Source organism: Pseudophryne corroboree, chromosome 5 (assembly GCF_028390025.1).
Source record: "Pseudophryne corroboree isolate aPseCor3 chromosome 5, aPseCor3.hap2, whole genome shotgun sequence".
Taxonomy (NCBI): Eukaryota; Metazoa; Chordata; class Amphibia; order Anura; family Myobatrachidae; genus Pseudophryne; species Pseudophryne corroboree.
In genome coordinates, this window is record NC_086448.1 from 540,129,230 (window position 1) to 540,273,408 (window position 144,179).

The 144,179-nt window shown below is 45.3% G+C and overlaps 1 long non-coding RNA gene and 3 pseudogenes across 4 annotated transcripts; 2 read left to right on the top strand and 2 right to left on the bottom strand.

Annotated features, from left to right (window-relative positions):
* Nucleotides 1-7,301: 7,301 nt before the first annotated feature.
* LOC134929197 (uncharacterized) lies at nt 7,302-89,548 on the bottom strand. Of its 4 annotated transcripts, none has more exons than XR_010178370.1 (6): nt 89,383-89,548; nt 84,382-84,504; nt 72,685-72,756; nt 48,902-48,943; nt 48,177-48,243; nt 7,302-7,824 (listed from the first exon to the last, which is right to left on the bottom strand). It is a non-coding gene; the product is annotated as an uncharacterized LOC134929197 (long non-coding RNA). The 4 variants fall into 4 exon arrangements; XR_010178368.1 differs by having other exon boundaries at nt 48,880-48,943; XR_010178371.1 differs by lacking the exon at nt 89,383-89,548 and adding an exon at nt 86,628-86,794 and having other exon boundaries at nt 48,880-48,943.
* Nucleotides 84,997-85,116, bottom strand: LOC134929718 (5S ribosomal RNA; annotated as a pseudogene).
* On the top strand, nt 85,774-85,893 carry LOC134930376 (5S ribosomal RNA; annotated as a pseudogene).
* Nucleotides 86,201-86,320, top strand: LOC134929719 (5S ribosomal RNA; annotated as a pseudogene).
* Nucleotides 89,549-144,179: the final 54,631 nt, after the last annotated feature.

Below are 144,179 nucleotides of genomic sequence, written 5' to 3' on the forward strand. Positions count from 1 at the left end.
CTTCCCCTCTTCTGATACGTGGCCAGAGGGAGTTTGTTGTTGAAAGGATTCTTGACTCCAAGGTGGTTCGGGGTCGGCTGTCATTTTTGGTGCACTGGAAGGGGTATGGCCCGGAGGAGCGGTCGTGGGTGCGCAGTTGTGATCTTCATGCCCCCAGACTGATACGCTCTTTCTTCTCGCAGTTCCCCGATAAACCCGGTGGTAGGGGTTCTTTGACCACTCGTCAGAGGGGGGGTACTGTTAGGGTCTCCTGCCCTGTGCTGCCACGTCGTCATGGCAACCGGGAGACAAGTGCTAGCGGAGTGACCTGAGCGCAGCTGATACTCCGGTTCGGGTCTTTTGCTGTGCAGTGGTTATAGGCTCTGTGCATGGCAGGGGATCCGGTGCTGGTTTTTGTGCTCACAGTCTGTGAGGTCTGAGTGGGGCGTGGACAGCACCTGCTTTATAAGGCCTTTTCTCAGGGTAAGCAGATGCTGCTGAATCTTTGTTGGTTAGTCAGTTTCTGAAAGTTAGCCAGTACTGTGTAGCTTTGTATTTGTTTGTTGCTTACTGCAAATAGGCCTGGGGATTTGGTATTACACTCTGCCAATCCAGACCTAGCAGTAAGACTGGAGTCAGTCGTTTAGCTTGCTGGGGTTCTGTTACTACTCTGTGAACTTAGCAAGTTTGCGGCTGTATTCTAAGACTTGCCTGTCTAATCCTGTCTCACTTTGCTAGGTGTCAGGGGTCAGTTTAGTGGCAGTAAGCTGAACCTGTGCACTGCAAGTGAGAATTAGGATTGTGGAGACTCTCCTTGTGTCTATCATTCCATCTCTGACCAAGGAGTTTACTGCCACACCCGTTGGTAACCCTTTAGGGTTTTGCTGTTGCCCTTAGCAACAGCATTTCGGGTTCTCTACGTATTAAAACACAACATCTTGCTTTTCTCATCTGAGCAGTTCTAATACAAGGGAGATACCCAGTTCCTTAGCCTCTGGGCTTCTCTGTTCACTTTGTGTGTATTTTGTTACCCTATCACCTTCTGTGTACGTTATGTCATATTCCCCAGTCTGTCTGTAAGTCCATTTGTTTTGCATAACAGTTCAAACACCAGTACATTCCTGCAGGCACTAGAGTGCATAACAGTCCTGACACCAGTACTTTCCTGCAGGCACTGGTGTGCATAACAATTATGTACCTGGCTAGTGGAGCCCGGTGCTGGTTTCAAAAATACGGGGGACCCCTACGCTTTTTGTCCCCCGTATTTTTGGAACCAGGACCAGGCGCAGAGCCCGGTGCTGGTTGATTAAATATGGGGGAACCCCTGTCATTTTTTTCCCCATATTTTTTCAACCAGGACCGGCTTTAAAGAGCCCGAGGCTGGTTTTGCTTAGGAGGGGGGACCCCACGCATTTTTTTCCAGCAAATTTAACACTTTCCCACTCCTTCCCACTGATAAACATGCACGGATCTCATGGATCCGTGCATGCCTATCAGAACACGGTAAAAAAAAGCAGGTCTGTTTTATTTTAGCATTTTTTTACGATTTGTGTTGTTTCACGGCAGTGTTTGGCTATTGCCGGCAGTGTTTGTGAATTACACTTTTTAGTAAACTACCGAGTTCTACCAAATAACAGGTGTATTTGACCGATGGTGTATTCATTCGTATTTTTTTTCTTTGAGTTCCAAAAAAATACGGATGCCCTCATCACTGCCGTGATTTGAGTTTAGAAAATTCCCGAGATGACACTTTGAAGAAAAAACACCATCTCGGTCAAAATCGGGAGCTTAGTAAATTTCCCCATGTATCTCTTATTATCATACATGGTATGAATTTCCTTTCCCAAATTAATGCAGTCATTACAATCCGTTCCACTAAAACTCATTGATTCCCTCTTCAGGAATGTAATTTGGAAGGGAAAAAGACCATGGACTAGTCTGGTGGAACTATAACAGCCTAAATCCAATCGGGGGATTTACCTTCCAAAGAATTATATGGGGCAGGAAGGCTAGTACTGGCTCACAGTGCTGTGTCATGAAGCAGTTTCCGCGTTAATGTTTTTTAAGGTCAAATTATTGTTATATTTTTTGGATGGAGTGGTTGTAAATTACTCTATAATCTAGATAAACATACAAATTTTTTTTTAGCATGGAAGTGTTACATCATTATTCAGCCACTGTAGGGAATACAATTAGCAGCAATGTGCAGCTGCACACATCACCACAAATCACAATAACAGAAGATTTCAGTTTCCAGTGTATTTCTATGGGGTTTCAGAATAAATATTGGTGATCGCAAATGTTGGAGAAACCATCATAAAATTGACACTTCACTGCCTTTGCTGCTAAGTAAATGCAGCTCATTGAATGCCACCATAAGAGTTAAATTCAGAGTTGTCTACAACTCATATCTGGTCTTAAAGCTGTAGGCCTCATTTGGCTTTGAAAGCCTCCCATGTGTTCCTTATTTATATTCAGTCTTTGTGGATCCACTCATTGTTTCTCCTACAATGGAAATATTACAATAACTTATTTATTTATTTATTTATTTATTTATTAACAGTTTCTTATACAGTGCAGCAAATTCCGTTGCGCTTTACAATTGGACTAAATGATAAAACAAAACTGGGTAATAACAATCAGTCATAGAGGCCCTGCTTGCTAGCTTACAATCTATAAGGAAATAGGCATTGATACACAAGGATAGATGCTATCTATTGCATAGTTGTCCACCGGATTGCAAAGGTTTTTGGTGCCTGCATGATATCACATCACAGCAATGATTAACCGGGGTCAGAAGGAAGGGAAAGTGGAGAAAGGGAAAATATGTGGAGGATACTGTATGTGTGGACTGTACCTGTGGGGATATAATTGTATAGGAAAGCTTATGAAGGTTGTTTGATAAGCTAGCCTGAAGAGGTGAGTTTTCAGGGAATGCTTGAAGGTTTTTAGACTAGGAGAGAGTCTTTTTGTGTGTGTTAGGGCATTCCACAAACTGGATGAAGCCCAGAGAAAGTCAGCACAAAGAAAGTCCTTCCCGAAGAAAGCCCTGCAATCGTGCATGGGGGCAAGTAATGAGTGTGGATGAGAGATGTAGATCTTGTGAAGAGCAGAGAGGTCAGGTTGGGAGATATTTTGAAATAAACAAAGAGATATGCATTGGTGTAGTTTGCTTGGGATCAGTTCTAAATGCCGCCGGCCGGAATCCCGGCGGTCGAAATACCGATGCCGGAATCCCGACCACACAATCCCGACAGGGGTGGCGAGCGGAACGCAGCCCCTTGCGGGCTCGCTTCGCTCGCCACGCTGCCGGCACGGTGCCTCGCTACGCTCGGCAAATTATTATATTCTCCCTCTATGGGTGTCGTGGACACCCACAGAGAGAGAATATGTCGGGATTGTGACGGTCGGGATTCCGGCGTCGGTATTTCGACCGCCGGGATTCCGGCTGGCGGCATCTTGACCGCATCCCGTTTGGTTAATGGCCTTGTATGTGAGTAAAAGTATTTTATATTGAATATAGTAGAATACAGAACCAAAGGAGGGACTGACAGAGTGGATCTGCAGCTGATGAACGTCTAGCGAAGAAGAGTAGCCTTGCACCTGAATTCAAAATGCATTGGAGCGGTGAGGTTCTCTTTTTGGCAAGACCAGTAGGAAGACTATTGTAATAATCAGTGCTGGAGATAATGAGAGCATGGATTAGAGATTTTTCAGTGTCTTGTGTAAGGTATGGTCATATTTTGGAAATGTTTTTTAGATGCATGTAACATGACTTTGAGACAGATTGAATGTGGGGAGCAAAGGACAGTTCTGAGTCAAGTATGACACCTATGCAGCGAGCTTGTGGGGTAGGATTGATTGTTGAGTTCTCAACAGTGATAGAGATTTCAGGTTGGTAAATACTATTGGACGGTGGAAATGTAATTAACTCTGTTTTGGAAATATTAAGTTTGAGGTGGCGAGCTGACATCCAAGATGAGATGACAGAAAAGCATTCAGTGACACCGACCTATACAGATGTGACAAATCTGGGGAGGATAGATAAATTTGAATATCATCTGTGTACAGATGATACTGAAATCCAAAAGAGCTGATTTCACAGTGACTAGATCATTTACTACTTTAGTCAGTGCTGTCTCTGTGGAGTGTTGGGAACAAAAGCCTGTCTGAAGTGGGTCTAATAAGTTGTTTGAATTAAGAAAGTGTGTGAGGAGAGTATAGGCAAGTCTCTCAAGCAGCTTGGAGAGGCATGGGAGTTTGAGAGAGTGTTAGGATCAGAATTTTGTTTTACCAGAATAGGAGTAATCACTGCATGCTTGAATAGTGAAGGAAAGATACCAGTAGAGAAACAGGGAGACTACAGATGTAAAGGGGGGCATACACACGGCAGATCCGTGCTTAAAATCTAAGCAATCTTGCTAGATTGCTTAGATTTTAAGCACGGATCTGCCGTGTGTATGCCCCCCAGCGATAGCGATGCGCGGCCCCGCGCATCGCTATCGCCGGTGCTAGATTGAGCCTGCATGCAGGCTCAATCTAGCGGGTCGCTCACTTCACCGTTGTGTGAAGTGAGCGGCTCCCCGTCGGCTTTCCCCCTCGCTCAGCACATCGCGCTGTGCTGAGCGGGGAGAGAGATGTGTGCTGAGCGGTCTGTGTTAAGATCGCTCAGCACACATCTCTCCCGTGAGTACCCCCCTTAAGTTAAGGTTGGGATGAACGAATACTTACTTGTGAGGGTAAAGGCTCAAGAGGAGAGGTAGTAGAGTAGCAGGATGAGAAGAGTGTTGACACTTCATCTTCATTTGTGGGATCAAATGAAGAAAGAGTGCCAGAGGGTTCAGATAGAGAATTGAGCAGGTCACTAGCTGAGGAAGAGCATACCATCTCATCTCGGATCTTGTTAATCTTGTCCTTGAAGTAGGAAGCAATATCTTGTGCCTTTAGAGTGGCTGGTAGGTTGGGTGAGGGAGTGTTCTGAAGTGATTTAAATGTATTAAAAAGTTGTTTGGCGTTAGAGGCTTGAGCAGATATGAGGGTTTGGAAATATGTTTGTTTGGTAGTGTCCAGGGCATTACAATAGAGCGGTAGACAGTCATATATGTGAGGAAGTCACTTGAAATACGAGCTTTACGCCACTGACGCTCAACTTTCCATGAGAGTTTTTGTAGGTGTCTTGTTAATTTAGAGTGCTATGGTTGACATCTAGGCCTACGTGGGGTGTGATGGGCTATTTCTAGAGTCTGGTTCAGGTGTGATACAGCAGTCTCAGGAGTACTGTAAATGCAGAAATAGGTGAGAGCAATAAATGTAAGTGTAACATGTTGTTATCGTAGTTAAAAATGTTTTATTTCTTTTGATAACTCCTCAAAGGCAAAATGACCATCAACATATTGTCATTGTTCAAAACTGCACATTCATGTCTCTACAGTACTTTATAATGTAACACAATGTACAATATACATGTAGATAATATAACACAATGTTACATTATCTATATGTATATCTGTAGAAACAAATGTGTAAAGTAAGGTAAAAGTGAATGGCACTGCAGATCTGCACATCGGAATGTTACAAATTAACCGTTTATTATTCATCTAAGCACCCCATATCTGGCAGCTTCTGGTTTTTATTCAGTGGGATCTGCCAGAAGAGAGAAAAACAGATTACAAAAACACTATCTGCTCTTTTCTAGAGTGCTGAGTTATTCATGAATCAGTAACAACCCTGGTTTGATCATGAACAAATAATCAAAGGCATGTGGTTTGTTATTTTCCAGCTTCATTAACCTCAGCACCTTGTCCTTTGTTCCACATCAAACTTCTAACTTTCACTTTTCAAACTCAGATTCTCTCCTATTGGCTAAAGAGCATTTCAAGTAACCCTGCATGTCTGCTTTTTTAGGTGGCAGGGAGTGAGAAGCAGTTTCTTATTCTTTTCATGAGAGCATTTTTCTTTAATTTCTAGCATCCAAAGGTTACTCGGAACCCAGTATTAAAAGAACAACAGTAACTGCAGAAAACATCATTTATCTAACACAGCCTATGAATTGACAGTTACAAGTTGATCGTTTACTTTGGGCAACTTTTACATTTTATCTCTCCCCGAGGCTTGATACATACCCACCAGGAACAGGAATTAGGCTGGGACCTGGGTACACACTAGATGATGTGTACCCAGCACAACATCGCTGGCAACGGGACCCGCCAGGTCTGACGTGGGACGACACGTGACATGCTGCATTCTGCTGCATGAAATCCTTAGCAACATATACCATCAGGATCGACGGGCGAGGTTGCTAATGACCAGTGTCGGACTGGAGCATGAAGGGCCCACCGGGGGAGATGCAGTGGTAGGGGTCCATGTTTAGGGGTGTGGCCACTCTCCACGGGGGTTGTGACCAGCCACCACAGAGGTTTGGCTAACCATTAGAGAGTGCATGGTCTGGGTCACTTCATTTATTTATATGGTAAATACTGCTGGTGCATGCATGACAATGTACCAGATTAATAACAGCAATGCACTATAGAAAATACACCATAGTCCTGTACAGTATAAGGTAACATATGTATAATGTATAATTCAAGTGCATAGTCTGGAATCTGATCCCTGAAGGGGGGGGGGGCAGAGGGGCCCACCGGGGCTTTTCCTGTGCCCCTGTGGGCCAGTACATCACTGCTAATGACCCACAGGAGCGCTCATATCATGGGTACACAATAGACGATGTACCCAACATATATTATTCCAATCCGCTATATCGGACTGTTGTGTTTCTTTTATGGAATTTCACCCAGCATTCTTGTTTTGAAAGTGGCTATCATCGGTTCTATCTTTCAATGTTATTAATACTAGATATGCCTGAAAATTACCAATCAGTTTGTAATTAGATCAAACTTCAGTGGTTACCAAGCCCCAAGCATGTTTGTGGTATAATGGTATGCAGCCATGAATCAAACTCGTGGTTTAAGTATTTCTAGTCATTTTGCTTATAGGAGTTGTTGTATCTGGTTCTTGCTGGACCTGGACTGGCCCAGCCCGAGCTCAAATATATGTGTCAGGAATCAGAAGTTATCGATCGATCGTGGGAGACTAATCACACATGCAATGGAGTGATTTCAGATGATTCTCTTTAGTGCATCAGTTTCAGTTACAATTATATAGGCCTTGAGTTACATTGAATTACATTGGTTCCATTACATCCCCCAACAAGCCGTCCCATTAGATATTCTGCCTACCACTAAGATACGAAACTGCATCTGCTAGCTGTCCCTTGTTTTGGTTCAGACTGGTACAAAAATGTCAACATATCATCCTTGAAACTGTTTCAAGGGAAAGAAGTTTATTTTCTCTGAATTTCACATTCCTTGTCTTGTCCTTACCAGTCATGTAGTTAAAGCAGATGGGTTCATTAATAACATACAGTCTACGAAAATGGCTGCTAGTGTTACAAAATGGCAACTATAAATGAAGAACATAAAGTTGACTTTCTCAACTCCCTTCTTTTAATTAATTAACCTATCTATTCCCCCTTCTGCCTTTCTAGGGCCGGGTCCTCATGTTGTCCAGTGTACAGCTGCAGATACGTATGACTCCTGCTACAGAAATCACATGTAAGATCCCCCCTGTGGATGAGTGACCTAGTCTGCCTGTGAAAAGATATTTTCATAACTAAGGGAGTCAACAATTGTTCTGCATTGTCCATATGTTCTTCCATCTCCTTGTGCAAAGTTTCTTCCACAAATACTGCATGTCTCATAGAAATCATCCACTGGTTGGTAATAGATGAGCTCTTCTCCAATATGATCGCATGTGCCAGCAAACATAAGCTTCTTAGGTTCAGTTTCCCTAGAGAAACAACAATCAAGTGTAAGTAATCTCTTAACCAGTAAAATAGCAATTTTTACAACAATAAAAATGATTACAAGCAATGCTAATCCTTTCGCAATCAATGACAATATATCGGACATCCATCCGCCAAAGCCTTGAAACCAGTTAGCCGGATTCAACCAAGAAAACCATCCCTCATTTGACCCCTCCCAGGGATCAATATCATGCTCCTTCCTAAATTCTTCCTTTAAGTCTTCAGCTGCTATTTGATTTGAAAACATAGCTACCTGCTGAGGCTTTAGCCATTTGGTCAAGATCCATCCATGTGGCACTGTAAAAGTAATGTGTGTGAATCGTCTAACAAAACCCATTGGGGTGGTTTTTATGTCTGGGATTTCCTTTAATAGGGACATTTGGTCAGAAGGTGACCACGGCTTATAGCATCTGACCTGTGGGTCCGGTAGGGCTTGCTGTCCCGCACTGGCTGCCACCCCTGAGGTCACCTGGGTAAACACAGGATATGTCGCTATGTTTGGGGCTGGGACATATGCCTCTGAGAACAGCCCTTCATATGATGGCGGTGGGGATGTTGGGGCTATTGGGTTTGGCATTGTCCTTTCGGACCTGGAAGTTTTACACTTCAAATAAATTTTGGTGCTCCAGTATTGTATTTTACGGCACTCACAGCACCAAGAATGCTTTTTGTGGCTTACAAATGTACTTGTGAGACCTGAGGCTTTCAACCTGGTTGTTACTGAGGTGAGTGGCAAGCTAGGTGAAAAACCAGTGCTTTTACAGACACGACAGGTCTCATTCCAGTGTGTGCCACATTTTATACATGACAGGTCCTCTGCTGCATTACAAAAACCACAGTCACGTTTGGGACATTTACATCTATGGTCATTGGATTTTACTGGGAGAGTGGGATAATCAGGATAATCTAACAAAGATATCCCTCTCAATGCCTCCTCCAATTCTGCCTCCTCCTTTTCATAAAGTATAGACTCTGTGACTCTTATCCAATTCAGCAGTTTATCCTCAAGGTTATGTGTTTTAATATAATTGCTGTATCCCTTCTGCATTTGCTGCAATTTTAAGGGATTTAACATGCCTTCTTTGCTAATTCCGGACATTTTAAACAGGCCCTCCATTCCCTCTATTCCCCCTGTTCCTAAAATCATACGCATTATCTCCAGGGGGAAATTGTTGTCAAGTCTATATTTGCTGTAAGAATTTCCCATACTGACACTTCCTTGGACATAATGTCCTTCTTTGTATTTTTAAAAAGGGTATCAGGTGTCTGTGTTTACTACTTATATAATAGCAAATTCAGTGCCATTTAATACGTCTCTCTTGACAAAATCTGGGACTAAAGAGTGATGAGCCCTTCTTAAGGTTGGGCAGATATGTAGGGACAGTTTGCCATGTATGTTTTTAGGCAGAGTGTCTGTTATCTGAGAGCAAGTTTCTCCAATTCTGCTCTGTAGGTAGTCTTTGTTAATGTGACAGCCTACAGTGAGTAAATAATCACTTTTGCCTTTCTTTAACCAATTTAGATCTTGTCTCTGATATACCCCCAGCATTCAGTCTTTTCTGCAATTATGCCACATAAGGTGGGACTATGCACTTGTTCCAGGCCACTATGTTGTAATATAATGACACATGTACATGTAGAACAATTTAAATCTCTGCAGTTTCTATGGGGTGGAACCATACAATAAAAAACAACATAAAACAAACAATTTTAGGTGTACTCGAGTCCTGAGACATATAGATACCTGTAGTACCTGACACTTCAGACAGACAGTAACTGAACCAAATAACAAGAGGTCAACCTGAGTAGAAAACTACTTACTAGAGATGAGCGCCGGAAATTTTTCGGGTTTTGTGTTTTGGTTTTGGGTTCGGTTCCGCGGCCGTGTTTTGGGTTCGACCGCGTTTTGGCAAAACCTCACCGAATTTTTTTTGTCGGATTCGGGTGTGTTTTGGATTCGGGTGTTTTTTTCAAAAAACCCTAAAAAACAGCTTAAATCATAGAATTTGGGGGTCATTTTGATCCCAAAGTATTATTAACCTCAAAAACCATAATTTACACTCATTTTCAGTCTATTCTGAATACCTCACACCTCACAATATTATTTTTAGTCCTAAAATTTGCACCGAGGTCGCTGTGTGAGTAAGATAAGCGACCCTAGTGGCCGACACAAACACCGGGCCCATCTAGGAGTGGCACTGCAGTGTCACGCAGGGTGTCCCTTCCAAAAAACCCTCCCCAAACAGCACATGACGCAAAGAAAAAAAGAGGCGCAATGAGGTAGCTGACTGTGTGAGTAAGATAAGCGACCCTAGTGGCCGACACAAACACCGGGCCCATCTAGGAGTGGCACTGCAGTGTCACGCAGGATGGCCCTTCCAAAAAACCCTCCCCAAACAGCACATGACGCAAAGAAAAAAAGAGGCGCAATGAGGTAGCTGACTGTGTGAGTAAGATAAGCGACCCTAGTGGCCGACACAAACACCGGGCCCATCTAGGAGTGGCACTGCAGTGTCACGCAGGATGTCCCTTCCAAAAAACCCTCCCCAAACAGCACATGACGCAAAGAAAAAAAGAGGCGCAATGAGGTAGCTGACTGTGTGAGTAAGATAAGCGACCCTAGTGGCCGACACAAACACCGGGCCCATCTAGGAGTGTCACTGCAGTGTCACGCAGGATGTCCCTTCCAAAAAAACCTCCCCAAACAGCACATGCCGCAAAGAAAAAAAGAGGCGCAATGAGGTAGCTGACTGTGTGAGTAAGATAAGCGACCCTAGTGGCCGACACAAACACCGGGCCCATCTAGGAGTGGCACTGCAGTGTCACGCAGGATGGCCCTTCCAAAAAACCCTCCCCAAACAGCACATGACGCAAAGAAAAATAAAAGAAAAAAGAGGTGCAAGATGGAATTGTCCTTGGGCCCTCCCACCCACCCTTATGTTGTATAAACAGGACATGCACACTTTAACCAACCCATCATTTCAGTGACAGGGTCTGCCACACGACTGTGACTGATATGACGGGTTGGTTTGGACCCCCCCAAAAAAAGAAGCAATTAATCTCTCCTTGCACAAACTGGCTCTACAGAGGCAAGATGTCCACCTCATCATCATCCTCCGATATATCACCGTGTACATCCCCCTCCTCACAGATTATCAATTCGTCCCCACTGGAATCCACCATCTCAGCTCCCTGTGTACTTTGTGGAGGCAATTGCTGCTGGTCAATGTCTCCGCGGAGGAATTGATTATAATTCATTTTAATGAACATCATCTTCCCCACATTTTCTGGATGTAACCTCGTACGCCGATTGCTGACAAGGTGAGCGGCGGCACTAAACACTCTTTCGGAGTACACACTTGTGGGAGGGCAACTTAGGTAGAATAAAGCCAGTTTGTGCAAGGGCCTCCAAATTGCCTCTTTTTCCTGCCAGTATAAGTACGGACTGTGTGACGTGCCTACTTGGATGCGGTCACTCATATAATCCTCCACCATTCTTTCAATGTTGAGAGAATCATATGCAGTGACAGTAGACGACATGTCCGTAATTGTTGTCAGGTCCTTCAGACCGGACCAGATGTCAGCATCAGCAGTCGCTCCAGACTGCCCTGCATCACCGCCAGCGGGTGGGCTCGGAATTCTGAGCCTTTTCCTCGCACCCCCAGTTGCGGGAGAATGTGAAGGAGGAGATGTTGACAGGTCGCGTTCCGCTTGACTTGACAATTTTCTCACCAGCAGGTCTTTCAACCCCAGCAGACTTGTGTCTGCTGGAAAGAGAGATCCAAGGTAGGTTTTAAATCTAGGATCGAGCACGGTGGCCAAAATGTAGTGCTCTGATTTCAACAGATTGACCACCCGTGAATCCTTGTTAAGCGAATTAAGGGCTCCATCCACAAGTCCCACATGCCTAGCGGAATCGCTCCGTGTTAGCTCCTCCTTCAATGTCTCCAGCTTCTTCTGCAAAAGCCTGATGAGGGGAATGACCTGACTCAGGCTGGCAGTGTCTGAACTGACTTCACGTGTGGCAAGTTCAAAGGGCATCAGAACCTTGCACAACGTTGAAATCATTCTCCACTGCACTTGAGACAGGTGCATTCCACCTCCTATATCGTGCTCAATTGTATAGGCTTGAATGGCCTTTTGCTGCTCCTCCAACCTCTGAAGCATATAGAGGGTTGAATTCCACCTCGTTACCACTTCTTGCTTCAGATGATGGCAGGACAGGTTCAGTAGTTTTTGGTGGTGCTCCAGTCTTCTGTACGTGGTGCCTGTACGCCGAAAGTGTCCCGCAATTCTTCTGGCCACCGACAGCATCTCTTGCATGCCCCTGTCGTTTTAAAAAAAATTCTGCACCACCAAATTCAAGGTATGTGCAAAACATGGGACGTGCTGGAATTTGCCCATATTTAATGCACACACAATATTGCTGGCGTTGTCCGATGCCACAAATCCACAGGAGAGTCCAATTGGGGTAAGCCATTCCGCGATGATCTTCCTCAGTTGCCGTAAGAGGTTTTCATTTGTGTGCGTATTCTGGAAAGCGGTGATACAAAGCGTAGCCTGCCTAGGAAAGAGTTGGCGTTTGCGAGATGCTGCTACTGGTGCCGCCGCTGCTGTTCTTGCGGCGGGAGTCCATACATCTACCCAGTGGGCTGTCACAGTCATATAGTCCTGACCCTGTCCTGCTCCACTTGTCCACATGTCCGTGGTTAAGTGGACATTGGGTACAACTGCATTTTTTAGGACACTGGTGAGTCTTTTTCTGATGTCCGTGTACATTCTCGGTATCGCCTGCCTAGAGAAGTGGAACCTAGATGGTATTTGGTAACGGGGGCACACTGCTTCAATAAATTGTCTAGTTCCCTGTGAACTAACGGCGGATACCGGACGCACGTCTAACACCAACATAGTTGTCAAGGCCTCAGTTATCCGCTTTGCAGCAGGATGACTGCTGTGATATTTCATCTTCCTCGCAAAGGACTGTTGGACAGTCAATTGCTTACTGGAAGTAGTACAAGTGGGCTTACGACTTCCCCTCTGGGATGACCATCGACTCCCAGCAGCAACAACAGCAGCGCCAGCAGCAGTAAGCGTTACACGCAAGGATGCATCGGAGGAATCCCAGGCAGGAGAGGACTCGTCAGAATTGCCAGTGACATGGCCTGCAGGACTATTGGCATTCCTGGGGAAGGAGGAAATTGACACTGAGGGAGTTGGTGGGTGGTTTGCGTGAGCTTGGTTACAAGAGGAAGGGATTTACTGGTCAGTGGACTGCTTCCGCTGTCGGCCAAAGTTTTTGAACTTGTCACTGACTTATTATGAATGCGCTGCAGGTGACGTATAAGGGAGGATGTTCCGAGGTGGTTAACGTCCTTACCCCTACTTATTACAGCTTGACAAAGGGAACACACGGCTTGACAAATGTTGTCCGCATTTCTGGTGAAATACTTCCACACCGAAGAGCTGATTTTTTTGGTATTTTCACCAGGCATGTCAACGGCCATATTCCTCCCACGGACAACAGGTGTCTCCCCGGGTGCCTGACTTAAACAAACCACCTCACCATCAGAATCCTCCTGGTCAATTTCCTCCCCAGCGCCAGCAACACCCATATCCTCCTCATCCTGGTGTACTTCAACACTGACATCTTCAATCTGACTATCAGGAACTGGACTGCGGGTGCTCCTTCCAGCACTTGCAGGGGGCGTGCAAATGGTGGAAGGCGCATGCTCTTCACGTCCAGTGTTGGGAAGGTCAGGCATCGCAACCGACACAATTGGACTCTCCTTGTGGATTTGGGATTTCGAAGAACGCACAGTTCTTTGCGGTGCTACTGCTTTTGCCAGCTTGAGTCTTTTCATTTTTCTAGCGAGAGGCTGAGAGCCTCCATCCTCATGTGAAGCTGAACCACTAGCCATGAATATGTGCCAGGGCCTCAGCCGTTCCTTGCCACTCCGTGTGGTAAATGGCATATTGGCAAGTTTACGCTTCTCCTCCGACAATTTTATTTTAGGTTTTGGAGTCCTTTTTTTACTGATATTTGGTGTTTTGGATTTGACATGCTCTGTACTATGCCATTGGGCATCGGCCTTGGCAGACGACGTTGCTGGCATTTCATCGTCTTGGCCATGACTAGTGGCAGCAGCTTCAGCACGAGGTGGAAGTGGATCTTGATCTTTCCCTAATTTTGGAACCTCAACATTTTTGTTCTCCATATTTTAATAGGCACAACAAAAAGGCACCTCAGGTAAACAATGGAGATGGATGGATACTAGTATACAATTATGGATGGACTGCCGAGTGCCGACACAGAGGTAGCTACAGCCGTGGACTACCGTACTGTGTCTGCTGCTAATATAGACTGGTTGATAAAGAGATGTAGTATGTATGTATAAAGAAGAAAGAAAAAAAAACCACGGGTAGGTGGTATACAATTATGGACGGACTGCCGAGTGCCGACACAGAGGTAGCTACAGCCGTGGACTACCGTACTGTGTCTGCTGCTAATATAGACTGGTTGATAAAGAGATGTAGTATGTATGTATAAAGAAGAAAGAAAAAAAAACCACGGGTAGGTGGTATACAATTATGGATGGACTGCCGAGTGCCGACACAGAGGTAGCTACAGCCGTGGACTACCGTACTGTGTCTGCTGCTAATATAGACTGGTTGATAAAGAGATGTAGTATGTATGTATAAAGAAGAAAGAAAAAAAACCACGGGTAGGTGGTATACAATTATGGATGGACTGCCGAGTGCCGACACAGAGGTAGCTACAGCCGTGGACTACCGTACTGTACTGTGTCTGCTGCTAATATAGACTGGATGATAATGAGATGTAGTATGTATAAAGAAGAAAGAAAAAAAACCACGGGTAGGTGGTATACAATTATGGATGGACTGCCGAGTGCCGACACAGAGGTAGCTACAGCCGTGGACTACCGTACTGTGTCTGCTGCTAATATAGACTGGTTGATAATGAGATGTAGTATGTATAAAGAAGAAAGAAAAAAAAACCACGGGTAGGTGGTATACAATTATGGACGGGCTGCCGAGTGCCGACACAGAGGTAGCTACAGCCGTGGACTACCGTACTGTACTGTGTCTGCTGCTAATATAGACTGGATGATAATGAGACGTAGTATGTATAAAGAAGAAAGAAAAAAAAAACCACGGGTAGGTGGTATACAATTATGGATGGACTGCCGAGTGCCGACACAGAGGTAGCTACAGCCGTGAACTACCGTACTGTGTCTGCTGCGACTGGATGATAAATAATGATATAAAAAATATATATATATATATCACTACTGCAGCCGGACAGGTATATATTATATAATGACGGACCTGCTGGACACTGTCTGTCAGCAGAATGAGTTTTTTATTTTATAGAATAAAAAAACACCACACAAGTCACACGACGTGTGTTTAACTTTTACAGGCAGACATTCACAATACAATATAGTATACTATATACTGGTGGTCAGGTCACTGGTCAGTCACACTGGCAGTGGCACTCCTGCAGAAAAAAAGTGTGCACTGTTTAATTTTAATATGTACTCCTGGCTCCTGCTATAACCTAACTGCTCCCCAGTCTCCCCCACAATTAAGCTGTGTGAGCACAGTCAGATATTATACATAGATGATGCAGCAGCACACTGGGCTGAGCACAGATATGGTATGTGACTGAGTCACTGTGTATCGTTTTTTCAGGCAGAGAACGGATTATATTAAATAATATAAAACTGCACTGGTGGTCACTGGTCAGTCACTAGTATAACTAACTAATACTATCAGCAAAATTCTGCACTCTCTGTCTGAGTACTCCTCCTAAGCTCCAGTAAATGAAGTGTCACTGTCTCACTCTCACTCTCCTATCTATTTCTTCTCTAAACGGAGAGGACGCCAGCCACGTCCTCTCACTATCAATCTCAATGCACGTGTAAAATGGCGGCGACGCGCGGCTCCTTATATAGAATCCGAGTCTCGCGATAGAATCCGAGCCTCGCGAGAATCCGACAGCGTCATGATGACGTTCGGGCGCGCTCGGGTTAACCGAGCAAGGCGGGAAGATCCGAGTCGCTGGGATCCGTGTAAAAAAAGCTGAAGTTCGGGCGGGTTCGGATTCCGAGGAACCGAACCCGCTCATCACTACTACTTACCTGGGTATGGTAGACGTCTGGTCTTCTGGGTCAGTACAGGGTTATCTGTCCTCAGCTCAGCCTCTTGGACAGGCTTGGACTGGCCCACAGGAGTACAGGGGAAACCACCGGTGGGCCCCACTTCCTGGGGGCCCACCTCCTGCTCTAAGGATCAGGTTCCAGACTGTGCACTTGAATTATACATTATACATATGTTACCTTATACTGGACTATGGTGTATTTTCTACAGTGCATTGCTGTTATTAATCTGTTATTGATCTGGTACATTATCATGCATGCAGCAGCTGAATTACTGTATATATTTATGAAGGGGCCCAGATGTTGCACTCTCTAATGTTTAGTCAAACCAATAAGGTGTCAGGCCACACACCCTCTGCAGACTGGCCACACCCCTAAACATGGGCCCTTACCACTCCATTTCCCCGGTGGGCCCTACATGCCCCAGTCCAACACTGCTCTAGGATATCCCGGAGATCGGGAATCTCCGAGTTATATAGTTACATAGTCAGTGAGGTTGAAAAGAGGCAAAATGCCCCTCGGGTTTAACCTGTATTCTGCGTTAATCTGTTCATATTATAATGTGCCTGCTGAATTAATGGTTTAGTTCCGATTGATAGCAATGATTCCTAGATAATTTTAATGTCAATATGCTAAATGCTAAAGCCCTGGATACGTTTTCCAGTTAGAACTTGGTCCAATCCATTTTTAAATGCATTTACAGAGTCTGCCATTATTACCATCTCCGGCAGTGAGTTCCAAATGTTTATTGCTCTTACCGTGAAAAACCCTTTCCTACATTGTGTACGGAATTTTCTCTCTTCTAGCCTCAGTGAGTGCCCACGCGTCCTATACAGATTTCTTTTAATAAACAAATCCGCTGCTAGCTCCTTGTAATGACCCTTTAAATATTTGAAGATATTAATAATGTCTCCTCTTAGTCTCCTCTTTTCTAGTGTGTACATATTTAGCCTAGTAAGCCTCTCCTCGTATTCCAGCGACTCTAACCCTTTAATCAATTTAGTAGCTCGCCTTTGAACTCTTTCTAGTTCCCCGATATCTTTTTTATAATATGGTGCCCAGAACAGAACACAATATTCCAGGTGCGGACGTACCAATGATTTGTACAACTGCAGGATTACATCCTCGTCCTTTGTCTCTATGCCCCTTTACTTGCCTTCTTTGCTGCAGTTTGACATTGTGTACTGTTATTAAACCTATTATCTGTGAGCACCCCCAAATATTTTTCAACCATAGTTACCCCTATATTTTCTCCATCTAGAGTGTAGGATGAGGGTGTGTTTTTTGTCCCAAAATGCATAACTTTGCATTTTTCTATATTGAACCTCATTTTCCATTTAGACGCCCAGATTTCCAGTTTAACTAAGTCATTCTGTAGAGACTCTATATCGGTTTCTGAATTAATTACCTTACACAGTTTAGTATCGTCTGCAAAGATTGACACTGTGCTTTCCAGGCCTATTCCTAGATCATTGATAAATATAGTAAACAGCAGTTGGCCAAGAACTGACCCTTGTGGTATTCCACTGACTACTGGTGCCCAGCTGGAGAACATCCCATTGACCACTACTCGTTGTACCCTGTTATCCAGCCAATTACTTATCCATGTACAAATAGTATTTCCTAGGCCAAGTTCCTTTAATTTGTGGACCAGTCTCCTATGAGGCACTGTATCGAAGGCTTTCGCGAAATCTAAGTAAACCACGTCCACTGCTTTTCCCTGGTCAAGATTCTCGCTCACTTCCTCATAGAAGCTAATTAAGTTGGTTTGACATGATCTGTTCCTTACAAACCCATGCTGACTTTTGCTAATAAACTTAGTTGCCTGTAGATGATCCTTCATGCTATCCCTCAAAATGCGTTCTAATATTTTACCCACTATAGAGGTTAAACTAACTGGTCTATAGTTTCCAGGATTATTTTTAGTTCCCTTTTTAAATAAAGGCACTACCTCAGCTATGCGCCAATCCTTTGGTACCATGCCTGATCTAATTGAACTATTGAAAATCAAATATAGGGGTTTTGCTAGCTGTGTCCTAAACTCCATAATAACCCTCGGATGAAAACCGTCTGGGCCTGGTGATTTACTAAACTTTATTTTTTTATTTTGATTAGTCTCTCCAGGACTAGCCAAGAGTCATTACCTTCACTGTCGTTAAGCACTACTGTCACCTGCGCATCCTCCCTGGTGAATACTAAGGAAAAAAATGTGTTCAATATTTCTGCTTTTAATTTGTCATCATTTGTCAAAGCTCCCAATTCATCTTTAAATGGGCCCACGTTCTCCTTCTTCAACCTTTTACTGTTTATATATTTATAAAACTTTTTAGGATTGGTTTTACTCTCTATAGCGATTTGCTTTTCATTTGCAATTTTAGCTGCTCTTATTACTTTTTTGCTTCTTTTATTGCATTCCTTGTAAAACCGGAATGACTCCTCCCCTCCATTAGATTTAAATGTTTTGAAAGCACACCTCTTATTAGCCATTGCTTCTTTGACCTCCTTATTAAGCCACATTGGTTTGTGTTTAGTACTCCTGCATTTACTGCTCATTGGAATGGATTTGTGAATATTGCTTTCAAGCAACCCTTTTAAAGCATCCCACATTTCTAAAGTGTCCTTGCCATGAAACATCTCTTCCCAGTCAATGCCGTTTAGTGCCCGACTCAGCATATTGAAGTTAGCTTTTCTAAAGTTGAATGTTTTGGTTACTCCCTTATAGCTATGTTTCTTGAAGCTGATGTCGAAAGTGATCATATAGTGATCGCTGTTTCCCAAGGTGTCCCCAACTTTAGTGTTTGATATAATGTCCACATTATTGGTAATAACTAGGTCCAGAATAGTTTTACCTCTAGTTGGGTCCTTGACTAATTGAGTCAAGAATTGATACTTCAATGTATGTAAAAACCTGCTGCTCCTAGTTTTTAAACATGAATTGTTCCTCCAATTTATATCAGGATAGTTAAAGTCTCCTAACACTAGGATGTCCCCATTCCTGCTGCTTTTTCAATTTGCTGTAAGAGTTGTTCCTCCTCATGTACGCTAATATCCGGTTGCTTGTAGCATGTGCCAATGACTAGTTTCTTTGCTTCAGTGCCCTCACTTGTGATCTCAACCCATAGCGACTCCACGTTATCTCCAATCCCCTTGTAAATAGAATCTATTAAGCATGGTTTAAGAGCTGGTTTAACAAAGAGACATACCCCTCCTCCCCTTTTTGTAGCCCTATCCCTCCTAAAAAGAGAATAACCCTCCAAAAACGCCACCCAGTCGTGAGAGTCGTCCCACCATGTTTCCGTAATACCTATAATATTGTATTGAAACTTTGATACAAGACATTCCAATTCTCCTATTTTACCTGATAGGCTTCTTGCATTCGCAAGCTTAAATTTTAGCTTAGTATTTCCCTTGATGGTTTGTTTTAATGGTATCTTATCTATATTTAACAAGTCTCTTTCTAGAATTACTCTTACCGATTGTTATTCTCCTCCCTCCATTTCCACCCCATCATACTTAATACCACCTTCCTCACTACTATCACTATTTGACATAATAAGTCTTTCTATATCCCACCCCCTGATGTTAGTATCTTCCCTTATGCTATGGACTTCCTTTTCTATATACCATATTGTTGTGCAATACTCTTCCGTAGGTAATACATTTGGAATATATTGGGCAATACCTGTGTCAGTAATTCCCGTGTCAATACCCATGCAGATACCCTTGACCTTGCCTGCTGATCTTTCGCTCCCCCCTTCTCCTCCCCCAAATTGTTCACTACCCCGATCTTTACTGTTCTCTCTGTTTGTCCTGTAGATTCTAGTTAAACCCTCCCCCCAGGGCTCCTAGTTTAAAAGTGCCTCCAAGCTTCTAACCATCCTACCCCCCAGCACCACAGCTCCCTCCTCGTTCAGGTGCAATCCATCACGACAAAAAAGATGGCACCTGACTGAGAAGTCCGCCCAGTGTTCCAAGAACACAAACCCCTCCTTTCTACACCAGTCTCTAAGCCACACATTTACCTCCCTGTTGTCGCATCTGGTTCTTGCTGGACCAGGACTGGCCCAGCCTGAGCTCAAATATATGTGTCAGGAATCAGAAGTCATCGATCAATTGTGGGAGAATAATCACACATGCAATGGAGTGGTTTCAGATTATTCTCTTTAGTGCATCAGTTTCAGCTACAGTAATATAGGCTTTGAGTTACATCGACTTACATTGGTTCCATTACATCCCACAACAAGCCCTCCCATTGGATATTCTGTCTCGCACTAAGATAAGAAACTGCATCTGCTAGCTGTCCCTTGTTTTGGTACAGACTGGTACAAGAATGTCAACATATCATCCTTGAAACCGTTTCAAGGGAAAGAAGTTTTTTTCTCTGAATTGCACATTCCTTGTCTTGTCCTTGCCAGTCATGTAGTTAAAGCAGATGGGTTCATTAATAACATACAGTATAAGTATCAGAAAATGGCTGCTAGTGTTACAAAATGGCGACTATAAATGAAGAACATAAAGTTGACTTTCACAGAACATAATTTATTACTATAAGAAAATAGTCCAAAATAAAAAAGCAGAAATAGGCACTGCTCAGTGATTGTGGAGATTATTTAGTATCACGACCCCGGTCACTTGGATGTGTCTTAGAAATACTTAAAAAAACCAAACATTAATGGTCCATATTTCTGAAAATTAGAAAAATTACCTGCTTCAGGAATGCTGAACCAGAGTAATATGAGTTAAGTTACTACTTTGCTGATGCTCCTTTCACACAGAGGTCTCTACTTGGTATTTTGTAGTGATGTGCACCGGACATTTTTCGGGTTTTGTGTTTTGGTTTTGGATTCGGTTCCGCGGCCGTGTTTTTTATTCGGACGCGTTTTGGCAAAACCTCCCTGAAAATTTTTTGTCGGATTCGGATGTGTTTTGGATTCGGGTGTTTTTTACAATATACCCTCAAAAACAGCTTAAATCATAGAATTTGGGGGTCATTTTGATCCCATAGTATTATTAACCTCAATAACCATAATTTCCACTCATTTCCAGTCTATTCTGAACACCTCACAATATTATTTTTATTCCTAAAATTTGCACCGAGGTCGTTGGATGACTAAGCTAAGCAACCCAAGTGGCCGACACAAACACCTGCCCCATCTAGGAGTGGCACTGCAGTGTCAGACAGGATGGTCGATTTAAAAAGTAGTCCCCAAACAGCACATGATGCAAAGAAAAAAAGAGGTGCACTGTGGTCGCTGGATGGCTAAGCTAAGCGACACAAGTGGCAGACACAAACACCTGGCCCATCTAGGAGTGGCACTGCAGTGTCAGGCAGGATGGCACTTCAAAAAAATAGTCCCCAAACAGCACATGATGCAAAGAAAAATGAAAGAAAAAAGAGGTGCAAGATGGAATTGTCTTTGGGCCCTCCCACCCACCCTTATGTTGTATAAACAGGACATGCACACTTTAACAAACCCATCATTTCAGCGACAGGGTCTGCCACACAACTGTGACTGAAATGACTGGTTGGTTTGGGCCCCCACCAAAAAAGAAGCAATCAATCTCTCCTTGCACAAACTGGCTCTACAGAGGCAAGATGTCCACCTCCTCCTCATCGTCCGATTCCTCACCCCTTTCACTGTGTACATCCCCCTCCTCACAGATTATTAATTCGTCCTCACTGGAATCCACCATCTCAGGTCCCTGTGTACTTTCTGGAGGCAATTGCTGGTAAATGTCTCCACGGAGGAATTGATTATAGTTCATTTTGATGAACATCATCTTCTCCACATTTTCTGGAAGTAACCTTGTACGCCGATTGCTGACAAGATGAGCGGCTGCACTAATCACTCTTTCGGAGTACACACTGGATGGGGGGCAACTTAGGTAAAATAAAGCCAGTTTCTGCAAGGGCCTCCAAATTGCCTCTTTTTCCTGCCAGTATACGTACGGACTGTCTGACGTGCCTACTTGGATGCGGTCACTCATATAATCCTCCACCATTCTTTCAATGGTGACAGAATCATATGCAGTGACAGTAGACGACATGTCAGTAATCGTTGGCAGGTCCTTCAGGCCGGACCAGATGTCAGCACTCGCTCCTGACTGCCGTGCATCACTGCCAGCGGGTGGGCTCGTAATTCTTATCCTTTTCCTTGCAGCCCCAGTTGCGGGAGAATGTGAAGGAGGAGCTGTTGACGGGTCACGTTTCGCCTGAGTTAACATTTTTCTCACCAGCAGGTCTTTGAACCTCTGCAGACTTGTGTCTGCCGGAAAGAGAGATACAACGTAGGTTTTAAATCTAGGATCGAGCACGTGGCCAAAATGTAGTGCTCTGATTTCAACAGATTGACCACCCTTGAATCCTGGTTAAGCGAATTAAGGACTCCATCCACAAGTCCCACATGCCTAGCGGAATCGCTCTGTTTTAGCTCCTCCTTCAATGTCTCCAGCTTCTTCTGCAAAAGCCTGATGAGGGGAATGACCTGACTCAGGCTGGCAGTGTCTGAACTGACTTCACGTGTGGCAAGTTCAAAGGGTTGCAGAACCTTGCACAACGTTGAAATCATTCTCCACTGCGCTTGAGTCAGGTGCATTCCCCCTCCTTTACCTATATCGTAGGCAGATGTATAGGCTTGAATGGCCTTTTGCTGCTCCTCCATCCTCTGAAGCATATAGAGAGTTGAATTCCACCTCGTTACCACCTCTAGCTTCAGATGATGACAGGGCAGGTTCAGGACTGTTTGCTGGTGCTCCAGTCTTCGGCAGGCGGTGGCTGAATGCCGAAAGTGGCCCGCAATTCTTCGGCTACCGACAGCATCTCTTGCACGCCCCTGTCGTTTTTTAAATAATTCTGCACCACCAAATTCAATGTATGTGCAAAACATGGGACGTGCTGGAATTTGCCCAGATGTAATGCACGCACAATATTGCTGGCGTTGTCCGATGTCACAAATCCCCAGGAGAGTACATTTGGGGTAAGTCATTCTGCGATGATGTTCCTCAGTTTCCGTAAGAGGTTGTCAGCTGTGTGCCTCTTCTGGAAAGTGGTGATACAAAGCGTAGCCTGCCTAGGAACGAGTTGGCGTTTGCGAGATGCTGCTACTGGTGCCTCCGCTGCTGTTCTTGCTGCGGGAGGCAAAACATCTACCCAGTGGGCTGTCACAGTCATATAGTCCTGAGTCTGCCCTGCTCCACTTGTCCACATGTCCGTGGTTAAGTGGACATTGGGTACAACTGCATTTTTTAGGACACTGGTGACTCTTTTTCTGAGGTCTGTGTACATTTTCGGTATCGCCTGCCTAGAGAAATGGAACCTAGATGGTATTTGGTACCGGGGACACAGTACCTCAATCAAGTCTGTAGTTGCCTGTGAATTAACGGTGGATAACGGAAACACGTTTCTCACCGCCCAGGCTGTCAAGGCCTGAGTTATCCGATTTGCAGCAGGATGACTGCTGTGATATTTCATCTTCCTCGCAAAGGACTGTTGGACAGTCAATTGCTTACTGGAAGTAGTACAAGTGGTCTTCCGACTTCCCCTCTGGGATGACGATCGACTCCCAGCAGCAACAACAGCAGCGCCAGCAGCAGTAGGCGTTACACTCAAGGATGCATCGGAGGAATCCCAGGCAGTAGAGGACTCGTCAGACTTGCCAGTGACATGGCCTGCAGGACTATTGGCTTTCCTGTGTAAGGAGGAAATTGACACTGAGGGAGTTGGTGGTGTGGTTTGCAGGACCTTGGTTACAAGAGGAAGGGATTTAGTGGTCAGTGGACTGCTTCTGCTGTCATCCAAAGTTTTTGAACTTGTCACTGACTTATGATGAATGCGCTGCAGGTGACGTATAAGAGAGGATGTTCCGAGGTGGTTAACGTCCTTACCCCTACTTATTACAGCTTGACAAAGGCAACACACGGCTTGACACCTGTTGTCCGCATTTGTGTTAAAATAATTCCACACCGAAGAGGTGATTTTTTTTTGTAATTTGACCAGGCATGTCAATGGCCATATTCGTCCCACGGTCAACAGGTGTCTCCCCGGGTGCCTGACTTAAACAAACCACCTCACCATCAGAATCCTCCTTGTCAATTTCCTCCTCAGCGCCAGCAACACCCATATCCTCATCCTGGTGTACTTCAACAGTGACATCTTCAATTTGACTATCAGGAACTGGACTGCGGGTGCTCCTTCCAGCACTTGCAGGGGGCGTGCAAATGGTGGAAGGCGCCACCTCTTCCCGTCCAGTGTTGGGAAGGTCAGGCATCGCAACCGACACAATTGGACTCTCCTTGGGGATTTGTGATTTAGAAGAACGCACAGTTCTTTGCTGTGCTTTTGTCAGCTTAAGTCTTTTCATTTTTCTAGCGAGAGGATGAGTGCTTCCATCCTCATGTGAAGCTGAACCACTAGCCATGAACATAGGCCAGGGCCTCAGCCGTTCCTTGCCACTCCGTGTCGTAAATGGCATATTGGCAAGTTTACGCTTCTCCTCAGACGCTTTTAATTTTGATTTTTGGGTCATTTTACTGAACTTTTGTTTTTTGGACTTTACATGCTCTCTACTATGACATTGGGCATCGGCCTTGGCAGACGACGTTGATGGCATTTCATCGTCTCGGCCATGACTAGTGGCAGCAGCTTCAGCATGAGGTGGAAGTGGATCTTGATCTTTCCCTATTTTACCCTCCACATTTTTGTTCTCCATTTTTTAATGTGTGGAATTATATGCCAGTATCAATAGCAATGGCCTACTACTATATATACTGCGCACAACTGAAATGCACCACAGGTATGGATGGATAGTATACTTGACGACACAGAGGTAGGTAGAGCAGTGGCCTACTGTACCGTACTGCTATATATTATATACTGGTGGTCAGCAATCTGTGCAAAACTGAAATGCACCACAGGTATGGATGGATAGTATACTTGACGACACAGAGGTAGGTAGAGCAGTGGCCTACTGTACCGTACTGCTATATATTATATACTGGTGGTCAGCAAACTGTGCAAAACTGAAATGCACCACAGGTATGGATGGATAGTATACTTGACGTCACAGAGGTAGGTAGAGCAGTGGCCTACTGTACCGTACTGCTATATATTATATACTGGTGGTCAGCAAACTGTGCAAAACTGAAATGCACCACAGGTATGGATGGATAGTATACTTGACGACACAGAGGTAGGTAGAGCAGTGGCCTACTGTACCGTACTGCTATATATTATATACTGGTGGTCAGCAAACTGTGCAAAACTGAAATGCACCACAGGTATGGATGGATAGTATACTTGACGACACAGAGGTAGGTAGAGCAGTGGCCTACTGTACAGTACTGCTATATATTATATACTGGGGGTCAGCAAACTGTGCAAAACTGAAATGCACCACAGGTATGGATGGATAGTATACTTGACGACACAGAGGTAGGTAGAGCAGTGGCCTACTGTACCGTACTGCTATATATTATATACTGGGGTCAGCAAACTGTGCAAAACTGAAATGCACCACAGGTATGGATGCATAGTATACTTGACGACACATAGGTAGGTAGAGCAGTGGCCTACTGTACCGTACTGCTATATATTATATACTGGGGGTCACCAAACTGTGCAAAACTGAAATGCACCACAGGTATGGATGGATAGTATACTTGACGACACAGAGGTAGGTAGAGCAGTGGCCTACTGTACCGTACTGCTATATATTATATACTGGTGGTCAGCAAACTGTGCAAAACTGAAATGCACCACAGGTATGGATGGATAGTACACTTGACGACACAGAGGTAGGTAGAGCAGTGGCCTACTGTACCAAACTGCTATATATTATATACTGGTGGTCAGCAAACTGTGCAAAACTGAAATGCACCACAGGTATGGATGTATAGTATACTTGACGACACAGAGGTAGGTAGAGCAGTGGCCTTCTGTACCGTACTCCTATATATTATATACTGGTGGTCAGCAAAATTATGCACTGTACGCCTACTATATACTACAATGCAGCCCAGATATGGAGCGTTTTTCAGGCAGAGAACGTATAATACTGGTGGTCACTGGTCAGCAAAACTCTGCACTGTACTCCTCCTATATAATACTGCTGGTCCCCAGTCCCCACAATAAAGCAGTGTGAGCACAGATATATGCAGCACACTGAGCACAGATATGGAGCGTTTTTCAGGCAGAGAACGTATAATACTGGTGGTCACTGGTCAGCAAAACTCTGCACTGTACTCCTCCTATATAATACTGCTGGTCCCCAGTCCCCACAATAAAGCAGTGTGAGCACAGATATATGCAGCACACTGAGCACAGATATGGAGCGTTTTGCAGGCAGAGAACGTATAATACTGGTGGTCACTGGTCAGAAAAACTCTGCACTGTACTCCTCCTATATAATACTGCTGGTCCCCAGTCCCCACAATAAAGCAGTGTGAGCACAGATATATGCAGCACACTGAGCACAGATATGGAGCGTTTTTCAGGCAGAGAACGTATAATACTGGTGGTCACTGGTCAGCAAAACTCTGCACTGTACTCCTCCTATATAATACTGCTGGTCCCCAGTCCCCACAATAAAGCAGTGTGAGCACAGATATATGCAGCACACTGAGCACAGATATGGAGCGTTTTTCAGGCAGACAACGTATACTGGTGGTCACTGGTCAGCAAAACTCTGCACTGTACTCCTCCTATATAATACTGCTGGTCCCCAGTCCCCACAATAAAGCAGTGTGAGCACAGATATATGCAGTACACTGAGCACAGATATGGAGCGTTTTTCAGGCAGACAACGTATAATAATGGTGGTCACTGGTCAGCAAAACTCTGCACTGTACTCCTCCTATAATACTGCTGGTCCCCAGAATAAAGATATTTGCACTGCAGCCCCCTGAAACAAAGTGAGAGGACACCAGCCACGTCCTCTCACTATCATTTCCAATGCACGAGTGAAAAATGGCGGTGACGCGCGGCTCCTTATATAGAATCCGAATCTCGCGAGAATCCGACAGCGGGATGATGACGTTCGGGGGCGCTCGGGTTAACCGAGCCATACGGGAGAATCCGAGTATGCCTCGGACCCGTGTAAAAAGGGTGAAGTTCGGGGGGGTTCGGATTCCGAGGAACCGAACCCGCTCATCACTAGTATTTTGCCGGGTCAATCAGGGTCGTTTTCTGTGTGAAAGGGTCAACCCGGGTTGAAATTCCCAGGAATACGACCCAAGAAATTTACTATGGTCAGGGACCGTGGAATTTTGACCTGGGTTGACCCTTTCACACAGTAGAAATACCCGCGTTGATCTGCAAATTACCAGGTAGAACTGTTTCACCCGGTAATTTGCTTCTCTGTGTGAAAGGGGGGTCAGGCTGTGTCCGGCAAAGCGACCCAGCACTGAAATGCCAGGTAAAAATTGGGAATTTCAGACGTTTTGGTCTGAATAGGGTATAAGTCAAATCTTGCAGATATCCACCATCTGAGCTGGCTTGGAAGCTAGTACATGTTCAGTGGAACTGAAATGTATAAATCATACTGTACATTTATTTTAGGTTTTTTTCTTAATTATATACAACCAATTGTTTTATAATATTGTTAGTTATATTGTGCAGTCAGGGTTGGACTGGCCCACAGGTGTACAGGGGAAACTCCTGGGGTCCCCATCTACTCCTCCTCTAGGGATCAGGTTTCGGACTGTGAACTTGAATACATTATACATATATTACCTTATACTGCACAGGCCTATGGTATATTTTCTACAGTGCATTGTTGCTATTAATCTAATACGTTATCATGAATGCACTAGAAGTATTTACTGTTTATATTTGTCAAAAAGTGCCCAGTCTATGCATTCTCAAACGGTTAGGCAAACCAATGTGGTGGCTGGCCACATCCACTCTGGAGACAGGCCACACCCCTAAACATGGGCTCCTACCACTGAATTACCCTAGTGGGTCATTCATGCCCCATTCCGACACTGTATGCAGTGCTAGCTGAATACATCCCAACATGACCCTTTCCAGGTGTCGGCTATCATAACTGAAGAGAAAAATCCAGGAGCAGAGAATTTTGTCCCTTCTTGAAAGGGTCATGTTGGGAGGTATGTAGCTGGTCAACATAGACCTGTTTTGTCCTTTTAAAAATCATATTAGTTAACATCCACGAAAGAGAGAGCTAGACATTTTGTTTTGTTTTCATTCTGTTGGCAAAGCAGAAGCAGAAGTAGAACACCTTGAGTCAGAGCCGGCCTTAGGCATAGGCAAACTAATCAATTTCCTAGGGCATCTGGTATGCCTAGGGGCACAATCAGCTTCTGCTGATAAAAATGATATGCAGCATGCCTATATTCTGTGTGAAGCATTTCGTATGCAGATACGGCCACAGTCGCATACAGTATATAGGCATGCTGCATATATTTTAATCAGCAGAAGCTGCTTGTGCATCCTAGCCACATAGCAATGCAAATAAGATGCATTTTCATAAAAAATAGGCACCCGACGTTTGCAGAGCTGCCAGTTGACTCACGCCAGGAACTATATGTGTCATTATTTGTATAAGGGCATTAATAATGTGTAACATATGTGTAAGGGGCACTATGTGTGTCATTATGTGTATAAGGGCATTAACAATGTGCGGCATATGTGTAAGGGAAATTATGTGTATAAGGGCCTTAATAAGGGTTGGCATAATGTGTATAAGGACATTAATAATGTGTGTCATATGTGTAAGGGGCATTACTGTGTGGTATTATGTGTATAAATGCATTACCAATGTGTGGCATTATGTGTATAAGGTGCTCTACTGTGTGGGTTAACGTATAGAAAGGGCACTATTGTGTGGTGTAATGTGAATAAAGAGCAATATGGTGTGGTGTAATGTGAATAAGGAGCAATATGGTGTGGTGTAATGAGAATAAAGAGCAATATGGTGTGGTGTAATGTGAATAAGGAGCAATTCAGTATGATTTTATGTGGATGAGGGGCACTACTGTGAGAAGTAATGTATACAGGTTGAGTATCCCTTATCCAAAATCCTTGGGACCAGAGGTATTTTGGATATCGGATTTTTCCGTATTTTGGAATAATTGCATACCATAATGATATCATGGTGATGGGACCTAATTATAAGCACAGAATGCATTTATGTTACGTATACACCTTATACACACAGCCTGAAGGTTATTTAAGACAAAATTTTGTATAACTTTGTGCATTAAACAAAGTGTGTGTACATTCACACAAATCATTTATGATTCATATACACCTTATACACACAGCCTAAAGGTCATTTAATACAATATTTTTAATAACTTTGTGTATTAAACAAAGTTTGTTTACATTGAGCCATCAAAAAACAAAGGTTTCATTATTTCACTCTCACTCAAAAAAGTCCGTATTTCGGAATATTCCGTATTTCGGAATATTTGGATATGGGATACTCAACCTGTATAAGGTAAATTGGTACTACTGTGTGATTTAATGTGAATAAGGGACACTATCGCATTATAAATTGTGAATAAAGTTGCACTACTGTGAGACATAATTTGAATTGGGGTTACTATTGTGTGGCCATGCCCCTTGCCAGCAAAAACACATACCTTTTTGGGCTGTGCGCTGAATGTGCACACTGTTCTTATTTAAATTACAGGGGGTTTGAAAACAAAAAAAGGACTGCTATGGGTGGGGGGTGATGGTGCTGGGAAATGGGTGCAGGGTCAGAGGCGGAACTAGCGGTGGTGCTAGGGGGCACCAGCCAAGATCTTGCCTAGGGCATCATATTGGTTAGGGCCGGCTCTGCCTTGAGTTTCAGTCCTAATCAGGCACAGAGGTCAGATTTCAGCAGCTTCATTCCTGGGCCCGTGCAAAGGTTTCCCAGTGCACAGCTTCAGCCTAGCACTCCTTCCCCTCACCTGAAATCTCATTGGCACACATTCATGTGTGTGATTCTTGTAGATTACGCACCACTCTATTAACTTCAAATTTGTTATTCCATACCTCCCAACATGACCCTCTCCAGGAGGAACAGAATGCTCTGCTTCTGGACTTTCTTCTTAATGTATGATTGTCATCATCACCTGTGCTGAAACACCTTTCTTATCCATTAACAGTTCAAAACAGGTGCCGGCAATCTTAAAGTAAGAGAAAAGTCCAGGAACAGAGCATTTTGTCCCTTCTGGAGAGGGTCATGTTGGGAGGTACGTTATTATACCCTTTTTAACTATTTCATTGTCACAATATACAGGGATTGTACTTTGTTTAACAAAAATAAATACATAAAATACGATATACATCAGTAGTATAATCTGAGGCACCTATGATTTACACAGGTTCTGCGGCTTCAAATCAGGTGAAATGTAGTCTTGAACCTGTTTAATTCATAATTCATATCTGTTCTGGATTAGAGATTTTAAGGCAAGACTAATCAGTGCCAGCAGTAATGGAGAGATGTCCCCAGTGGTAGGGATTTGAGATGCGTTAGTTACAGCCTGGTGCTACAGAAGCAATAGACATGCATGTCTTGATTTGACTAACAAGCATATGTATCACAATCCGCATCTCAGATGCAGATGTGATGAAAAATGCAGAGTGTCACTGCACATGCGCCGCCAGCTACTTCTTCACTGCTCTACTGCGGCTTTTGGCCACCCTGTTCCCACTGTGCTGTCCCCACCCCCTGCTGCCCAGATCCCTGCCTCCTTTGTTAGAATAAATATTTAATAAAATTGAACTTGCCTGCACAAGATGGGTGATCGGAGGGCTCCTCCTCTGTGACCCAGTCACCTGATCTGTGCCACCAGCTGACATGCCTGCCAGGACTTCACTGCAGCTCAGCTGACCGCACAGGTCACTGGGTCACAGAGAAAGGCCGCACTGACCAACCAATCCTGATGCAAGTATGTTTAATGTTATTTATTTTCTATTACAACTACAGTATTTCTTATGAAATACTACTAGCTTTGTGCTCTCTATCAGCATGCAGGAAGGGCAGAGGAGTAGAGGAAACAGGTGGAAGCCTGTAGATGGCATTATTATGGCAAGACCCCCAAAATTACTAAATTTGAAACAGATTTCCCGTTATAAGTATGGGAAATGCAATCTGCTTACTAAAACAATGCGAATTAAAGGGCTTGCAGGTGTTTTTTTTTTAAATGAAAACGTCTCCAAAAGCCCTTTTAAACATTTACGTGATATAAAATAATGTAAAAGGGTGTGAAAACACCTGTTTTCACATTATTTTAGGGAAAAAAAAGATTAATATGCCCCATGAGGGGGTATTTATCAAAGCTCAGAGAGAGATAAAATTCTGAGCGATAAAATACTATTCATTCAGCTTCTGCCTTACACGTTACAGGCTGTGTTTGAAAAATATCAATTCAGAGCTAATTGGTTGGTACTTTATCTCTCACGATTTTATCTCTCTTCAAGCATTGATAAATATCCCCAAACTGAGAAAAGAGAGCGTGACCATTTCTCTACCCAAGCGAGAAGGATGTTTAGAGGTATGGATATAAAAATGTATTTTTGCAGGATTACTTCTAAAATATAGGATTTAATTCAAATGTAGGTCTCTATCAAATTTAAAATGTACCACTTGTACACATCAAATGGGATGCAGTTATGTTCCCTAAATACCGACGCCACTAGGGATACCGGCATCACAATACCGACAGTCTGAATCCCAAATGCGCCCCCAGCGGGATGCACTGGCATCCTGCCTCACGGGGTGGGGCTGGGGGGTTAGGTTTAGGCAGGAGAAGGGGGGGTTAGGGTTATGGTGCAGGGCCGGGAAGGTATGCATCCAACAAGCTGGGTGCTCCTGCTTCAAAGCAAACTATTGCTCGCTGGATCTGTAACACGATTCAGCAGGCTCATTCTGCGGCTGGATTGCCGCTTCCAAAATCAGTAAAAGCCCACTCCACAAGGAAGGTGGGCTCTTCTTGGGCGGCTGCCCGAGGGGTCTCGTCATTACAGCTTTGCCGAGCGGCTACTTGGTCAGGTTCAAACACTTTTGTAAAGTTCTACAAGTTTGATACCCTGGCTGAGGAGTACCTTGTGTTTGCTCATTCGGTGCTGCAGAGTCGTCCGCACTCTCGCTTTGGTATAATCCCCATGGTCCTTACGGAGTCCCCAGCATCCACTAGGACGTTAGAGAAAATAAGATTTTACTTACCGGTAAATCTATTTCTCGTAGTCCGTAGTGGATGCTGGGCGCCCGTCCCAAGTGCGGACTTCTTCTGCAATACTTGTATATAGTTATTGCTTAAATAAGGGTTATGTTTGGTTGCATCAGGGTTATCTGATGCTCTGTTGTTGTTCATACTGTTAACTGGGTAAGTTTATCACGAGTTATACGGTGTGATTGGTGTGGCTGGTATGAGTCTTACCCTGGATTCCAAAATCCTTTCCTTGTACTGTCAGCTCTTCCGGGCACAGTTTCCTTAACTGAGGTCTGGAGGAGGGACATAGAGGGAGGAGCCAGTGCACACCAGTATCCTAATTCTTTCTTAAAGTGCCCTGTCTCCTGCGGAGCCCGTCTATTCCCCATGGTCCTTACGGAGTCCCCAGCATCCACTAGGACGTTAGAGAAATGTAGTTGAGGGAGGGCCCCCAAACTTAATCTGTGCCCGGACGAGCTGGGTGCACCTTAGTGAGCTCTCCTGAGCTTGCTATAAGAAAGTATTTTGTTAGGTTTTTTTATTTTCAGAGAGATCTGCTGGGTGTAATCTTTTGTCCACACAATTTTGTTGCTCATTGGTTTGGTGTTTGAACTCATCAAGACATCCTCTGGAGATGTGGCTAGTGCTCTATTCTTGGAAGATTTTAATGCTTTCCACTGATATCCACTTTTCAGGAACTTTGATAACATCTTGTCCATTTGTATATTTGTATCCAACGGGTCACTACAGATGCGTCTTAGTCGTAAAAACTGAGAGTATGGTAGTCCTCATTTAGATGTTGTGGGATGATGGCTATCAGCTTGTAGGACCGTGTTACGATCTGTTTCCTTGTAATACATACAGTAGATGTGATGAAATCATTTTCATCATTTAGGCTTACTGTCACATCCAAGTAATGCACTGGTTGTGTGCTAGAATCATACGTGAATTTGATGTTAGGGTCCATAGAATTGATTTTATTTATCATTTCTCTAACGTCCTAGTGGATGCTGGGGACTCCTTAAGGACCATGGGGAATAGACGGGCTCTGCAGGAGACAGGGCACTTTAAGAAAGAATTTGGATACTGGTGTGCTCTGGCTCCTCCCTCTATGTTCCTCCTCCAGACCTCAGTTTGAATCTGTGCCCGGACGAGCTGGGTGCTACTTAGTGAGCTCTCCTGAGCTTGCTAGGAAAGAAAGTATTTTGTTAGGATTTTTTATTTTCAGAGAGATCTGCTGGCAACAGACTCTCTGCTACGTGGGACTGAGGGGAGAGAAGCAGCCCTACTCACTAGAAGATAGGTCCTGCTTCTTAGGCTACTGGACACCATTAGCTCCAGAGGGATCGTACACGGGAACGCACCCTTGGTCGTCCGATCCCGGAGCCGCGCCGCCGTCCCCCTCGCAGAGCCAGAAGACAGAAGCCGGTGTCAGAAGCAAGAAGACTTCGAAATCGGCGGCAGAAGACTCCAGTCTTCAATTCATATGAGGTAGCGCACAGCACTGCAGCTGTGTGCCATTGCTCCCACACTAAACCCACACACTCCGGTCACTGTAGGGTGCAGGGCGCAGAGGGGGGGGGGGCGCCCTGGGCAGCAATTAGGTACCTCTTGACAAAAGCAGCATATATACAGTTGGGCACTGTATATATGCATGAGCCCCGCCATTATTTTTACACAAAACGTGGGACAGAAGCCCGCCGCTGAGGGGGCGGGGCTTCTTCCTCAGCACTCACCAGCGCCATTTTCTCTCCACAGCTCCACTGAGAGGAAGCTCCTCAGTCTCTCCCCTGCAGAATCACAGTAGAAAGAGGGTAAAAAGAGAGGGGTGCACATAAATTTGGCGCAAAAACAGTATATACAGCAGCTACTGGGTTAACACTAAGTTACTGTGTGACTCCTGGGTAATATAGCGCTGGGGTGTGTGCTGGCATACTCTCTCTCTGTCTCTCCAAAAGGCCTTGTGGGGGAACTGTCTTCAAATAGAGCATCCCCTGTGTGTGTGGTGTGTCAGTACGCTTGTGTCGGCATGTTTGACGAGGAAGGCTATGTGGAAACAGAGCAGGTACAAATGAATGTGGGGTCGCCGCCGATGGCACCGACACCTGATTGGATGGATATGTGGAAGGTTTTAAATGATAATGTTAATTCCTTGCATAAAAGGTTGGATAAAGCTGAAGCCTTGGGACAGTCAGGGTCTCAACCCATGCCTGATCCTACAGTGCAGAGGCCGTCGGGGTCTCAGAAGCGCCCACTATCCCAAGTTGTTGACACAGATATCGACACGGATTCCGACTCCAGTGTCGATGGCGATGATGCAAAGTTGCAGCCTAAAATGGCTAAAACCATCCGCTACATGATTATAGCAATGAAAGATGTGTTACACATCACAGAGGAAACCCCAGTCCCTGACAAGAGGGTTTATATGTATGGGGAAAAAAGGCAAGAGGTAACCTTTCCCCCTTCACATGAGTTAAATGAGTTATGTGAAAAGGCTTGGGAATCTCCAGATAGAAAACTGCAGATTTCCAAAAGGATGCTTATGGCGTATCCTTTCCCGCCAACGGACAGGTTACGCTGGGAATCCTCCCCTAGGGTAGACAAAGCTTTAACACGCTTATCCAAGAGGGTAGCCCTGCCGTCACAGGATACGGCCACCCTAAAAGATGCTGCGGATAGAAAGCAGGAGGGTATCCTGAAGTCCATTTATACACATTCAGGTACCCTACTAAGGCCGGCGATTGCGTCGGCCTGGATGTGTAGTGCTGTAGCAGCATGGACAGATACCTTATCTGAGGAACTTGATACCTTGGACAAGGATACTATAGTACTGACCCTGGGGCATATAAAAAACGCTGTCCTATATATGAGAGATGCCCAAAGAGACATTAGCCTACTGGGCTCTAGAATAAATGCAATGTCGATTTCCGCCAGAAGGGTCCTGTGGACTCGGCAATGGACAGGCGATGCCGACTCAAAAAGGCACATGGAGGTTTTACCTTACAGGGGTGAGGAGTTGTTTGAGGACGGTCTCTCGGACCTGGTCTCCACAGCTACGGCTGGAAAGTCAAATTTTTTGCCATATATTCCCTCACAACCTAAGAAAGCACCGTATTATCAAATGCAGTCCTTTCCATCACATAGAGGCAAGAAAGTCCGAGGTGCGTCCTTTCTTGCCAGAGGCAGGGGTAGAGGAAAGAAGCTGCACAATACAGCTAGTTCCCAGGAACAGAAGTCCTCCCCGGCTTCCACTAAATCCGCCGCATGACGCTGGGGCTCCACAGGCGGAGCCAGGCCGGTGGTGGCGCGTCTCCGAAATTTCAGCCACAAGTGGGTTCACTCACAGGTGGATCCCTGGGCTATAGAGATTGTGTCTCAGGGTTACAAGCTGGAATTCGAAGTGATGCCCCCTCACCGTTACCTCAAATCGGCCCTGCCAGCTTCCCCCATAGAGAGGGAAATAGTGTTAGCAGCAATTCACAAATTGTATCTCCAGCAGGTGGTGGTAAAGGTTCCCCTCCTTCAACAGGGAAGGGGTTACTATTCAACAATGTTTGTGGTACCGAAACCGGAGGGTTCGGTCAGACCCATATTGAATTTAAAATCCCTGAACATATACCTGAAAAAGTTCAAGTTCAAGATGGAATCGCTCAGAGCGGTCATCGCAAGTCTGGAGGAAGGGGATTTTATGGTGTCTCTGGACATAAAGAATGCTTACCTTCATGTCCCCATTTATCAACCTCATCAAGCGTACCTCAGATTTGTGGTACAGGATTGTCATTACCAATTCCGGACGTTGCCGTTTGGTCTGTCCAAGGCACCGAGAATATTTACCAAGGTAATGGCAGAAATGATGGTGCTCCTGCGAAAGCAGGGAGTCACAATTATCCCATACTTGTACGATCTCCTCATAAAGGCGAGGTCCAGAGAGCAGTTGCTGATCAGCGTAGCACGCTCTCGGGAAGTGTTACAACAGCATGGCTGGATTCTGAATATTCCAAAGTCGCAGCTGATTCCTACGACAGACCAGAAGAAGGTTTTTCTCCCGACGGAGAAGGCTCAGGAACTCATGACACTGGTCAGAGACCTCTTAAAACCAAAACAGGTGTCGGTGCATCACTGCACGCGAGTCCTGGGAAAGATGGTGGCGTCATACAAGGCCATTCCCTTCGGCAGGTTCCATGCGAGGACCTTTCAATGGGATCTGTTGGACAAGTGGTCCGGATCGCATCTACAGATGCATCGGCTGATCACCCTATCCCCCAGGGCCAGGGTGTCTCTTCTGTGGTGGCTGCAGAGTGCTCACCTTCTCGAGGGCCGCAGATTCGGCATTCAGGACTGGGTCCTGGTGACCACGGATGCAAGCCTCCGAGGGTGGGGGGCAGTCACACAGGGAAGAAATTTCCAGGGTCTGTGGTCAAGTCAGGAGACTTGCCTTCACATCAATATCCTGGAACTAAGGGCCATATACAACGCCCTAAGTCAAGCGGAGACCCTGCTTCGCAAACAATCGGTGCTGATTCAATCAGACAACATCACTGCAGTGGCTCATGTAAACCGCCGAGGCGGCACAAGGAGTAGGGTGGCGATGGTGGAAGCCACCAGAATTCTTCGATGGGCGGAGTATCACGTACGAGCACTGTCAGCAGTGTTCATTCCGGGAGTGGACAACTGGGAAGCAGACTTCCTCAGCAGACACGACCTCCACCCGGGAGAGTGGGGACTTCATCAAGAAGTCTTCACGCAGATTGCAAGGCGATGGGAACTGCCACAGGTGGACATGATGGCATCCCGTCTCAACAAAAAGCTGCAGAGGTATTGTGCCAGGTCAAGAGACCCTCAGGCGATAGTTGTAGACGCACTAGTGACACCGTGGGTGTTCCAGTCGGTTTATGTGTTTCCTCCTCTTCCTCTCATACCCAAGGTGCTGAGAATCATAAGAAAAAGAGGAGTGAGAACAATACTCATTGTTCCGGATTGGCCAAGAAGGACTTAGTATCCAGAGCTACAAGAAATGCTCACAGAGGACCCATGGCCTCTACCTCTAAGACAGGATCTGTTACAACAGGGGCCCTGTCTGTTCCAAGACTTACCGCGGCTGTGTTTGACGGCATGGCGGTTGAACGCCGGATCCTAGCAGAAAAAGGCATTCCGGATGAGGTTATTCCTACGCTGATAAAGGCTAGGAAGGACGTGACGGCTAAACATTATCACCGTATATGGCGAAAATATGTTGCTTGGTGTGAGGCCAGGAATGCCCCTACGAAGGAATTCCAGCTGGGCCGTTTCCTTCACTTCCTACAGTCGGGAGTGACTTTGGGCCTAAAATTGGGGTCCATTAAGGTCCAGATTTCGGCCCTATCCATTTTCTTTCAAAAAGAACTGGCTTCTCTTCCTGAAGTTCAGACGTTTGTAAAGGGAGTGCTGCATATTCAGCCCCCGTTTGTGCCCCCAGTGGCACCTTGGGATCTTAACGTGGTGTTGAGTTTCCTGAAATCTCACTGGTTTGAGCCACTTAAAACCGTGGAGTTAAAATATCTCACGTGGAAGGTGGTCATGCTATTAGCCTTAGGCGTGTGTCAGAATTGGCGGCTTTGTCACATAAAAGCCCCTATCTGGTTTTCCATATGGACAGGGCAGAATTGCGGACTCGTCCACAATTTCTGCCAAAAGTGGTGTCATCTTTTCATATGAACCAACCTATTGTGGTGCCTGTGGCTACTCGTGACTGGGAGGATTCCGAGTTACTGGATGTAGTCAGGGCTTTGAAGATTTATGTAGCCAGAACGGCTAGAGTCAGGAAAACTGAGTCGCTGTTTATCCTGTATGCATCCAACAAGCTGGGTGCTCCTGCTTCAAAGCAAACTATTGCTCGCTGGATCTGTAACACGATTCAGCAGGCTCATTCTGCGGCTGGATTGCCGCTTCCAAAATCAGTAAAAGCCCACTCCACAAGGAAGGTGGGCTCTTCTTGGGCGGCTGCCCGAGGGGTCTCGTCATTACAGCTTTGCCGAGCGGCTATTTGGTCAGGTTCAAACACTTTTGTAAAGTTCTACAAGTTTGATACTCTGGCTGAGGAGGACCTTGTGTTTGCTCATTCGGTGCTGCAGAGTCGTCCGCACTCTCCCGCCCGTTTGGGAGCTTTGGTATAATCCCCATGGTCCTTACGGAGTCCCCAGCATCCACTAGGACGTTAGAGAAAATAAGATTTTACTTACCGGTAAATCTATTTCTCGTAGTCCGTAGTGGATGCTGGGCGCCCGTCCCAAGTGCGGACTTCTTCTGCAATACTTGTATATAGTTATTGCTTAAGGGTTATGTTTGGTTGCATCAGGGTTATCTGATGCTCTGTTGTTGTTCATACTGTTAACTGGGTAAGTTTATCACGAGTTATACGGTGTGATTGGTGTGGCTGGTATGAGTCTTACCCTGGATTCCAAAATCCTTTCCTTGTACTGTCAGCTCTTCCGGGCACAGTTTCCTTAACTGAGGTCTGGAGGAGGGACATAGAGGGAGGAGCCAGTGCACACCAGTATCCTAATTCTTTCTTAAAGTGCCCTGTCTCCTGCGGAGCCCGTCTATTCCCCATGGTCCTTACGGAGTCCCCAGCATCCACTACGGACTACGAGAAATAGATTTACCGGTAAGAAAAATCTTATTTTCACATTCACACTACCCCCATAGCTGCACACACATACCGCCCCCATAGTTGCACAAACAGACACACACACTACCCCCATAGCCGCACACACACACACTGCTCCATAGTCACACATACACCCTGCCTAATAGACACACATACACGCTCCCAATAGCTGGACACACACACTCTGCCCCATAGCCGCATACACACTCACACTGACCCATAGCCGTACACACCAACATAGCCACATAGCTGCACACACACACACACACACACACACACACACACACACACACACTGTCCTTATAGCCATATACACACCACACACAGTATGACAAATATATATAGAAAATGTTTTTGGACACCAATTGTCTTTATATTGCATTCAGTTGCATTATTCTTTATTTTAAATCACACATTTTTTAACCATCATGCTCTTCAAAATTCTGTCATTGTCACCTATTACATTGTAGGCAGGCACCTTAGTGTACCTTTAGTCACATTATCTGTATTTAAAACAGACATTTTAAAATTCTGTCATAACCAGGATTCGAGCCCTAAACCTATTACACTGGAGGTAAACTATATAAAGCTACTTATAATTGTCAGTTCAGAACCATTGCAACTAGGCAGATCTATGTAGTGTGGAGCCACACATCCAATCCCATACAGCCACACACTACATAGATCTGCTCAGTCACAATGCTGATTTTTTTTCTCTGGCAATTACAAGTAGCTTCATACACTGTAGATAGAATTATCATGTTTCCGATGCAGGAGAAAATAGCTCCATCAGTAAGGTGTCTGCCTTCTGTGTAACAGGTGATGGGTTTGAACCCTGGGTATGATAGAATTTTAAAATGTGTGTCCTAAATACAGAGAATGTGACTGAAGGTGCAGGGACTGGAGGCGGAGTCAGTCATAAAGGCAGGAGGAAGCTAAATTAAAATTGTTAAAACAGTTGATAGGTGCTGATGGACTCTCTGGGACCTGAAGGGCCCTAAGCAGAGGCTCGTGTTGCATAGTGATAAAACTGCTAGTGGTCTGGATCACGTTCTGCTTCATATTCAACTACCGGTGTAACAGTGAGTATGGCTGTACTACCACTTGCTCAATAAACCACACTGCCTAGTTAAGCTACACTGAACTTGTCCTTGGGTCAAATTACATTACACTGGTGTGCACATTAATTCTGTCAAACCAAGACCTGTACACTCATTTCCAAGGTGCACAAGACTGATAAGTATCTAAATACATGTACAGAGGATCTAAAAGCACACATTTCATAACAGGGCACCCAGAATGCTTATTTACAGAAGGCATCCTAACCTGGGAAAAAGACACACATGGTGCATAGAGCGTATACAAAAGTGTCTCAGGCACTCAGCAGCGCTGGTGCGCTATCTTGGCTACATGTATAGACAGACAGCTTCAGCAGCACATTGTTTTTTAAGCTAAAGAGTGTCATGGCAAACACATTTTAAGGCACAGAAATAAAATAATGGGTGTAAGAAGCATACATGCAGTGATTACACCTTTATTGTGGTTCATTAAATTAAATGGTGCAGAAAATTATACTGCATGGAAATTTGCTATGGAAGTGCAATTGAGGCTGGAAAGATTGTGACTTCTTAGTTGTGGCGCTAGAGGCAAACACTGCAAAGTTGTCAACAGACACAGTAAGAGCAAAGCTATTACAGTTTAAGGAACATGTACCCTGTGAATCTGAGACAACTGCATTACAAGCAAGGACTGAAAAGTTTATAACTGTCATAAGATATGTCACAAAGCAGTTAACTGCAGAAAAAAGTGAATCCTGTGTAGACCCAGAAATGTGATGACAGATCTGTTGGTCCTGGGTGTCACAGATAATCACAGAAAGGATTGTTGGTATATCGATTCAGGTGCAACCAGACATTTCAGCTGCAATGAGAAGTGGTTCACAAAGCTGAGTGAGTGTGATCCTATCACAATCAAGGGAATTGTCAATCAAATACTGACAGACACAAAAGTTGGGACAATTAAAGCTGGCTTGAGAATTGGATCAAGAACAGAAGTCAAAGAAATCCAAATGTATTTGTGAACTTTAGCCAAAGGAAAGCTCATTGCGTGGAACAGAAGTGGGACAATTACTGGCTCAAGACACCAGCAATTGTATGTCCTTGATACACAGTAATGTTACGCAATGATGACATCTTAGTCATTGGAACCCTTGCATAGAAGATTTGCTCACTTTGGATGTGACAATGTTCAGAAGCTACAGAACGTGCTAGTCACAAAAATGTCAGTGACTAACACAGAGAATACCACATGTGACAGTTGAACCTTCGGGACACAGAGTCATCAGTCATTTCCAAAATCCACAAGTACTGTAGAGCTACAGCACAACTTGAGATAGTGTGTGGTCCGATGGAAGTAAAGTCTGTTATTGGATACATATATTATGTGACATTAATAGATGATTTCATGAGAATGACACAAATAAAAATTTGCAGACTACAAGAGACTTGTAGAAAATCAAACAGGCCACAGACTCAAAGTACCGAAATCTGATAATGGTGGAGAATGTCTCAACTAAGAGCTGGAATAATTCTTGCGAAAATATGCAATAGAGCATTAATTGACCATTGCCTATACTCCTGGGAAAAATAAGATTTTAAACCTACCGGTAAATCTTTTTCTTCTAGTCCGTAGAGGATGCTGGGGACTCCGTAAGGACCATGGGGTATAGACGGGCTCCGCAGGAGACATGGGCACTCTAAAGACTTTAGGATAGAATGGGTGTGCATTGGCTCCTCCCTCTATGCCCCTCCTCCAGACCTCAGTTAGAGAAACTGTGCCCAGAGGAGATGGACAGTACGAGGAAAGGATTTTTGTTAATCTAAGGGCGAGATTCATACCAGCCCACACCATCCACACCGTATAACCTGGTATATACGCAACCAGTTAACAGTATGAACAAAACAGTATCAGCCAACGACTGATCTTAACTGTAACATAACCCTTATGTAAGCAACAACTATATACTAGTCATGCAGAAATATGTCCGCACTGGGACGGGCGCCCAGCATCCTCTACGGACTAGGAGAAAAAGATTTACCGGTAGGTTTAAAATCTTATTTTCTCTTAAGTCCTAGAGGATGCTGGGGACTCCGTAAGGACCATGGGGATTATACCAAAGCTCCAAACCGGGCGGGAGAGTGCGGATGACTCTGCAGCACCGATTGAGCAAACATGAGGTCCTCATCAGTCAGGGTATCAAACTTGTAGAATTTAGCAAAAGTGTTTGAACCCGACCAAGTAGTCTCTCTGCAAAGCTGTAAAGCCGAGACGCCTCGGGCAGCCGCCCAAGAAGAGCCCACCTTCCTAGTGGAATGGGCCTTTACCAAATTTGGTACCGGCAATCCAGCCGTAGAATGAGCCTGCTGAATCGTGTTACAGATCCAGCGAGCAATAGTCTGCTTAGAAGCAGGAGCGACAACCTTGTTGGCTGCATACAGGACAAACAGAGCTTCTGTTTTCCTAATTCGAGCCGTCCTGGCTACGTAAATTTTTAATGGCCTGACTACATCAAGGGATTTGGAATCCTCCAAGTCTCCCGTAGCCACAGGTACCACAATAGGTTGGTTCATATGAAACGATGACACCACCTAAGGCAAAAATTGAGGACGAGTCCTCAATTCTGCTCTATCCACATGGAAAATGAGATAGGGGCTCTTATGAGACAAGGCCGCCAATTTGGACACCCGCCTTGCAGATGCCAAGGCCAACAACATGACCACCTTCCATGAGAAATTTTAACTCAACAGTTTGAAGAGGCTCAAACCAGTGAGATTTTAGGAACATTAACACCACGATAAGGTCCCATGGTGCCACTGGGGGCACAAAAGGAGGCTGGATGTGCAGCACTCCCTTTACAAAAGTCTGGACTTCTGGGATAAAAGCCGATTTTTTCTGGAAGAATATAGAAAGGGCCGAAATCTGTACCTTAATGGAGCCTAACTTCAGGCCCATATCCACTCCAGTCTGTAGAAAGTGGGGAAATCGGCCCAAGTGGAAATCTTCTGTAGGAGCATTCTTGGCTTCACACCAAGAAACATACTTCCTTCAGATACGGTGATAATGTTTTGCCGTCACCTCCTTCCTAGCCTTTATAGGTATGAGTAGGGATGACTTCTTCCGGAATACCCTTCCCAGCTAGGATTTGGTGTTCAACCGCCATGCCGTCAAGCGTAACCGCGGTAAGTCTTGGAACACGCAGGGCCCCTGCTGTAACAGGTCCTCCCTGAGAGGAAGAGGCCACGGATCTTCTGTGAGCATTTCCTGAAGATCTGAGTACCAGGCCCTTCGAGGCCAATCTGGAACAATGAGTATTGTCTGCACTCTTTTTCGTCTTATGATTCTCAATATTTTTGAGATGAGAGGAAGAGGAGGGAACACATAGACCGACTGAAACACCCATGGTGTCACCAGGGCGTCCACCGCTACTGCCTGCAGGTCCCTTGGCCTGGCACAATACCTCCGAAGCTTCTTGTTGAGGCGAGACGCCATCATGTCTATTTGAGGAAGTCCCCAAAGACTTTAAATATAGGTTTAGGGAATTTAAATTCAGAATTGGTCTGACAGAGCCATCCGGCTCTGGGACCACAAATAGGGCTGAATAAAACCCTTTTCCCTATTGCACTAGGGGAACCATGATAAACACCTGCTGTTGACCCAGCTTTAGTATGGCAGCCAAAACTACTTTCCGCTCCGGGGAAGTAGCTGGCAAGGCCTATTTGAAAATCGATGTGGAAGCACCTCTTTGATGGATGTGGTAGAGGCCGGGGAGGACACTTTTTCTGCGAACTGGCCGTAGCCGGTGATCTTCCTCTACCTCTACCTTTGGCGAGGAAATAAAGCCACGCCCCTTTCTGAACTTACGTGACCGCAAGGACTGCATCTGTTATTAGGGTGTTTCCTTTTGCTGTGGGGGAGCATAAGGCAAAAAAAGACGACTTACCCGCGGTAGCTGTGAAAACCAGGTCCGCGAGACCCTCCCCAAATAAAACTTTACCCTTGCTAGGTAAAGCTTGCATATGACTCTCTGAGTCAGCATCACCTGTCCATTGACGGGTCCGCAGGGACTTACTAGCAGAACCTGCCATGGCCTTAGCCTTTGAACCCAAACACCCAATATTTCTCGCAGCCTCTCTCATATATAGTGCTGTGTCCTTGATGTGACCTAAGGCCAACACCATACTATCTTTATCTAGGGTGTCAATGTTAGGCGACAAGTTACCAGCCCAAGCTGTAATTGCGTTACCTACTCATGCCGACGCTACTGCAGGTCTAAATAGGGCTCCAGCAGTCGCATAAAATGTATTTTAAGGTAGATTCCTGCTTACTATCCGCAGGATCCTATAGGGCCACCGTATCAGGAGACGGTAATGCTACCTTCTTGGACCAGGGCGTATAGGCCTTGTCCAGCGTGGGCGAGGATTCCCACGGTAACCTGTCCTTTGAGGAGAAAGGATACGCCATAATAAAACCCTTGGGAACCTGCAGTCTAATGTCAGGAGTCTCCCAAGCTGTTTTAAATAACACGGTCAGCTCATGAGATGAGTTAGGTTCTTTTTCTTCAAATATGCAGACCCTCGTGTCAGGGACAGAGGAGTCCTCTGTGATAAGCAAAACAAAGTTTTTTGCAATAAGCCTATATTGAATATTGTCGTGACCCATGGGTGCAACCTTGCATCATCCTAGTCGACACTGGAGTCGAAATCCGTGTCGGTATCAGTGTCTGCTAACTGGGTAAAGGGACATTTATGGGACCCTGAAGGGTCCTGGGACACAGTAAAAACCATGGGTGAAATCCCTGCTTGTCTTTGGACTCTGCTTTGTCCAATCTGTAATAAAGCCACATTATCATTCAAAACATTCTACATGTCCACCCAATCAGGTGTCGGCTGTGCCGACGGAGACACCACCACCATCTGCTCCGCTACCTCCCAAGACGAGCCTTCCGCTTCAGACATGTCGACACGCACGTACTGACACTCCCACACACACTGGGATAAATAAATATGGGGACTGACCCACAATAAGGCCCTTTGGAGAGACAGAGGGGCAGATGTATTAACCTGGAGAAGGCATAAGGAAGTGATAAACCAGTGATATGTGCAAGGTGATAAAGGCAGCAGCCAATCAGATCCTAACTGTTAATTTACATATTGGAGCTGATTGGCTGGTGCCTTTATCACCTTGCACTCATCACTGGTTTATCACTACCTTATGCCTTCTCCAGGTTAATACATCTGTGTGTATGTGTGTGTTGGGAGCAATGGCGCGCAGCGGTACCGCTGCGCGTTACCTCAGTGAAGATCTGAAGTCTTCTGCCGCCTTTGAAGTCTTCTTTCTTCTCATACTCACCCGGCTTCTATCTTCCGGCTCTGTGAGGGGGACGGCGGCGCGGCTCCGGGACGAACGACGAGGATGAGACCTGTGTTCCGACCCTCTGGAGCTAATGGTGTCCAGTAGCCTAAGAAGCAGAGCCTGTCATTTAAGTAGGTCTGCTTCTCTCCCCTCAGACCCACGATGCAGGGAGCCTGTTGCCAGCAATGCTCCCTGAAAATAAAAAACCTAACAAAATTATTTTTCAGAGAAACTCAGGAGAGCTCCCCTGCAATGCACCCAGTCTCCTCTGGGCACAGGATCTAACTGAGGTCTGGAGGAGGGGCATAGAGGGAGGAGCCAGTGCACACCCATTCTATCCTAAAGTCTTTAGAGTGCCCATGTCTCCTGCGGAGCCCGTCTATACCCCATGGTCCTTACGGAGTCCCCAGCATCCTCTATGACGTAAGAGAAAATGGTATTAGTGAATGAGTAATATGTACACTAGCGGAGAAAGCAAGATGTATGTTTTGGTGGAAGCTTTGTCCACAGCAGTTATTGAAGCCTGGTCAAAGAGACAACCAAGAATGACACATTTGGAAGTACTGCTTATGTCCATATACCAAAAGAGGAGAAGATGCAAGTTGGATTCAAAATCAATAAAGTACATCATGTGTAGCTATTGCCATGAAAGTAAAGGCTACAGATTGTGGAATCCAATTACTAAAAATCTACTGAAGTATGCAACATTGTATTTAAAGAGACAGCAGAAGTTATAGAAAAGCTGGACTTTCACATGCGGAAGGACACATGGATCATGGCTCAAAGACCAAGTCATTGAAAGACTTAAAAGGAAATGGGTGTTTTGTAGATTGCTGATTGCAAAAGCCTATACCCAGAAGTCAGGGATTGACTATGGTGAAACATACGACCCAAACAATCATACTTCAAGAACATAATCTCCTCCCAGTCCTCAAATCCTCAATGCCTCTTTGCCACTGTCAACTCGCTCCTCTGTGCATCCCCACCTCAACTCCCCTCTTTACTCTCTGCTCTTGACTTTGCCACCTATTTCACATCCAAATTGACTCCATACCACAGGACATCACATTCCACCCCGAGCAACCCCCCTCCTCCATTCTCTGACCCCCCTCTGCTTCCTACTGACTCTGTCATCTTTCTTCCCTGTATCTGGCGAGGAAGTCAATGCCTTCATCCATTCCTCACCCTCCTCCACCTCCCCACTTGACCCTATTCCTTCCAACCTCCTCTGCTACCTCTCTACTTCTACATGTTCCCATCTTGCCCCTCTCCTCAATCTCTCCCTCTCATCAGGCACTGTCCCCTCTGCCTTCAAGCATGCTCTTGTCTTCCCTATACTTAAAAAAACCTAACCTTGATCCAACCACTCTCTCCAACTACCGATCCATCTCTTTCCTTCCTGTTGACTCCAAGCTCCTTCAGCATATAGTCTACAATCACCTCACTGTCTTTCTTTCCTCCAACTCACTGCTTGAACCATTCCAGTCTGGTTTCTGTACTCTCAACTCCACTGTAACTACCCTCACGAAAGTCTGCAATGACCTCCTTGTTGCTAAATCCAAGAGCCTCTACTCTCTGCTTCTCCATGATGTCTTTGCTGCATTTGACATTGTGGAACACCCTCTCCTCCTGCAAATCCTTTACTCCCTTGGTCTGCATGATACTGCCCTCTCCTGGCTGTCCTACCTTTCTGACTAATCCTTCTCTGTCTTCTCCCATGACTCCATCCCCCCACCACCATTTCCTCTACCAGTAGGTGTCCCCAAGGTTCTGTTCTTAGGCCTCTCCCTTTCTCTCTCTACACATCTTCTTTAGTTGAGCTCATTAGCTCTTTTGACTTATAATATAATCTCTACGCTGATGATACTCAAATCTGCCTCTCCTCCCTTATATATCCAACTGTCTCTCTGCTATCTCTTCCTGGATGTCTCAGCAATTTCTTAAACTTAACATGTCTAAGACTGAGCTGATCATCTTCCTTCCCTCCCACATAACCTCACCTCCCACAATTTTATTATCTATTGATGGCACTACTTTCTCCTCTAGCCCCCAAGTGCACCGTCTTGGAGTAATCCTTGACTCCTCCCTCACCTTCAAACCACACATTCAGTACCTCTCACAAACCTGCCGTTTCCATCTCAAAAACATTTCTAGGATCATTCTCCCCCCTAACTAGTCAGCCCAGGCTGTGGATTGCTGAGGAAGTTGAATGTCAGTGAGTATATTAAAGTTATACCATCTACAGTGTGTGTTCTGTCTTTATTTTAATATTTCTTTTACTGGGGAACTATAGTTACCAGCATGACTTTAATTCCCCACATTCTGCTACTTGTGGTTCTCCAGGTACCGGCATGTGGGGGAGACTTACAGGGACCTATTTTCCTCCTGTAAAAGACAACCTTATTCTAACTTTTACTGAACTGATATCAACATGGCAACCACTGCCCAGAGGTGCCAGGAATAGGCAGAGTCCAGGTCTTGGATGCCCTGGAGACAACTTTATTGGGGGTTCCCCACTTCCCCAAGAGTCCCTGGTCTGGGCTGACTAGTTAGGTGGGAGAATGCTTTGGTCGGGGTGACCCCCCTGCTAGTGGAGCAGGACACATTTGTATTTGTGCTTTTTGTACCACAGTGAATGAAGACTCTTTAACTATTGCCTTGGATTTGTGGAATGTGCCTGTTACAGTTTGGAAAGGGAGGGAAAACTCAATCACACGTTACAGTTAAATAAAGCTGTAGAGGTAAGCAAGTGTAAGTGTGGCATACTGTCTTTATACATTGTATAGTGAAATGTAACATTTCTGGATTATATTGTCCTTTAATGCGAAGAAGTACCGTATATGAAAGTACCAAGTGTTTGTGAAAAATGTAGCAATAAATGATAGAAAGCAGAAAACATCAGTGCTTCACTGATAGTGAAACAGGACATAATTATACTCACAAAGATACAGAAAGAAGCTGAAAGCAACATGTCTCAGATCTCCACAGTCGTAGACAAGCCAGGTGTTCTGCCATCAGGAAAGAGACATAATCATTACTCATCATGAAGATAATTGTCCCCAGGATACTAATGTTTAAACCTGGAAACTTTAGTTATAAATTTAGGCCAAGGACTTTGAAGAGAAATAACGTCATTTGCATGTCGGTTCCTATCACCTTAGGTGTTAGACTGTCATCTCTCTTATTCTTTAGTCAGTTCTGCTGTCTCATTTATTTCACTATGTAGGAAGCTAAAGCTTTATTTTTAAGACATGATGCTAACCTATGATCAATATGGAAAATAACAAGAGAGATAATATCGCTCATATCTTAAAATAGAACTCATATCAGAGGATATACAAATCACAGACAGATATAGCTTAACAATTACATATCAAGATACTGCATCTGACACCCTCTCCTCTGCTATTTTAACTTTTTAGATTGAATATATTTTTATTTTTTGTGTTACACAGCGAGCGAAGCCCTGGAAAAAACAACTGCATGAAGCTCCCCCGTGGCTTCAGTTAGGGTAGGGAGAAGGTTAGTACAATGTATCTACTACATGACAATGCAGCTTTAAACAATCTGCAAACATTAACTAAAATGCAATTTACTAATGGTAACAGCGCTCTGCTTATCTACATTTGCAGAGTTATATTTACTTTTATGGGATTGTAGACTCACAAGTGCACATTCCTTTCCTCGGCTGCAGTATTTTGATGGATGCTAGTAAAAATAAGAGCGTAAGGCACATTTAAATAATCCAGAACAGTAAAAACAGCATCCCACAGTACTTATTCTTACAGATGTGGTGTAGCCTATAGCTAGGGTTACCACCTCATCCCTTTAATTCTGGACACTTATTAATTACACAGGTTCTGTGGCTGATAAAAATCAGGTGAAATGGAGTCATGAAGTCAGCCAGCCACAGAACCTGTGTAATTAATGTGTCCAGAATTAAAGGGATGAGGTGGTAACTCTACCTATAGCAACAAAGAACGCCTATGCTAACTAAGACCCATGTATCTGGTTTCCACATTAATTAACAGCCTGATCTTGACATGGCAATCTATACATGTGCAAGGTATACAATAAATGCTTTGTGGCATCATAAAAGTATTGGGAGGTCTGATGCGCCATTGGTCAGAGTCATGGTGGCCTGCATACTAGCACTGGGTTTTCTGCAGTGTTTATAGGGGGTCATTCCGAGTTGATCGCTAGCTGCATTCAGTCGCTGTGCAGTGATGAGGCAAAAAAAGGCACTTCTGCGTATGCGGTGCAATGCGCACGCATGTCGTACTTTTACAACGGCCGATGTAGTTTCACACAGGGTCTTGCGAAGTTTTTCAGTCGCACTGCTGACCGCAGAGTGATTGACATGAAGTGGGCATGTCTGGGTGTCAACTGACCGTTTTCAGGGAGTGTTCAAAATAACGCAGGCGTGCCAGGAAAAATGCAGGCGTGGCTGGGCGAACGCAGGGCGTGTTCGTGACGTCAAAACAGGAACTGAACAGTCTGAAGTGATTGCAAGCGCTGAGTAGGTATGGAGCTACTCTAAAACTGCACAAAAAAACTTTGCAGCTGCTCTGCGATCCTTTCGTTCGCACTTCTGCTAAGCTAAAATACACTCCCAGTGGGAGGCGGCATAGCGTTTGCATGGCTGCTAAAAACAGCTAGCGAGCGATCAACTCGGAATGACCACCATAATGTGCACCAACTACAGTCAGGCTTCTAACATCAGCTGATAAACAGTGCTACTTACGTCTGAGTTCAAGCTGCACCTATTGCTGTCACATAAAGATCAGTTTTAGAGTATCTAATTAAAATTCCTAGCTAGCTATCTAGTATTCTGCAAGTTCAGATTGTTTTAATTCTTTTTTAAAGTAAAGTTATAATTTACATATCCATTTAACTAATTATTGACAATGAAGTCATGATGTTGATACACTATGTGATTAGTATCCGACAAAAGAGACTTATAATGATGTACACATTGCTATAAATGTAAAAAAAAAAAAGAAACATGTGAAGTAAAATCAATGGGGTATATTTACTAAGCTCCCGATTTTGACCGAGATGGCGTTTTTTCTTCAAAGTGTCATCTCGGTAATTTACTAAGCACTAATCACGGCAGTGATGAGGGCATTCGTAATTTTTTGCAAGTTCAGGTAAAAAATTACGAATGAATACACCATCGGTCAAAACGCGGCTGTTTAAGTATGAATCTCGGTCATTTACTAAGAAGTGCAAAGCAAAAAAAGAACAAACACTGCCGTGAAAAATTACAACTCGTAAAAAAGTGCTAAAAAAAAACAGACCTGCTTTTTTTATTCGTGATTGGATAGGCATGCACGGATCCATGAGATCCGTGCATGTATATCAGTGGGAAGGGGTGGGAAAGTGCTTATTTTTTCAAAAAAAATTGCGTGGGGTCCCCCCTCCTAAGCATAACCAGCCTCGGGCTCTTTGAGCCGATCCTGGTTGCAGAAATATGGGGAAAAAAATGACAGGGGTTCCCCCATATTTAAGCAACCAGCATCGGGCTCTGCGCCTGGTCCTGGTCCCAAAAATACGGGGGACAAAAAGAGTAGGGGTCCCCCGTATTTTTAAAACCAGCACCGGGCTCCACTAGCTGGACAGATAATGCCACAGCCGGGGGTCACTTTGATATAGTGCCCTGCGGCCGTGGCATCAAAAATCCAACTAGTCACCCCTGGCCGGGGTACCCTGGGGGAGTGGGGACCCCTTCAATCAAGGGGTCCCCCCCCCCAGCCACCCAAGGGCCAGGGGTGAAGCCCGAGGCTGTCCCCCCCCATCCAATGGGCTGCGGATGGGGAGGCTGATAGCCTTTGTTGTAAAAGAAAAGATATTGTTTTTAGTAGCAGTACTACAAGGCCCAGCAAGCCTCCCCCGCATGCTGGTACTTGGAGAACCACAAGTACCAGCATGCGACGGAAAAACGGGCCCGCTGGTACCTGTAGTACTACTACTAAAAAAATACCCAAAAAAACACAAGACACACACACCGTGAAAGTATAATTTTATTACATACATACACACATACATACATACTTACCTTATGTTCCCACGCAGGTCGGTCCTCTTCTCCAGTAGAATCCAAGGGGTACCTGTTGAAGAAATTATACTCACGAGATCCAGGGGTCCAGGCTCCTCGGGAAATCCAGGGGTAATCCACGTACTTGACAAAAAAAACAAAACGGTGTCCCGACCACGAACTGAAAGGGGACCCATGTTTGCACATGGGTCACCTTTCCACGAATGCCAGAAAGCCACTCTGACTTCTGTCTAAGTGGGTTTCTTCAGCCAATCAGGGAGCGCCACGTTGTAGCACTCTCCTGATCAGCTGTGTGGTCCTGTCCTCACTGACAGGCAGCACACGGCAGTGTTACAATGTAGCGCCTATGCGCTACATTGTAACCAATGATGGGAACTTTCTGCCCTGCGGTTGACCTAAAGTGACGTCACCGCTGAGCAGAAAGTTCCCATCATTGGTTACAATGTAGCGCATAGGCGCTACATTGTAACACTGCCGTGTGCCGCCTGTCAGTGAGGACAGGAGCACACAGCTGATCAGGAGAGTGCTACAACGTGGCACTCCCTGATTGGCTGAAGAAACCCACTTAGACATCAGTCAGAGTGGGTTTCTGGCATTCGTGGAAAGGAGTCCCATGTGAAAACATGGGGCCCCTTTCAGTTCGTGGCTCGGCTTTCCGTTTTCTTATTTTATGCAAGTACGTGGATTACCCCTGGATTTCCCGAGGAGCCTGGACCCCTGGATCTCGTGAGTATAATTTCTTCAACAGGTACCCCTTGGATTCTACTGGAGAAGAGGACCGACCTGCGTGGGAACTTAAGGTAAGTATGTATGTATGTATGTGTGTATGTATGTAATAAAATTATACTTTCACGGTGTGTGTGTCTTGTGTTTTTTTGGGTATTTTTTTAGTGGTAGTACTACAGGTACCAGCGGGCCCGTTTTTCCGCCGCATGCTGGTACTTGTGGTTCTCCAAGTACCAGCATGCGGGGGAGGATTGCTGGGACTTGTAGTACTGCTACTAAAAACAATATCTTTTCAATTACAACAAAGGCTATCAGCCCCCCCATCCGCAGCCCATTGGATGGGGGGGGGCAGCCTCGGGCTTCACCCCTGGCCCTTGGGTGGCTGGGGGGGGGGACCCCTTGATTGAAGGGGTCCCCACTCCCCCAGGGTACCCCGGCCAGGGGTGACTAGTTGGATTTTTGATGCCACGGCCGCAGGGCACTATATAAAAGTGACCCCCGGCTGTGGCATTATCTGTCCAGCTAGTGGAGCCCGGTGCTGGTTTTAAAAATACGGGGGACCCCTACTCTTTTTGTCCCCCGTATTTTTGGGACCAGGACCAGGCGCAGAGCCCGATGCTGGTTGCTTAAATATGGGGGAACCCCTGTCAATTTTTTCCCCATATTTCTGCAACCAGGATCGGCTCAAAGAGCCCGAGGCTGGTTATGCTTAGGAGGGGGGACCCCACGCATTTTTTTTTGGGATTTTACATTGTTTAATTAAAAAAAAAAAAAATAAGAACCCCAGCACGGATCACACAGATCCGGCCGAGATTGATTGTAAAAAAAAACGGCAGTGTTTTGCTAATCACTGCCGTAAAAATAGGTAAAAAAAAACGAATGACATCGACATCGGAAGAAAAGAAAAACCCGAATACGACAGCTTAGTAAATCCATCGTAATCAATTCAAAAAGTTGCAGTTTTACACTGTCGATGTCATTCGTGATTGAACTTTGACCTTTTTTCGGAAATTACGAATCTTAGTAAATTTACCCCAATGAGAGATGCAGTTTTCATTTGGAAATCAAATAACTTCTTACAGGTCGTTCCCCTATAATAGCATATACACTTTTCTTTATGGCTTAGGTGTTTTACCATTTTGATGCATTCAAAGGTAATGAAAACAGTTTGTGAAAGTCAAAAAGCTAACAAACCATGGCCCTCATTCCGAGTTGATCGGTCGCAAGGCGAATTTAGCAGAGTTACACACGCTAAGCCGCCGCCTACTGGGAGTGAATCTTAGCTTCTTAAAATTGCGACCGATGTATTCGCAATATTGCGATTACTAACTACTTAGCAGTTTCAGAGTAGCTCCAGACTTACTCTGCCTGTGCGATCATTTCAGTGCTTGTCGTTCCTGGTTGACGTCACAAACACACCCAGCGTTCGCCCAGGCACTCCCACCGTTTCTCCGGCCACTCCTGCGTTTTTTCCGGAAACGGTAGCGTTTTCAGCCACACGCCCCTGAAACGCCGTGTTTCCGCCCAGTAACACCCATTTCCTGTCAATCACATTACGATCGCCGGAGCGAAGAAAAAGCCGTGAGTAAAAATACTTTCTTCATAGTAAAGTTACTTGGCGCAGTCGCAGTGCGAACTTTGCGCATGCGTACTAAGCGGATTTTCACTGCGATGCGATGAAAAAGAACGAGCGAACAACTCGGAATGAGGGCCCATATTTTTAACTTGTAAAACTAAACAACTGCTCTATTTATAGACATACAGAGTAACACTTGGAAAGTAGCAAGGAAGTCAAACTAGGATTTTTGTTGTTTGACATGAGTAATTGGGCCCTTAGTCACTGACCTACATGGTGTTTTTTTACATCTTGTTGTTTTGCTGTTAACTGAAGCATCTCAACTAAACTAATGAGTGACCTGCCATGACATAGCATTGTATTGAGTCTTTACCTGTTATCTATAAATTGTATTCAAGACTTGCGCTGGTGTGTGCTAAAGCAGCTTAAGTTAGGTTGTAAATAGAACTATTATGAAAAACAATGGGGGGTATCCAATTACCCACGGTCAATGACCATGGGTAATTGTATCACCAAGGGCTATCCAATTAGCCTGGATGCGGCGCGCTCCTCCCCCTGATGCTGGCACTTATTGGGGATTATGCTTCGGGTACCTCAGGCACCCGAAGCATAATCCGCAATAAATATCCTGCCGGAGCTGCAATAGCGAGTGGGATCGGGGACTTATCCCTGTTTCCATATGTTATCACACGAACACAGGTCCAATTTTGGGCGATAAAGACAGCCTCTAATTGGATACCTCGATAATGACCATTGGACATTAAACAAGATAACCGGATGTTTTTATCAGCCCAAACGGCATTGGGGCTAATTGGATACCCCCAGTTGTGTGTTAACTGTAGCAATAACATGTTAGCTTGTGTGAACAAGCAATAAAACAAGCAATAAAACAATAAAAATAAGATTTTACTCACCGGTAAATCTATTTCTCGTAGTCCGTAGTGGATGCTGGGAACTCCGTAAGGACCATGGGGAATAGCGGCTCCGCAGGAGACTGGGCACAATTAAAGAAAGCTTTAGGTCACCTGGTGTGCACTGGCTCCTCCCACTATGACCCTCCTCCAAGCCTCAGTTAGGACACTGTGCCCGGATGAGCTGACATAATAAGGAAGGATTTTGAATCCCGGGTAAGACTCTTACCAGCCACACCAATCACACTGTATAACTCGTGATACAATACCCAGTTTAACAGTATGAAAACAACTGAGCCTCTCAACAGATGGCTCAACAATAACCCTTTAGTTAACAGTAACTATGTACAAGTATTGCAGACAATCCGCACTTGGGACGGGCGCCCAGCATCCACTACGGACTACGAGAAATAGATTTACCGGTGAGTAAAATCTTATTTTCTCTGACGTCCTAGTGGATGCTGGGAACTCCGTAAGGACCATGGGGATTATACCAAAGCTCCCAAACGGGCGGGAGAGTGCGGATGACTCTGCAGCACCGAATGAGAGAACTCCAGGTCCTCCTCAGCCAGGGTATCAAATCTGTAGAATTTTGCAAACGTGTTTGCCCCTGACCAAGTAGCAGCTCGGCAAAGTTGTAAAGCCGAGACCCCTCGGGCAGCCGCCCAAGATGAGCCCACCTTCCATGTGGAATGGGCTTTTACTGATTTAGGATGCGGCAGTCCAGCCGCAGAATGCGCCTGCTGAATTGTGCTACAAATCCAGCGAGCAATAGTCTGCTTAGAAGCAGGAGCACCCAGCTTGTTGGGTGCATACAGGATAAATAGCGAGTCAGTTTTCCTGACTCCAGCCGTCCTGGAAACATAAATTTTCAAGGCCCTGACTACGTCCAGCAACTTGGAATCCTCCAAGTCCCTAGTAGCCGCAGGCACCACAATAGGTTGGTTCAAGTGAAAAGCTGATACCACCTTAGGGAGAAACTGAGGACGAGTCCTCAATTCTGCCCTATCCATATGGAAAATCAGATAAGGGCTTTTACATGACAAAGCCGCCAATTCTGACACACGCCTGGCCGAAGCCAAGGCCAATAACATGACCACTTTCCACGTGAGATATTTTAGATCCACGGTTTTAAGTGGCTCAAACCAATGTGATTTTAAGAAACTCAACACCACGTTGAGATCCCAAGGTGCCACTGGAGGCACAAACGGGGGCTGAACATGCAGCACTCCCTTCACAAACGTCTGAACTTCAGGCAATGAAGCCAGTTCTTTCTGGAAGAAAATCGACAGAGCCGAGATCTGTACCTTAATGGAGCCTAATTTCAGGCCCATAGTCACTCCTGTTTGTAGGAATGCAGAAATCGACCTAGTTGAAATTCCTCTGTTGGGGCCTTTTCGGCCTCACACCAAGCAACATATTTCCGCCATATGCGGTGATAATGCTTTGCAGTTACATCTTTCCTGGCTTTAATCAGCGTAGGAATGACTTCCTCCGGAATGCCCTTTTCCTTCAGGATCCGGCGTTCAACCGCCATGCCGTCAAACGCAGCCGCGGTAAGTCTTGGAACAGACAGGGCCCCTGCTGCAGCAGGTCCTGTCTGAGCGGCAGAGGCCATGGGTCCTCTGAGATCCTCTCTTGAAGTTCCGGGTACCACGCTCGCCTTGGCCAATCCGGAACCACGAGTATTGTTCTTACTCCTCGTTTTCTTATTATTCTCAGTACCCTTGGTATGAGAGGCAGAGGAGGGAACACATAAACTGACTGGTACACCCACGGTGTCACCAGAGCGTCCACAGCTATCGCCTGAGGGTCCCTTGACCTGGCGCAATATCTCTCTAGTTTTTTGTTTAGGCGGGACGCCATCATGTCCACTTGTGGACGTTCCCATCGATTTACAATCAGCGTGAAGACTTCTGGATGAAGTCCCCACTCTCCCGGGTGGAGGTCGTGCCTGCTGAGAAAGTCTACTTCCCAGTTGTCCACTCCCGGAATGAACACTGCTGACAGTGCTAGTACGTGATTTTCCGCCCATCGGAGAATCCTTGTGGCTTCTGCCATTGCTATCCTGCTTCTTGTGCCACCCTGTCGATTTACATGGGCGACTGCCGTGATGTTGTCTGACTGGATCAGTACCGGCTGGTTTTGAAGCAGAGGCCTTGCCTGACTTAGGGCGTTGTAAATGGCCCTTAGTTCCAGAATATTTATGTGTAGGGAAGTCTCCTGACTCGACCATAGTCCTTGGAAGTTTCTTCCCTGTGTGACTGCCCCCCAGCCCCGAAGGCTGGCATCTGTGGTCACCAGGACCCAGTCCTGTATGCCGAATCTGCGGCCCTCTAGAAGATGGGCACTCTGCAGCCACCACAGCAGAGACACCCTGGTTCTTGGAGACAGGGTTATCAGGCGATGCATCTGAAGATGCGATCCGGACCACTGGTCCAACAGGTCCCACTGAAAGATTCTGGCATGGAACCTGCCGAAAGGAATTGCTTTGTAAGAAGCCACCATCTTTCCCAGGACCCGCGTACAGTGATGCACCGATACCTGTTTCGGTTTCAGGAGGTCTCTGACTAGAGATGACAGCTCCTTGGCTTTCTCCTCCGGGAGAAACACTTTTTTCTGGACTGTGTCCAGGATCATACCCAGGAACAGTAGACATGTCGTCGGAACCAGCTGTGATTTTGGAATATTCAGAATCCAACCGTGCTGGTGTAGCACCTCCTGAGATAGTGCTACTCCCACCAACAACTGCTCCTTGGACCTCGCCTTTATTAGGAGATCGTCCAAGTACGGGATAATTAAAACTCCCTTTCTTCGAAGGAGTATCATCATTTCCGCCATTACTTTGGTAAACACCCTCGGTGCCGTGGAGAGTCCAAACGGCAGCATCTGGAATTGGTAATGGCAATCCTGTACCACAAATCTGAGGTACTCCTGGTGAGGATAGTAAATGGGGACATGCAGGTAAGCATCCTTGATGTCCAGGGATACCATGTAATCCCCCTCGTCCAGGCTTGCAATAACCGCCCTGAGCGATTCCATCTTGAACTTGAATTTTTTTATGTATGTGTTCAAGGATTTCAAATTTAAAATGGGTCTCACGAACCGTCCGGTTTCGGTACCACAAACAGTGTGGAATAGTAACCCCGTCCTTGTTGAAGTAGGGGCACTTTGACTATCACCTGCTGGGAATACAGCTTGTGAATTGCCTCTAGCACAGTCTCCCTGCCTGAGGGAGTTGTCGGCAAGGCAGATTTGAGGAAACGGCGGGGGGGAGACGCCTCGAATTCCAGCTTGTACCCCTGAAATACTACTTGAAGAATCTAGGGATCCACCTGTGAGCGAGCCCACTGATCGCTGAAATTTTTGAGGCGGCCCCCCACCATACCTGGCTACGCCTGTGGAGCCCCCCCGTCATGCGGTGGACTCAGAGGAAGCGGGGGAAGAATTTTGATTCTGGGAACTGGCTGACTGGTGCAGCTTTTTCCCTCTTCCCTCGTTTTACACGCTTGCATATCTGAAGCCGAAAGGACTGTACCTGATAATACAGTGCTTTCTTAGGCTGTGAGGAAACCTGAGGTAAAAAAAATTTCTTCCCAGCTGTTGCTGTGGATACGAGGTCCCAGAGACCATCCCCAAACAATTCCTCACCCTTATAAGGCTCTATGTGCCTTTTAAAGTCAGCATCACCTGTCCAGTGTCGGGTCTCTAATACCCTCCTGACAGAATGGACATTGCATTAATTCTGGATGCCAGCCGGCAAAATATCCCTCTGTGCATCCCTCATATATAAGACGACGTCTTATGTTCGCAAAATAGTATCCCTGTTTGACAGGGTTACAGACCACGCTGCAGCAGCACTATCTGCAGGTCTCAATCTAGTACCTGAGTGTGTAAATACAGACTTCAGGATAGCCTCCTGCTTTTTATCAGCAGGTACCTTCAAAGTGGCCGTATCCTAAGACGGCAGTGCCACCTTTTTTGACAAACGTGTGAGCGCCTTATCCACCCTAGGGGATATCTCCCAGCGTAACTTATCCTCTGGCGGGAAAGGGTACGCCATCAGTAACTTTATAGAAATTATCAGTTTCTTATCGGGGGAACCCACGCTTTTTCACACTTCATTCACTCATTTGATGGGGGAACAAAACACTGCCTGCTTTTTCTCCCCAAACATAAAACCCTTTTTTAGTGGTACTTGGGTTAATGTCAGAAATGTGTAACACATTTTTTATTGCCGGGATCATGTAACGGATGTTCCTAGTGGATTGTGTATATGTCTCAACCTCGTCGACACTGGAGTCAGACTCCGTGTCGACATCTGTGTCTGCCATCTGAGGGAGCGGGCGTTTTTGAGCCCCTGATGGCCTTTGAGACGCCTGGGCAGGCGCGGGCTGAGAAGCCGGCTGTCCCATAGATGTTACGTCATCCCACCTTTTATGTAAGGAGTTGACACTGTCGGTTTATACCTTCCACCTATCCATCCACTCTGGTGTCGGCCCCACAGGGGGCGACATCCCATTTATCGGCATCTGCTCTGCCATCACATAAGCCTCCTCATCAAACGTGTCGACACAGCCGTACCGACACACCGCACACACACAGGGAATGCTCTGACTGAGGACAGGACCCCACACAGCCCTTTGGGGAGACAGAGAGAGAGTATGCCAGCACACACCAGAGCGCTATATAATTTAGGGATTAACACTATATTGAGTGAATTTTTCCCAATAGCTGCTTGTATATACAATATTGCGCCTAAATTTAGTGCCCCCCCTCTCTTTTTAACCCTTTGAGCCTGAAAACTACAGGGGAGAGCCTGGGGAGCTGTCTTCCAGTTGCACTGTGAAGAGAAAATGGCGCCAGTGTGCTGAGAGAGATAGCTCCGCCCCTTTTTCGCTGACTTTTCTCCCGCATTTTTATGGATTCTGGCAGGGGTATTTATCACATATATAGCCTCTGGGGCTATATATTGTGATATATATGCCAGCCAAGGTGTTTTTATTGCTGCTCAGGGCGCCCCCCCCCAGCGCCCTGCACCCTCAGTGACCGGAGTGTGAAGTGTGCATGAGGAGCAATGGCGCACAGCTGCAGTGCTGTGCGCTACCTTGGTGAAGACTGATGTCTTCTGCCGCCGATTTTCCGGACCTCTTCTTGCTTCTGGCTCTGTAAGGGGGACGGCGGCGCGGCTCCGGGAACGAACACCAAGGCCAGTTCCATGCGGTCGATCCCTCTGGAGTTAATGGTGTCCAGTAGCCTAAGAAGCCCAAGCTAGCTGCAAGCAGGTAGGTTCGCTTCTTCTCCCCTTAGTCCCTCGCTGCAGTGAGCCTGTTGCCAGCAGGTCTCACTGTAAAATAAAAAACCTAATTATATACTTTCTTTCTAGAAGCTCAGGAGAGCCCCTAGTGTGCATCCAACCTCGGCCGGGCACAAAATCTAACTGAGGCTTGGAGGAGGGTCATAGTGGGAGGAGCCAGTGCACACCAGGTGACCTAAAGCTTTCTTTAATTGTGCCCAGTCTCCTGCGGAGCCGCTATTCCCCATGGTCCTTACGGAGTTCCCAGCATCCACTAGGACGTCAGAGAAATAGTATTAAAAATGAATAAAAGCAATAATATTAATTGCTGATAAGCGACAATGTTATAGCTCTACTCCAATATTTCCATGCCTCTAAGAAGCTGGGTGAGTGTGGGAATAGGTTGTTTATGGCTGGGAAGCCTCCTGTCAAAGTCAGAAAAATATCTCTATGCACACTGCCATATTTGCACCTCACACAGGTCTGCGCTGCGCATGCGTACGCTCTCCCGTGCGTGCGCATACTCACAGTCGCGGGCACCCGCAGGCGCACGGTATGCGTATTTACGGTAGAGTTTATGTGATCGTAGCGTGCGACTCAATCGTTACATATTTTCACTATATAACGTATTTTGTAGACCATGGTCCCTTTGATAGATTCTGAAAGTTTAGTTAATATAGAATGTTCCTGGACAGAGGGATCCCTCTTTGTATTGTACGAAGGGTCTAACAGGAGTCATACAGTGGTGTTTAGTATCCATCGGAAGAACATTTAAAGAGCAATATTCCGGTGTTGGTCTGGAGCGGATTAATCGCTCGTGCGAATAGTTATGGACATAAGAAGTTTATGTCCATTTACTATTATTTACTCTTACTTAGCCATGCGGCGGGAAACCCAGTATCCCACCCACCTGAACAGTTGGAAGTAGCCACAGCCCACCTGTATGAATCAACCTATGACCTTTTGTTATAGTGCGAAGCCGAATTCCTGTGTCCAATGAACAATGAGATTGGAGGGACCATTGAATTGTATTGTGTGTGGGGCATAAATAGACAAGCCGATCACATCCAGCTCACTCTTCAACGGTTATCATTGCTGAAAATCGGGAGCTGGATGTCCAGAGGCGCATGCGATCGTTTCCCCTTGTGCGTAAGTGTTTCTCCGCAACCATATTGTTCTTACTGTTATTGTGGGCCATTTCTCTCTCTCTCTCTTCTCCTCTTTCTCTCTTATTTTCCCTTAAAACATAATTGTATTGTATTGTATTTCCTGTGTAGTTTTCTGGTTAGGTAGTCTATGTTATATTGTAGTGTATGACTTGTATTGTGTTAATTCTTTTGCAAGTATATCATTCATAATATATATATATTAGGCGTTGGACCCTAAGCCCAGGTATCTGTGTATTTCTTATAGTGTTTAGTATTCTCAGAGCGTCGGTGACGCTCGAACAGCATTTGAGTTAATAAGGTTACACTAGGTTGCATCTACACCCTATTTCTACATTAAGGTTTTACTGCATAATATACTGTTTATGGTTTAGATATAAAGGTTTAACATTGTGAGCGTCAGCGCCGCTGGTGATCTCCTCGTGGTCCCGAGCGTCCGCTACGCTATAGCGAATCATTACGTTAGACGGCAGCCAATAGCGTGCCTGCCTGTGATCTCTTGGCCGTGAGCGAACGTGACGCTTGAGCGTCTCGACTACGGCTAAGCGATTGCTACGCAACGAGCGTACCCTTACGGTACTTCATACATAAATAGCGTACAGTGTTCTTAGACCTCACAAAGGGTTTTATATAAGAAAAATATTTAGCTTTATCAATTGGCGGCTCGCCCGTCCTTCACATATCTGCACTAGGTAATTTCAGCAGACATTATCCAGCAGCAAAGGGCGGGAGGTCATATTCCTCGTAGTGCTGTTTGGATAAGCGTCTGCTTCGCTTAGTAAAGGGTGCTGAAGGAATCCGGGACCGGAGGTAAGAACAAAACGATAGTGTCTTTTTAAAACTGTTTTATTTCTGTCTTGCGTACACACGCACGCATATCTGCATTTCTTTTCATTCGTGTATTTTCATATATCACTCTCCTGTTTGCCATTGTATAATTGATAAACGTACTAAGAGAGATTTGCCGCTATTTCATAGTTAAAGAGTAAAGGTAATACAGTTAAGGTATAGAAATACACACAGCTCTACCTAAAGGTAAAAGGAGAGATTGGTGTGGTGTGCGGTAGATGATCGAGGATCATCTACATTGATAAAACGTGTTAGTTGTGTTACGGTGGACAAAGACTGGTGTACACGTGTCTCTAACAAAGGGAGAGACTCGCGTGTGCAAAGGCCGACGCACGCAGCGTAAATTTTGCAACGGAGCGTCTGAGTACGCCCACGTAACTCAAGTCACACGATAGTGTTGATTTTTTTAATAACGCAACAGGCGATAAATAGCGCAACAAGCGATAAATAGCGCAAACAGGCGATAAGTAGCGCAAATCTATTTTAAATTCGAAATTTAAATTAACAGATCCTTCTCCTAATTTGTAATACATCTGGTCTAAAGAAAAATTTCTGCGCAGAAATAGAAATAGAAGCAAAAGTGTACGTGTGGTGAGTGAGTGTTTTGTATATATAAGTTTATACAATTTTACAGGTTGAACCACAAGAAGTCGAGTTCTCGCAGAGGTACATACGTGTAAGTGACATACATGGTGGCTAGGGAGGCATCCTTGGTTAAACATAAAATTTGAGCATTAGAGTGTAGCAGACCAGGAGGTCATACTGTAACAGACCAGGAGGTCAGACCAGGAGGTCGCATAACAGACCAGGAGGTCTAGGTACAGCAGACAAGGAAGTCCGCTATAGAGTCTCTTGCTGAAGGAATTCGCAGCCGCAATTTTCGATTCCGCTGGTCGCTCCGTACATAAGATTAGTTGCTTATGTGCTGAACGATTGTACCGCACGTAATTGTGTGCATTAGTAAACCTGACCGGTACTATTTGTGTACGAAGGTCATAAACGCTATTTGTACATTCTAACGTGATTTGTGTAATTTTTTATTTTTTCAAAAAGGGAAGTTCGCTGGTCACTCAGGAACTATCTGACAACCACACCTTTACTGGAAAGGGTTAATGCTCTTCGGATCACACCCACATGTTCCAGTAAACAAAGGTTAATAGGGGCCCTGGGTCGAGTACGCCAGCACTATATCAGTGTGATCAGGTCGTATTGGTCGGCGTGGGCGAGTGAGTGAGGTGCTCGGTAAACTTCACCGCCAACCTATCGTGAATATCTTGGTTTTTTGTAAGGTTCCGTAACACCTGCAAATTATGGGGGCCAGTTGTTCAGGAAGGGGGCGATCAACCTCGGTTCGGGTTGATTCTATAAACCGACCAGTCGGGTCGGCAAGGTACGTAATGTGTGAAAAGTACGGAAGTCACACAGAAGCTTTATGTGATGAATGGGAGAGAATGACAGTACATGACGGGGAGAAATTCCCAAGAGTAGGTAGCTTCAGCACAGAAGTGTTAACGAATTTAAGGAGAAGGATATGTCTCATTAAATCAGCAAAGAGACGAATCAAGCATTATGATTATTTGCAGTTGTGGCAACAGGAGGGTGACATACAGAGAGGATTGGCTCAGGCGGCGGGATCTGGCTCTATCAAGAAACTGATAGCCACGGCCCCACCGCCACCATACATATCAGGAGAGAAATTGGTTGCGGAGAATGACGCACTAAGGTGTAACAAACAAACACTTAGCAACTGTGTAAATGTTAAAGATAATGTTAACCAATTAACCAATGCAAGTATTAACCCGTGCAAGTTGTACCCTGTTTTGAACTTTCCCCAGGAGTGTGATCAAGAGGACGAATCGGCAACAATATCAGCGCTCTCTCTAGCAGCCACCATATCAGAAACAACAGTAGGCACGGCCCAACCCATAAGATTAGTAACAAAGCCCCCTAGCGGAGGGACAGGTGAGGTCGTATCAATGGGTAAGTACGGCACCATACACTATGCTGAAACTATTTCACCACAAACTGCAGAATCTACACAGAATGATGTTGTTAGAATTAATCCTGTTAAGGTAATAGTAGTGCCAAATGGGAAAACGGACACTTCAGGAGTCACTCCTGTTAGGAACATCGCCATGTACAGCCCGTTTACCCGAATGGAATTAAGGACCATAGTGTCTGAATTCCCTGACCCTAGAAAAGATTTAGTTGCTAGCCAAAAATACATCAGAGACCTAGGAAACACTTTAGAGCCCAATAACAAAGATTGGCAAGTACTGCTAAGAGCTTGTTTACCCTCCAATGTCGACGCAACTCAATTTTTAGTTGACTGTGGATTAGATCAGGATGTACCTCTTACAGATGTGTACAACAAAGATAATGTAAAAAGAATAAGTTTACAGTTAAAGGAATATTTCCCAGCGGTAGTTAAATGGAACAAGACATTCTCCATTAAACAAAAGGAGTCAGAAACAGCTGCAGAGTATTTTCACAGAGCATTATCAGAGATGGCAAAATGCACAGGCATAGAGGACATTAAAACAAACATAAACCATCGAGAAGTAGCAGTATCGGTACTGATGGATGGTTTAAAAGAGTCATTAAAGACTAGGGTACAGACCACACAACCATGTTGGCGAGGTCTGTCTGTGGCTACTTTGAGAGAGGCTGCTATTGATCACGACCGGAATATCACCAGACACAGGGAGTCACAAGGTGATAAGTTAATGTCAGTAAGTATACAGGCCCTGACCACAAAACAGCCTGTGTTAATATCACCAAACCCTGTGGGTAAGTCAAATGTGGTAACATGTTATTTTTGTCACAAACAGGGACACTTTGCACGAGACTGTAGATCGAGAAATGTACAAAAATCTTATCAACCCCCTAGACAACGACACGACACACGACATTGGGATCAGGGTCCACAGAGACGGAGTTATGAGCCACATACAGGGGAAACAAAAAGATACCCCCCGAACAGAGACTGGCACGCCTCTGGTAGTTCCCAGCTAACTCCCTCACAAGTAGTTGCTGCCAGCGGGATTCAGGGAGGTCACCATACCCAATAGGGGTGTGGCCATACCTGTAATCTGCAGCCAGTAAAATTGATTGCAAGCCTTGGAAGTGAACCCGAAGTTGCAATTAATGTAGCTGGTAAATCATTAAACTTTCTTGTAGATACGGGGGCGGCCAAATCAGTGATAAATTCGACAGTGGGCATGAGAACCACTGGTAGGACAATTCCAGCCATGGGAGTAACAGGAGTAGTCCAGCATTACCCTGTTAGCAAGCCAGCCGAGATTACAATAGGGCCTTTACATACCAAGCATTCCTTTTTGCTGGCTGCATCGGCACCGACCAATCTCCTGGGAAGAGGCTTACTGTGTAAAATGGGGTGCGTCATTTATTGTACTCCTGAAGGTGTATTCTTGGACATACCTGAGAATCACGCTCAGGAAGTGCGAGACATGATAGACTCCCCATCAAAATTAATGTCACATACCATTATGACAAATAGGACTCCCTCCCAAGTAAAAGAAATGACATCGCAGATACCAGAGTCACTTTGGACTAAAGATGGACAGGACACTGGATTAATGGCAAACGTAGCTCCGGTAGTTGTACAAGTAAAAGATGGTAGGATAGCTCCAAAAATCCCACAGTACCCTCTGAAGCCAGAGGTGGAGTTAGGAGTGTATCCTGTAATAGAGCGCTTGCTACAACAGGGCATTCTGGTAAGAACGTCCAGCACTGCCAATAGTCCCATCTTCCCTGTTAAAAAGAGTGGGGGGAGGGGTTACCGGCTAGTGCAGGATCTAAGGGGGATTAACAAAATAGTTGAGAGTCAGTTCCCCGTAGTGCCAAATCCAGCTGTCATCCTAATGCAAATCCCTCCCACTGCGAAATTTTTCACTGTTATTGACCTCTGCTCCGCTTTCTTTTCGGTACCTCTGCACCCTGACAGCCAATATTTGTTCGCATTTACATACAGAGGAGTCCAATACACATGGACTCGATTACCACAAGGTTTCATAGATAGTCCAAGTATATTTTCTCAGGCTTTGCATGATTGTTTACAGTCTTTCCAACCAGTGAGTGGATCAGTATTAATACAGTACGTGGATGATCTACTACTGTGTTCTGATTCATTGGAAGCATCCCTGAAGGATACGAAACAGCTCCGGTTTCATCTTTCAGACACAGGACACAAGGTTTCCAAAGACAAGTTGCAATTATGCCAAACTAAGGTAAAATATTTGGGACACTGTCTAACACAAGGACTGAGACACCTGACCGCTGATAGAATTCAAGCTATTAGAGACATGACTCTGCCACAAACCCAGCAACAGATCAGAACATTTTTAGGAATGTGTGGGTATTGCCGTAATTGGATCCCAGGGTTTTCCATTCTAGCGTTACCCTTGCAGGAGATGGTCTCCTCAAACAAACCTGATCGGATTTCGCATACAGACGAGTCTGAGACGGCATTTGAGAGACTTAAACAGTGCCTAACGCAGGCACCAGCATTAGGTATGCCAGACTATGGGAAACCCTTTGAGCTGTACGGAACAGAAAGTGCTGGTTGCGCGGCAGGCGTACTAACCCAAAAGCACGGTGATGCCAGCAGGCCAGTAGCATATTACAGCGCTCAGCTAGACACGGTAGCGCGATCCCTCCCCACATGCTTGCGAAGCGTTGCTGCGATAGCATTGCTAGTAACGAAAAGCGAAGACGTCGTGCTAGGTCACAACCTCACAATTCATACACCACATGCAGTGTCAGCCTTGTTAAATTCTGCCCAAACCAGGCACGTCTCATCAGCGCGGTTTACAAGATGGGAATTGGCACTAATGGCCCCCGTAAACATCACCATAAGGAGATGCAGTGCATTAAATCCTGCAACATATCTCCCAGGTGTGCCTGGACAGGCACAAAGGGTGGAGGATGAGAGTGGTGGGGAAGGAGGATTTAATACAAAGGAAGACACACATGATTGTATGGAATATTTGACCCAAAATTTTACCGCAAGGCCTGACATCAGTGACAACCCACTGGAAGATGTAGAACTTACGTTCTACACGGACGGTAGTTGTCATAGACAGTCAGACTCGTGAGACTTGTGTACTGGATACGCAGTCGTAGATGACCAAGGCACCATAGAAGCGGAACCGCTAGGCCCACCTCACTCAGCCCAGGTTGCTGAACTGGTCGCCCTAACCAGAGCATGTGAATTGGCTAAGGGCAAATCAGCCAATATCTACACCGATTCTAGATACGCATTCGGGGTAGTCCATGATTTCGGAGCCCTATGGCGCCTCAGAAATTTCATGACGGCAGCTGGTACACCGATAGCGCATGCAGCTCACATAAAAAGGCTTCTAACAGCGATACAGGAACCCGACAGAGTGGCTGTTATCAAGTGTAAAGCACACACATATAGCCAGGACCCAGTATCACTTGGTAACAGCCGAGCAGACGAAGCTGCTAAGTTAGCAGCCGGTACCCCCAGACAGACGGACACCACACAACTGATGGTATTTAATACCATCAACACACAGAAGTTGTGTGAGATGCAAAATTTGTGTTCCACACAGGAAAAGGCAGTCTGGAAGGCAAAAGGATATGGCCAGGAGTCCTCAGGACTCTGGACGGATGGACACGGTAAACCAGTGGCCCCCAGAGCATACCTTCCATGTTTAGCTGAGGCAGCTCATGGGCTGACTCATCTGGGCAAGGAAGGGATGTGCAAGTTGGTAAGAGCATATTGGTGTGCCCCAGGATTTTCATCTCATGCGAGTAAAAGAGCAATGTCATGCCTTACCTGTTTGAGAAAGAACATCGGAAAGGCAATACCTACAGAACCATCTCATATCCCACCTGCAGGCGGCCCTTTCCAGGTAATACAGATTGACTTTATACAATTACCCCCTTGTCGGAATTTGAAATATGTACTTGTTTGTATAGATGTTTTTTCAAATTGGGTTGAAGCATTTCCTGCGGCCACAAATACCGCTATGTTTACTGCTAAGAAAATTGTGCAGGAATTTGTATGTAGATATGGTATCCCTAGAATAATTGAAAGTGATAGGGGTACCCATTTTACAGGTGATGTCTTTCAAGGAATGTGTAAGTTGATGGGAATTGATAGCAAGCTGCACACTCCATACCGTCCACAGGCGAGTGCGAAGGTAGAAAGAGTGAACAGCACTATTAAAAATAAACTGAGTAAAGTGATGGCAGAGACAGGATTGACATGGCCAGAAGCTTTACCCATTGTACTGTACAGCATCAGAACCACTCCCAGGTCCCCTCTTAATCTGTCTCCCTTTGAAATCTTGTTTGGTCGACAACCGCATGTTATGATTAACCCTCAGGATGATTTGAAGTGTAACAATGAAGTGACTGTAAAATACTTGATTAACATGAGTAAACAGTTAAGGAATCAAAATGATAATCTGAAGTTGGTGATTCCTGATTTACCAGATAGTAATTGTCATGACATTGAACCTGGGGATTATGTAATGATACGGAATTTTCTACGCTCAGGTTGCCTTATTGACAGATGGGAAGGACCATACCAGGTCTTATTGACTAGCACTACAGCATTGAAGGTTGCTGAGAGAGAGACTTGGGTTCATTCGTCCCACTGTAAGAAGGTTGCTGATCCAGAGAGGTCCCGTGATAAGGAACAGACGGTAGAGGTTGTATCACTGGAGTGTCTGTTCCAGGAGGATTGAGGCGGCACCTGAGCATTGAAAATCACAAGACCAAAAGCAGCTGTCGATCCCCTGTTCCCTTTTATTGTTTTTCTCCAACTTCCCATCCCATCTCCCTCAAATTATTTTTCCCCCTTCTCATTCATCTCCGTTTCCTCCTACAAGATGGACTTGCCCCAAGAGACTGTGATCCGGATTTTCCTGTTGACCATGATGTTGACCAGAGCAGTCTGTTCCGGCGAGAGTACCATGGAGGTCGAGAGAGGTTCTGGAATGGGTTCTGATGATAAAGATGGAGGCGTAGTTTTCCAAGAACAACTTAACCAACAAGTAAAGGCGAGTATCAGAAAACGATCCGATAGCATTGACAATAGAAGGAATTGTGAAGGATTGTTAGCCGAAGAAAACTGTATCTGTAGGCTCTGTGACAACGTAGTGGAGGATGGGTGCATTAAGAAATGCCAATCCAGTTTTAATATCCACATGGACCGGCATCCATTGAGTGACTATCACTCCTTAGTGGGTAGTGTGTTAAATAAAACAGATTGTTGGGTATGCTCTCAAGTACCTCAAGGTCATAGCAAATCAGGGCTAGTACCATTTCCTTTAACGTTAGGGGAGGTACTTGAGTCAAGCGGTGGGAGACCGGTGGACAGGAGGTTTAATATCTCCAGCCCTCCTAGTTTGAAGCTCCACCAATACCATGTGGATAGGTCCCTATTATGTTTTAACATCTCCAATCCCCGAAAGCCGGGAAATTGGGAAGTGTCATGGAGTAACCAAACCATGACCTTTTCGCATAGAGCAGATAGAATGCCTACAGATACAGAGCTTATACGCCACATAGCCAGTAGAGGAAAATCTTTCCGATATAGGTATACCTTAGGAAATAGGATTACGAGAGTTGGAGAGGTATCACCAGGATACTGTGCACATATCGTACAACCTGATACGTGTACTAAGCAGATGGAAGAATTAGGGTTAGGAGATTTCACATGGAAGGTGTGTAATATGGTTATGTCCTACTCCGTCCCATATGTTCTCCCCGATGATGCATATTTCATATGCGGGAGAAAGGCGTATAAGTGGCTTGCCCCAAACTCTGAAGGATTGTGTTATATTGGAAAAGTACTGCCTGAAGTAATGACTGTATCACATGACAAAATGAAAGACATACACCGTGGTGCCCAAGCTCCTTATACTCACACCCATTACGAGCACGTAGTTAAACGGCACCTGATAGAAAGAACAGAGCATCCGGCCTCTGACATGATCCATGAATCCACCGGGATTCAGTTTCTAATCGCGTTAGACATCACTCGCACCGCCAGAGGAGTGTTGAATTATAAATACATATCTGCGCTTGCAAATTTGTTAGATAATATCACTGAAATGTATGATGACACGTTTAGGTATACTGGAAGAGAACTTCAAGCTTATAAAACAGAACTGGTACAGCATAGAATGGTTCTTAATTACCTCACAGCAGTGACAGGCGGATATTGTGTCACACTGGCAACACAATACGGCGTGAAATGTTGCACATATATTACGAATAGCACCGAGGACCCGGTCGAGGTCATAGACCAAAAGATGGACGATATTCTCCAACTGAAGTGGGAATTTCGCAGGAGACACAATCTCACTCTTGCTGCTGTAGGTAATGAGCTGACTGGTTGGGTGTCATGGTTGAACCCGCGAAATTGGTTCTCTGGTTTAGGAGACTGGGCTCAAGGAGTCATAATGGATGTTGGGAAGTTTCTCCTATGTATATTAGGTGTTGTCATATCAATTGGTTTGATATTTAGATGCGGTCAGGCTTTAATGAAGTGCAATCGTCGTACTAGGGTAATGAGTCTGAGGAGTGAGGAAACTGTAATTCCAATGGATTTGATTTATGACCCAAATGTAGAAACAATGATGTGATGAAAATGCGATTTCTACGGTCCGTTTCTTTCACCTGTTTTTCCGTTTCCTTCAAGGTAAAAAGACCCACTTGGACGAGGAATTTGATGAGCCGATATACAGACAACAGATGGATTAAAGAAGAAGTTTTGACAACCTGATACACAGATTTTTGATGAACTTTGCCATAGATCCCCAGTTTCCCTAGAAATTTTAAAATTACGCTAGCCCAACACTTTTGTAAATCTATGGACATTGACAAAGCTTTTGCTCGCACCTTATGGGCAAAAGCACAAAGAAGACTGCATTCAACAGACACCGAACAAGACTTCAACCGACAAATGTTCATTTACCTGACATAGAATACCACTGCATTTACCGTAATTATGTCTTTTCTTCATCTCTACAACCTTCAGGTAATTACACACATAGTATAGGGAATACAGGCACAGATATCAGCAATCACATATTCCCCCATTCATGTATCATCAACTAAAATGTGCTCCCCATTTTGTTACAACCACAGCCGAAAAGAGCTCGGTAAAGTTTGACAGCCCATCCACAGACCCGTACCGCGGGATAAGAAGGAATTCAAATGTATACTTCGCAATACCTCGAAGCTTGATTTAAAACACGTACGGCACGATGATACATGCCCCCCAAGCACGGATTCATACACACATGCTTCTGCTATCTCACTAGGTCATACCCTTTGCCTACCTTCTCCTCTCTCCTCCCTACCCAACCATGTAAATGTATTAACCCCTGACATATATTTTTCTCTTTTTGAAATGTTTTAGGAAGTGGCAGTTATTGTTGACTGCCAAAGGGTGGACTGTCAAAGTCAGAAAAATATCTCTATGCACACTGCCATATTTGCACCTCACACAGGTCTGCGCTGCGCATGCGTACGCTCTCCCGTGCGTGCGCATACTCACAGTCGCGGGCACCCGCAGGCGCACGGTATGCGTATTTACGGTAGAGTTTATGTGATCGTAGCGTGCGACTCAATCGTTACATATTTTCACTATATAACGTATTTTGCAGACCATGGTCCCTTTGATAGATTCTGAAAGTTTAGTTAATATAGAATGTTCCTGGACAGAGGGATCCCTCTTTGTATTGTACGAAGGGTCTAACAGGAGTCATACAGTGGTGTTTAGTATCCATCGGAAGAACATTTAAAGAGCAATATTCCGGTGTTGGTTTGGAGCGGATTAATCGCTCGTGCGAATAGTTATGGACATAAGAAGTTTATGTCCATTTACTATTATTTACTCTTACTTAGCCATGCGGCGGGAAACCCAGTATCCCACCCACCTGAACAGTTGGAAGTAGCCACAGCCCACCTGTATGAATCAACCTATGACCTTTTGTTATAGTGCGAAGCCGAATTCCTGTGTCCAATGAACAATGAGATTGGAGGGACCATTGAATTGTATTGTGTGTGGGGCATAAATAGACAAGCCGATCACATCCAGCTCACTCTTCAACGGTTATCATTGCTGAAAATCGGGAGCTGGATGTCCAGAGGCGCATGCGATCGTTTCCCCTTGTGCGTAAGTGTTTCTCTGCAACCATATTGTTCTTACTGTTATTGTGGGCCATTTCTCTCTCTCTCTCTTCTCCTCTTTCTCTCTTATTTTCCCTTAAAACATAATTGTATTGTATTGTATTGTATTTCCTGTGTAGTTATCTGGTTAGGTAGTCTATGTTATATTGTAGTGTATGACTTGTATTGTGTTAATTCTTTTGCAAGTATATCATTCATAATATATATATATTAGGCGTTGGACCCTAAGCCCAGGTATCTGTGTATTTCTTATAGTGTTTAGTATTCTCAGAGCGTCGGTGACGCTCGAACAGCATTTGAGTTAATAAGGTACACTAGGTTGCATCTACACCCTATTTCTACATTAAGGTTTTACTGCATAATATACTGTTTATGGTTTAGATATAAAGGTTTAACATTGTGAGCGTCAGCGCCGCTGGTGATCTCCTCGTGGTCCCGAGCGTCCGCTACGCTATAGCGAATCATTACGTTAGACGGCAGCCAATAGCGTGCCTGCCTGTGATCTCTTGGCCGTGAGCGAACGTGACGCTTGAGCGTCTCGACTACGGCTAAGCGATTGCTACGCAACGAGCGTACCCTTACGGTACTTCATACATAAATAGCGTACAGTGTTCTTAGACCTCACAAAGGGTTTTATATAAGAAAAATATTTAGCTTTATCACTCCTTACCCTAACCTTGTCTTGTCACTTCCCTACGTTTCTTCTGTAGTGACCACGGTCTCTTCCTGCTGCTGATGTGCCCTGTAGATGCAGAAATCTGATCACACCACGAACCTCAGTGTTTGACCATGTTTCCACCTACCCTGCCATCCTACAGCTGATGTTGGGACAGTATGACTGATATGAGGCGCAGTCTAATAGCTGTGAGGGGAAGCAGTGGTCTACCTGCTCTGGCCTGATGGGAAATTAGAATGAAATAGAGAGCATTACACATGTGAGAGGTCTTTTTACCTTACTTACTGAACCACATATTTGCACAAATGTAGTTGTTATTATTATGGATTTGCACATTTACAAGTTCATGTTCCATTCAATATTCATCTGCTTTGATATTTTGTAAAGGATCAGAAAAAATAAAGGTTTAAAAACTGAGAATTTATTTGTGCAATCTGTGTCTACCCTAGACTAACTCTTGAAAATAAGGGAGGCACTGGGCTTCCTTAATTTTGCCTGTCACATTTATTATAGCATGCATTGCTTTACTTGCACCTTGTGTTTCTTATTCCATATTAACTATACCTAGATGATTATCAGAACTGTTTTGATCATTAATTTTATGATTTAAATCATGAATTGTGCTAGGATTTTGATTGCAGATTTCTCTGATCATCTTACAGGACCAAAGTCTCTGCACAGGCTGTTATGTACTGTATAGGCAATATACACCCCTTCCAGTTCGTTCAAAGTTCTTATACTATAAAACTACATTTAAAATGTGCATACAGATTAACAGCTTTGAGAAGTAAGGGTTCTATCTGCCTCATCTGCAGTGTTAAAAATAAGATTTTACTCACCGGTAAATCTATTTCTCGTAGTCCGTAGTGGATGCTGGGACTCCGTAAGGACCATGGGGAATAGCGGCTCCGCAGGAGACTGGGCACAACTAAAGACAGCTTTAGGACTACCTGGTGTGCACTGGCTCCTCCCACTATGACCCTCCTCCAGACCTCAGTTAGGATACTGTGCCCGGAAGAGCTGACACAATAAGGAAGGATATTGAATCCCGGGTAAGACTCATACCAGCCACACCAATCACACCGTATAACTCGTGATACTATACCCAGTTAACAGTATGAAATATAACTGAGCCTCTCAACAGATGGCTCAACAATAACCCTTTAGTTAAACAATAACTATATACAAGTATTGCAGACAATCCGCACTTGGGATGGGCGCCCAGCATCCACTACGGACTACGAGAAATAGATTTACCGGTGAGTAAAATCTTATTTTCTCTGACGTCCTAAGTGGATGCTGGGACTCCGTAAGGACCATGAGGATTATACCAAAGCTCCCAAACGGGCGGGAGAGTGCGGATGACTCTGCAGCACCGAATGGGCAAACTCTAGGTCCTCCTCAGCCAGGGTGTCAAACTTGTAGAATTTAGCAAACGTGTTTGACCCCGACCAAGTAGCTGCTCGGCAGAGTTGTAAAGCCGAGACCCCTCGGGCAGCCGCCCAAGAAGAGCCCACCTTCCTCGTGGAATGGGCTTTCACTGATTTAGGATGCGGCAGTCCAGCCGCAGAATGTGCAAGCTGAATCGTACTACAGATCCAGCGAGCAATAGTCTGCTTTGAAGCAGGAGCACCAAGCTTGTTGGGTGCATACAGGATAAATAGCGAGTCAGTTTTCCTGACACTAGCCGTCCTGGAAACATAAATTTTCAGGGCCCTGACTACGTCCAACAACTTGGAAGCCTCCAAGTCTTTAGTATCCGCAGGCACCACGATAGGTTGGTTCAAATGAAAGGCTAATACCACCTTAGGGAGAAACTGGGGACGAGTCCTCAATTCTGCCCTATCCATATGGAAAATTAGATAAGGGCTTTTACATGACAAAGCCGCCAATTTTGACACACGCCTGGCCGAAGCCAAGGCCAACAGCATGACCACTTTCCACGTGAGATATTTTAACTCCACGGTTTTAAGTGGCTCAAACCAATGTGACTTTAAGAAATCCAACACCACGTTGAGATCCCAAGGTGCCACTGGAGGCACAAAAGGGGGCTGAATATGCAGCACTCCCTTAACAAAAGTCTGAACTTCAGGTAGTGAAGCCAGTTCTCTCTGGAAGAAAATCGATAGAGCCGAAATCTGGACCTTAATGGAACCCAATTTTAGGCCCATAGTCACCCCTGACTGTAGGAAGTGCAGAAAACGGCCCAGCTGAAATTCCTCCGTTGGGGCCTTCCTGGCCTCACACCACGCAACATATTTTCGCCAAATGCGGTGATAATGGTTTGCGGTCACTTCTTTCCTAGCTTTAATCAGCGTAGGAATGACTTCCTCCGGAATGCCCTTTTCCTTCAGGATCCGGTGTTCAACCGCCATGCCGTCAAACGCAGCCGCGGTAAGTCTTGGAACAGACAGGGCCCCTGCTGCAGCAGGTCCTGTCTGAGCGGCAGAGGCCATGGGTCCTCTGAGATCATTTCTTGAAGTTCCGGGTACCGAGCTCTTCTTGGCCCATCCGGAACAATGAGTATAGTTCTTACTCCTCTTCTCCTTATTATCCTCAGTACCTTGGGTATGAGAGGAAGAGGAGGGAACACATAAACCGACCGGTACACCCACGGTGTCACTAGAGCGTCCACAGCTATCGCCTGAGGGTCTCTTGACCTGGCGCAATATCTTTCTAGCTTTTTGTTGAGACGGGACGCCATCATGTCCACCTGTGGCCTTTCCCAACGGTTTACAATCAGTTGGAAGACTTCTAGATGAAGTCCCCACTCTCCCGGGTGGAGGTCGTGCCTGCTGAGGAAGTCTGCTTCCCAGTTGTCCACTCCCGGAATGAACACTGCTGACAGTGCTAACACGTGATTTTCCGCCCATCGGAGAATCCTTGTGGCTTCTGCCATCGCCGTCCTGCTTCTTGTGCCGCCCTGTCGGTTTACATGGGCGACTGCCGTGATGTTGTCTGACTGGATCAGTACCGGCTGGTTTTGAAGCAGGGGTTTTGCCTGACTTAGGGCATTGTAAATGGCCCTCAGTTCCAGAATATTTATGTGTAGGGAAGTCTCCTGATGTGACTGCCTCCCAGCCTCGAAGGCTGGCATCCGTGGTCACCAGGACCCAGTCCTGTATGCCGAATCTGCGTCCCTCTTGAAGATGAGCACTTTGCAGCCACCACAGCAAAGACACCCTGGTCCTTGGAGACAGGGTTATCAGCCGATGCATCTGAAGATGCGATCCGGACCACTTGTCCAACAGGTCCCACTGAAAAGTCCTTGCATGGAACCTGCCGAATGGGATTGCTTCGTAGGAAGCTACCATTTTTCCCAGGACTCGCGTGCAGTGATGCACCGACACCTGTTTTGGTTTCAGGAGGCCTCTGACTAGAGATGACAGCTCCTTGGCTTTCTCCTCCGGGAGAAACACTTTTTTCTGTTCTGTGTCCAGAACCATCCCCAGGAACAGTAGACGTGTCGTAGGGACCAGCTGTGACTTTGGAATATTTAGAATCCAACCGTGCTGTTGTAGCACCTCCCGAGATAGTGCTACCCCGACCAACAACTGCTCCCTGGACCTCACCTTTATCAGGAGATCGTCCAAGTACGGGATAATTAAAACTCCCTTTTTTTGAAGGAGTATCATCATTTCGGTCATTGCCTTGGTAAATACCCTCGGTGCCGTGGACAGACCAAACGGCAACGTCTGGAATTGGTAATGACAATCCTGTACCACAAATCTGAGGTACTCCTGGTGAGGATGGTAAATGGGGACATGCAGGTAAGCATCCTTGATGTCCAGTGATACCATGTAATCCCCCTCGTCCAGGCTTGAAATAACCGCCCTGAGCGATTCCATCTTGAACTTGAATTTTTTTATATAAGTGTTCAAGGATTTCAAATTTAAAATGGGTCTCACCGAACCGTCCGGTTTCGGTACCACAAACATTGTGGAATAGTAACCCCGTCCTTGTTGAAGGAGGGGCACCTTGACTATAACCTGCTGGGAATACAGCTTGTGAATTGCCTCTAGCACTGCCTCCCTGCCTGAGGGAGTTGTTGGCAAGGCAGATTTGAGGAAACGGCGGGGGGGAGACGTCTCGAATTCCAGCTTGTACCCCTGAGATACCACTTGAAGGATCCAGGGATCCACCCGTGAGCAAGCCCACTGATTGCTGAAGTTTTTGAGACGGGTCCCCACCGTACCTGGCTCCGCCTGTGGAGCCCCAGCGTCATGCGGTGGACTTGGAGGAAGCGGGGGAGGACTTTTTGCTCCTGGGAACTGGCTGTATGCTGCAGCTTTTTCCCTCTACCTCTGCCTCTGGGCAGAAAGGACGCGCCTTTAACCCGCTTGCCTTTCTGGGGCCGAAAGGACTGTACCTGATAATACGGTGCTTTCTTTGGCTGTGAGGGAACATGGGGTAAAAATGCTGACTTCCCAGCTGTGGCTGTGGAAACGAGGTCCGAGAGACCATCCCCGAACAACTCCTCACCCTTATAAGGCAAAACTTCCATGTGCCTTTTAGAATCTGCATCACCTGTCCACTGCCGAGTCCATAACCCTCTCCTGGCAGAAATGGACATTGCACTTATCTTAGATGCCAGCCGGCAAATATCCCTCTGTGCATCTCTCATGTATAAGACTGCGTCTTTAATATGCTCTACGGTTAGCAATATAGTGTCCCTGTCTAGGGTATCAATATTTTCCGACAGGGAATCTGACCACGCAGCTGCAGCACTGCACATCCATGCTGAAGCAATAGCTGGTCTCAGTATAATACCTGTGTGTGTATATACAGACTTCAGGATAGCCTCCTGCTTCCTATCAGCAGGCTCCTTTAGGGCGGCCGTATCCGGAGACGGTAGTGCCACCTTTTTTGACAAGCGTGTGAGCGCTTTATCCACCCTAGGGGATGTTTCCCAACGTGACCTATCCTCTGGCGGGAAAGGGTACGTCATTAGTAACCTTTTAGAAATGACCAGTTTCTTATCGGGGGAAGCCCACGCTTCTTCACACACTTCATTTAATTCCTCAGATGGAGGAAAAACTACTGGTAGTTTTTTCTCTCCAAACATAATACCCTTTTTTGTGGTTCCTGGGGTAACATCAGAAATGAGCAACACATTTTTCATTGCCTCAATCATGTAACGTGTGGCCCTATTGGAAGTTACATTAGTCTCATCGTCGTCGACACTGGAGTCAGTATCCGTGTCGACATCTGTGTCTGCCATCTGAGGTAGCGGGCGTTTTAGAGCCCCTGATGGCTTTTGAGACGCCTGGGCAGGCACAGGCTGAGAAGCCGGCTGTCCCATATTTGGTATGTCGTCAAACCTTTTATGTAAGGAGTCGACACTGTCGCGTAATTCCTTCCACATAACCATCCACTCAGGTGTTGACCCCGCAGGGGGTGACATCACATTTATCGGCATCTGCTCCGCCTCTACATAAGCCTCCTCCTCAAACATGTCGACACAGCCGTACCGACACACCGCACACACACAGGGAATGCTCTGACAGAGGACAGGACCCCACAAAGCCCTTTGGGGAGACAGAGAGAGAGTATGCCAGCACACACCAGAGCGCTATATAACACAGGGATGAACACTATAACTGAGTGATTTTCCCTTATAGCTGCTTATATATATACTGCTGCGCCTAAATTTAGTGCCCCCCCTCTCTTTTTTACCCTTTGTAGTCTTGAAACTGCAGGGGAGAGCCTGGGAGCGATCCTTCCAGCGGAGCTGTGAGGGAAAAATGGCGCCAGTGTGCTGAGGGAGATAGCCCCACCCCTTTTTCGGCTGACTTTCTCCCGCTTTTTTATGGATCCTGGCAGGGGTATTTTTCACATATATAGCCTCTAGGACTATATATTGTGATTATTTTGCCAGCCAAGGTGTTAATATTGCTGCTCAGGGCGCCCCCCCCCCCCCCCCAGCGCCCTGCACCCATCAGTGACCGGAGTGTGAGGTGTGCATGAGGAGCAATGGCGCACAGCTGCAGTGCTGTGCGCTACCTTGTTGAAGACCGAAGTCTTCTGTCGCCGATTTTCAGGACCATCTTCTTGCTTCTGGCTCTGTAAGGGGGACGGCGGCGCGGCTCCGGGACCGGACGATCGAGGTCGGGCCCTGTGTTCGATCCCTCTGGAGCTAATGGTGTCCAGTAGCCTAAGAAGCCCAAGCTAGCTGCAAGCAGGTAGGTTCGCTTCTTCTCCCCTTAGTCCCTCGTAGCAGTGAGTCTGTTGCCAGCAGATCTTACTGGGAAAAAAAAACCTAAAATATACTTTCTTTTCTAGGAGCTCAGGAGAGCCCCTAGTGTGCATCCAGCTCAGCCGGGCACAAGATTCTAACTGAGGTCTGGAGGAGGGTCATAGTGGGAGGAGCCAGTGCACACCAGGTAGTCCTAAAGCTTTCTTTAGTTGTGCCCAGTCTCCTGCGGAGCCGCTATTCCCCATGGTCCTTACGGAGTCCCAGCATCCACTTAGGAAGTCAGAGAAATAATGATAGCCAATATCGGTGTGCTACATTCACTACAACATTATAACATGGTTTCCAAGTATTAGGCTTGTACCAATTAGCTCCTAACTTTAAATACTGTAACATGCATCAAATTAATGCTTATGTATAAGATGTCTTCGTTACCTGTTAGTAGAAAATATGCTTTGTAATATAAGCAAGTGAGACCCACAACAGGATGCATACTACACAATGGAGGGATCATACACAGCAGTTACAATAACAGGTGCTCCTCTGTATCTTTTGATGTGCACTTTGTAATACATCATGTAAAGAATGATGTTAATCAAAGTCTAATTGCTACATTTATATGGTAAGCTCTATTATTAATGTGCCGCACTGCCAGCACAGATGGTTGCAGTTTTGTGTGCAATAGGACAATAATAGGTCCCAGACCTCCTGATGCTAATATTTAAAAGTTAGGGGTCAGTTACTCAGAGATTTTGTTTTAAAAGGCAGTTAATTTGTTTTCCATTCAAGTTAGTCCTTGTATTATTAGTTTATAATGCCCCAGGCACAAACTGCTGTGCAATATATTATAAAAAAATTTTCAAAGCATACAATCAAGATGAAAAGCAGAAATTATGATACTGTACATTGTAACTAATTTATAAAATACAAACCTAGTAATTCTACTGCATGTGGCATTTTAATTAAACAGGAGGAAGTGTATGTCCATTTCCATAACTTATAGGCCCTACACACTGGCTGATTTTCTGAAAGATATGAACGATCTCGTTCATAAATGAACGAGAACTCGTTCATATCTTTCAGTGTGGAGACTCCAGCGATGAACGATGCGCGGCCCCGCGCTCATTCATCGCTGGTCTCCCGTCGGCTGTGCATGCAGGCCAATATGGACGATCTCGTCCATATTTGCCTGCACTTCAATGCAGCCGCGTGATGGGGAGAGTGAAGAAACTTCACTCCCCCCGTCACTGCCCCCCCGCCGCCAGGTCGCTCGTCGGCCGTTTCGGCCGTCGGGCACCTCGGCGGCGCATCGTCAAATGAGTAGGGCCCCTTAGAAGAGTTTAGTCAGAGAAAAGTAACTTATACAAGAAAAATAGCCATAGCATAATGATACTGATGTTTTTATGTAGGAAACCACAAACAGGCTGTAATAACAGACAAATAACCCAGTATCGAATAGTCACATTATAAATAAGGGTCAAGAGTAGAGGCATTCTGTTTATTGCAATATACTGTAAATAAGGTCAGGTGTAGAGGCATTCTGTCCACTTATGCCACCCACATTAGCGCTTTTACACTGCCACAGCTGACCCTTGCTCATTGCAGGAACAAAGACACTGACTCACAGGTGCAGTGTACTAAAGGCAGATGATGAAGAATGTTTGCTCTCCCTCTTCCAACACTTCTCCTCTCATGCTGTCATACACTGCTCTATGCAGACTCTGGTAGATTTTTGCAAAGCATCCAGTGACTATCATAGGAAAGGTCCTAGAACAGAGAGGCCACTGTGTTTACTTCACTAAAGTGCATTGTGAGAAACAGAAGTGGGATCGTCATAGCTACAGGCACAAGGTGTCAGCAACATATCCTTGATACACAGCACTGTTACACAATAATGACAATGATGAGTCAGAGTAATTAGAACTCTGGTACAGAAGAGTTGGTCACCTTGTATACAACAGTGTTCAAAAGCTATAGAACGGGGTAGTCACAGGAATGTCAGTGACTAACACAGAGATATCCATGAGTGAGAGTTTTATTGTGGGGAAACAATGTCCTCAGCAATTTCCCAAGTCAACAAACAGAGCTCTGAAACCACTCAAATTGTGCATTCAGATGTGTGTTGTCCAATGGAGGTAAAAGCTGTAATCTCTATATCAGAGAGAAATATAAAGAGTGAAAAAGATCGCAGATTACAAGAGACTTGTGGAGAATCAAACTGGTTACAGGTAGTGACTACATAAATAGAGAAGTGGAAAAATCCTTAAAAAAATCTGGAACAGAGTATCAATTGACCATTGCCTATACTCTTCAGCAAAATGATGTAAGTGAATGAGTGAACCATACACCACAGGAGAAGCAAGATGTATGCTGAAGGATGCAGACCTAGACAAACAGTTTTGTTTATCCTAAAAACTTTTCTCCTATAGTTGCCCTAAAGGACATAAGTGTAAAACATCTCAGAACCTTTGGAAGTACCACCTACAGTATGTACATCTACCAAAGGAACGAAGACACAAGATACACAGTAATGTGCATTTTGATTGGCTACTGGCATGAATGCAAAGGCTACAGATAGTGGACTCCAAGGGGTGTGGTTTGTTGGGTCGAGAGTAACAAGGTCAACAGTCCTTAGGTCAACCACTGTTGGTTGACAGTGACTAGGTTGATACCTGAAATAGGTCGACACAGTCATAAGGTCAACATGAGAAAAGTTCAACATGAGTTTTGAAAAGAAAAAAATTGGTTTCATTTTCTTCGTAAAGTGAATGGGAACCCCAATTAGTGCACTGTGTCCCCTCACATGGCTCATGTTGACCTTTTCATGTGTCGACCTTTGCCATGTCGACCTAGTGACCATGTCAACCTAATGACCATGTCGACCTAATGCATGTCAACCAATAGTGGTCGACCTAATGAGTATTGACCTAAGTGATGGCGACCTAAAGACCGGACACAGACTCCAAGTGCCAAAAAGCTTGTGAAGTCAAGAGATGTATTCACAGAAACAGCATGAGTTATAGAAAAGTTGTATTTTTATATGAAGAGCAAGAATGAACATGCCAGCAGATGGAGATGTATCTCAGAGGCTATCAGCATGGAAATTCAACCAGTAAGATCAAATATCAGCAAGCCACTTAGGAGATATTCAAAAGCCAAAGCCAAGATCAATTGGTGTGAATGGAAGTCCAAAATAGCCACAAATGTGAAAGAAATCAAGAATCGTGACAGTGGCAGCAGTCCCAGGTTTGTGTTGAGAGACTGTTGCCATGGTCCTTGCTGTCAGTGAGAGGACTCTTACTGATATGTCTACCAAGTAGACCAAACTATAGTCACTTGATATTTTGGTGTCTTATTATATGTTTAACCATTTATTTATTACAGGTTGCTATGAGAAAGCTTTATTTGGATGTTTATATGACATGGAGAAGCTGCATCAAAGGGAAGTGTACAAATTGTAGTGCGCTACTACACAGAGTCTATGTTAATTCCTCCAGGGATTCTTCATTCCCTAAGCAAGATGGCCACAGAGTATTGCACTGTGCATGTGCAGCAGTGACATGGTGGGAGACGGACATTTCCCACTTAGCTCCAGTGAGACCCTGCGATTACGGATGTTCTATTATCCCTGCACTGCTATCGCATGTACAGTATATACAGGCACTGGCTGGTGAACTTAATAAACCCTGTGCCGCTACAAGCTCAACTATATGCCTAACAAGTGTATCACAGTGAGTATGGCTGTACCTGCTATCTTCAATAAATCACCTTACTCGATAAGCAATTGAGCTGTATCACAGTGGCAGTACATTCCACTGGTACAGTACCTTCTGCTATACCACTGCACCTGTACATACATTATTTTCCAACATTTGCACCCCTTGCATAGCAACACGGTATATCCAGGTGCACAGTTACTTGCTCTTTTTTTGCTTTACTTTCAGCTCAGAATCAGGCCCAAAATGAGCAACTGTAGTCTAAGCAAAACTTGTACATTTTTATATTTTTAAAATCATTGACTCACTTGACACCTACTTTTCTCCCACTCATGTTCCTCCTCTCTTAATAAATGATTCAGCATTCCTCCCAATAAAAAAAATATTCACTAACATAACAACATAATTAAAACTGTGATAACTCTAATAACGTTCACAGACTGGCCAACAAGTAGGTAACAACATTGGTGTTAGTTTTATATACATCCTGGTATTATTTTAGCTGTGGTTCTCTTAAATATAAGAAAACTATGTATGTGCCTAATAATAGCACTTGGAGGTCCTGCTGCCCCAAGCTATAGGGAATGAATAAGGTGGCCATTGTGTCTCAAGGGTGATATCCATTAGAAAGTGCAAAGGTTAATTATGGCAGCCACAATGAAGTGATTATATATATTGGTATTGATGACAAACAAGTCATTGATTATATAATACAAAGGTGACATATTTAAGTTAAGTTGACTTTATTAAAAGATTTATAGCATAAATATTTATTACACAGGTTATCTCATTATCAAACATACTGCCAAATTATGTTTAGTTGGTTACGACATCTCCTTACTGCAATAGCAATTGTGTTCAATTACATTTACCACTGTTAATGGGATAATGAACCATATTCCTGAGCTATTATATTCATTAAGTGTCCTGCAAATGTGTTAGTGCTTCCAAAAGATTCCTGTGAGAGTTATTTTTTACATACTTTGACAAAGCACACACGCACAGACACACACACACACACACACACACACAAAGACACACATACACACAATTTTCAGAAATACTGTAGGAGATGAAATTTGTTGAACTATATCAGATGAATTTGTTAAGCTTCCATGTGTTTTGTGTTCTGTTGGACATTCCCCTTTTTAACAATAGAAATGTCTTGTGATATTAGAATGTTGTTCTGAATTTATCAGGATATATTTAATTTAATTATGTTATGATCTCAAGAATTATATATATATATATATATATATATATATATATATATATACAGGTTGAGAATCCCTTATCCAAAATGCTTGGGACCAGAGGTATTTTGGATATCGGATTTTTCCGTATTTTGGAATAATTGCATACCATAATGAGATATCATGGTGATGGGACCTAAGTCTAAGCACAGAATGCATTTATGTTACATATAAACCTTATACATACAGCCTGAAGGTAATTTTAGCCAATATTTTTTATAACTTTGTGCATTAAACAAAGTGTGTGTACATTCACACAATTCATTTATGTTTCATATACACCTTATACACACAGCCTGAAGCTCATTTAATACAATATTTTTAATAACTTTGTTTTTTAAACAAAGTTTGTGTACATTGAGCCATCAAAAAACAAAGGTTTCACTATCTCACTCTCACTCAAAAAAGTCCGTATTTCGGAATATTCCGTATTTTGGAATATTTGGATATGGGCTACTCAACCTGTATATATACAGTAGTAACACTCACTTTCCTCGGTAAGATGTAAAGATAGAGAAACAGCACTCACATTTATGCCGGATTTATTAGTCCAACAGCATGATACAGTAGCAACAAGTGGCAGCCCGACGATCGTTTCAACCACACTCCTGTAGTTTTCTTCAGGGGCTAGTGAGACTCCTCACCTGGTGTCCTATTTAAAGGATAAAACAGCGTTAAGTGCAGAGAAGCAGCTCCCGCACTGTCCGCGCTACCATTGGTGCAGGTGCCGTGACTGGGTGGGCGGGGACTACACTGTAAACAAGTCCGCCCCCGGCTCTGACACCGGGTTAGGGTATGCTGTGATGCTACTTCCGTCACACCACATCACTCCGTGGCGGCGCATCGCTGTAATCATGTAAATGAAATGGTGCCCGGACCAGTATATTGAAAAGATACATGTACTCCCAGAGCCACCCAAAATGTTTATAAACTCTAAGACAAACACGAGTCTCCGCTTAATACAGTCATGATGAAATAATAAAAAATGCAATAATGGTGAAAATAAGTGAACATGTGATATGTGAACTAATAGCAAAAAATATAAATAAACATAAAGAGATAGCTAGGTGCAGATTCATAATTGGCGCATGACCCAGAGACTCAATTATCAGTCTCTGATCAGAGGTAAAAAATAAGTGTCCAATAATTACAGCACCCAGTATTCCCTGGAGGTCTCCCATCCAAGTACTGACCAGGCCCATCACTGCTTAGCTTCTAAGTTCGGATGGGTTTTGGGCATTCCCAGTGAGGTATGGCTGCAGTGAGTGAAAGCAGGAGTTTTAGATAAGCATTGATTGTATGTTGGTCATGTACCATCCTGTCCTCTCTCGTCAAACATACCAAACAAGGTAGCACTTGGCGGTGCCCCAATTAGAATTGCAAAACTGGTTCAATAGAGCAGTCTTTTGGATACACGGCAGTGTCACCACATCAATATACCCTGCTCAGGCACATTCGGTGATATGCAGCGAGAGTCAGAACCGTGTTAATACATGATAGGGACAAAGTCAAACAGGGAGTACTATGTGCCTGAGCGGGCTATATTGATGTGGTGACACCGCCATGTGTCCAAAAGACTGCTCTATTGAACCAGTTTTGCAATTCTGATTGGGGTGCAGCCGAGTGCTACCTTGTTTGATACATACTTGCCTACCTGACCCTCTCCATGAGGGAGAAAATGCTTTGTTCCTGGACTTTCATGGTAATGTATGATGTGGTGAGCTAGTTAATTGATAAAAAAAGGTGTTTCACCACAGGTGATAGCAATCATACATTACCAGGAAAGTCCAGGAACAGAGCATTTTCTCCCTCATGGAGAGGGTCAGGTAGGCAAGTATGGTTTGATATGTTTGACAAGAGAGGACAGGATGGTACATGACCAACGTACAGTCAACACTTGTCTAAAACTTCTGCTTTTGTTCACTACAGCCATACCTCACTGGGAATACACAATACCTGTCTGATCTTGGAAGCTAAGCAGTGATGGGCCTGGTCAGTACTTGGATGGGAGACCTCCAGGAAATACCAGGTGTTGTAATTATTGGACACTTATTTTTAACTTCTGATCAGAGACTGATAATCAAGTCTCTCGGTCATGCGCCAATTATGAACCTGCACGTGCAATCTCTTCATGTTTATTCTTATTTTTCGTTGCTATTAGTTTTCATCTCACATGTTTACTGTGGTGACACCACCGTGTGTCCAAAAGACTGCTCTATTATATCAGTTTTACAATTCAGATTGGGGCACCACCGAGTGCTACCTTGTTTGATATGTTTGACAAGAGAGGACAGGATGGTACATGACCAACATACAATCAATGCTTATCTAAAACTCCTGCTTTCACTCACTGCAGCCATACCTCACTGGGAATGCCCAAAACCCATCCGAACTTAGAAGCTAAGCAGTGATGGGCCTGGTCAGTACTTGGATGGGAGACCTCCAGGGAATACTGGGTGCTGTAATTATTGGACACTTATTTTTTACCTCTGATCAGAGACTGATAATTGAGTCTCTGGGTCATGCGCCAATTATGAATCTGCACCTAGCTATCTCTTTATGTTTATTCATATTTTTAGCTATTAGTTCACATATCACATGTTCACTTATTATCAAACATGTCAGCACTTCCATAGGGGTACCTCTCTGAGCACAGAGGACTCCAGCACCAATGACTTGTTACCCTGAGAAACATATTATACAGGTACTTTTTTTTTCTACCTAGCAGCACTCTCATCAGAATCAAAGGATATTGCACTACACTACTACACACACCAGGGGATATTCACAGGGTTACCCCTGACACAGATGCTGCACTAAACATTTTTCTATTGTGCTTGTGTTACTGCAACTTTCATCCCCTGTCCAATGTCTATGAACAAATAGAGGACAGCAGATTGCAGTTCATTTAACTTCATAGGCTTTACTTTTCCAAACATTCTCTCCAACCTGTGAAAAAAGAAATACATTTTCACATTTATTTTTTTTGCAATGTTACCTTTATATTAATGCATACTTGCCTAACCTCCTGAAATGGCCAGAAGGCCTCATTACACCCGTCTGCAGACAAACCTCCATCCGCTACTGCACACTCACTTACGGAGGAAATGTGGGCAGGGCGATGATGCGATTAATGCCGAATTGCATTATCATAGCCCCGCCCCCTGCTTTACAATGCCGGTAATGTGGGCATTGTATAGTGTGGGAGGGGCTGCGATGACAGTATCTCCACACCAGCAGACCGCCCCTATTTTGGAACCACACCCCCTGTTGTGTCGAAATGGCTGCTTCCTTCTGGAGGAGCAGCCAGAAAGTCAGCAAGTATGTGTTACTGTTAATAGGTAATATCTATACGATTGCAGTGTCATCATCAGGGGAGGACTGTCAGGACTGCAGTACAGGGCCCAGACTGACAGGAGGACTGCCTCTGCAGCTGTGTTTGAGGATATCTGTATTGAAATGTCCTCAACAAACTGGCTGCCACCATGGAGATTAAAAACGACTATATGGACGAACAAATACATACTGTAGGAACACAATAAAACATCTCATTTAACATAAGTCAGAGAGAAGGCAACATTATGTATGCAAGATTATGGCAGACCAAATATCACATTTGGAAACTCCGGCTGACAGCAGTGAGGCAGGGTCACGGTATCTATATATGTGAGAAGAAGGTGGCTGGGATCAGAGCTGGATTAAGGCTTTGGGGGGCCCGGGGCATTTAAGACTGGGGGGCCCTCATTCAGATGTGGACGGAGTAGCTATCGCTGCTGCTTACATAAAAGCAGCAGTGACAGCACTAATGTGGTAATGCAGCAGTAGGTGTCATGCCTCCAGCTGCATTACTGATATGAACTATGTCCAAGGATGGGGATTTAGTTGGTCACAATACCGACAGCTACATCCCGAACCTCCGAAATCCCGACAAGCATTGGCTGGCTGCGTGACCCAAGGGGTTGCGCAAGCCGCCCGCCACAATACCTACCAAGAGGCCAGGAAATATAGATCCTCTGACAGAGATCCTGGCCTACTGTGTCCCTGGAGACATGCCTGTTTGGAGAAATGGAGGCCGTCGCTGCCCCCAAATGGCATCAGACTGTCAATCTCTGACAGTCTGATGCCGCCTTATGTCTGGCGCCACAGACCCGTACTGCGCACATGCAGTACGAGTCTGGTCCATGCACAAAGTACTGAACATCGGTACTTTGCTGCATGAACCGCTACTCATCCACATCTCAATAAGAGCCATAGGTGGTCATTCCGAGTTGTTCGCTTGCTGCATTCGTTCGCTGTGCAGAGATCAGGCAAATGCGCACGCGTGACGTACTATTAGAACGACCAATGTAGTTTCCACAGGGTCTAGCGAAGCTTTTCAGTCGCACTGGTGGCCGCAGAGTGATTGACATGAAGTGGGCGTTTCTGGGTGTCAACTGACCGTTTTCAGGGAGTGTTCAGAAAAACACAGGCGTGCCAGGAAAAACGCAGGCGTGGCTGGGCGAACGCAGGGCGTGTTTGTGACATCAAAACAGGAACTGAACAGTCTGAAGTGATCGCAAGCGCTGAGTAGGTTTTGAGCTACTCTAAAAGTGCACAAAATTATTTTGTAGCCGCTCTGCGATCCTTTCGTTCGCACTTCTGCTAAGCTAAAATACACTCCCAGTGGGTGGCGGCATAGCGTTTGCACGGCTGCTAAAAACTGCTAGCGAGCGAACAACTCGGAATGACCACCATAGTGCGCAAGCCTTCTGCGTGTACATAAACAAGGAGCACGGACACACGTCACCCTAAAAAATAATTTCACGCATCACTTAACCAGCCGCTGTGCTGCCTCCAGCCTCATGCACACAGCAGGTGGGAGCTTTCCCTCATAACCTTTTCTCCAGTCCACAGGTGGGACAGTTCCCGAAAAAACAGGACGGTCCCACCAACACGTGATGGTTGGCAGGAAATGATGCATTCATACTCATATACATATACACACACACACACACACACACACACACTATATATATATATATATATATATATATATATATATAGAGAGAGAGAGAGAGAGAGAGATATAGATATATACACACATTTATACAGTATATCTATATATAAACACACAAAAGCATACATACAGTCTCACACGTATACACATGCATATATACTGTTACACACTGACAGTTAGTCAGTTACACACTTATACACATGCATTCACACATACATTCACAAACATAGTCACACACTTATACATATATATATTTGTCACACACAGTCAGAAACATATACACCTACCACATACCCTCCAACATTTTACACAGAAAAATCGGTACAAATCCGAAAAAGGGGCGTGGCCGCGGGTAAAGTGGGCGTGACCACGCCCCTTTTCCTATACTTTCAATGGAAGTTTGGAGAGCCAAAAATCGGTACAGACCATGAAAAAAAGGTACTGTACCTATTAAAAAGGTACAGTTGGAGGGTATGCTACCACAAACACACTTATACACATACTGTAGTGTGCTCCTCTCCTCCCTAGTATTACCTCACTATCACACACTGACTGGGTGGGCTGTGGGCACATGTCTGTAGCTGCTCCTCCTGCCTTCTCTCCTCCCTCCTCTCACATGCTGCCTGCAGTGAAACTGAAAGCAGTACCGTGTAGCCCCGCCCCCCGGCTCGGATTCCACCCCTCTGCCCTCTCCCTCTTCTTTCTTTGGACTTTATGCAGCTTGCGGTGCACTTTGCACTGCAGCTGCACACTGAACTGTGGGGCCCCTAGCAGCAGGGGGGCTCAGGGTAATGTACCCCCTGTGACCCCCCTTAATCCGGCTCTGGCTGGGATATATATGTGTAAGAGGGAGGCAGGGATGTGCGGTGCGGTAAGAGGCTCAGGAAGCACTGGCTAATATCAGAAACAGATTTAAACACAATATATGAGCCAAAGGGTTTATTTGGGAATTATGCAAAGATGCTGTAGTATTATTATTATTATTATTATTATTATTATTATTTATTTATATGGTGCCACAAGAGATCCGCAGCGCCCATTACACAGTACATAATCAAATGAGCAAACAAGAAAAAGCACTTACAGTTCAAGGCAATATAGGACAGGTATGAAAACCAGGGGTTAGGTGCCATCAAAGGGAGTATAGAGTATAAGATAGTGTAAGTAAGAAAAGTATTATATACTGCTGGAAATTTGATGAGTTTGATCAGAGATGTGCAGAAAAGATAGGCTGATGAGGCAGTGCCACACCTGCCATAGACTTTTTACTTCTTAAGAGTTTTGACTATAAAAATGATTAGAATAATTCAAAGAAGATATTTCTAATATATTCTTTGTATTTTTAATATACTTTATAAAATCAAAACTCTGGCAAATACGTTAGTTAGAGGGTGGCGGCAATGCGTGTGGTGGTGCCTGCTGCCGTGCAGGTGTAGTTTCGGTACTCACCAGGCGCCGCTCTCTCTCACCTTCAGGTACCGGAACCTTCAACGGACCTGGCAATCTTCAGTTGGATCCGGACACGGCGATTCCCTCTCGGAGCTGACCGACGACCGAGCTGAGGAGAAAATAGTCTACCTTAAGGGGGGTATCAACCCTTCTTCCACCGGAAAAGGGGATACCCCAGGGGTGACGGCGACCTTCACCGGTTGGGTGAAAGGTCATCACTGGCACAAAGCCTCAGACACCCAGATTTCACACACTCGCACTCTCGCGCGTAGTGTGATGAAGGGTATTCTCACGTCCGTGAGCAATCCCTATTCCGGCGCTCGGGGACAGAAAAGGGACAATCGTACACAGATGCTACTCACCGTTACAAGTCTTGCACTCCGATCTTCTCCACTTACAGGTCCCTGTAAGGAGGTAAAGAGAAAACAGCCGTGCAGGGCCAAGAACTACCCTAGTGTGCGTCCGCTACACTAGCTACATAAACAGAGCCCTCAAACTAGCTCGTGTGGGTGGTACAACACAACTATGCACAAACTTAAAACAAACAGACACTTTGCCCTACACGGTAACAACATACATCACAATATCGGATTACAAGATCCCACGGTGCTGTCCCTTTAAGTACCCGACTCAGAACACCCGGTAGTGGGGGCCGCACAGCTCACCCACCTCCCGTACTCTCTTCTCAGGGGCTCAGGCCGAGCGGACCTGCCTACCTAAACACCTCAGGGTGGCCTGGGCCTAGTGCCCAGTGCCACCTTTATTCACCTCGGGGGGCACTTATTCACTGGGCCTGGCGCCCCCTGACTGCACACAGGCCGGAGGCCTGACTTCGCCCACGGGCCTAGCGCCAGCCTAACTTGTTGCCCGTTGGGTGACCTGGGCCTAGTCACCTTATATGTACCTAGCGGCCGCCAAACTGAACTAGGGCCTAATGCCCTCTAATGCCCCCACAGGCCTATTGCCTGGATTGCTGCTCGGGCCTAATGCCCGCCTACTGCGCCGTTTAGGTGGCTTGGGCCTAACGTCCAAACCACCAAACCTAATGGTGACCCCCAAGTTCCTATCTGCGCCACAGGCCTAGTGCCTGAACTGTGCCCCTGGGCCTAATGCCCGTCCCTGATGGTCTAGGGAGGAAAAGGGGAGGGGGTGAGAGTAGCCTCACTGAGGCCTCACCTGATCCGGGGGTCTCCGGCACCCTCTTCTGCCGCTGACCCGTCCTGGCCAGCGGCGCCGCCGTCTCTTCTCCGCGTCCAGCCGCCGCTTGACATCTTCTTCCCGGAGCCTGGAGTCTTCTGGCCTCTTCCGCAGCCACCGGAGCTCTTCAGCGCTCTTCCGCGCGCCCTCTGTCTTCGGCTCCCGCCCGGCGTCTCCTTTCGCGCTCCTCCGCGCACCCGACCTCTTCGGCTCCCGCCCGGCGTCTCCTTTCGCGCTCCTCCGCGCGCCCGACCTCTTCGGCTCCCGCCCGGCGTCTCCTTTCGCGCTCCTCCGCGCGCCCGACCTCTTCGGCTCCCGCCCGGCGTCTGACGTCAGACGCCAGGGGCGGAGCCTATAACACGGCGAGCGCCGATTGGCTCGTCGCGCCCACCTCTGATTGGCCGCCGCTCCGGGAGCCACGATTTGCTCCCGTAGGGCGCCAACATTTGAACGACTCCGCAGTCTCTTTTCCCGGTGCAGGGAAAAGGGTAATCCCTGCACCAGACACCTGCCGCTCCTGCACACTGACAGGCGCTAGGGACAGACAAGCTGTCCCAGCGCTGTCAGAGACGCCCTCCCGCAGGTGGAATGTGTCCTGTAAAACAGGACACATCTCCACATTTCCCCCCCCTTTTTCCTTTGTAGTTCCTACAAAGGTCTCCACGACGTCCATTGTCCGCGGGTCAGGGAATTCTGAGGTCCCTCCGGCGAGGTAGTGTTCGAGGTCCCAGCCCGGACAGACCGTGACCCCACATCCTTCCTCCTCCAGCTCCGGGTTCCTCTTCTTACCTCCTGACCTCCATCGGCGGATCCTCTGGGGGAGTGGCATCTCCTCACGATCGCTCGACGTTGGCCACCAAGGGGACTCTTCCTCCACGGGGACAACAGTCACCCACTCTTGACCTCCCATGTCGTCTGTGGCATCGTCCCTGTCTTCAGGGTGTGGTACCGACCAGCACCCAACAGCGGAATCCTCCGGGGCATCCGTTTCCTCCCGGGCAACAACCACCATCTGTCGCATCTCCTCGTGGGGCATCTCCAAAGGTCCCATGTCTTCCTCTGGAACGGGTCCTCCCACGGCATCACGATCCTCTCCCCGTACGTCCGTCCATTTCGGCACTTCCGGCAGGTATTCTTGCTCCAGGACTATCTCCTCCTCTTCACGGAGGGCATTCAACTGGGAGCACGACTCCACCCGATCCTGCCAGTCACTCTCGTCGGCGCTTCCGATGCCAGAGTCGTCCTCCATCTGTTCTTGGAGGGATTCGTCGGCGGACAGCTCACCGTAGTCCGAGTCCTCCTCCACCGATACCTGGACTAGGGGATTATTTTCCTCCTCAGCGTACTTGGTCCCTTCCACTGGCATCTTTACTTCCTCAGCGTACTCCTTCGCTTCCGCTGGCATCTTTACTTCCTCAGCGTACTCCTTCGCTTCCGCTGGCATCCTTACTTCCTCAGCGTACTTCTCTTCCGCTGGCATGTCTAATCCCTCAGCGTACTTCTCTTCCGCTGGCATCTCTAAGTACCCAGGACACACCTGTTCCGCACGTCCTGGTCGTGGACGGTTCCAACGTGGGGAGATTCCGGACATCCCCGTCACTGGGTCTTCACGCTTTCCCTCGCAGCGTGGTCTCTACACCTCCCAGTCGTCCACCTCCGCCTTCTGCGGGAAAGGATTCTTCCTTACTGGGGTTTCTTTCTTGGGACAGAGTAGATCCGCTGCATCTTCCCAGGGGCACTCACTGGCCGAATGTCCTGATCGCCGACACTTCCAACAAGGGAGAGTCACTGCCACCTTCTCCAAGACGGGTTCCTTGGCCACCTCCTTCACTGGGGGATCTTCACCCGTTGGTTCCGGCTCAGAGGAAATGGGCACCTGTGAACTAACTTCAAGCAGGGTCTTCCGCTCCATTTCCCTGGTTTCCTCTTCCCATCTCTGGGCACGACCATCCGCAACCATCCGGTCTTCATTCCACAACCAATCGGGAAGCGCATGTCCCCTCACCTCGCAGAGTGCACACACGGGCTCTGCAGCCACCCGGTTCCGAAGTTGCTGACGAGACTCCGTCAGCTGCTTCACCGTGGCCTTGTAGTCCGTCCTGTCTTCAGTCCATGGACACTCCGGGAGTCTATGTCGGGGATCTCCACAGCTTTCACACTGGAAATCAACCTCGTCTTGGCTCCACTCTTCATCCCAGGGACAACGGTTATGCTCATGCCCGTAGTTTCCGCAAAGCAAACACCAGGACGCCTTCTTCGCTTGGCCCTTCTGACGTCTTCGGTCCGCTTCCTGGACCACCTTCTTTGGGGACGTCTCTCGCCAAGTACACTCATCGGCAAAGTGCCCCGTTTGCCGACACTTCTTGCAGGGCGTCACAGCGGCCTTCTTGCGCCCCTTCTCCCGGCGCTCTTCCTTTTCACGCTGGACCGACCGCTGCACCATCTTCAGGAGGTCTGCCCCAGACACCGTCACCCAGTCGCTCTGGTCCGCACATGTCCGGGGGTGAGTCTGTTCCCGGAGCCGTCCGCAGGGAGGTCTTCTTGGTGGCGTTCCACATCGTGTCCGTGATCCTGTATCCTTGATCCTGCCGACTAAGCCAAAATGTAAGAGGGTGGCGGCGGTGCGTGTGGTGGTGCCTGCTGCCGTGCAGGTGTAGTTTCAGTACTCACCAGGCGCAGCTCTCTCTCACCTTCAGGTACCGGAACCTTCAACGGACCTGGCAATCTTCAGTCGGATCCAGACACGGCGATTCCCTCTCGGAGCTGACCGACGACCGAGCTGAGGAGAAAATAGTCTACCTTAAGGGGGTATCAACCCTTCTTCCACCGGAAAAGGGGATACCCCAGGGGTGACGGCGACCTTCACCGGTTGGGTGAAAGGTCATCACTGGCACAAAGCCTCAGCCACCCAGATTTCACACACTTGCACTCTCGCGCGTAGTGTGATGAAGGGGATTCTCACGTCCGTGAGCAATCCCTATTCCGGCGCTCGGGGACAGACAAGGGACAAACGTACACAGATGCTACTCACCGTTACAAGTCTTGCACTCCGATCTTCTCCACTTACAGGTCCCTGTAAGGAGGTAAAGAGAAAACAGCCGTGCAGGGCCAAGAACTACCCTAGTGTGCGTCCACTACACTAGCTACATAAACAGAGCCCTCAAACTAGCTTGTGTGGGTGGTGCAACACAACTATGCACAAACTTAAAACAAACAGACACTTTGCCCTACACGGTAACAACATACATCACAATATCGGATTACAAGATCCCACGGTGCTGTCCCTTTAAGTACCCAACTCAGAACACCCGGTAGTGGGGGCCGCACAGCTCACCCACCTCCCGTACTCTCTTCTCAGGGCTCAGGCCGAGCGGACCTGCCTACCTAAACACCTCAGGGTGGCCTGGGCCTAGTGCCCAGTGCCACCTTTATTCACCTCGGGGGGGCACTTATTCACTGGGCCTAGCGCCCCCTGACTGCACACAGGCCGGAGGCCTGGCTTCGCCCACGGGCCTAGCGCCCGCCTAACTTGTTGCCCGTTGGGTGACCTGGGCCTAGTCACCTTATATGTACCTAGCGGCCGCCAAACTGAACTAGGGCCTAATGCCCTCTAATGCCCCCACAGGCCTATTGCCTGGATTGCTGCTCGGGCATAATGCCCGCCTACTGCGCCGTTTAGGTGGCTTGGGCCTAACACCCAAACCACCAAACCTAATGGTGACCCCCAAGTTCCTATCTGCGCCACAGGCCTAGTGCCTGAACTGTGCCCCCGGGCCTAATGCCCGTCCCTGATGGTCTAGGGAGGAAAAGGGGAGGGGGTGAGAGTAGCCTCACTGAAGCCTCACCTGATCCGGGGGTCTCCGGCACCCTCTTCTGCCGCTGACCCGTCCTGGTCAGCGGCGCCGCCGTCTTTTCTCCGCGTCCAGCCGCCGCTGGACATCTTCTTCCCGGAGCCTGGAGTCTTCTGGCCTCTTCCGCGGCCACCGGAGCTCTTCAGCGCTCTTCCGTCTTCGGCTCCCACCCGGCGTCTCCTTTCGCGCCCGACCTCTTCGGCTCCCGCCCGGCGTCTGACGTCAGACACCGGGGGCGGGGCCTATGACGCGGCGAGCGCCGATTGGCTCACCGCGCCCACCTCTGATTGGCCGCCGCTCCGAGAGCCGCGATTGGCTCCCGGAGGGCGCCAACATTTGAACGACTCCGCAGCCTCCAGTCCGGTGCAGGGAAAAGGATAATCCCTGCACCGGACACCCGCCGCTCCTGCACACTGACAGGCGCTAGGGACAGACAAGCTGTCCCAGCACTGTCAGAGACGCCCTCCCGCAGGTGGAATGTGTCCTGTAAAACAGGACACATCTCCACATTATTATGACTGGAAAGGCTCTGCTTCACCTCACCGCACGTCACTGGAGGTAGGTGGATGAGCCAGGGCTGAGTATATACGTGTGAGAGGGAGGTGTTTGGGGTATATATATATATATATATATATATATGTGTGTGTGTGTGTGTGTGTGAGGTGGAGCTGCCATGAGGGTATTTATCATTCTAAGGAGACTGATGCAGCACCAGAGTATTTATATGTGTGAGAGGGAGGTGGCTGGGGTATATGTGCCTCATGTGCCTAATGGAAACTATTTTCCCCAGCGTGTGATTCATGCACAGAAATTAGATATATTGAAGTTCAGTGGTGCTGTTTATGTATATTCATGTTTTCCTTAATCCACTAAATTATCCACCTATATTTTTACCTTTCACCACATCACCTATGTGTCTATAGGTGATTGCACATACCGCATTCTTTTTCACTAATAAATAACTGACACATTTTTGTGAGGCCCTAACCCAGTGGTTCCCAGACTTTTTTTAATCTCGGTGCACTAGAGTATCAGAATATTTTTCACGACACCCCTAGGTCAAAAGTTTCTCATTGAGAAATGTAGAAAGAAATATTAAATTAAGTAAATTGTGTTTTTAGGTCATCCTTAGGTTCAACTGAGGGCCAAGATTTGCTTCTGTTTGTCCACCTATTTTATGATTGACAGCCAACTGCGCTGGTTTTGCCTATTACATTTACCATAAATAATTTGAATTGGTCCTAGACCACCAACCCAGGGCACCCCTGCAAGTGTCCCAAGGCATCCTAGGGTGCCATGGCGCACAGTTTGAGAACCACTGCCCTAGCTTAATTTCTCCTATCTGTCAATTTATTGATATAAAGGGACATTGGGGGTCATTGCGACCCGTTCGCACGCAGCGGTTTGTCGCTGTGGTGCGAACTGGTCTGAAATGTGCATGCACAGCTGCCGCACTGCGCACGCGATTCGTTGCTCGGTGACAGGGGTCGCCAGGTTACATCGCGGACAACGAAGAAAGCAGTCGCAGAGGTGACCGCAAGAAGATTGACAGAAAGAAGTCACCAGACCGTTGCCTGCCGTCACCAGACCGTTGCCTGCCGTTTTCGGGGAGTGGTGAAGAAAATGCAGGCGTGTCCAGGAGATTGGAGGGCGGATGTCTGATGTCAAAGCCGGCCCCAGCATCGCTGAGAGTGTCGCACAGGGTAAGTATGACCAGGGCTAGTCTTGTTCAGCATGAATTTTTTTAGCTTAGCAGGGTTGCACAAGCGATCGCAGCCCTGCAAAGCTAAAATACACTCCCCCATAGGCGTGGACTAGTTGATCGCAGCAGCAGCAAAAAGTTGCTGGCTGCGATCAACTCAGAATGACCACCATTGTTCCCTCAGTAACAATTTTCATATGTGTATCTATATACCTACAGTATATACTGTATGCTCATTCTTTGTGACTAGTGCTATGATAATTTAGTATTGCCCGCTTATGATCAGCGAGCCATCTAAATCAAATCCTTGTAAAGTAATAATAGTTTGATAGGATCACAGTGCAAACATTTCTTTTTATTAAATGCGCGGTTAAACAAACTAAACAGTAATTAGATTTTTCCCAGAAATTTGGAATAATGACAGAAAGATGTTAGTGCTATTTATGTGTTTCATCAGAACAGTGCACTGAAATTAAAATGTTCCATTTTCTTAGAATACATAGTGGGTACAGACGAGTTCAAATGATATCTAACATTGGCCCTCATTCCGAGTTGTTCGCTCGCTAGCTGCTTTTAGCAGCAGTGCACACGCTAGGCCGCCGCCCTCTGGGAGTGTATCTTAGCTTAGCAGAAGTGCGAACGAAAGATTAGCAGTTCTGCTATTAAATATTTCCCTGCAGTTTCTGAGTAGCTCCAGACCTACTCCTACATTGCGATCACTGCAGACTGTTTGGTTCCTGGTTTGACGTCACAAACACGCCGTGCGTTCGGCCAGCCACTCCCCCGTTTCCCCAGCCACTCCTGCGTTTTTGGCTGGCACGCCTGCGTTTTTTAGCACACTCCCGGAAAACGCTCAGTTAACACCCAGAAACACCCACTTCCTGTCAATCACTCACCGATCAGCAGAGCGACTGAAAAGCGTCGCTCGGCCCTGTGTAAAATTGCATAGTTTTGTGTGAAAGTACTTAGCGTGTGCGCCCTGCGGCCTATACGCATGCGCAGAACTGCCGGTTTTTAGCCTGAACGCAATTCTGCAAAAAACGGCAGCGAGCGAACAACTCGGAATGACCATTATTGACATAGTAGAAATAAACTAGTTGGGTACAGTTCTGGACATATGGAAATGATTGACTGGATAATATAATCAAGTTGTGAAGGGCTAAAATAGTCATTTTAAAAAGGGATGATGGAAAGTAAAATAAACATACCATAAAATGGGACATAATTATTACAGTGAAAATTAGAATAAAATGTTGCCTTATGGCCATAAAACTGTTAAAAATGCAAGTAAAACAATTGTGGTGGTAATCACAAAAACATAAGATTATTTGAAATATCTAAGCATAATTAAAGTATATGAGCATAATTGAGCAATAAAAGTAATAACACAATACAGTAGATGCTCAAACACTGTATAATGTAATTGGATACTTTTGCAGGGTTTAATCAAAATACGAAGTGAAAAAATACACAGTAGAATATGTGTGTTTAGTGAAACAATTGAAACTACGACCAAATACACCTAATATGTGCAAATGTACAGTAAGTGACTGCCATGTGTATAGTTAGAAACTTTGAATGGCAGTAGCAACATCTAGAAAAATAAATAAAAATGTTGCATAAAAATTGAAAGGTGATACATTGAAAAGGAAACAATGTGGGAATAAACTGCTATAACATGCACTGTATTTTTATACATTTTCAAGTATTAGATATCGTTCCACCAGTATTCTTCAAAGGGATTACGGTAATCTAGTTAAAAATTCACACTGTATGAGTCTATCTCCTGCACTATCCACATTAAAGTTACCTCTCTATCCTGCCACTTCCACCTTCATAACATCAACAGAATCCAGCTCTTACCCCCTCTGCCACCAAACTCTCATCATTTCCCGTTTAGACTACTGTAACCTCTTCCTCTCTGTTATCCTTCTCTCACCTCTCCAGACTATAATCTTTTCTTAATGCTGCTGCTCATCTCATTTTCTATCCCACCATATGATGCTGGCCTCCCTCCTTTTAAAAGGCTTTACTTGTTATCCCACTCACAATCCAGTTCAAAACCCTCACTGTCACTTACAAATCCTTAAACAAAACCTCCCCTCTGTACAACGCTAACATCGCTTCTGTCCACACTCTCTCTTGCACTCTCCATTTCACTTCCGACCAACGCCTCTCCTCGGCCCTGGTCTTTTGCTCATACTCACTTTCAAGACTTAGCACTGACCCTCCACCACTCTCATGCACGGAGATAATCTAGGTGCAAACTTTAAATACAAAGAATACTGATAGTCAAAATAATTATAAGAAACAAATTAACTTAGATACAGATGTAGCCACACTCATCATGGCTACATCTCAGTGCAACTGCGCCTTAACCACAACTGCGTGCACGTCTGGGGGCACATGCGTCTTAGACGCACACGCGCTCCATTCGCACGAATGGAGTGGCAAATGTCACAGCTCGGCACAACTAGGCGTGTACGGCAGATGTAGCAATGATTAATTGAGGTTCTTAGCCTGTTTTGCCAAAAATGTATACCCATTCACCATGTCAAGGTGAACTTATCAGATGGATCAATAAATCCATAATGTGTATTAAATCAATTTATCAAGGATTTACTTATAGTGCCCATTGCAAAATGTAGACAGCAATGCAGGTACCTCATACTGATTAAAAACACCTAAGGGCAGATGGGAGGACTGCTAATACCAAACAGAAGGAGTCTCAGCCTTCAAGTGTACAATAAATCTAAAGGGGAAAAAATGGTAGGGGGTCTTAGTGCAGCTAAGTTCCCAGGATACATTTGGCTAGCTGAGATTCACTGTATCCTTGGGCTTTATGGGTGAATATAGGGTAAAGGTGCACATGCATCCATATTGTTAGAACATCAAAGCACAACAATAGGGTTCACAGTTAAGTTACTATAAATGGATGCAAACTCTGTCTATAAAATCCATTCCAACTCTGTCTATAAAATCCATTCTTTGTAAAACATCTCCTTCTTAGCTTAACAATTGCATTAAGCTTCCATAAGAAAACTAATGTTGGCTCCCAATCCTTAGGAAACAGCTTTCCTTTGTATGATACACTGCAGCAGCATTAAATCCTCCTCTCTCACTGCTCAGCCACTTACACTTACCTGCACTTCCCCTTGCACTTCTCCTGTCAAGCTCTCTTCCATCATAAATCTCTATGCTATTTATGTGATCAGGCACATTATCTGATCAATACTCATCCTTTGCCCACAGGTGTAGTACTTCTATTTTACATCTAATGGACACAGATCATACCAATGCCTAAGTACTAAGCCTAAATAAGCTTCACTGTGTAAATAGAAAAGTACAGATTCTAAGAAGAAAAAAATAGAGGGAAGGAGAATGGGAAAAGCAGAGAGAAGAATAATGAAAAAGAAGACCAGTAAAACATTCTAAAGACAGGTTAAAGGAGACAGCTCGAGAAAGGAGAATAAGAAAGGAGCGTGAGAAAAGAAATAGAGAAAATGAGAAAAAAAGAAGAGAGGAAAAATCATATAAAGAGAAGGGGAGGGAGAAAAAATACAAAAGAGAGAGGCAAACAGAGAGGTAGAACGGGGAGTGTGGTGACAGATAAGTTTGCTTAAGAGAGTCAGCCACTTCTTTCTTTGAGGAACCATAGCGATCAAGCCGCACCTTGGCATATTTTATTATTATTATCGTTTATTTATAAAGTTGCAACATATTTTGAAACACCGTGAATTAGGGGGGTTCATAATTCAATCAAATTACAGATGGTACAGATTGGTCTGCCAAAATAAGTTTACATGCTAGGAGGTGTGGGGAACTATTAGTACTGTACATAAGGTAGCAGAACAACAAATGTAGCTGGTGGTGATGATATTGCAGGTAATTTTTTCCATGCATGTGACATGCCAGGTTAGTTTTTGTGCAAGGACACTGAGGGAAGGTCAATGTGCTTCTAGTTTCCATCTGCTAAGCGTTTCGCTGTTCGTATGTTGATTTTATTAAGGGTTTATTCATCTTAAAGGGAGGATAAGCATAGCAGAGGATAAATTGGGGATTTGGAACCCTAACATGGAGTTAACGCAGTTGTTTACAGTACCTTATCCCAGAAGCTTACTGTCATTTGGTCGACTACTATTGGTCTATATGCATTAGGACGACATGGTCACTAGGTCGACATGGTCATTAGGTCTACATGTACTAGGTCAACGTGGAAAAAGGTTGATATGAGTTTTTCACTTTTTCTTTCTTTCATTTTTTGATCTTTTTCATACTTTACGATCCATGTGGACTACAATTGGGAACGGTAACCTGCCCAAAGCATGGCGAGCAAAGTGAGCCATGTGAGGGGACATGGTGCACTAATTTGGGGTTCCCCGTCACTTTACGACCAATAGTGGTCGACCTAATGACTGTCGACCTAAGTCTTGTCGACCAAATGACCCATACCTATCCCAGAAGAAAAGATATCTTTGACAGGAGCACCAAATATGATAGCTTTCTCGGTGGCCAGCATCTGGAGTTAGATACATTGTATTGTAATAGAGCATATAAACTGTTTCTTTGATTAAAGTGGGAAGTCAAGAGTATGCCTTTTCCTCACCTTCTCCAAGTAATCCCCTTCTTGGGGAGTCCCTAGGTCTCTCTGCTACACCTCTTCATGTGTTCCTTACAATTTCATAGTGAAACCTTGTAATACATTATGTGTTGAAAAAAGCATGCCTCTGTATAAGTGGCAGCAGAGACAGAGTGGCTGAAAAGATGATAGAAAATTAAGGATTTCTGAAAGGGGAACTGACAGAACAGACTGAATGATCTATAGATTCTCATAGGGCCTTTACTGTATATTCGAGATGTACAAAGAGATCGTATGGCTCACTTCATTGAGGTGTTTATTATACTGGGAAGTGGTAAAAATACAGCTAGTCGGGATCCCGGCGGTCACAACTGGAATCCCAACTAGCGGTGAAATGCCACAGCCGGAATACCAGTGACACAGGCTATTCTCCCTTTGTGGGTGTCCACAACGCCAATAGAGAGAGAATAGAACCTGTGGCGAGTGCAGGGAGTTTGCAAGGGGCTTCCTAGCGCTCGCCCGGCTGCCGCCATTACGATGGGTGGGATCCCACTGCCGGGATCACGACAACCGGGATCCCGTCCACTGGCATTTCATACTAATTCCATTATACCATGTTCCAACTTTAATCCAATATCTAAACAGTTTGTGGATATTGCCAGGGGAAACTCAGCTTGTCCATTAGGGCAGTGGTTCCCAAACGTTTTTTAATAATGGTGCCCTAGAGTATCAGAATATTTTCACGGCACCCCTAGGCCAAAAGTTTATTTGAGAATTTTAGAAAACAATAAGTAAATTATGTTTATGTGTCATCCTTAGTTTCTTTAGTGTGTAGCGGGACAATGTTTGCTTCTGGTTTTGTCTATTACTTTGACCAAAAATAGTTTGAATTGGTCCTGGACCACCAATCCAAGGCACCCCTGCTAGTGTCCTGGGGCAACCCAGGGTGCCTAGACACACAGTTTGGGAACCATTGCCTTAGAGCGCTAAAAAAAACTAACCAGTAGAAGAAAAATTAAATGAGTACCATAGATTAAATTTGATTTGGGAGTTGGTAATAGGTTCAGTAATGACAGTTTACATACTGTAGCTTGTGGAGCTCCCAGATGAATAAGAGACAGATAAGGTCAAGGTATGTAGTCACAATATCTAACTTTGGGATTGTATTGGTAGTAAAAAGCCATGTGATCATCCATGATAGGTGGGTTAGCCAGTAGTACACCCTATGACTGAGCTTCAATGAGAACTTTAGATGTTTTTTGAGTATTGCCAATTTGATCTTCAGGGGTCTCCCATTCCACATAGAGAAACACTTTGGAAATTGTGGGGTCGAATATAGGGCCTAATTCAGTAAGAATTGTAGATGTGCGACAAAACGCACACCTACATCTCATTACTCTGACATGCAGGGGTACACCCAGTACAAGGCAAGTCCACCCCGCATGTTTGGTCCTGTCCCCTGCAAACATGCGAGCGCATGGAATGACGGCGATGCTCTTGCATGTTTAGGGTTGCTCTCTGCCTAGCTGCGAAGGCAGACTGCTACCCGCCATGTTTAGGCTTGAACTGGCTGCATGTGACATCATGCAGCCGCCGCGGCCCACCCAAGAAAGGGTCTGGACAGGCCTACATTGTCTGGACCGCTCCCCTAAAATTCTGCTGCTACGCCCTACTACCGCCCCGCAAACGCCTCTGCCTGTCAATCAGGCAGAGGTGTTTTCACATGTGAATTGCCATCACATCTCACACGCAGAGCGGTTTCTGTGCCTGCGCATACTGCAGAGGGCTTCAGCATGCAAACACAGTCAGAGCAGTGTTCCATGCTGAATTAGGCCCATAGAGCATGTTACTAGGATATTGTCAGCATTCACCTCTATTCATAATACATTATCTATATGTTTTGTTTTCTAGAGACCATGATTATCCAGATAACTCCACTAATTTGTCTAGATTTGCTTTTTGGATCTAGGTTCCTTCCTAACCAAATGTCTACTTAACAATGCAATGTGAATTATTAGTAGGAAAAATTGGGGGATCATTAATGGGAACATAAAATATTTGGGGAAAAGAACTGTTTTATTTTATTTTGATGTTATGTAGGCAAGATTTGCTGATTCTCCATGTGGAGACAGAAGGATATTTACAGATGGGTCCTAAACTCTGTTAGCGCTGGGCATCTTTTTTTTGAAGAAAATGGGTTTCTTCGCATTGCTATGCTAACAGGATGCACAAGCAGACTCTACTGATTAAAATGATTTGTGGCATGCCTGCTATATATTCTCTGTGTGCCTGCTGCTGTTAACTGCACACAAAATCGTATATTACAGTGTTTTCTAGGAAAACACTGTAACGTACCATTTCATATGCAGATACAGCCACAGACTAGAGGCATGCCGCATATAATTTTAATCAGCATAAGCTGCGTGTACGTCTTACTGTAGTTGCATTATTTTGCTAATAAGACGCATTTTAGTGGAAAAGTCGCACGTAAAGATGCTTTGTGCTACCAAATCACGCTACGGAATGGTGTGACTAGAAGGGCTGTTTGGTCAGGGAGGCTACTAGGGCGGAAGATGATGTTGTCTAGGGAGGCAGCTACCTGCTAGCAGCACTAGTTTCCGCCAGAGCTGCAGCCATCCCACTGTGTACACTTTGCTCCTGCAGGTACTCTTAGGAGAAAGAAAAGCTTCCTATTGGAGGAGAGGAGCTGTCAGGGTGATTACTGCATGTGGTCGGGCCAATAGGATGTGTTGGGAGGAGGAAATAATGATGGCAGCACGTCCTCTTCTCTTCAGGTTCTGTATCATTTACTGTAGTCTCACTGAGATTGTCTCAGAGCCCGTCAAGTCCGGCGCCGGGACAAGTGACCCCCATAGTTACGGCCCTGACATTGTCAAAGCACAGCTATAGGGTTTAATGTATCACTTGCTATGGAAAATTTTGAACAGACTTTTGTTTATACCTTGGCTGTTTTTGCCCCATATTATGATATGGTTATGATTTTTACTCTGTGGGATGGTGATGAATGTGAATTTTTAGATTTGAAAGATGTATTGAATAATGTATTGAATTGGGTACATTTCTTGGATGTGACAGCTGAACTATATGACAATTATTTAATAACTGACTTATGTAAGAAACACACTGACAGAATGCCTATTTATATTAGAGATGAACGGGTTCGGTTCTCAGTTTCTTATATACCGCAGCATATTCCATTGCACTTTCCAGCTGGAACAACAGTAATAGAACAAAATTGTACATAACCATAAATAAGCCTGATTCCAGGCATACTGTATCATTTGCTCCAAGTATAGGACCTGATGATGATGACTAGTATCAAAAAACTGTATACCAATAGGAGTAGGTGCACAATTAGATACACATATTTCTGCATGCAGGGGAATATAGACATTTGTTTCCAATTTTGATTTTGTAAGAGACTCGCAAAAATATGTTAATGATACCATATTGCAAATAGAGTTGAGCGGGTTCGGTTCTCTGACGACCTTACCCTACCGAACATCAGGTCCCGTGCCCAGATCCGAGTCCAGCTCAGGACTTCCCGCCAGACTTGGAAACCAGAATGAGGCAAAACGTCATCACCCCGCTGTCGGATTCTCGCTGGTTTGGGATTCCATATAAACAGTCGCGCATCACCACCATTTTCACTCTGGACTTGGAGAGTGAGGGAGACAGATCTCTGTCTCTCTGTGGTTGGTGGTGTCGGGTGGGGTCAGTGTGTGCTCTGTAGGGCTGCTGCATCTGTCACTGGTGTACCTGTGCTGTTAGGAGTGCTGTCCTGGCTGTCACTGGTGTTTCATGTGCTGTTGGGGGTGCTACTGCTGTCCATATGTGTTGTTGCTGTCCTGGCTGTCACTGTGTTGTACAGGGGGCAGGGGCACTGTCCTGCTGTATGCTGTAAAAATTCAGGGGCTCTGTTGTTAAAATAAAAGCACACTGGTCCTGTATGCTGCGAAAATACAGGAGTGCTGGCCCAGTCTTGTATGCTGCAAAAATTCAGGGGTGCTGCTGTTAAAATATTACAGTGACCCTGTATGCTGTAAAAATTCAGGGATGCAGTTGTTAAAATAAAAGCACACTGGGCCTGTATACTGTGAAATACAGGGGTGCTGCTGTTAAGATATTACACTGGCCCTGTATGCTGTAAACATTCAGGGGTGCAGTTGTTAAAATAAAAACACACTGGTCCTGTACGCTGTAAAAATACAGGGGTGCTGCTGTTTAAATATTACACTGGCCCTGTATGCTGTAAATATTCAGTGGTGCTGTTGTTAAAATAAAAGCACACTGGTACTGTATGCTGTAAAAATACAGGGGTGCTGACCCAGTCTTGTATGCTGTAAAAATTCAGGGGTGCTGGTGTTGTTAATATAAAAGCACACTGGTCCTCTATGCTGTAAAAATTCAGGGGTGCTGTTGTTAAAATATTACACTGGTCCTGTACGCTGTAAAAATTCAGGGGTGCTGTTGTTAAAATAAAAGCACACTGCTTCTATATGCTGTAAAAATACAGGGGTGCTGCTGTTAAAATATTACACTGGCTTTCTATGCTGTAAAAATTTGGGGGTGCTGTTGTTAAAAAATAAGCACACTGGTCCTGTATGCTGTGAAAATACAGGGGTGCTGGCACAGTCTTCTATGCTGTAAAAATTCAGGGGTGCTGCTGTTGGTAATATAAAAGCACACTGGTCCTGTATGCTGTAAAAATTAAGGGGTGGTGTTGTTAAAATATTACACTGGTCCTGTATGCTGTAAAAATTCAGGGGAGCAGTTGTTAAAATAAACGCACACTGGTCCTGTATGCTGTAAAAATACAGGGGTGCTGCTATTAAAATATTACACTGGCCCTGTATGCTGTAGAAAAAATCAGGGGTGAAGTTGTTAAAATAAAAGCACACTGGTCCTGTATGCTGTTAAAATACAGGGGTGCTGCTGTTAAAATAATATTACACTGGCCCTGTATGCTGTAAAAATTCAGGGGTGCTGTTGTTAAAATAAAAGCACACTGGTCCTCTATGCTGTGAAAATACAGCTGTGTTGCTGTTATAACATTACACTGGCCCTGTATGTTGTAAAATTCAGGGGTGCAGTTGTTAAAATAAAAGCACATTGGTCCTGTATGCTGTTAAAATACAGGGGTGCTGCTGTTAAAATAATATTACTCTGGCCCTGTATGCTGTCAAAAGTCAGGGGTGCTGTTGTTAAAATAAAAGCACACTGGTCCTGTATGCTGTGAAAATACAGGTGTGCTGCTGTTAAAACATTACACTGGCCCTGTATGTTGTAAAATTCAGGGGTGCAGTTGTTAAAATAAAAGCACACTGGTCCTGTATGCTGTTAAAATACAGGTGTGCAGTTGCTAAAATAATATTACACTGGCCCTGTATGCTTTAAAAATTCATGGATGCTGTTAAAATAAAAGTACACTGGTCCTGTATGCTGTAAAAATACAGGGGTGCTGCTGATAAAATAAAAGTACACTGGTCCTGTATGCTGAAAAAATACAGGGTTGCTGCTGTTAAAATAAATGTACATTGGCCCTGTATGCTGTAAAATACAGGGGTGCAGTGAAAATAAATGTACACTTGTCTTGTCATGTATGCTGTAAAATTACAAGGGTGTTGTTAAAATACAGGGGTGCTGGCACTGTCCACGGTTGTGATGTCTATGCCTGACCTTCACAACACTGTATGCGAAGAGTATCCTACCACCATTTGCATGCGCTCTGCAAGTGCTAGGAGGAGCACCACCAGTCCAGTTGCTGATACTGAGATTGAGGATGTCACTGTAAAAGTACACCAAGATGAGGAGGATATGGGTGTAGCTGGTGCTGCAGAGGAAGTTGACGATGAGGATTCTGATGGTGATGTGGTTTGTTTGAATAAGGCACCAGTGGAGACAGTTGTTGGCCATGGGATGAAAAAGCCCATTGTCATGCCTGGGCAAAATACCAAAAAAGCCACCTCTTCGGTGTGGAATTATTTCTCCACAAATCTGGACAACAGGTGTCAAGCCATCTGTTGCCTTTGTCAGTCAATAATAAGTAGGGGTAATGACGTTAACCACCTAGGAACATCCTCACTTATATGTCACCTGCAGCACATTTATCATAAGTCATTGTCAAGTTCAGAAACTTTGGGTAATAGCGTAAGCAGTACACTGACACCTATTATGTGGTTTTGTTTGAATATTAACCCTCTGTGAGGATGTAAACACTAAGGGGGGATCTTTAATAGTCAATCAAAATGAGGTCAGCTCTTCTCTAGGCTATTATCTCCCCATATCCATTTTCCTCAAACAAAACAAAGGTAGGGGATAATAGTGAAGTACAGTTTATTGTAGTACAAAATAAAATGAAGAAGAAGGACAACTTCAATAAAATCAGTTCCAAATAAAATCCACCACAATTCTAGGTAGAGTGTGCGTACCAAAATACATGGGGTGTCATCAGATGCCCACTCATCAGCGTTTGTTACTGTTACTGGGGTACCTCCCGGGATATCTGCACCCTTTCACCGCTGGCCGGGCACCTTCTTTTCCGTAGTTGGTCTGCTACAGTCTGTCCCAGATACCACCAACGCGTTTCAGCTCATGAGAGCCTTTTTCAAGGTGTATGGTGGACTGAGTGATTCCTGAGTGTTTAAACTCTAAGGTGTGATATCATTGGTCCAGACTGTTTAGACCCTAATAAACCTTTATATCCTGCAGTTATTATAACCCCTGTTTTGGTTCATTCATAGATACACTTTACTTCTATTTCTATATTAACTTTTATTGTATTTTCACTGTCTTAATAGACTAAATACAATAAAATTCTGCTTGTGCGTTCCACCTGGAACGCACGCACCCCCCTTCCGCTTCAGCTAACTCCGGCGGCAGAAGTACGTAGTCGTGCCGCAGTTCCTCCTTCCGGTTAGTGGAACGCATGGATCTCATGCTCTCCACCTCTATACCCAGAAGTACCGCTATTTTATCTGTGCAACGCACAGCTTTCTTTGCGCTCCACCACCTTATTGTACTCCCTACATTACAATATCTACTATTGGGAGTGATAACGAGATTGTACAAACATGTAGTCATATTACAGGGTTCATAATATGAACCTAGAGAAGAGCTGACCTCATTTTGATTGACTCTTGAAGATTTTCCAGTGTCTACTAATTGCAAGTTATTCCAGAAGGAGCGCGCGGCTGCAACTGTGTATTTGTATTGAGGACTTTTTGGAGTAGAGGTAACCACTCCAGCAGCTGCTGCAGCCCCATTGAGTTGGAGCGCGGGTTTGAAACTATGTCTTTTGTAACTGAAGGGGGGGGGGAATCTGAGGATGAGGAGACATCTTGCCTCTGTAGAAAAAGATTAATTGCTTTTTTTTGGTGGGGGTCCAGACTAAGCAATCACTTCAGCCACAGTCGTGTGGCAGACCTTGTCATTGAAATTATTGGTTTGTGTGCATGTCCTGTTTATATAACATAAGGGTGGGTGGGAGGGCCCAAGGACAATTCCATCTTGCATGTCTTTTTGTTGCAACATCATTTCAGGGGTGCTGCCCTATATGGGGTGCTGCAGCTCTGCCATATCAATCCAGGGGTGCTACTTTCTTCCTAGAGAGGTTCTTATCAATTATTTTACATTAGGGACTCACTCAAATGAATGGCTCCAATTAGTCAACCTTAATTTTGATTTATTACTGATGTTCCACAGTTTGGGATTATTTATTTAGAAGATGCGCATTTGTTGTACAGGGATCTTCTTTTCCTAAGCGCTGCCTAGGGTTATCGCAAGGTCTCATGGTGCTAGAAGAACAGAGTTTCAGTGTTCTTGCATCAGATCAGCTTTCCATTGCACTTCAGCACTAGATGGGCCAGGAGCTCCTGTGAGGCATAAACAGTTACTGAGTAAGGCACAGTATGGAGTCTCATTATGGCTTGCAGCCAGGAAGAGGTCTGGCTTGCCAGGCTGAGGCATGCTGTGGGCACAGAGGTTAGCATTGCTTCCTCACACAGTCCTACTTATAGTATGAAATGAGTTTCGACTGTAGAGTAGTAAACTCCACTAGGGCAGGGGCTCAATAACCAAAAAATTTACTGCACAGTCGTGCTTAGTACTTTACTTTGGGCAGTATGTATGGTGTAATGGTTGGCATTACTGCCTCACAGCACTGAGGTAATGTGTTCGATTCCTACCATGGCTCTAACTGTGTGGAGTTTGTATATTCTCCAATGGTCTAACTGCGTGGGTTTCCTCCGGGTACTCCAGTTTCCTCCCACAGTCCAAAAAATATACTGGTAGGTTAATTGGATTCCAACAAAATTAACCATAGCATGAGTGTGTGTGCGTGTAAATGTGGTAGGGAATATAGATTGTAAGCTCCACCGGGGCAGGGACTGATGTGAATGGCCAAAATATTCTGTGTAAAGCGCTGCGCAATATGTGTGCGCTATATAAATAAATGGTAATTAATAAATAAATAATACATTTACCGAACCCACTCAAACTCAACTTGCGCCATCGGGGCTGCTGTGGGGGCTCAAAAGGGGCTGCTAAAACATCTAAGGGGCTACTTTATTTAAAAATAAAATATGAATTAAATAAAAAAGAAACACAGGTATGCTCACATGCGTGTAACTGGGACACACAGGTATGCTCACGTGCGTGTAACTGGGAGCTGTGAAAAACAAAAATAAGGCATCTGCCACAAAATATGTAAATAAGAATACAATAAAAAAAATTGAAATAAAAAGAAACCCACGAGATTTTCATAAAATAAGTCTCCAGAATCCGTGGAGGGGAAAATATCCAGTTTATTTGCATACCAGCATTAAATCTGAGATTATCTTAATCCTTGAACATGGAGAAGGAGGTACAAATTTGGAGGCTTTGGCCCCTAGTTTTTCAGTTTGTCCAGTAATGTGGTAATTAATAATTATATACTGTATTTGCTTGGTTGAAGTCCTTTCTGTTCCACACCAATATAGGAGTGGAGGTAAAAGCCTGTGTGTTGTTCCTGATTGCGTGTGCCTCTCTAATTTTTAATCACCTTCTTGACACTGTCCTCTTCCTCTTACCTCTTCTCATAATGTGAAAAGTCATCAAAGAAGGAGGTGATCTAGCTATGATTCAGAGAACTTGGCAAGCTTTTTCCAGGGGGATCACCTGTTGCTGAAATGATGGGTTTATTAAACTGTGCATGTCCTGTGTAAACAACATAAGGGTGGGTGGGAGGGCCCAAGACAATTCCATCTTGCACCTCTCTTTTTACTTTGCATTATGTGCTCTTTGGGGCCTATTTTTTAAAACTGCCATTCTGTCTGCCCACTTGTGTAGGTTAGCTTAGTCATCCAGCGACCTCGGTGCACCCTTTTGGCCTAAAAACATTATTGTTAGGTGTTCAGAATAGATTGGAAATGAGTGGAAATGAATGTTATTGAGGTTAATAATACCGTAGGATCAAAATTACTCACAAATTCTGTGATTTTAGCTGTTTTTATGTTTTTTCAAACATCATCCAGATCCAAAACCAAAACCCAAAATGGTGGTTTTGGTAAAACCAATCCAGATCCAAAACACGAGCGGGGATCCAAAACACAAAACCCGAAAAGTGTCCGCCGCACATCTCTAATTTATAGACAGATATCCTAAACCACATAAAACCCCTAGGCCCTAGCACATAAGCAAAACATATCACCAGTAGTTATTATTATTATTTGACACTCCAGGAAAAGAGTATTATAGAATATGTTATAAGCAGAGAATATGATTAAGTAGGCCCAGCAAGGATTACAGATCAACACTAGTGAGCTTTATCAACACTAGTACAACCCTTGTGAGTTTATTCTAGAATTCTGGCTATGTCTATATTTAAAAATCATTCCATTTGAATAACTTTATCTCTGTAAGGTAAACGTGTATACTATACTAGGTCATAGATCACACATTCATTCTATGGGGGATAGCCAAGTAATTCCTCCCAACTGTCCCGATTTTCGCGGGACAGTACCATTTTTTTGTGACTGTCCCGCTGCCCTACCCGCGGGCAGCAGTGTCCCGCGGTGGGGGGAGATAGTTGGGAGGCTCTTGCACTTGCTGCAGAGCAGGGTGAATAGACGCTGTGTGCGCACGGAGACAGAGGTACTGGTGGCATGCCAGCAGCTCACTGAGCGCTGGCCATGCCCCCATAGTGACGAGAACGGGGACCGTGGCTCGTGATCGCGGCATTGCCTTGAGGGCATTCTCCTTTCTATGAAGCCACGCCCATGTTCTGTGGCCACGCCCCCCTTTCGTCCATGGACGCAGCTTCGCCGCGCATGGGGTCCCTCTTCGTGATCCTGTAAAGTTGAGAGGTATGCTCAATTGTTTTAAACGTCGGTTGGGTGTCTGTTTTTTCTGTCTATTAGATAGGAAAAAACAGACTCCCAACTGACTTTTCAAACAATTAAATACCGCCCTATAAGTTATAATTTTGATGTATTTTGAATGTAATTTTGCATCATTATTTTCCCCTTGTTGCATCAGATCTGTGAACTGTTTTGCATGTATTGTTAATCTCTCTGTGGAGAACAAATTATTACAGTAGATCATCATCACCTGGGAAGGTTTACTATGTGCTTAAATACTTTAGGGAGTAAAAACAGATTTTACTGTATGTTGCAATTGTCAAATTTATTTTGTCACTAAGAATTGTTTTCATTTACTGTATACTGTGAAAACATTTAGTTCTATAATGGTTTACAATATATCTTTAAAACTTATTTTGTTCCTAAAACTTGCATTTTAAAATGGAAGATTTCATTCAGGGAAATAGCCTCTAACCTTCCAATCAACCAACTACTGTTAATGGTAATGAGATGTAAGGGTCAATGATGGAACAATAGTTAATACAGTATATACTTGTCAGGCTGGGAAAAATTAGGGGTTTTAATCAGAATGAGAAGATGAACACAAATAAAGTAAAGAAAACAGTCCGAAACTTTGATAAGGAATAAAAGTTTGAACACCACCCGAACCACTGCTCTGTATACCTATACGGATTTTTGTGCTATAACTCACATATTTATGAAGTCCCTTTTTCATTTTACAGCACTAATCTCATTTAATACACATTTGTTTGCTATGTATGAAAATGTTGCGATGTTTGCATCACGTTATTAAACATGTAGATACAGTAAGTCATATACAAGGCTTAGCATTTTTGTAACACATGTTCCTGTATTTATAGTGTCTCTATGCCTAAAGGCAATTTTTTTGCATCAGTAATGTGTGTTAAAACCTGAATAAGAGTTACACTAACGAACTGACTTTTTTGGCTTCATTGTGCTTCCATTGATTGGTCACAGCCATAAGGTTGCCGTTCCACAGTCATATGAGGTTGTCATGCTACAATCATAATCTTCCAATCTCACAACAAAGAACACTGGAGAAAAAGAACAAAGCCCACATTGTTGAACTGTGTTGCACTTCTGCTTTTGACCAAATGAGTTAATCAGGTTTGTTGGCAAACAAAAAAAGTTAACAATTGGGCAAAACCATGATGCATTGCAGGTGGGGCAGATGTAACATGTGCAGAGAGATTTAGATTTAGGTGGGTTATATTGTTTCTGTGCATGGTAAATACTGGCTGCTTCATTTCTACACTGCAATTTAGATTTCAGTTTGAACACACCCCACCCAAATCTACTGTAACTCTTTGTGCACGTATGATCTGCCCCACCTGCAGTGCAACATGGTTTTGCCCAATTGCTATTTTTTTGTTTGGTTTGCTAACAAACCTGAATAAGGTCCCAAGTTAGATATTGCACCATTTTAGAACTGTTATACTTTAATAAGTTTTGCATTGCCACTCATATAATAACAGAGAGGCAAAGTAATAAGTTTACTGGTCTCCGGAAGATGGAGTCTATGCCACCTACATAATTTGGTATAAATCTTTGAACAGAAATCATTCTGCTTTGATATACTGCTGGACTTCAAACGTATTTATCAGGAGCACGTTGCAATGTTTTACTCATAAGTCTTTTTGATGTTTACATAGAAAGTTTCTCTGTAATGCTGACAGATAAAATACACAGCAGATGTGTGCATATATAATGCATTGCAGTCTTATGGTATGTGAACCAACAAACAAAAAATATGATCTATAAGAAGGCACCTAATCTGCTATGAATTAAGCTCAATGTTATGTTGGGTAATGTATTGTGAAACCTTATTTTAAATGAGTTAAATTTTTGGCGTCTGAAAGCAGAATCCATTAAGTCAGTTATGAGATGGTATTCCTGTTACAGTATCTTGTGTCTAAGGTTAGGTGAGCCTTATGTGAACCACATTACCGCTACCAATTTTATGCTGGCTTACTGTAGTACAGTAGCACATCCTGGTATTGTCAAGTGCCCCTGCAAGGGAGGTTATATTTAGCATTAAAGTACTAGCAGGTAACAGACTCTTGATAGCACCTCTAGGTGTCAGTTACAGTAAGTACTATAGGCAACAAATGGTGCTGACACTTTAGGATTTTTCTGCAAAGAAAATTTAGTTGTTTCAGTAGAGAAAAGTCAAAGACATTAATAAGATGGGAAGACAGACTTGAAAAATCTGTGGATTTGTTTGTTGCAGGATCTGACAGGTAGCAATGCAAAAAAAGGAGCACATGTGTGAGAAGGAATCTATAGCTTGGTAATATTTAGTGGCAGTCAGACATCTTACCATGCTGTGATAGAGGAGAAGGTCTCACATGTTTCAGTGTCCAGAATTTTGAGTAGCCTGAAATGTCATCTGCTGAATTTCCGGTGCAAATAAGTTTGAAATCGCAATGTCGGATGAACCAGTGGTGGATTTCCCACTAAGCAGGTGAGACACTACTAGCTGGGGACAGCACATCAGGGTCATAGATGGATAAAGGGAGGGGCAACATGGGCGACCATCCCATGGCCCACACACACTCGGTTTTGAATCGGAGGAGGCTCCCTCCGGCGGCCCAGCTGTTTAGTAACAGCGGCCACCGAGGAGCTCCTCTGTGCACAGTCTTGCTAGACAGGTAAATCCCGCGAGACAGTGACTGTGATCCATCCCAGCTGCTGATCTCCGTGACATTCAGTGTATGTGTGTGTGTGTGTGTGTGTGTGTGTGTGTGTGTGTGTGTGTGTGTCTGTGTCGAGAGGGGGGAGAGGGGGGGGGCATTTTGTCAATCTGGAGACCAAGATCCCGGGGTTGGTATGGTGACTGCCGGGATCCCAAACGTCAGTCACCCGAACCCAACCAATTCACACTAATCGGCAATGTTTTTTATCTGCGCATGCGGCTAAGTTGTTGCTACAGAGCCGCGCAGCACGTATCCCACAGTGTGCGCACACAGAGACGCAGTACCTATTAAGAAACATGGAGTCTGATATGTATTGGAAATGTATTGGTCTTTCCTGGGAGGTGGCTATTCAGACGCACCAAGATGTACCATCTTATGCGTGTGCTATGGGAGTGTCGTGCCTATGCCGCAGAACTTGATGGGAACTCAGATGCCTAATCACATACACTGAAGGCCATACTTTGATGAAGATTCTACACCTAGAATGGGGCTAGTGGAAGTTTTGAAGGTGCATCTCATGGTTGCTCCTAAAGACACACCAAGTTGGATTGTTGCACCTGGGATGTACAAAGTGAGCATACCAGTCCTTCCACATTCAGACACACCGATGTACATCAGGGAAGGGTTTATATTGGTATAAGCATAAAGGGGGTAATTCAGAACTGATCGCTAGGCTGCGTTTTCTCACAGCCTGCGATCAGGTCTGAATTGCGCATGCGTATGCACCGCAATGCGCAGGCGCTTCGGACGTCTGCACCAGGCATCGGTGCATAGCGATGGGATGGTGCGAAAAAAGCAATTGCACGGGCGATCGCAAGGAGATTGACAGGAAGAGGGCATTTGTGGGTGGCAACTGACCGTTTTTAGGGAGTGTCTGGAAAAACGAAGGCGTGTCCAAGTGTTTGAAGGTAGGGTGCCTGACGTCAATTCCGGTCCTGAACAGCCTGATGTGATGATCGCAGTGGCTGAGTAAGTCCTGGGCTGCGCAGAGACTGCACAAAATCAGTTTGTGCAGCTCTGCTACACATGCATTCGCACACTTGCACAGCTAAAATACACTCCCTCAGTAGGCAGCGACTATCTGATCGTAGGACAGCAAAAATCGCTGCCCAGCGATCAGGTCTGAATTACCCCCCAAGTAATCAGCAAAAAAAACAAATAAGGAAGCTACTGCATACGACACACACACACACACACACACACACACACACACACTGATCTCTGCATTCAAACTACTGTACCACTTCATATAACTGTGCGCGCCTATTTTATATTGTTAATGTACAGTATAACATCAAGTATATTTATACATTTCATTCTTTTATATAATTGCCTAAGATTTTTTACATTACATAGCTTATACTATCTAAAAAATATTCTGCATTCATTCCGTAGTTTCTGTAGCAATTGCTTGTTTTGTTCAGCAATTCCCATGAGAGAATCAGATATCTCCTAGGGGATTCTGTAGCCAAGGAGTCCACACCTGTTGAACCTCTGTGTACTTTTCACAATACAGATCTTTCTCCAACAACCTTCTTTCTGTGTTCACTGGTAAAATGCTGATTAAAAGCCAGTAAAGTTTTGAGAAGACATTTTGCAATGACGTATCTAAGCATGATAAATGCAGTATACAATATATGGTTTTACAGTTTCACATTCAATATTTACCCAAATATTTTCATCCCCAGCAGATAAATGTCATATTAAAATGAACATTATATTAGATGGCTTTTTTGGAAATGATGTGTGCAGGTGTTGAGATATCAGATTTATTTAGGCACACACTGACTCAAACTATGAAGTTACTATGAAGTTAAGTCCAGTTAATTAACCTATGGTGTTGGTTTATTGAGAGATAGCAGGTACAGCTGTACTCACTGTTATATGTACACTGATGATGGACTGGAACTTCAGCAGCAGAGTTCATACAGCTCACCAGTGCTGAGTATATACTGCACATGGGTAGTGGTGTATGGATGCTGGAACAGCAGTATAGCATGTGATTAATTGTGTATATGTCATAGAAGCTAAGTAGAAGACTTCTGTCTCCCACCATGTCACTACACAGTCTCAACAGGGCACTGCACATGCTCAGTACAGATCTCAGTGGCCCCCTTTAGATACAGCATAAAGCCTCCTTGTATTTTATTTATTTATTGATTACCAGTTATTTACATAGCGCACACATATTCCGCAGCGCTTTACAAAGAATATTTGGCCATTCACATCAGTCCCTGCCCCAGTGGAGCTTACAATCTATATTCCCTACCACATGTAAACACACACACACATTCATGCTAGGGTTCATTTTGTTGGGAGCCAATTAACCTACCTGTATATTTTTGGACTGTGGGAGGAAACCGGAGTACCCAGAGGAAACCCACGCAAGCACGGGGAGAATATACAAACTCCACAAACTTAGGTGGAAATGGAACCCATGACCTCAGTGCTATGAGGCAGTAATATTAACCATTACACCGTCCATGCTGCCACTGTATAACAGGAATACTGGAGTCTGCGTAGTAGCGCACTCCTCTTTCAACATTCCCTTCACTAAAAGCTTCTCCATATTACACACATTTAATTTCAACTTTTCTGTAGCGACTTGTAAAATAAATTGGGTTAAACACATGAAAAGGCATCAGCATATCGCATAACTGTAGCATGGCCTTCTTGGAAGATACAGTAAAAGTTCCTTTCCTGACAGCATGGGCCATAACATGAACTTAGTACTGCTGTCACATTTCCTGATGCTTATCACACCTGTGGTTTGTGAAACCTGAAAATACTCTTTGTCTACTGTATCTTGGATTTCCATTCGCAACAATCAGACATTAGTTTTGGTTTCTGTATATCTTGAGGCTAACTGACTGCAATGTTTGCAAATTCTATATCATACCTCTTAGGTGGTTTGCCAATATTTAATATTGCAGAATATCTCCTCTTTGGTTGAACTTTCACACTGATAGTCTCTTGCTCAGATTCGTCTTCAGCTGCTAGTATGTCCAATAACACATACATTTTCTACATCTTAACTTCCAGCTTTTCTATAACTTGCACTGTTTCTTTGAAGATACCATCTCTAGACTTAACTAGCTTTACGGTATTTGGTTTCCATAATCTGTAGCCTATGCTTTCATGGCAATTGCCACATACAGTATGATGAACTTTACTGATTTTGAATCCACCTTGCGTCTTCATTGTTTTGTTATATGGACATGGGCAATGTGTCCAACATATTTTACCAGCTTTACACTTGGTTTTTTCTTTGACCATGCTTCAATAGATCTTATGTCCTTTAGGGCAACTGCAGGATAACAGTTCTAGAGATAAAGTGCTGTGGACACGGCTTCTGTCCAAAACTGCTTGTCTAGGTCTGCATCCTTCAACATGTATCTTGCTCTCTCCACTAGTATATGGTTTGCTCATTCACTGACAACATTTAGTTCAGGATCATAGGCAATGGTCAATTGGTGCTCTATTCCATAATTTCTTAAGAATTGTTCCACCTCTCTATTGAGTCTGTAACAGGATTGATTTTCTAGAAATCTCTTGCAGTCGCATTCTTCTTTGCTAATTTTAAATTTGTGTCTGATGAAGTACACATGTCATCCTTATGAAGTAATCTATAAATGTCACAAAGTATCTTTATCCACTTACATTGGACCACACACATATGTATGTACTATCACAAGTGTTGTTGATTTTGCCATGTAAATGGCTAGCACTTTAAAAAAAACAGGCGAATTCTCCCAAAAACTCTCTCTTTCTGATTCTCACACCCTATTACATTCCCTTCACTGTGTTTTAACCGGAAGACCTGAGTCATGAGTCCTTATTTCCAGTACCCATTTTACACAATGCATTGTATTAATATGCCTCATTTAGCAAAACTATTCATTAGTTAATGAACTGTTAATTACTCACTAAAGTTTAACCAAATTATTTTGTCCTAATTGTGCCAAGATTGCTATTCTTTAAAGTGTATGTTGTACAAAGATAAATATTAGAACTAAACACTGTCTCGTACTCCGTTTGGAAGACTTTCTCATTAAATGTATTTTTCCTGGGTTCTTTTGATATGCTATAAATGTCAGAAAAACTAGAACACATTTATTTACTACTGGCCTCTAGTAGTTTGCACAAGATTTACTTGTTATGATCCTGTTTTGCAACAGTCAAGTTCTTGCATTTGTCATTAGACTTACCTTTTCACCTGGCCTGCAGATAATTTTTTTTGTCTTGTGAACTATTGCATGGACATCGCCATCTTGGAGCATGTCAGCTGATTGCATTCCCTCCAGTCAGGATGCTCCTTGCATCAGCTGACATTAGCAACCAATCAGAGACCTGCAATCCCTATATGTACCTTCCTTGTCTGCCTTTTGTCCTGTGCCAGATCATAAGTCACTCTGACTCCTAGCAAGTCACAGCCTGACTTCCTAGCTCTTGCTTGCTACAAGCTATTGCTATCCGTGGCTCCTGAGTGTATTCCATAGTTCCTGGTGATTGAATCCTGCCTTGCTGAATTTTTTATCTGGATTGCCTGCTGTCTACAGTGCTTCACTCAGCTTGTGCCACAATAATATTACGAAGACATCAGCCATGTATATGTACCTTTAGTAAGCCTGTAAGCTCACTAGTTTTCAGTGTGCAACAACAGCTTTGTCAAGTGCCTGTGCTTCTGGCTGCTTTGCTTCACTACAGGCTAAAGTTCTGTCTGAGATTGCCCTGACTACAGTGTTTACCACAGCCCTCCTAACAAGTACTGGTGAAGTGCTTTTTCTTACCTGCTGCAGTGATTCGGAACTCTGCAATGTGATTAACCCCTGTATCCCCTGTGAGCTAACTTCATTCAGTGTGTATTATACCTCCATGTTCAGTCATTGCACTAGCACCCAGCAGCACAGTCTCTTTCCACCAGTATCCAGTAACCATTTGATCTTGTCCAAGCACAGCTGTATCCAGTCAGTACAGCGTTGCACCATATGCTGTTAGTCCTGCACTCCTGTACTTCTCAGAGCTGCATTCAGTAACAAGTGCACACCAGTTCAGTATCATCAAAGTCTGACTCCATTCCAGTTCAAGATCCCAACTCAAGTCCAGTCCAAGTCTGGTCCATCTCAAGTACAGTATCTGACTCCAGTCCAAGTTCAGTTCCAGTCTGGTCCAGTACCTGCTGTTCAGTTCCAGTCCAGTCTAAGTCTAGTTCCAGTCCAGTATTGTAGTTCAGTACCAGTCAGACAATGAAAGCCACCCAGTGTACAAGTTACTGTATCGAGTGCCCAGGGCTGACTGATTCTGTGTCTGCTGACTCTTTGATAGATCAGCACTGTGAGGATCCTGATACTAAGACATGGAATTGAAAGGGTACTGTAATACCCCCAGAGTATTACAAAATTGGGGACCCCCTGTTTTTTTTTTCATTATAGAAAACTACAGCACTGTCCCTATAGAGCCCTGTGGCAGGGCTCTTGTTGAACTTTATCTGACCCTGTCAGCTGTGGCAGGGATGATTTGGCGCCACTATAGTTAGAATCATTCCCCCCTCCCGGCCAGCAACAGCCAAGCCCGGGAAGTTTGTCCCCTATTGATTGGGCCTCCCAGGTTGCAGGGCAGAAGACACCTGGGGCGTTCTGTTGCTAGGGCTAAGATACCAGTGAGGACCGAGGGAGGGGAGGTCCAGAGAGGGTTAGACCCTTAAAAGGGTGCAGAAGAAAGAGCCTCGGAGGAATGGGAGTAAGCCTACCTGGGGATTCCAGCCATGTGGCGTCCTGCTGTAGACCTGTGCTGCCCAGCCGCTGTGGAGTGGAGCTGCTGCCGGATGCCAGGAGACCACCTGATGCCTTGCCTTAGGAATTGAGATGCCCACCGGGATCATCTACGCCGTTCAGCGCTGGGTGAAGAGCTGCCAGTGCCTGCCGCTGCGTGATCCGGAGGCTGGGAGAAGAGACCTGACCAGGAGCAAGGACCCCTGAGGAGGATGAGCCATCTATGCCGCTGCTTGCCAGTGTAAGAGGATCGCGGGGACGACTGGAGAAGTCCGGCGCAGATCCAGGCTGTAGAGGAGCGTGTAGAGAGATGGCTCTCGATAGAGAATCTCCCAGGCTGCTGCTCCAGGAGGACGCGGACCAGGCAGTGGAAACCAAGCACACAGGCACCTTTGAGGATGACCCCGGGTTAGAAGACCCCAGCGAGGACCCCTGGCTGCCCGACTGGGGAGCGCCGTGGCTGGAGAAGAGGACCCCGGGCTGCTGAGAAGGACAGCGCAGATCGGCGCGGTGGCAGGAGGACAGCAAGGACCCGGAGAAGATCCTGGTGTGCGGAGGACAGCGCAGAGACTGGGACAAGGGTGGATCCCAGGTGAGGTGCTCTACATCCCGGGTGGCACTGAAGGTCCAGGAGCCGGTCGGAGGTGGCAGAAGCACCGCAGCATGTGGGTGAGAACCAGCTACAACCCTTCCGCTGCCACACTCTGACCCCTGCTACACACCTTCCACAAATTCTTGTAAATTAAGGGGGTAGGCTCCCCCATATCGTGTCTCCCTGTGATTTAACCCTTCCGCTGCCCATACTCTGTAATGTGGGGCAATATATTGTATTCTAGGGGGTAGGCTCCCCTCACCGCAGTGCCTCACGGAGAAAAGTAGAAAGGGTGTAGGCTCCCCCAACGCGCACTATGCCCACTTCAAGATAGTTTATCAAGGGGGTAGGCTCCCCTTAAGTTATTAGTGCCCCAGGTTGTGCAAAGGGGGTAAGGGTGTGTATTCCCCTTAGTAATTACTACTGAAGTATTGTAAAGGTGATTATTGGTTTTTCTAGTTTAGTGCTCTCAGAGGCTATGGTTTGATTATAATGATTACCATTCATTGGAACTGTGGATATATAAGAGAGTAGCCTGTGCTAAGCAATTAAATGTACAGGGCTTTGTGTTATGTAAGCTCCGCTCAGTAGTGTCTGTTAAAGCTAGTATACCTGTGTGCTTTATTACTTCCAAGGTGGGCTTATGATTGACTGTGTTATGCAAGCTCCGCCCATCAGTGTCGTTTAAAGCTAGTTTATTGCTTCAAGGTGGGCTATTATTTGACTGTGTTATGCAAGCTCCGCCCAGCAGAATTGGTTAAAGCTAACATACCTGTGTGCTCATTAACTACAAAGGTGGGTTATTATTGACTGTGTTATACAAGCTCCGTCCACCAGTGCCTGTCAAAGCTAATATATCTGCATGCTTATTACATTTACAAAGGCGGGTTTATTAGTGACTGTGTTATGCAAGCTCCACCCAGCAGTGTCTGTTAAAGTTGATATACCTGTGTGCTTTTATTACCAAAGTGGATAATTATTGACTGTGTATTGCAAGCTCCGCCCAGCAGTGCCTGTCAAAACTAACATACCTGTGTGCTCATTAACTACAAAGGAGGGTTATTATTGACTGTTTTATGCAAGCTCTGCCCATCCGTGCCTGTTGAAGCAATTATACTTGCCTATTGCTATTGCTAGTTATACAAGACTGTGCTATTGATAAGACAATGCCAGCTTGCTTACCTGTTCCTGCAACGCATCTGCCTTCTGATATTGCTGGTTATAAGAGACTGTGCAATTGTAAAGACAGCGCCAGCTTGCTTACCTGTTCCCGCAACTCACCTGCCTACTGTTATTGCTGGTTATAAGAGACTGTGCCATTGTAAAGACAGCGCCAGCTTGCTTACCTGTTCCCGCAACTCACCTGCCTACTGTTATTGCTGGTTATACGAGACTGTGCTATTGAAAAGACAATGACAGCTTGCTTACCTGTTCCCGCAACTCATCTGCCTACTGATATTGCTGGTTATAAGAGACTGTGCCATTGTAAAGACAGCACCAGCTTGCTTACCTGTTCCCGCAACTCACCTGCCTACTGTTATTGCTGGCTATAGGAGACTGTGCCATTGAAAAGACAGCACCAGCTTGCTTACCTGTTCCCGCAACTCACCTGCCTACTGTTATTGCTGGTTATACAAGACTGTGCTATTGAAAAGACAATGACAGCTTGCTTACCTGTTCCCGCAACTCATCTGCCTACTGATATTGCTGGTTATAAGAGACTGTGCCATTGTAAAGACAGCGCCAGCTTGCTTACCTGTTCCCGCAACTCACCTGCCTACTGTTATTGCTGGCTATAGGAGACTGTGCCATTGAAAAGACAGCACCAGCTTGCTTACCTGTTCCCGCAATTCACCTGCCTACTGTTATTGCTGGTTATACAAGACTGTGCTATTAATAGGATAACGCCAGCTTGCTTACCTGTTCCCGCAACTCACCTGCCTACTGTTATTGCTGGTTAGAAGAGACTGTGCCATTGAAAAGACAGCACCAGCTTGCTTACCTGTTCCCTCAATTCACCTGCCTACTATTATTGCTGGTTATACGAGACTGTGCTATTGATAGGATAATGCGAGCTTGCTTACCTGTTCCCGCAACTCACCTGCCTACTGTTATTGCTGGTTATAAGAGACTGTGCTGTTATAAGGACAACGCCAGCTTGCTTACCTGTTCCCGCAACTCACCTGCTGATTTGTTATTGCTGGTTATATAAGACTGTGTGATGCTGATACAATGCCAGCCTATTTCAAAGTTTCCAACAAAGAGTTCTAAATCTAATTGTTACTTACTCTGTCACTGTGATCTTTAACACATAATAATAAAATGGAGTTGGATCCTGATCTTTGTATTGTCATTGTGTCTGAGGAGTAAAGCAGGTCTGCCTCTCTGATCGTAACCGAATCAGGTTTATTTAAATCCCACATGTAGTTTAAGTTCCGGCACTGGATTTGTGGGCATTACAGTACTTCGGTTATCAGGAGATATCTCTGTTAAAAAGATTGGGCTTTCCAATGAAATACCCACAAATCAGAGTTCTTCCACAAGGAAACAACTGTAAAAACACATGTTGAAGATCAATTTAATGGTTTGGGGCTGGTAGAAGAAATCAGGGCATTTGAAAAACAAGTAAAGTCAAAACACAAGTTAGGGTAGAGAATATCAATATACAAGAAAGGTCAAAACTAGCTGAGTAAAGTGGGTATGAATCTAAAACATTGGGGGTCATTCCGAGTTGTTCACTCGCAAGCTGCTTTTAGCAGCTTTGCACACGCTAAGCCGCCGCCTACTGGGAGTGAATCTTAGCTTATCAAAATTGCGAACGAAAGATTCGCAGAATTGCGAATACACACTTCTTAGCAGTTTCTGAGTAGCTCCAGACTTACTCGGCATCTGCGATCAGTTCAGTCAGTTTCGTTCCTGGTTTGACGTCACAAACACACCCAGCGTTCGCCCAGACACTCCTCCGTTTCTCCAGCCACTCCCGCGTTTTTCCCAGAAACGGTAGCGTTTTTTCACACACACCCATAAAACGGCCAGTTTCCGCCCAGAAACACCCACTTCCTGTCAATCACATTACGATCACCAGAACGAAGAAAAAACCTTGTAATGCCGTGAGTAAAATACCTAACTGCATAGCAAATTTACTTGGTGCAGTCGCACTGCGGACATTGCGCATGCGCATTAGCGACTAATCGCTCCGTTGCGGAAAAAAATAACGAGCGTACAACTCGGAATGACCCCCATTACTGTTTACAAATGCGTAATTAATAATTGTTTGAGTTTGAGATTTCATTTTTAATTAGATGTGTCACATGAACATCAGATACATCAATCCAGAAAAAAATACAGGTACTAATGCTTTTCAATCAATACTTTAACTGGTCCTTATACAGACACGAGTCAACAATGTGTTTACTTCCAATTTTTTTTAGAATACACAATGGTGCTGGTGTAGGGTTTGGAAAGAGAAGCAATTGAGCACTGGGGTAAGTAAGTCTTAGTCAACAAATTCCAGATTATGAAGCATAATTTATTGCTTTATGCTGTGGTCACAAGCATTTGTTCTTTCTCTAAAAAAAATCTAGCTACTTCAGGGGCAAATGACCTCTCTACAAAGTGTTTCATATGATCAGATAAGTTCTGAATTCTACAAAGATTGTAAGTCATGATGCATGGAGGATAATTCACAGGAATCAAGCCAGGATGGCCAACAATTAGATCTTTGAGAAAGAAATGTTTTATGCAATTTTTTTTTTTACCATATGCATCAAAAAGTGAGATTAGTGAGATGGCTGCATGGTCTAACAATCTGGACTAAACCTTGTACTAATTTCCAGTCAAAGTTTGAACAGAAATTTAACAATGTTCTTCAAACCATGAACATCTCAAAATCAAGGGATCTGATGTTCTCAAAATAACTAAGATGACCTAATAACTAAACCTGAAACTGCACCAACTCACCGGCCATAGTTACGTCTTTGCTTCAGGATTCTGCACTGGCTTCATCTGTGGCTTCCCATCTTAGATGGTGCTGGTCTCCACATCTTCCTAGTCTGTAAAGCCTCCTCCTCCTATTCTACACCCACCCTGTGGACATAACGGAGCAAATGTCCACACCTTGATGGTGCCTACATTAAGGAGTAGGTCACCTTGCAGGAGCAGACTCTACAAACTAAAGTAAACTTGATACATAGGGAGGCAACAGACATTGCATCCTGTATTATAGCAGTCTCTGTGTACAGTACACTGGGCCTTATTTAGCTTCGGTTGCAATTTTCTAAAATTGCAAATCGTCCAAATATTGGATGACTGCGTATGCTCTGCGTATGCACTGCGCAATGCGCATGTGTCAGAGCTGCAATGCGATCACATAGCAATTGCCAGGAAGTGTCCGTTTATGGGAGGTTACATGGAGTTTGTGGGGAGTGGTTGGAAAAACATAGACGGATCTTGGCTATTTACGGAGTGTGTATCTGACGTCAGTTGCAATGGATTGCGACTAAAACCATGGTGCCAGTGAGACTGCATTCTCATTATTCTGAGTAGCTCTGGGTTGACCACAACTGTCGATGGTACTCCATCTCTGCCTATGGGCCCTCATTCCGAGTTGTTCGCTCTGTAATTTTCTTCGCATCGCAGCGATTTTCCGCTAATTGCGCATGCGCAATGTTCGCACTACGACTGCACCAAGTAAATTTGCTAAGAAGTTTGGTATTTTACTCACGGCATTACAAGGTTTTTTCTTCGTTCTGGTGATCGGAGTGTGATTGACAGGAAGTGGGTGTTTCTGGGCGGAAACTGGCCGTTTTATGGGAGTGTGTGAAAAAACGCTGCCGTTTCTGGGAAAAACGCGGTAGTGGCTGGAGAAACGGGGGAGTGTCTGGGCAAACGCTGTGTGTGTTTGTGACGTCAAACCAGTAACGAAACTGACTGAACTGATCGCAGTGGCAGAGTAAGTGTCGAGCTACTCAAAAACTGCTAAGAAATTTCTATTCGCAATTTTGAGAATCTTTAGTTCGCAATTTTGCTAAGCTAAGATTCACTCCCAGAGGGCGGCGGCTTAGCGTGTGCAATGCTGCTAAAAGCAGCTTGCGAGCGAACAACTCGGAATGAGGGCCATGGATCGCAATTATCCAACTGTATATGCACATTTGCAAATTCATCGGTGGGTGTCTTTGTCCTTTCTGGGCACCTCTTCACATGCATTTTTTAACAGAAGCAGGATTGAGAAAATCGCACTTTCTGTCTCAATTAGTGATCCAAGCTGAATGAGGTCCATTGTTTCAAATAAAATAAATCTATATTTTCTTTAAAGGCCCCTCACCCCCACAGAGCTCCCAGTGGATGCTCGGGACTTACAATGGAGGAGAAGCAGTTGAAGAATAGCTTGAGGCTTTTCATTCTTGATTTGAATCCAGATATCAGAGAAATTATATAGAACTGGTAGCACCACCTCCGGAACAGCACATAAAGGACAGGAGGGCAGCTCAGTAAGCATAGAATGACAGCTATATTAGACCAAATAGAGTGAATGGGATGTGGAGTTATGATAAAGATTAAGGTGAGCAAAAAGCACAATTTTTTGATTCCTAAGAAGAAAGGCAACAAGAGATTAGGTGGCTTGCAAAATAACTACTGATAATAAGGCTTGCTTGAAACTTTTGAATGTTTGTAATAGGTATCATTACAGTGGAACAGATTTAATTATTGAAGATAATAATTGGTGAAGCCAATAAATCTTTGTATTACCTGGACACCAGTTAGTTCCATTTTAAAAAATGCGCATGTGTCAGAGCTGCAATGCGATCACATAGCAATTGCCAGGAAGTGTCCGTTTATGGGAGGTTACATGGAGTTTGTGGGGAGTGGTTGGAAAAACATAGACGGATCTTGGCTATTTACGGAGTGTGTATCTGACGTCAGTTGCAATGGATTGCGACTAAAACCATGGTGCCAGTGAGACTGCATTCTCATTATTCTGAGTAGCTCTGGGTTGACCACAACTGTCGATGGTACTCCATCTCTGCCTATGGGCCCTCATTCCGAGTTGTTCGCTCTGTAATTTTCTTCGCATCGCAGCGATTTTCCGCTAATTGCGCATGCGCAATGTTCGCACTACGACTGCACCAAGTAAATTTGCTAAGAAGTTTGGTATTTTACTCACGGCATTACAAGGTTTTTTCTTCGTTCTGGTGATCGGAGTGTGATTGACAGGAAGTGGGTGTTTCTGGGCGGAAACTGGCCGTTTTATGGGAGTGTGTGAAAAAACGCTGCCGTTTCTGGGAAAAACGCGGTAGTGGCTGGAGAAACGGGGGAGTGTCTGGGCAAACGCTGTGTGTGTTTGTGACGTCAAACCAGTAACGAAACTGACTGAACTGATCACAGTGGCAGAGTAAGTGTCGAGCTACTCAAAAACTGCTAAGAAATTTCTATTCGCAATTTTGAGAATCTTTAGTTCGCAATTTTGCTAAGCTAAGATTCACTCCCAGAGGGCGGCGGCTTAGCGTGTGCAATGCTGCTAAAAGCAGCTTGCGAGCGAACAACTCGGAATGAGGGCCATGGATCGCAATTATCCAACTGTATATGCACATTTGCAAATTCATCGGTGGGTGTCTTTGTCCTTTCTGGGCACCTCTTCACATGCATTTTTTAACAGAAGCAGGATTGAGAAAATCGCACTTTCTGTCTCAATTAGTGATCCAAGCTGAATGAGGTCCATTGTTTCAAATAAAATAAATCTATATTTTCTTTAAAGGCCCCTCACCCCCACAGAGCTCCCAGTGGATGCTCGGGACTTACAATGGAGGAGAAGCAGTTGAAGAATAGCTTGAGGCTTTTCATTCTTGATTTGAATCCAGATATCAGAGAAATTATATAGAACTGGTAGCACCACCTCCGGAACAGCACATAAAGGACAGGAGGGCAGCTCAGTAAGCATAGAATGACAGCTATATTAGACCAAATAGAGTGAATGGGATGTGGAGTTATGATAAAGATTAAGGTGAGCAAAAAGCACAATTTTTTGATTCCTAAGAAGAAAGGCAACAAGAGATTAGGTGGCTTGCAAAATAACTACTGATAATAAGGCTTGCTTGAAACTTTTGAATGTTTGTAATAGGTATCATTACAGTGGAACAGATTTAATTATTGAAGATAATAATTGGTGAAGCCAATAAATCTTTGTATTACCTGGACACCAGTTAGTTCCATTTTAAAAAATAGATTCTTGACTCCATTTTTAAAAAAATTATTCTCTACTCATAAACAGGAGAGAACTTCAAATACATGCTTTCAATGAGTAGACAATGGAAACATAGGAGGTCATTCCGAGTTGTTCGCTCGCAAGCGGATTTTAGCAGATTTGCTCATGCTAAGCCGCCGCCTACTGGGAGTGAATCTTAGCATCTTAAAATTGCGAACGAAGTAATCGCAATATTGCAATTACACACCTCATAGGGGTTCACTACGGCTGGCCGGCGGTCGGGCTCCCGGCGACCAGCATCCCGGCGCCGGGAGCCCGACTGCCGGCTTACCGACAGTGTGGCGAGGGCAAATGAGCCCCTTGCGGGCTCGCTGCGCTCGCCACGCTACGGGCACGGTGGCGCGCTACGCGCGCCACACTATTTTATTCTCCCTCTATGGGGGTCGTGGACCCCCACGAGGGAAAATAAGTGTCGGTATGCCGGCTGTCGGGCTCCCGGCGCCGGTATACTGAGCGCCGGGAGTCCGACCGCCGGCAAACAGAAGACCACCCACCTCATAGCAGTTTCTGAGTAACTTCAACCTTACTCGGCATCTGCGATCATTTCAGTGCTTGTCGTTCCTGGTTTGACGTCACAAACACACCCAGCGTTCGCCCAGACACTCCTCCGTTTCTCCGGCCACTCCTGCGTTTTTTCCGGAAACGGTAGCGTTTTTTCCCACACGCCCATAAAACGGCCTGTTTCCGCCCAGTAACACCCATTTCCTGTCAATCACATTACGATCGCCAGAACGATGAAAAAGCCGTGAGTAAAATTCCTAACTGCATAGCAAATTTACTTGGCGCAGTCGCAGTGCGGACATTGCGCATGCGCATTAAGCGGAAAATCGCTGCGATGCGAAGATTTTTACCGAGCGAACAACTCGGAATGACCTCCATAATCCAGAATATACTGAAAGCAGAAGTATTTATTGCCAACTTCAATAAAGTGGCATCATATAATGAAGCGCTATACATTCTCATTGTTGCTTACAGTCTAAATTATTTACCACAAAAATTTGGAGTTAACCTATTAATAGGTTTTTTGACTGGGAGGAAAATGAAATATCCTGAGAAAGCAAATATAAACAAAGGGTATAGTGTAATGCAGTGCTGTAACTAGACATTTTAGCGCTGTGTGCAAGAAACAACATTGGCGCCCCCCCCCCCACACACACATTTAAAACAGGGCCAGTGCGCGGCGCAGGCGCGCACCAAAAATGTAGGGGTGTGTCTTCATGGGAAAGGGGCGTGACCACAAAATAATACCAAATTATATTACGCTGCACAGTAGTCTTCATTATTCAAATTACGCTGAACAGTAGTGCCACTTACACACACATTACAGTAGGCAGAGCTCCCTTTTACACCTTACAGCAGGCAAAGCTCCCTTTTACACCTTACGGTAGACAGAGAACCCTTTTACACCTTTCGGCAGACAGAGAACCCTTTTACACCTTTCAGCAGACAGAGAACCCTTTTACACCTTACGGCAGGCAGAGTCACCATTTACACCTTACGGCAGGCAGAGTCACCATTTACACCTTACGGCAGGCAGAGTCACCATTTACACCTTATGGCAGGCATAGTCCCCTGTCACACATTATGGCAGGCAGAGTCCCCTGTCACACATTATGGCAGGCAGAGTCACCATTTAAAAAGTCCCCCGCCCTCCTCCGCTGAAATATTCTGCGATTGCCCATGTGCCTGCCCACCTTCCCCCATTCCCTCGTCTGTCATGCTGTGCTGACTTTACCTTATGGTTTGTACCAGTGGCGCAAGTTTAATCCAGATGCCCGGAGGTGGAATAGACGATGGTGTGCCCCCCCTCCCTCAAAGTTCACACACAGCCACATAGGCACACACACAGTCACACATGCACACACACAGTCACATATGCGCACACACACGCAGCCACATATGCGCACACACAGTCACACATGCACACAGCCACATATGTGCACACACTGTCACATATACACAGACGGGTACATATACACACACACATATAGCGACATATGCACACACAGTGTCACATATACACACACACAGTCAAATATACACAGACAGCCACATACACTATACACACATAGTTATAGAGACAGCCACAGTATATACAGTCACATAAGCACAGCCAGCCACATGTACACCACAGCACATATACATAGACGACCACATATGCTCCCACACACAGTCACACATACACACACAGCTATAGAATGTTAGACAAGTAATACACTACTCCCCCCCCCACATCGTTACCGACTCCTCACTGCACCCTGCTGAGCAGCGCCTGCTGCTCTCCCGCCCGCAGCCCACCTGCATACTGACAGCTGTATCCCTCTGCTCTGCACGCCTGCACACACTGTGGACGGCTTCTCAGTCAGGCAGGCTCTGTCTTGTTGCAGTCGAAAGTCACGAACTGAGCCGTGGCGCACTGTTACCGTGAGGCAGGGGGCAGCGGGCGGATAAGGGCCGGTGGGGGAAGGGGGGGGGGGGGGCGTCGCGGGGGATTGAGGCTCTCACTCGCGGCTTCCTGCAGCTGCACAGCACTCCAAGCTCCAAGTCCGGCTTGGGGAGGAAGGGAGGCGGAGCTGACACTCTGGCAGTGGCACCGGCGTTGCCGCTGTCTAGTATACATTATGGTGGAGGCTGGTTGCGCCCCAGGTCATCCTGTGCTGTGTTCAAGGCACACAGCGCACATACCTAGTTACAGCCCTGGTGTAATGTCTGTAGTGATAAAGTCCTGGTTTAAATCAACCCAGAATTGTTTTCAGCTTCCCCTTATTATATAGCCAAATGTATCTATTTGTGATATTGACACCTTCCAGATGACGCTCAAACTGTAACATTGTTATTTGTCAGGATGGCAGACAGCATTTGCAGTACACACTCACAAGCAGGCGAGCCATATAAAACTCCACTCCACTGAAGCTCTGCTCCATGAAATCCAATGTGTAACAGTGAGTACAGCTGCACCTATTATCTTTCAATAAACCAACACCACTAATTAAGTAACTGGACCGTTCATAGGGTCTAATTCAGATCTGTTCGCTTGCTAGGTTTTTTTTTGCAGTCCTGCGTTCGCATAGTCGCCACCTATAGGAGAGTGTATTTTTGCTTTGCAAGTTTGCGAACGCATGTGTAGCAGAGCTGTACAAACAGATCTTGTGCAGTCTCTGAGTAGCCCAGGACTTACTCAGCCGCTGCAAACACTTCAGCCTGTTCAGGACCGGAATTGACGTCAGACACCAGCCCTGCAAACACATGGACACGCCTGCGTTTTTCCAACCACTCCCAGAAAACGGTCAGTTGCCACCTGTCAATCTCCTTGCGAATGCCCGTGCAAATGGATTCTTTGCACAAACCCATCGCTGAGCGACAATCCGCTTTGTACCTGTGCGACGCGCCTGCACATTGCGGTGCATACGCATGCGCAGTTTAGACCTGATCGCAGGCTGTACGAAAACGCAGCATAGCGATCAGGTCTGAATTAGGCCCATAGTTTCTTATCTGCTAGTGTGTACCTATATAAGCTAGTCAGTACACATAAATTGCCATAGAGCACTGAGTGAAGATAGCAAATAGTGTTTTCAGTGCAGTGAGTCAGTACAGAAGCTAGAAAGTAAACAGAAGCAGCACGTAAGTCCTGCCACAGGAGTGCTTCTAGTGCAGCGTTTCAGTACAGAGACTGATTAGTGTACAGAAGCTGCATAGTTATGTCTGTAAGAAGCATCACTACAAGAGCGACACCCATAATGGGGTTTATCATGCAGAGAATCATACAACCTGGAAGTTTTCTATGGAGCAACATGTCTACTCTATTATGTATGGAATATGTCAACTAAAAACACATGGTCAGCACTACAGGCAGTGTATCAAGATGAAGGTCTCATGAGAATAGATTTAAGACATGTACTGAGTGAATGCAGCAGTATCAGTAATTACACTGAAAAAATGATGAATTTTTCTCAGCAATTAACATGTCAAATAGTGCAAAAAGATGATAAAGAGATTGTAACAATGTTGCTACAGAGCTAGAGTTTAACTTCTAGTTGTGGCATAGGAACCAAGAACAGCAAATGCAACAGTCAGAGCCAAGTAATAACAGTTGAGTGCTGGCAATGTGAAGGTGAATCTTATATGAGCAAAGAAATGCAGTGGGAAAGATGAATCAGCTGTGTTACAGATAGCCACAAAAAAGATTCCTGGTATATCAATTCAGGTACAACAAGGCATTTCAGCTGCAGTGAAAAATAATATACCATGTACACCACTCTATCAAAGGAATAGACAATCAAAATCTTACAGCTACTAAGTTGGGACAATTAAAGCTTGTTTAAAAATTGGAACAAGAACAAAAGTCACAGGGATCCAAGATGTACAAGAAATGGGAAAAATATTATCACCGTAAGTGTCCTAGAACAAAGAGTTCACTTTACTAAAGAAAAGCGTATTGTGCAAAGCAGAAAACGGTCAGTCATAGAACTGATATGCAATTATGACAACTAAGTCACAGGCACTAGAACTCTGGCATAGAAGATTTGGTCAACTTGGATAAGACAGTGTTCAAAAGCTACACATCGATGGTCACAGGAATGTCAGTCACTAACACAGAGCAACCCATATGTGAAAGATGCATATTAAGAAAACAAAGGGGTATATTTACTAAAGTGCGGGTTTACAAAAGTGGAGATGTTGCATATAGCAACCAATTAGATTCTAGCTAGTATCTACTAGCAGGTGCTAAACAAATGATAAGTATTATCTGATTGGTTGCTTTGATCAACATCTCCACTTCTGTAAACCCGCACAGTAACTATACCCCAAAGTCGTCAGCCATTTCCAAAAACAACAAACAGAGCTACAAAACCACATTCAGATGTGTGTGTTCCAATGGAAGTAAAATCAGTAAGTGGATACAAATACTTAATAACATTTATAGATGACTTCATAAGGATGACACGTGTACTTCATCACAGAGAAATCAGAAGTGGCAAAAAAGATTACAAATTACAAGAGACGTGTAGATAATCAAACAGGTCGCAGAATTAAGACCCTGAGATCTGAGAACAGTGGAGAATATATCAACAGAGAGGTGGAAACAATTTTGAAAAAATATGGAATAGAGCATAATTTGACCATTGCCTACACTCCAGAGCAAAACTGTGCCAGGGAATGGGCAAACTGTATATTAGTAGAGCAAGCAAGACATATGCAAAAGGATGCAGGACAAGTGGTTCTGGTGGGAAGCTATGTCCACAGCAGTTCATCTCAAGAACCAGTCTCCTACAGTTGTCCTAGAGGACATAAAACCTATTGAAGCATGGCCAAAGAGTAAAGCATCTAAAATGTCCTTATACCAAACAAAAGAATATGCAAGTGGAATTAAAAATCAGTACAGTTTATCTTGCTTGACTATTACCATGAAAGCAAAGGCTACAGATTATGAAATGCAAATATCAGAAAGCTAATCAAGTCTATAGATGTTATATTCAAAGAAATAGCTTAAGCTATAGAAAAGCTGGAATTTGATATACAGAACAAGCCTGTGTCCCTGGAGATAGAGATGTATCTGAACCATCTGACCTTTTCTGTGGAAATTCAGCCACAGAAAAGGCCTTCTGCTAAATGAAAGATCGGCAAACCACCTAAGGGGTACAGTATATTAAAGAATTTGCAAAGCTACAGTATATCTGGCACATGAACTCATTAGAACACAGAGTCATAAACTTATTTAAACTATGTTTATTATAGGGATGAGCGGGTTCGGTTCCCAAGGAAAAAGGGGTGCTCTCTGTCTGCTGTATCTGAAAAATCGGTGCTCATTCTTCCTGCTGTATCTGAAAGGGGTAATCTGTCCGTCCATCCAGGGGCTCTGCCCCAGTGTAAAATTAAAATAATTACAGCTAAAAACAAAAAGCCTAAAATTATAATGATAAAAAAAATCATTTTTGTTAGTGCTGTACCCCATTGTACTACCATTTTTATTTTATTTTCATAAGTATCGTGACACTGCCGGTCAAACAGCATTATATTATTTCCTAATCATATACGTATTGTGTGACGCTGTCGGTGCAGTCAACTGCAGTGTGTAATTATTATATATATTTCTGATTCATTTTTGCAACACCGTAACTGCCGGTGTGTGATATAAGAAAATATTTCTACATATTTCTGACTCATTTGTGCGATGCTGCCGGTGAATTCAACCTCCGTGTGTAATTATTATATATATTTCTGACTCATTTGTGCAACACTGTAACCGCCGGTGTGTGGTATAAAAAAATACTTCTACATATTTCTGACTCATTTGTGTGACATTGTCGGTGCAGTGTGTAATTATTATATATATATTTCTGACTCATTTGTGCGACACTGTTGCTGTACCCCACTTCGTGTTGATAGAAATGGAGGACAAACAATTGAAAGATCAGATATCACTTCCTACTACTAGTGCTGAAGCTGCTGCCACTATTCATTACATTGACAATGCTAGTCCATCAACGTCATCTGCTAAGGACGATGCCCAATAGCGTAGAGGGCATGTAAAATCGAAGAAGCAATATCTTACGGTGATAAATTAAAAAAAGTAAAGTTAGCTGACGAGAAATGTAAAATTGGCAATATGCCATTGACTACACGAAGTAGCAAGGAAAGGCTAAAGCCTTGGCCTGTGTTTATAACTGGTGGTTCTGCATCTCATAGTGATGATGTAAGCCCTCCTCCCTGTAGAAGAGTTAAAAAAAATAAAACTTGTTAAGGCACAGGAACCAACTGTGCATTCAGAAATATCACCAATCCCCACGGAGAGTCCAAGTGTGTCCGCGGTTGCGATGTATAAGCCTGACCTTTCCAATACTATACAAGAAGAGGAGGCTCCTTCCACCATTTGTGTGGCCTCAGCAAGTGTTGGGAGGAGCAGCGCCAGTCAACGTGCTGACATTGAGATTGAGGATGTCACTGTAGAAGTACACCAGGATGAGGAGAATATTGGTGTAGCTGGCGCTAATGAGAATGTTGACGATGAGAATTTTCATGATTGGGATGTGGTTTGTATAAATAAGGCTCCAGTGGAGACAGTTGTTGTCCATCGTATGAAAAAGCCCATTGTCATGCCTGGGCAAAAGACAAAAAAAATCCTTTTCTGTTTGGAATTATTTCTCCCCACACCCGGGAAATTACTGTCTAGCCATCTGTAGCTTTTGTAAAGCCATTGTAGAGGTATGTAGAGGTAAGTAGAGGTTGGGACCGTAACCACCTAGGAACCTCCTCCCTGTTATGTCACTTGCAGCGCATACATCACAAGTTGTTGACACATTCAGAAACTTCAGCTAAGGACGCAACCAGTCCAGCGACACCTAGCTCCCTTTTCTCTGTTGGATTCAAGCACCTGCAATCCCCACCACCAACACCCCATCGTCTATTTCCTCCTCAATCATTGCCAGCTTGTTTTGACTGGGTCCAAATAAACCAATCTTTTCAGCCACAAGTGACAGTCCCTGTCACTGAATTGATTGGAGTATTAAACTTTGCATGTCCTGTTTAATATACAATATTAGGGCCGGTGGGAGGGCCTAAGGACAATTCCATCTTGCACCTCTTTTCTTTGCATTATGTGCTCTTTGGAGCATTTTTTGGGCATAGTTTATAAAACTGAAATCCAATATGCCACTGCAGTGCCACTCCTAGATGTGCCATGTGTTTATGCCATCCACTGCCGTTGCTTAGCTTAGTCATCCAGTTACCTTGATGCAACCTTTTGGCCTAAACTGGATGAAAACAATTGTGCTGTGAGGTGTTCAAAATAGACACTCCCAAATTCTGTTATTTTAGCTGTTTTTATGATTAAAAAAAAAATGCAGAACCAAAACCCGCAAGGGCAGTTTTGGTAAAAACCAATACAGATCCAAAACACAGAGATACTGTACGTATCCAAAACCAAAACACAAAACCCCAAAAATGGCCCTGTGCACACCCCTAGTTTATTATGGGAAATATACTGCTTCATGTATTTATAAAACATGATAAAATGAGACAATACAATTATGCAAAATATAGAGAGTTCAAAAAGTCCCTCAGCAGTAAGAGCTTCAAACCCTGTGCAGCCTTGGCAGACCAGAGAGATAAAAACCAGGGGGAAATCACAGAGCCGCCAGAGATCCTGCAGCACAAGTTCATTACATGTAAATAAAATGTTTAAAAACAATTGTTGTCATATTACTTAGCACACATTCTCTGCAGGGAGACTTGCTTACACACAGTCACTGCGCAGGGACTTTTTTTTAACTCCCTGTAGTATCTTTGAAATAAAATGAACACAATACAGAACTAGAACAGCATTCTCAATTGTTCTTTCTTTGGCAAGAACTGCAGAAATAAAGACCCTATGAGTTGATCGCAGCAGCAAATTTGTTAGCAGTTGGGCAAAACCATGTGCACTGCAGGGGGGATAGATATAACATGTGCAGAGAGAGTTAGATTTGGGTGGGGTGTATTCAAACTGAAATCTAAATTGCAGAGTAAAAATAAAGCAGCCAGTATTTACCCTGCACAGAAATGAAATAACCCACCCAAATCTAACTCTCTCTGCAAATGTTATATCTGTCCCCCCTGCAGTGCACATGGGCCCTCATTCCGAGTCGTTCGCTCGGTAATTTTCATCGCATCGCAGTGAAATTCCGCTTAGTACGCATGTGCAATAATCGCACTGCGACTGCGCCAAGTAATTTTACCATGAAGATAGTATTTTTACTCACGGCTTTTTCTTCGCTCCGGCGATCGTAGTGTGATTGACAGGAAATGGGTGTTACTGGGCGGAAACACGGCGTTTTAGGGGCGTGTGGATAAAAACGCTACCGTTTCCGGAAAAAACGCAGGAGTGGCCGGAGAAACGGGGGAGTGTCTGGGCGAACGCTGGGTGTGTTTATGACGTCAAACCAGGAACGACAAGCACTGAACTGATCGCAGATACCGAGTAAGTCTGAAGCTACTCTGAAACTGCTAAGTAGTTTGTAATCGCAATATTGCGAATACATCGGTCGCAATTTTAAGAAGCTAAGATACACTCCCAGTAGGCGTAGGCTTAGCGTGAGCAACTCTGCAATCAACTCAGAATTACCCCCCTAGTCTTAATCAGATTGGGCTTCAGATAAAATGAAAAAAGTCTCATAGCCTTATATGACATTATAAGCATGCTTTAGGTGACCAAAATCCCCCCTTTCAGTATGATATAACTGCTTTCAGTGTAATATAATTTGCATTTACAAGGCAGTGGGACTGCATATAAGCTTTTATGACTTTCTTTCAAGACAATTTTTCATATTCCTTATTAGACACCTTCCTAAATACTCAACATTAACATCGGAGTTATAGTTATACCCTTTTCGAACAGAAATCTCGGCAATTACCCTGCATTTCGGTGCCAGGTAGTTTCGACCATCTCTGCCTGACCCCCCCCCACCACCACCACCTTTTACATAGAGAAGCAAATTACCAGGTCAAGATTTTCTACCAGGTCATTTGCGGATAAAAATGGGTATTTACTCTGTAAAAGGGTCAACCCGGGTTGAAATTCCCAGGTCGAAGTCCCAGGAATTATATCCCGGGTTGACCCTTTAACATAGAAAAAGGGCCCGTTTTTATCAGCAAATTACCAGGTAGAACTGCTTCACCCAGTAATTTCCTTTTCTGTGTGAAAGGGGTATTAGTTTCATTTTCCAAGAGTGCCCCTACAAAGGAGTATTCTTTCTCTACTTCTTTGTTTATACTAAGGCACATTCCTTGTCATCAGAGATTCTTAACTAGTACATATTTCCTTACTAGAATGTCATACAGAGATTACATTACATCTGAACAACAGGTGATGGGTTTGCCCACATTGTCATATCAGATATGACCATGGTTGGGTAATATTTTAGAAAATATAACATTCTTGTGATTTTATGGTTTTCGACCTTAGTTCAGCAGCTGCTAAGTTTCCTATCACCAGACAGAGAGGGGGAGGTGCTCCCCCCCCCCCCCCCCTCAGTATCCCCCCACCACACTGACTAATACCTGTAACAATACTTGAACTTATCTGGTAATAAAATCTTAGAGAATTGGTTACATGCGTTTGCAAAGACATGTTTAGCTGCTTAGCCGCATCAGGGCTTCTCCGATATCAGCAGTCCTAACACTACAAAATAGCAGTGCCCACATAGGGCCATGTAATTTGTCTACAGTAAGGCCTCATGATAACGGCTCATACAAAACCGCACCCTAAGATCTCCCATTAGCACTACAAGCAGGCTCGACGCTACCCGCTCAGCAAAGGGATGCAAAGCAGGTAGGCGCAAGGCAGGAGAGGCGGTCTGCCTGCTTTGCATCCCTGTGCTGCACCTGGGACCCTGCTCCTGCCGGCTGCTGTGCCTGTCACAGCTAGTACTACAGATCCAGCCAGCCAGCAAGATGGTATTTTGAGGGAAAGAGTGAGTGAGAAAGTGTGTGTATGTGTGTGTGTGTATTTATGTGTGTATATCTCTACAGAGTGTGTGTGTGTGTGTGTGTGTGTGTGTGTGTGTGTGTGTGTGTGTGTGTGTGTGTGTGTGTGTGTGTGTGTCTGGATTAAGGCAGATGGGGGCCCAGGACAACGAAGGTTGTGGGGGCTCCCACTATTGCTGGCAAAGCCTCTCAATCCCCCACCCCACCTGATCTGCAACAAGTGATGCGCCCCCTTCCATTAATCCTGCTTTGACCCCATAAAAGTTTTGGGGTAAATGCTTCAGTCTGCTCCACATTTTACCAGTGAGACTTAATGGCAGTATGTGCCCCTGATGATCTGGAGGGATGCGTAGGGAAGGAGCCTCACCCCACTAGTAGATGGATCCCCCTATTCTGTGCACAGCAGGTGCTACTGTGTGAGTGTGAAGGAGGTTGCGCTGCCCAGCCAGATCCTTATACCCGGGAGAGGGGGGGACCGCTCAGCGCCAGAGCATGCAGCAGCAGGAGAGTGAGATGAGCGGCGCAGCAGTCACTGCTGTCAGAAAGAAGTCACCGCTGCTGCAGCAGGATACACTCATATAGAGGGAGCAGGCAGGCAGCCAGGGACAGCACTCCCCTCTGCACAGGACTCTTATAAGGCAAGTGGGACACTGGGACAAGCGGAGGGAAACTTCTACGATTCCAAACGCGCTGTGTCTTGGGGCCCCTGGACGGCTGCCGATGTCACCCCTCCGGCCATGTGTGTGTGTCTATCTATCTGTGTGTGGGAGAGGGGGAATAATTTGTATAAATGGCACTTCTGAAGGCATTATATGTAACCAATGCTACTACAGGGGCTATTATGTGTATAAACGGCGCTACTACAGGGGCTTTTATGCGTATAAGCGGTGCTACTACAGGGGTTATTTGTGTATAAGTGGTGCTACTACAGGTGCTATTATGTGTATAATCGGTGCTACTACAGGGGCTATTATGTGTATAAACAGCACTTCTATGCGTGGGGTAATGCGAATAAGATTGTGCTAGTGTGTGGTTTTATTTGAAATGGGAGTACTATTGTCTGGCACCGCCCCTTCCTTGTGAAACCACACCCCTTTTTTGCTGCACGCTGTTCCTTTGTAAACTATTGGAGGGCGTAAATTTATAATTTGCAGGGGGGCACCGAACACCCTAGCACCGGCCCTGATTACAAGGACCAGCATGCCTTCAAAATGCTGCTCCCATTCAGTGCCCAATTGAGATGTTTTTATATAGCAAGAAACACAGTGAATTAGAAGAGACTGTTTTTGTATTATTGATGGATTATTGATATACGGGTTCAGCGTCAAACTATTATGAGCCAGTCTCTCCCATCCAACAGCTAAGTACACATGGATGCTGACCTCTCTTTTGATATACACATCCTAAGCAGAACATAGAAACTCAGAGTAGAGATAATGCATTCAATAATTCCCCTGCTCCCAGAGGTTAATCCTCTTTATATATACAAAAATTAATATGTGAAAACCTACAGTACATCTTAACATGTGACTGCTGCAACTCATGAACATGACAGTGATCATAAAACTCAATTATCTACATTAATCCCTTCCCTGCGGAGGAAGAGTGGGGCTCAAACTCCAGTAACAGCTAGACCATGGAAAACAAATGCCCCAAGGCCTCCTCAGCAGTCAGTGTATCATCCCCAAAGTATAATGTACGATGTACCCATCAGACCAGTGGGGACTCCCTGCTTCATTCACTGGTAAATTTCGGAAGTGCCTGGCAGCACTGTTTAAAAATAAAAATAAAGAATAAAGAATGAAAATGTTGGGGAGAGGGACTTTAAGTGCCTCAGTCTACCCCACCATAAAACAGAGAAAATGGTGGTATTCACATTTGTAAGAGGGGACTCCACACTCTCAAATGCTATTCCTACATAAAGGAGAGCGAAATGACTGCATAGGAATAGAGAGAGTTAAACCTCCTGTGAGGGGTGGACCTAGCTATGAGGAAAAGTACAGCCCATGGTAGAGAGGGGAGGGTTCAGTATATATAGGGACTGCTAGGCCAGCTTGGTCTCTCTTGCTGCTGAATTGCCTTTGGTGAGTGCTGCATTGCAGAGTCTCTAGATTTTAGCTTGTTTTGCTCTAGCTTTGCATTCATTGTTTTTCTTTGCCACCCTCCTTCAATTCATACCCTGCTTGAGATGGCCGCCTCTCGCCCTGGCCGTACTGCCGGGACCCAGCTCGCTACCGCTCATCAGGCGGTGGGGTTGGGCCCGAGGATGGGCTGGCTGGCCCTGCTGCCAGCTACCCGTCTTCCGGGGCCGACGCGGGCGCCGGTACGGCCGTGGCTCGGCGAACTCGGTCCTCCGTGCCACGAGTTTCCGGTCCGGTGTTGCCAGCCGGGCGCGGGCGGCGGGGAGGGCTGGGGGCGCAGGCAGGACGCCCGGAGGTGGCCGGGCATCGGCCCTCACCTCCGGGTGCAGAGTTAGCGGCTCCGGGGCTGCGTTTGGGGCCAAGTTGGGCGGCCGACGGAGGCTGCCGTTTCGTCTCCCCTCTCTTCCCCCTTTTCGCGGCCGCGAGGTGGTGCCGGGCGAGGGGGGCGGAGCGGGCGGACGGCGGCGGCGAGTCGGGCGAGGCCTGTTGCAGGGTCTCGTCCGACGGTCTTCTCAGCGGGGCCCAGTAGTGGAGGTTCAGTGGCGGGAAGCGGCGGGAAGCGGCGGGCAGTGCGCACACTGGTGTCCTCTTCTCCCCCGCTGCCTCCCTTGCAGCTGGAGGCTGGCGGGTAGCGGCGGCGGGGGGGGCGGTCGTAACGGGGCAATCAAGGCAGCATGGAGTCCCGCAGAGGCGCCCTCCCTGTGGGCAGAGGGAGCTCCGGCCTGCGGGGGGAGGGCGCGCGCGGGGGGACGATAGCGGCAGGAGCAGAGCTAGCGATGGCCGGCAGGCGCAAGTTGGGGACAATGACTGGTGGGGTACCGCGCCGCTGGTGGTCAGGAGCGACAGCGGTTCCCCAACGGGCCAGTCGGAGCTTCGGCCATCGGGCTCCCTGTTGGCGCCCACTGGGCGCCGGGCAGGGAGGCGCGCGCCGGCATCTGCGGGGGATCCCGCGGGTGCCGCCAGTGACTTTTGGAGAGGTCAGGACCCCTCCAGGGAGTTGTCATCGGCCCTGTCAACGGTGGTGGCGGCATTGGACCCGCTGGCCACTGCCGAATCCCCGGGGGCTGCAAAGCGTTCCGGCACGCGCGCGGTAGCGAGCGTGTCCGGTGCGCGGCCGGGGTCGGCAGCTCAGCACATTGCTCGCGCTTGCCGTGATCTGGGGACGGCCGCGGCCCGGCTGGGACACCGTCCCGTACGGGACGAGCGGAGGCGCAAGGTGGTGACACCTTCGCCCCGGAGTGCTAGGCATGCGCCCCGAGTGGTTTCTGGGTCCTTTGCTCCGTCTTCTTCTTCAGGTGATCGCGGTGAAGTTGAGGTGGTTGGAAGCGACGAGGAGGACTTCGCAGTTTCCACACCGGAGGATTCCCAGTCCGAGCAGTCGACAGCATCAGGTGAGATTGAGCAGGCGGCGTCTGGCTCCAGCACGCGCTCCAGTTCTCTCAGTTCTTCCTCTTCTTCTTCCCTGTCGTCGCAGGCGTCCGAAGTCAGTAGCCCTACTACGGCGATAAAGCGCGCGACAAAATACGCCAAGAGGGCGGCGGGGCAGCAGGAGAGGCGGAAGAGACGTAAGCGGCTTAGCGAGGATGCTCGCAGGGCCAAGAAGCGCCGCGATTTGCCTGGGGTAGTCCACTGCGATTACAAGGCCGTGCTGCGGGGGTTGCGGGATAGCTGCCGTAGGAAGATCTGCAGGGGCGATTACGTTGATATGTTCGTCCTGACGAAAGACGCCAAGAAGGACTATAAGTCAGCGGCGGCTAAGAAGGGCATCGGAGCTGAGGCTTTCTGTACCTTCGACAACTGGCTGGCCGGTTTTTGCGTCTTTGCGGCTTGTTACCTAGAAGATAGGCCTGACGAACATATGAACGTCATTAGATACCTGCACTTAATACACGATATGCAGCGCACATCGTCAGGCATCGAATGGCGGATGTATAACAAGAAATTCCAGGAGAAACAGGACTGCTTGCAGGTGATTGACTTTGGTTGCAAGGACGTGGAAGTCTGGCTCCAGGTCACCCGGACTTCTCAACCCGCTAGGGAGCCCCGGAATCCGGGGGCGGACAGGCACCGCGCGGGGTCGTCCGCCCAAGGTCCCGGCGCGGACGGCGGATCGGGCAAGACAGGTAGATTGGCCGTCCGTGGGGGGGGGGGGCCGCCGCGAAAGGGAAGTGCTTCGCATTTAACAATGCGTCCTGTTCCTTCGGCAAGCAGTGCCGGTTTCGACATTTGTGCTTGCAATGTGGCGGCTCCCACCCAGCCCCTGCCTGATTTAAAGGCAGTCGCCAGGGTGCACGGGGTAAGCAAAGTTACACAAGACCCGGCGCGAGCGGGAGCGCTCCGCATGGCGCCAACGCCAATTAATTTGGATGCAATGGCCAAATGGTTGGATTGGTATCCAAATAGTGTAGACGCTCCGTTTTTGTTTCAGGGTTTTCAGTTTGGTTTCCGCTTGTCTGTTGCGAGCGAGGTATCGGTTCGGGCTCACCGGAACCTCCAGTCTGCTTGCTCCTTGCCGTCGGTTCTGCAAGAGAAAATTGATAAGGAGTTACGGTTGGGTAGGATGGAGGGCCTGTTTAGCTCACCCCCGGTGGATGGATTGGTCATATCCCCAGTGGGGGTAGTTCCCAAGAAGACTCCTGGTGCTTTTCGGCTCATTCAGCATCTTTCTTACCCGTCGGGGTCTTCGGTCAACGACGCGATACCACCGGCTCATTGCTCGGTGGTGTACCAGTCGTTTGATGAGGCGCTAGAGTTGGTCCGTAGTTATGGCCCTGGGGCCCTGATGGCTAAGATCGATGTGGAATCCGCGTTTCGGTTGCTACCGTTGCATCCGGACTCATTCCGTTTTATGGGTTTTCGGATCGGAGCGGAGTATTTCATCGACAAATGTTTGCCGATGGGATGTTCCATTTCCTGCTCGTTTTTTGAACGTTTTAGCACATTTTTACATTGGTGCGTGGAGTCTTCGTCAGGGGGTCATGGAGTTGCACATTACCTCGATGACTTCCTGTGTGTGGGTCCGGCCAATTCGCCACGCTGCGGTGACTTGCTGTTCAGCATCCGAGCTCTGTTTTTTCACTTTGGCGTTCCTGTGGCCGAGGATAAAACGGAGGGCCGGTTTCCTGTTTGTCATTCTTGGGGATCGAAATCGACACGGTGGCAGGATCATGTCGCCTGCCTCAGGCCAAGGTTGCGAAGCTCCGCGAAGCTATCTGTCAGTTCGTAAGGTCG